The sequence below is a fragment of the Haliotis rufescens genome, unplaced genomic scaffold (assembly GCF_023055435.1).
Source record: "Haliotis rufescens isolate VD_foot unplaced genomic scaffold, xgHalRufe1.0.p SCAF_9, whole genome shotgun sequence".
Lineage (NCBI taxonomy): Eukaryota > Metazoa > Mollusca > Gastropoda > Lepetellida > Haliotidae > Haliotis > Haliotis rufescens.
The window spans coordinates 19,146,353-19,273,810 of NW_025964383.1; the positions used below are offsets into that span (position 1 = coordinate 19,146,353).

The 127,458-nt window shown below is 41.7% G+C and overlaps 2 protein-coding genes across 2 annotated transcripts; one reads left to right on the plus strand and one right to left on the minus strand.

Annotated features, from left to right (window-relative positions):
* Positions 1–2,411: 2,411 nt before the first annotated feature.
* LOC124145974 (lysophosphatidic acid receptor 6-like) lies at positions 2,412–35,863 on the minus strand. Its single transcript, XM_046515978.2, has 2 exons — positions 35,733–35,863; positions 2,412–5,969 (listed from the first exon to the last, which is right to left on the minus strand). The coding sequence occupies exon 2, from the start codon at positions 3,686–3,688 to the stop codon at positions 2,654–2,656; it is 1,035 nt and encodes a 344-aa protein (XP_046371934.1). The 5' UTR covers positions 3,689–5,969; positions 35,733–35,863; the 3' UTR covers positions 2,412–2,653.
* Positions 14,103–100,210, plus strand: LOC125377328 (variant surface antigen E-like). The gene is made up of 2 exons (XM_048390358.1): positions 14,103–14,159; positions 99,779–100,210. The coding sequence occupies exons 1-2, from the start codon at positions 14,103–14,105 to the stop codon at positions 100,208–100,210; spliced, it is 489 nt and encodes a 162-aa protein (XP_048246315.1).
* The last annotated feature ends 27,248 nt before the right edge of the window (positions 100,211–127,458 follow it).

Below are 127,458 nucleotides of genomic sequence, written 5' to 3' on the forward strand. Positions count from 1 at the left end.
CTGATTTGAATTCCTTTAAAAGTTGAAGTTATATGATTCATGGATGAATGGTGTGGTATTAAAATATAACTGTTTCAGTTAATCCTAGACTATGGTAAAACGTTATGGGATATAGCATGTCATCCTACCCAATGCCGGTACCGATGTCCACGGACCACAAGACTAATTAGTCCTACCAGGGACTTGTGGATAGGTCCGTGGTCCTTCAAAAGGGGAAGACAGCCTCCGTGGTCTAGTGGTAGAGCGTCCGCCCGGAGAGCGGAAGGTCCGGGGTTCATACCAATAGACGTTAAAAGATGGTATACTTGTTGTTACCCTGTCTGGCGTTCGACATTAAGGGGCTAAAACAAGGACTGGTCGGCTCGGAGTCAGTATACTGTGTCTGAGTTGGGCATTCATGTTGAGCTTCGGCATGGTATCTCAATGAGCTAGCACTATAAATCGTCATTAGTCCCATCTAGTACAAGCAGCCACACACGTGCAAGCACGTCGCTATATAAGTGCAATATTCTTGGGCGCGACGTTAAAACCAGTTTCACCTCACCAACTACAAAAGGGGATTTCGCAAATATCCTCGGATAATCCTCAGTATTTCCGCTTTGTTTGCGTTGTATACGGGTTGTGAAAATAATGTATATAACTTCTGCGTGGCAGTGTAACAAATGCAAACTGTAACTCTTGTTTATAACATCAGAATAATACCTTGTTGAAAGCAAATCACTCACTTCAAAAATATTGAATTTTGAGTGGGTTTGAGGCGCCGTCCGTGGTTCAAGCAGTACTTACATGTAAGTAAGTCAGTGGTTTTGCGTTGCTTTGAATAGTATACTACTCAAAAGAAGTTAAAGAACACTGTAAAACACAAAACCTCTTTTGAGTAGTATATTTCAGTTATACAGCATGTGCAGGTCCACAGCGATTGCCAAAATGGAGAAATTCATTTCAAACGAAGAGAAGAGTATAAAATTGGAATCAACATCAGCGGATCCGTGATTGGCAAAGCGACGCAACTCAAAATGCAGCCAAAAAAGAGTGAGTGATGTGTGAGAATGGATCTGACGCCACTTTTAACATCCTTTCAGTTTTATCACGGTTTGACCGATTGATGTGGTAGGAAAGTCCGAATTGGCACAGGTCATAGATGTTGAACATTCTGTTAAAACACTAAACAGGTGATGTCGAAGCCCGGGATTCGACCCCACAATTAACAGACCAGTGGTGTGGGAAATAGGAATCCCCGTGTCCCATACCTCCAACATGTTCACTGTCCTTGTAACTGAAAGTTAAATTGACCACGCCCGTCTCTCTGGTACATATGTTGTTTAATGCTTTGTTACACATAAAAAACATATTCAAAACGCCTACAGTCGAACACGGTTGTGTCGCAGATGAAGGGACCTATATAAATACTTCGAGTTAGCCGAGGTTCGACACAACCGACAACTGATGAATTAAGAAGGAATATGCAGTGACCAAGTGTTTACTTCGAGACAAGCGTACGCTTGACACATCAAAGTTCGACACAACGATGTTTGACTGTATATATGAATAGCACAATTAGCATAAAACATTCCACTTTTCCCGTAAGTCATGCAAAAAGTAAACAAAACGAGTTTACATTTCAAAACCAATAAATGTTTATGATTTCTTACTGACCAAATACGTGTACATAGCCGAAAGGCGCCTACACAGTACATAGGAACTTGCAATGTCTATATACTGCGTATATTGTAAGTATGGAATACAACACATGCCACCATGGTAATACACTGCCGGGCAAAAGGTTTATACCTAGAAATTTATTTTAATCAAAAAATTACAAACGTTAAAACAGTCGCCTGAACAATCCAACCTTTAGGTCCAAAAACCATAATACCAGCATCAAATATATCACCGTCGAATAACCATTTCGTGTTTGTTCATTTTTAGCCACGTTCAGACATGGGTGTACTTAACTTTGCCCGGCAGTTTATATTGTCAAATTGTATCAAATGAGATTATTCATTTACATGAAGAAAAGGATGGTATTCTCCAATGATTCAATGAACATAGATGTTTGATAAATACATTGCCATTAAGCAACTTTTAGCGACATCATGTACTGTTATTTGCTCTTTCTCCATCATAAACAAATTCTTTGTCTATCAAAATATGAAGAAGTAAGGGGGCCTGCTTATTTCTTCATATGTTTTCATGTGGTCTAGTGGTAGAGCTTCCGCCTGGAGAGCGGAAGGTCCGGGGTTCGACCCCCGGTCGCGTCATACCAAAAGACGTTAAAAGATGGTACTTGTTGTTACCCTGTCTGGCGCTCGGCATTAAGGGGCTAAAACAAGGACTGGTCAGCTCGGAGTCAGTATACTGTGTCTGAGTGGGGTATTCATGTTAAACTGCGGCATGGTATCTCAGTGGGCTAGCACTATAAATCAGCATCACTCCGGACTAGTACAAGGAGCCAAACACACACGTCATGCACGCCGCTATACAAGTGAAATACTCTTGGACGCGCCGTTAAACCCCATTTCACCTCACCTTCCAGAACAATGCTATGATGAAACAGTTGCCATGACAATGGTATACAGTTAAACCTCATTAGTCTGGAGACAATAAAAGCCAAATAGTAAACACTTGTGGATTGGGCAGGCTTTGAACCGGTCTATACGTAGACTTGACTTGAAGAGTTCACGTCTTTTGTACAAGCGGAAAACATGCATCCCGATTCTTTCAAACTTTTTCTGAAGTTTTTACTGAACCCAATAAACAGGAAGAACTTCACTGCACAATGCGAGTAGGAGATAAACAGCAGAAAAAGATGCACCAGCCCTGCAGTGTGGGACATCTGCGTGGGGACATTGGCACTGTCCCTGAGAAGGTAGTACAGTCTCATGCAATGCAAGGGAGCATTCATTATTAAAAATGTCGTTGAAAGTGCAAACAGCATCTTTGTCACTCGGACTTGCGGACTTTTAATACATCTCCGTGCGCTGTCAGTCCGTGGACTGTTTTTTCTCCATCGAACCGTATTCGCTATAGAGAAGCCCATGGCCACGAGCATAAACCCTATACTTGACACCGGAAGTAGAAGGGTCACTATGGAATCAACATACGTATACACGGACACCAAGAAGTCGAAGTCCGGGTTCTGATGACACAGCTGTCTGTTATAAGCATCCGTCCGCACCTGAGTCGTGATCACAGTGACGCTGTACATAAGCATGGCGGCTGCAGCTAGTATAACCACAACTGCGCTTGCGCGGTTCTTTGTACACATAACCTTCACCTTCATGGGGTGGCAGATCGTAATGAAATTCTCCACCGTTATACACACCATGTACCAAGCAGAAAGGAAGCTACACACATAGGTCAGGTAGACGAACAGCTGACATATACCCTGCATATGATTTATTTGAAATCCGAGAACTTCCAGCCACACTGAGAGCAGGGACAACAACGTCCCCGTGTCGGAGATGAGCACGGCGAGGACGTAAACGCTGGAGGAGAGGCGGCGTAGATCCTTGCCGACGAACACCATGCAAGATACGGTGTTCCCCACCAGGCCTGTGAAGACGATGACGGGGAGGATGAAGGTGTTGAGAATCATCGCAATGGTGTATATCAGCGTCTGTTCCGGCGGCATCGACGACGTTATGTTCCGTGAGCTGTTCATTATGAGAGTGAGGAGACACCCCATCGGAGCTCACTCACTCACTCACTCACTCACTCACACTGTGACTCACTCACTCACCGGGACGTTTGTAGCCATGGATGTGATATGATAGACTTCTTCTCATCCAGATGTGATATTATTGTGTTACTCTACACGGCCGTCATATTTCCACACTCTAGATGTTTCTGGACACAGCTTGCGCATTTTTAGGCATTTATCAACACATGGTTTAGCATTCGTTCCAACTTTGAGCTTATACGATTGAAAATCCTGTCTGGTTTAATTGGATACAACCTTAAGTCTTGTCAATGCACCATTTCGTGGGCCAGAATCCGTATTGAGCAGCGCTCTGGTCTGTAGTGGCAAACCGTCAACTTCAGTTAAATATAAACACTCAAGACTCAGGGAATTTCCTCATCAAATGAATTGCACATTCCACAGGCTCGATATCCATCAATTCTGATAAGATTTCATTATTCACTGATTCATTGTGTTGGAGGAGGAATTATTCAAGACAACCTTTACAACGCCTGTTGATATTTCCCAGCTCTTTAGCAGGCGATGTGAGGTATCTTTGCACGATAATAATCTGACCATTTGGAATTCAATAAAAGTGCATTCGTCATTAATGTAATCCCACTGGTTGCAAAATCAACTAATTAAATCTCGTGTTCTATTGACAGCTTCGGAACGTCTGACATTTTAAAAAATTGCAACATACATCTAGGAGTCAGTTTTTAATCCTTGTCAAACTCACTTATCCGGTGTTATTGCGATATCTTGAGAAGACAATATTTTTATATGTTGTCTCTAAATGTCAGTTGTGACGTCCGTGTTAGTTATGTGGTATCCTCCTATGTATAATTTTCCTCCTCTTCAGTTTGAATGTTAAAACACCTATGTGTACGAAAATAGCACGGCACAGTCGTTAGGGTCTCCTGCAATCATGATGCTTTTAAACATGCCACATTTCTCTTCAGACAAGCCTTGTGCGGTATCTTGAAGTGTGTCAAACATTTATCCCGAATGCAATGTTTCAAAGATATTCTAAAAACATGAATAGCATTGTCGGACTACGCCGTGAACGCGGAGACGGAAGACTTCAGTGGTACAAAAGATCTCAGTGATGCTCAATGACTCAGCAGAATACAGAAACTTGAAGAGTTTGAATAATGCCTTGGATACACGCCTTGAACAAACTTTGGATACACGCCTTGAACAACCTTGGATACACGCCTTGAACAAATATCTTGGATACACGCCTTGAATAAATGACTTGGATTACACGCCTTGAATAAATGCCTTTGGCACACTCCTTGAACAAATACCTTGGGCACAAGCCTTAAACACCTTGATAATATAGCAGGTCATTCCAGCGTTGCAACGGAACGTGGCGTGTTTCAGTGTGTATATCCGCGGATGAATGTAAGAATATTCACGTCCTGCACACACGTAAATTTGATAAGTCCTTGAATAAACCTTCACCGGTCACGTACCGATCTTTAATCCGTACAAGGAAGTACCATGTCCATATATATATACATTAATTGTTCCGAACTAGCAGATGAGGTATAGCGTTAATGGCAAGAGGTGATCTCGTGAGACATTTGTTGTGTTGGGGACGACGACAAAAGGTTTTTTTTTATAAAAAAACCTCTCCAAGAGCTATCTTCCCAAGCACACACTTAACACACGTTTTAATGACACTAATCGACACCATTATTGTTCCCGGAAAGCGGAAATTCAAATGATTGTTTCTTAACAAACAAGTGCACTTCATCAGCGCTAGACCCTTCAATGTATTGACATACGTTGCCTGGTACTAATCTGGTTCAAGACGGACGTCACTCGCTCGCATTAAGACTGGGTTTTGTTTGAAGCTCTCGCCCTGCTCTTCCTTTGTTCGTCTCCCTGTAGGGTATTGGCAACCATGGCCTGTCTGGTTATATATTCCTCGCCAAGCAGCACCGTTAACCGCTCTCAGTCACTTACACAAAGCACAAAATTATAGACTTTGGAAGCTTTTATCGAATAGCCTCAAGTCTCCCCTTGACCCCAATGCACAACACTTGTCAACTCGCACTCGTGCTTAATGGGTCGCGAGGGAAGATGCTAACAAAGCTGGTTGCTGCTTCCACTTCTTTCAAGGAAATGTGGCACTGGGTCACTTCCGGTAAAAGCCGGTGACTCCGGATACAGATAGCAGGCCCTTCCCGTTGGACGATCACCATGTCTGGGGATGGTTGCACATTGTATCCCCATCCGTGTTGCTTGATGACAGGAAGGTGCGTCCTGCAGGTGTTGTCTGAAATGGACAATTTTAAAGGTTATTGCTATCAGTTATTCTCTCACATATATCATCCAGTCAAGCAGGTGCAAGAGTTGTCATTACCCCATCGAGTCAGGTGATCCCGGCAGTCATAAATTGAAGTCCCCCTCCCTCCATATCCCCCCGACACACACATACACCCTGCTAATGAATTCTGAATATGTGTTGGTAGCGACCCGGAGCTACGAACGCGGAGTATCGTGACTGAAATGAGATATATGCACGATTAATTGGCTGTTCTGATCACTGAGGGGATTCTCAGTGGAATAGGGTTTTTTTCATCTCTGAGTGCATGTCCTTATCGGCATTGACAGTAGATACAGACTATGTCCGGGTGTAAACGCCGCTCCCAGCAACGTCTCTTAACGTCATCGTTGTCGGATGGGTTTGAACTAGAATCATTGTATTTTAGATGTTTATGAGATTGTTTGTTTTGTCGCGAATGGGTTTTTTACGAAAGTTCTTTTCTGCTTTTGGAAAGAAATAATAAATCCTTCCCTTTCCATAATATACCGTTACTTTCCCATTTATTGAGCTCCAACCATAGACTAGCGTTTCCTCTCCACAGTACACCGTTCCCTCTCCATTTAATCGCGTTCACTCTCCATACTTTTATAGCGTTCCCGGTCCATATTACAGCGCCCCTCTCCATAATACAGCGTTCCCTCTCCATATTATAGCGCTCCCTCTCCATAATACAGCGTTCCCTCTCCATATAACAGCGCCCCCTCCCAATAATACAGCGTGCCCTCTCCATAATACAGCGTTCCTGTCCATATTATAGCGCCCCCTCTCCATAATACAACGCCCCCTCTCCATAATACAACGTTCCCCCTCCATATTATAGCGCCCCGCCTCCATAATTCAACGTTCCCCTCCATATTATAGCGCCCCCTCTCCATAATACAACGTTCCCCTCCAAATTATAGCGTTCCTTCTCCATATTAAAGCGCCCCCTCTCCATATTAAAGCGCCCCCTCTCCATAATACAGCGTTCCCTCTCCTTATTATAGCGCCCCCTCTCCATAATACAACGTTCCCCTCTCCATAATACAACGTTCCCCTCTCCATAATACAACGTTCCCCTCCCTATTATAGCGTTCCCTCTCCATATTAAAGCGCCCCCTCTCCATAATACAACGTTCCCCTCCATATTATAGCGTTCCCTCTCCATATTAAAGCGCCCCCTCTCCATATTATAGCGTTCCCTCTCCATATTAAAGCGTTCCCTCTCCATATTATAGCGTTCCCTCTCCATATTATAGCGTTCCCTCTCCATAATACAGCGTTCCCTCTCCTTATTATAGCGCCCCCTCTCTATAATACAACGTTCCCCTCTCCATAATACAACGTTCCCCTCTCCATAATTCAACGTTCCCCTCCATATTATAGCGTTCCCTCTCCATATTAAAGCGCCCCCTCTCCATAATACAGCGTTCCCTCTCCTAATTATAGCGCCCCCTCTCCATAATACAACGTTCCCCTCTCCATAATACAACGTTCCCCTCTCCGTAATACAACGTTCCCCTCCATATTATAGCGTTCCCTCTCCATATTATAGCGCCCTCTCTCCATAATACAACGTTCAACTCTCCATTCTATAGCGTTCCCTCTTCAATTATTTTTAGCGTTCTCCCTCCATATTATAAGGTTTATTCTCCATGGTGTAGCGTCCCCTCTCCACACAAAAGCGTTCCTTCTCCATGTGTTACCGTTCCCTCTGTCTCTTTGACAAGCTCGACGCAACTCGAGCACCTGCTCACAGCACTTACTGGAATGACGCTAATGAAACTAAGGCACTGTGTGGAGATGATAGTGCTACCTTAAAGTTTAGATGTCTAAGGCCTTCGTCGCGTTGGAGGGTCCTCCCACAATAAGAGGCCAATTATGACATTACTGAAATACTGTCGAAGGCTGCGCTAATACCATCTCTCCAATTCGCTGTTTTATGTGTAGGCGAATAGATGATGATATAATATACAGGGACATGTTTAAACGGCATTTTGTGCACAGTTTAACTTTGTATTATGGTTTGTAGGGAGATTAGGCATGTACTGTACGCCCTGGTCGGTATTCTCCTCTGTACAATGACTACCTTTTGCCAATGCGCTACACCAGATCGTAGATTAAACCCTCTTAATCCGAACAGCCAAACTGTCCGGAGTAACAAGTGTCCGGATAAACAGATCATTGGTACGTAGGTATCAAAATTCGACGCCAAAGAATAATCAGTCTCGGTTATATCGGGAAAATAGTGATGAAAATAATCTGAATGGGTCACTGAAAAACACCAGATGTTGACAACAAAGGTATGCATGGCCTGCTCGAACGGTAACACCCGCCACACTATTAACATAAAAAAGTATGTGTTTGTTTGTTGCAGCCTGTCAACAATCCAAATGGATATTGTAGAATGGGTCCTGTAAGCCTCAATCATGAGTTTGTGAGTTGGGTTTAACGCCGCTTTTAACAGTATTCCAGTTATATCTCGGCGTGTCAGCTTAATGTGGGAGGAAAGCCCGAAATGATGCAGGTCTCAGACGTTTACCACTTCGGTGAAACCCACGAGCACGGGTATGGTGCTGACAAACCTTGAAACATAATCGGGGCGAACCGGGATTCGAACCCACAGTCATAGGTTTCTGGCGTGCCCAAGGGGCGCAACTCTGCACAGCGAATCGCGGCGCCTTAGACGACTGGGCCACCCAAGCCCCCGCCTCAATCATAACGAACATCGACCCACTGATCGCAGTTCCCGAATACAGTAAAAAGCCTAGTCCGCTCTGTTCTGCCCCTTTGTGGACAAGCAGGTCTGGATAGCTGGCATGTAATGATATGGGTTTTGTTACATAAAAAAGGCGAAAAAAACATATTTTCATTATCATAAGTCATCTTTTTAAAAGCAGAGCTCGTTGTACGGTTTCGGCTATATCATGAGCGTGTGTTCAGGAATCGCTATCAAATAGTAAGGATAGCAGGTGTTCTCGAAAAGGTGAGCGTATCCTGCCCCACCAGTTGCTCCCGTCACAAACACATGCAAAGACGAGTCAATTGTTCACCTGAAAAAACACGGGAACATAGGGTTAAAGTCAAAATAGGTAATTGCAACGGACATCATTTTTGTCACTGATGCGTCAAATTTGTAATGTCTCCCACAATAACACTTTTTGAAAGCTTTTCTGAGCCCTTGAACGTTTTATCCCTGATTATACAACTTTCAGCAAGATTCGTATGACAGCATTACTATATTTGCTTTTCTGGCCACAAACTGTGGCATATGAAATACATAAATATAATAACATATACGGCAGCAGGGTAGATTATGTAAAATTCACAATAATAATAATAATAATAATAATAATAATAATAATAACAACAATAATAATGATGATGATGATGAACGACGACGATGATGATGATGGTGGTGGTGATGGTGATGATGATGGTGATGATAATAATAATGATAATAATGGCCTACCACAGACTAAACTACATCAACAGCAGAGGTGACACTGGTTCGTGATAGATAGATAGTTGCATTACTGACGCTGCAAGGGATCGACATACCTATCTACGTCACCTGTTTGTGACGAAGGTTGATTGTTTGATTGACTGAGTATGGGTTTACGCCGCTTTTTAGCAATAATCCAGCAATATCACGGCGGGGGACGCCAGAAATGGGCTTCACATATTGTACCCATGTCGGGAACCGAACCCGGGTCTTCGGCGTGACGAGCGAACGCTTTAACCACTAGGCTACCCGACCGCCTCCGCGAGAAAGAAGTTCTGCCTTACAAGGATTGGTGCAAATATCAGGAAGTTGGGTGTGATTGGGTTATTTCCGACTAGGACCATACGTACCATTTCGTGTTTTATTGTTATTAACTACAGGCGTGTAGTGTCGCCTAAATCCTGATAAGCGAGGATGGCAACAACGTTCTAATCATTGATCATTCAGTTTATCTATTTCGTTTGCAAAAATGGCGTTTTATAAATTCTTACATTGTGTCAGTTATCAACAGATTCCTATTTTCTCACACAGTCAGTGCACGTGGCACGAGTTCACCCAAACGTGTAATTGAACAGACAATTACTTTGCTGAGTTAAAGGAAACAAACAGCCTAATCAAAAGAATAATGGTATTATCGACAAACATTGACGAGTTCCACATCGGTGACCCAGCAACTTTGTATTTCACGGGAATATATAACACACGACACCATTGTGCCGCTTCGATCCCAGCCCCACCGATCGTATTACAGAACTAACGAGTAGCTTTCCATGTTGAGCATCGCTATTGCTGACGGCAGAACGTTTACAAACAATTTGTTTTACCATTTGTCCGTTTATTCTGAGAACGTATTTGTCATGGACAGTCGTGTGCCTCGTGTGAGGTATATCGTTGAAGTGTGGACATTGATTTAGGTCGCCAAGGGTTGAATGTTTCTACCCATATTGGAACCTTTCTCAAAGAGTTCCGTTTCTCGAAATAATTGTTTCTAATGGTGGTGCTATGTAGTGGAAATGCCATTTACGTCAATACATCAAACCGCCATTACAGGTAAACTGTGGCGCACTATAAATCATGGTACCTGTCATTTAACGAATTCAGCTCTTGCTGTTCTTGAATTCAGTTATTGCTGTTATGTCCGTACGTGAAGTAATTTTCCATGAAGAAATATATTAGTAAATATTTTAAATAGTTTATCATTTTTAAGCCATTATCCAAATACAAGAAGTTCTTCATTAAGTTCCAATAATGCAATGGGTCTTCCTTCGACGGGACATGCATTCTGTAGCGTCCCTCAGTGGCGGGTCCAAGGGAGAAGTGGGCCGAGAATCTCACCCTCGCATCTCGTGCCAACAGGATATCTAAATAGGTCGAATGTAGTAACACAACCCTGAGAGTTTCAACACATGTTGAATATAGAAGCTCAACCCCGAGACTTGCCGATATATATCAAAACAACGACGAATATAGTAGCACAACCCCGAGACTTGCCGATATATATCAAAACAAAGACGAATATAGTAGCTCAACCCCGATACTTGCCGATATATATCAAAACAAAGACGAATATAGTAGCACAACCCCGAAAATTACAGATTATATCAACTTAAGTCGAATATAGTAGCTCAACCACGCGGTTTGATATAGGGCGTTCCATCATGGCGTGCCACAATCTCATCAGCAACATTGCAGCGAACACGTTGTATGTTGTATATTCTTTGGTAAATAATTTAGTAACGAACGTATTTAATTCAAGCGAGGCGACATAAATGGCGTCTGAAAAACGTAGAAGCCATTACTAAGGGATGATCTCGTGCACTTAAGCCCTTATTATTTTACAGCGTCATGCAATCAATGTTAACCAACACTAACTTAGACCTTTCTCTGTGTCGCTATTCAGAGATTACAAAAGCTATTTTTTTTTGTTCATTCCTCTTCAAATTGCAACAGCAGTAATAAGTATAATATTGAACTCGCTTCAATTTTCACATCAGGTTTATGTGAATACATTATATCACGGCCCGTGAAGATCCGGGGTGGAATAGGTCTTCAGCAACCCATGCTTGCCGATAAAGGCGACTATGCTTGTCGTAAAAGGCGACTAACGGGATCGGGTGGTCAGGCTCGCTGACTTGGTTGATGCATCACTTGATTGTCTGATCCAGACTCGGTTATGTTCCGACCGCCGTCTTATAACTGGAATGTTGCTGAGTGCGGCGTAAAATAATGCAAGAATAAATGATGTGTGTCTGGCTTCCTATACTGCATTCCTACGTCACATAACATCGTCCACAGCTGTAATAGATACGTCCGACCTTTGAGATCCTGCTATGAATATAGAATAACGGGATTATGCCGTCAATAGTCCGTTGGACAAATGGTCACTTTCCCAACACTAGCCGTCACAGAACTGATCGAATACGTCAGACCGTGGTTGTTGTCGATGAAAGGAACGTCGTATATATTAATATCGGCCGTTTGTGATGCAAAAAGAAAAACAACTGTCGGATATCTATAAATATGTATCATTAATAATTGGTGTATCGCGCTTCTATGAATAAATATATTTTGGGATTTTAATTTGTAAATCCTATTCTGTGATGGTAATATGTAACTGTTACAGACAGCGGACCCTCGTGATGTCATAATAGTTCTGCCCGGGAAGTCCACGCGGAGACATGTATGGGGTACTTGGGTCCTAATCTACCCCGGGGTGTCCCCCACCCCAGGGAGACAATCATAAGTATTGGAGACCTATTTTGCCCCGGAACCACACAGGGAGACAAGCATGACTACTGAAGACTTATTTTGCCCCAGAACCACACAGGGAGACAAGCATGACTACTGGAGACCTATTCTGCCCCAGAACCACACAGGGAGACAAGCATGACTACTGGATGCCTATTTTGCCCCAGAACCACACAGGGAGACAAGCATGACTACTGGAGACCTATTTTGCCCCAGAACCACACAGGGAGACAAGCATGACTACTGGAGACTTATTTTTCCCCAGAACCACACAGGGAGACAAGCGTGACTACTGGAGACCTATATTGCCCCGGAACCACACAGGGAGACAAGCATGACTCCTGGATGCCTATTCTGTCCCGGAACCACACAGGGAGACAAGCATGACTCCTGGAGATCTATTTTGCCCCGGAACCACACAGGGAGACAAGCGTGACTACTGGAGACCTATTCTGTCCCGGAACCACACAGGGAGACAAGCATGACTCCTGGAGATCTATTTTGCCCCGGAACCACACAGGGAGACAAGCATGACTACTGGAGACCTATATTGCCCCAGAACCACACAGGGAGACAAACATGACTACTGGAGACTTATTTTGCCCAAAAACCACACAGGGAGACAAACATGACTACTGGAGACCTATATTGCCCCAGAACCACACAGGGAGACAAACATGACTACTGGAGACTTATTTTGCCCAAAAACCACACAGGGAGACAAACATGACTACTGGAGACCTATATTGCCCCAGAACCACACAGGGAGACAAGCATGACTACTGGAGACCTATTTTGCCCCAGAACCACACAGGGAGACAAACATGACTACTGAAGGCCTATACTGCCCCAGAACCACACAGGGAGACAAACATGACTACTGGATGCGTATACTGCCCCGGAACCCCATCCCCCACCCCTCCCCTTTAATTGCCCTGCGTCAGAAATAGGGAGATTAATAGAAGGATGCACCACATTACGACTGTCGCCAGAAAGTCGGACACAGATTTATTGTTTACATCTGCATAATAGTGTCTACACAATCTTTTAACCCCGTCTGTCTGCACCTTCACTGCCTCCAGCTCGATTGAGAGAGTGAGTATGTTTTGAGCCGTTATAAGCAATATTTCTGTCACTATATCCATGTGAGTAAACGAACGCGAGTCTTCGGCGTGACGAGGCAATCACAATTTCATTGCAATTTCTGCATTCTGATTAGCTGAATTGGTCACGTGTTATTGCATTCATTTCCCAATAAATGTAAACAGTTAAGCCACGCCCATCGAAGCGACTTTCACCACTACGGAATGTCGGGGAATCCCAATAACAGCTGAGGGAATTCCCTCACACTCCGACCCAGTGGTGACAGCATTACACTGCTGCCACAGGCTAATTTGCATATCACGTGACCAGACATTTCTCTTGTTTGTAAACAAACGCGCGTATTCTAAAATCAGAACATACTGGCCTATTCCAACTCTTTCGGTGCGCTTTATATATTGTTTTGCATAGTTATATAGATATGCTACAACAACTGCGACAGTGAGCTCGAGGTGAGTGACAAGATATCGGATTCCACTGTTTGTACGGCCACTTTGACTTAACACATCAACGACTTGACCGTATCGCTTGCTCCCGTAAGGTTTCGATGACAGCACGTGCAACCAATGAAAACAAAGATTAACTACGCAAATGGAAGCAGATTTTCATGTTTAAGGATACTTTCTTAATGAAAGGTAACCATTCTATGACATTTGTTTATCACAATGCGTAGTCTCGTCAATAATGAAACGGATGAAAAACATATGCAATATCTTGAATGGACTGTCTAAGATTTGACGAATCGTCACATGGCGCTGGCCTGTGGCAGAGGTACTGTGCTGGCTGCCGACCGCAAGGAACTCTGGGTAGGAGAGTGGGAGTTATGCATTGGACCATTTAGCGAAAACTACCATTCGTGACCGAAGGCTCTCTCGACTTTTGTTGTTTTTTTCGCTCGCCCGGCTTCCACAAATTTCATATCATTGGGTTTCATTTCTCACCCGCATTTTCCAACTCGTCTTCCCGTTCTCAGGCAACTAATGATTGAATCTGGTGGTTACAGATCAAGTCATTTCAAACAGCTGCCATTTCCTGGATACATTTGTCCCGGTTCGTTACAGTCTGACTGTTCTTCTCGCCTATTGCCTTGATTGATAGGTCCTTTGAACATTGTTTGATGCTACTCTCTGTTGATTGGTTGCTGACTTTGTGGGCGTGTCAAGCTATGTGCATAAATTAAACAATCACCTGATTTTTGTCACACCACAGTATGTATTCATACGCCAGAAATGTTTATCAGTCTCGTCATTTTCGTCTGCTTTGATTTATTAGTATATACTTGTTTTTCGTTAATCTATTATACATAACACATGCTACTGATGCCGAATTTGATTATAAGGATTGACCGGATTTTTTTCGGCTGATTGAGGTATGAATCGAAAAAGCAATGTGCCTAGGGATTCATACAGTTTGCATATTGGTTTTTCGATTCGCACCTCAAAGAACTGAAAAAATTCAGCCGATCCTTAAAACCGAGCCAAGGGAGTTAACTGACTTTAAATGTCCAGTTTCCACCCTTGTCGAACTCGACTGGAATAACTGGGGTCTATCGTAGCGCCACCAGTGGCTATTACGAGTTATATCCCTTCTATGCCTCTCCTATTGACAAATAAGATTCCACCTCTCGTGTCACTTGCATTTGCTTCAAACAAAATGGCGGCGCCCAGTCAGGACGATCTGATCGATAATCAATATCTATATTGTGATAAAACGGGTTTTACATCGCGAAATGCATCAAATCACGTGAGCAACTTGATTCGAAACATGAAAATATCTGTTGACAACGAGTTGGCGGTGCACATGCCTGGCAAATCCTGCAATCGACCGAAATCTGCATTACAGTTTGCGAACCGGATTTCGATTTCGTTGCGCGCTTTGATTGGCCTGTGCATAGACTCGTTAGTCCAGCCAAAATATAACTATAACTCCATAATATCAGCCTAGTTCGGCAAGGGTGGAAACTGGACTTTTATAGTCAGTTAACTCTCCTGCCTCGGGAAGAAGTAAAACCACTGTGCTTCCCCACCACCCGTCGGGATGCCGTCATTAATTAATCGGTTGCGACGGAGGTTTCTTTCACACCATTTTGAACGCCATTTATAAATATGATAAATGGGATATTTCAAGTGTCGAGTGAAATACCATGTTTCTCTTATGGAATGACGGGGAAAGTGATGTTTAAGTATGTCTACCAGACAATTAAATTATTTCATTACACATATAAAAGCTTCAAACATAAATTCCCCCTACCCAACAAACAGAGACGTTTTACACACAAACGGCAAGAGGCGATATTAACTCCATCTGTCATTATTTTGTCATGTCAGTGTGGAACGTAAATATGAAATTCACAGTTCGTGTACGATAAAGGGGACATAATTTGCGGGGAGATAACTCTTGTATGAAAATACTTCCCTCAAAGTGTTATGTTCACTGTAGTGAAAAATCAAGTGCTATGTTCAATGAAATGAAAATATCACTTCTCTCAACTTCAGAAAACTCTTTCACACTGAAGGACATAATAACATTTTACTACTTCGTCAGTGCTATCTATAAAATACAGATAAAAGTTAGTTAGTGAATATGGTTTTACGCCGCTTTCAGCATTATTCAATCAACATTACGGCGGGGGACACCATAAACGAAACGGGCTTCACACATTGTACCCATGCGGGGACACGAACCCGGGTCTTCGATTCGACGGTACGAGTGAACGCTTCAACCACTAGGCTACCCCACAGCCCTATATAGATAGCAAAGCAACATTCGTATGTATATCATACTCATTTTAAAACATAATATAACACGTCAACTCCAGATAATAAATACACAATCTCTATAATCTGGACCGCCTCCGTGGTCTAGTGGTCCGGAGAGCGGAAGGTCCGGCGTTCGAACCCCGGCCGCGTCATACCAAAAGACGTTAAAAAGTTGTACTTGTTGTTACCCTGTCTGGCGCTCGGCATTAAGGGGCTAAAACAAGGACTGGTCGGCTCGGAGTCAGTATACTGTGTCTGAGTGGGTTATTTCTTTTAAACTGCGGCATGGTATCTCAGTAGGCTAGCACTATCAATCGGCATCAGTCCGGACTAGTACAAGCAGCCACACAAACACATACACGTACATGCACGTCGCTATATAAGTGTAATAATCTTGGACGCGACGTTAAACCCCATTTCACTCACCTCACCTTTTATATGCCGAAACAGATGCCATAGGGCGTAAAAGACTAAAAAGTGGGGAACATTGAATGAATGGATCCCTGAAAATCAGCGATGACACCAGGTGTTCAGAAAGATGTTTCAGAAATGGCGCATAACACAAATTTAACATTTTTTTCCTGAAATCAGCTACCCTGTCTGGCGCTCGGCATTGAGGGGCTTAAACAAGGACTGGTCGGCTCGGAGTCAGTATACTGTGTCTGAGTAGGGTATTCAAGTTAAACTGTGGCATGGTATCTCAGTGAGCTAGCACTATCAATCGGCATCAGTCCGGACTAGTACAAGCAGCCACACACACGTCCATGCATGTCGCTATATAAGTGCAATAATCTTGGACGCGACGTTAAACCAAATCTCACCTGACCTCACCTGAAATCAGCACGACCCAGTAACTCACGTGATGCCCATCCACAAACACATTCGGTTGCGCAAAGAAGTGCTGAGCTGCGTTTCTTATTGAAGTCAGGCTGACATTAACATAATGGGCTTCCCATCCTGATCGATTATCACAGAATATTAAAGAATTCACCTCGTAAAACTCGTCTAGACGGGAATATATATAATATATGATATCCTCCTCTTACATCTGCAATCAAGTCAGCACATTCACATATAATATTTAATATTCTACATGTAATTTTATACTTAGAGGTAAATCCAGTGCTGCGCAACCCGAATGCACACAGCGCTGGCGTTTGAGCACATATTTCATGAACAAGAACGTCAGGAAAATAAAACTTCGGATCCCGGGGGGGCAGGGGATAGCCGTTGTAAAACTCGTCTGGTCGGGGATATAAGACTTACATCTAGTCTCTGAAATGAACATATCTTACAGAAAAAAGACAGGTGTTAAATTTTCGTAATAAAAGTATAATAAAAAGGAGCCCAGAGACTCTCTTCGTTGCCTGATACTGCAGTAATCTAGACTTGCAATCATTATAGACTTGCATGGGCTGTATTGGATATATTTGTATCAGGGTATGTGTGACAGCCTACGGGGATATGTATGTTATCCTCAACGATAATATTCAACCTGATTTCACTGTACCGATGTAATTCAGACAAACAAAACGTTTGCAAAGCGAATTATTTCCTTTCAGAAAAATAATGTTCTGTGATCGTTTTCTTGTTTCAAATCATTTATTGTATTCCAAAGTGGAGCCAAATAAATAGTATTCTCTACGTGTCCGGTGCCTGCTCAGTGGATACAAAAACCAGTGCTTAACGACACTGGATGGAGACTTGGTGAAGCTAGATTATCTACAGTAATCCTCTCTTAATGTCACACAACGACAGAGAGTTCGTTGGCTTATGAGGAAATGGTCTGTAGACCCGGCGACGTTAAATAATTGATCATCCCTCCGTGAGTGATCACTGTACAGGTTTTTGCCTTTGCAAGCACTTTTCGGCAACATTACGGCTTGGAACACCCAGGCAAGGAACTTTGTTCGGTATATGCCTCTGGTCATCAAGCAGTAACATGGGTACCCGGTGGGGTGAGAGTTTAATATGACTGTTAACCTTCAATCGCCTGACAAGGCAGCTTGGGTTGTATACTCCGCAGGAAGTTGAGAATAAAAATGACTGCACACTCATCCACTGACCTGTTACCGCTTTGAGCATGTACCTTGTGTATTGAATGGAGCAGTATAAGTACAGACATTTTTTCTGGTTTTCTTAACAAAATGGAGGTGGGAGGGGGGGGGGGGGGGGTGTGTGTGTGTGTCGGTTAGCCTAGAGGTTAAAGCGTTCGCTCGTCACCCCGAAGACCCTGGTTCGATTCCCGACATAGGTACAATGTGTGAAGCCCATTTCTGGTGTCCCTCGACGTGATATTGCTAGAATATTTCTTAAAGCGACGTAAAACCACTCACTCCTTCACCTAACTAATGGGGATTCTGAACTAGCGAAGTTTCTAGACAAGTGAGGTTTCTGGACTAGCAAGGTTTTGGGCTGGTGAGAGCTCTTGACTAAAGGGATTTTTGGACTAACGTGATTTCTGGTATATAAGTGGTCCTTACAAGTGCGGCTTCTGGACGAGCGAAGTTTCTGAACTAATGGAGTTTCTGGATTTATGGAGTTTCTGGATTTATGGAGTTTCTGGACTAGCGAGGTTCACAGACAACCGGGGTGTCTGTAATAGAGTATGTTACCGGGGTTTCCCGAGTCCACGGTATTTTAATAAGTTAGAGTAGATATTAATCAACAACATTGTAACAAAACAACCCTTTCGAATTTCCCAGTTTGGTTTTACGCCGCTTTTAGCAATATTCCAGCAATATCACGGCGGTGGACACCAGAAATGGGCTTCACACATTGTACCCATGTCGGGAATCAAACCAGGGTCTTCGGCGTGACGAGCGAACGCTTCAACCACTAGGCTACCCGACCGCCCCTTTTTCCTCTATGAAAGCAATCGATATAAAAGTATAATTTATCTCTCTTTGTGTAGTATATTCTTTGTACTTAAGTTTGAGTTTCGATTATATGTCCATCAAGCTCTTAATGTGAGGCAACATCAGTAAACAGAATATTTGAAAAATCAATAAAATAAAATGCAACATGCTTTCCTCTCTCAAAGCAATCACTGTGAGAAGATTATTACTATCCTGTTCGTGTACAAACCCGATCCCTAACTGCTGTTATATTATATTATTCTTGTAGTCTTGGCCTTAAGTACAGAAATAATGAATTGAGACTGACACTGACGTACAATGACGTACACTGACGTATACTTCGTACCCCATCATCTTATATAACCCAACGTACATTCTCATCCATTAGAGGGGGCACGGGTGGCCCAGTCGTCTAAGGCGCCGCAATTGCGTCCCTTGGGCATACCAGAAACCAATGATTGTGGGTTCGAATTCCGGTTCGCCCTGATTATGTTTCTAGGTTTGTCAGCACCATACCCGTGCTCGTGGGTTTCACCGAAGTGGTAAACGTCTGAGACCTGCAGCACATCGGGCTTTCCGCCCACATTAAGCTGACACGCCGCGATATAACTGGAATACTGTTAAAAGCGGCGTTAAACCCAACTCACTCACTCATTCATCCATTAGACAATCATGATTATTACATCACACCCAACCCGTTCACCCGTACGTTAATGTTCTCAGTGAAATCACCCGGAATCACGGTCTCCGGATAAATGAAATAGTGGCCTGGAAGCATGACCCTTGGTATACGGACGACGATGTGAATGTAAACAACAACAACAACAACAATCGATCACGTATTCCCGTATGTTTTTTTGTTTGTTGTTTAACGTCACACTCAGCAATATTCAAGCTACGATGACGGCGGTCTGTAAATAATCGAGATTGGACAAGACAATCCAGTGATTGACATCATGATCATCGATCCACGCAATCGGTATACGATGACACGCATCAACCAAGTCAGCGAGCCTGACCACCCGATCCCGTTAGTCGCCTCTAACCTGGATCTTCACGGGCCTTTTCCCGTTTGTGACAATGAGAGACTTGGTCCTTTAATAAACACGAATGAACAACTTGAATGGCATCAGACCGATGGAATAATTATAGAAATGAACGAGTGTGCCTTTCACATAAATCTATTGTTGTCACGTGCGCTTATTTGATAACGTGGTCTACAGTTGCGGTAAGAGACACGTCATGTATTAAGACTGTAATCCTCCGCGACGTTGATTGATGTCTTTCGATATATCTACAGACAGCTGAGGCGTGACTTTGACTCTGGCGGAGGACAGAATACCTCACGAACACCTGATGCTTTTGTTAGCTTTATAAAGATGGCGTGTGAAGTGCTGGAGGTACACGTGTGGACAGTAACAACCGAACACTTTACAGCAAGATCCAGTAGTCACTGAGTGCACGTAATGTAATCAGATTAATTGAGTTTACCTCCGCGGTGCCACCGCTGCTGGCTTAGGATATTACTCGCCTGTCTTCCATTGTAAGTGATTAACCAAATGTCAAGTAACATGGCACATTTCGGGAAACTTGAGCTGTTGCCTTGAACGGCATTAGATGTTGAAGTGTGGTAGTTACGGCTGTTGTGAAGCTAAGAGGTTGACGTATTTGAGTTACGGCTGTCGTGACGCTAAGATGTTGACGAGTTACGGCTGTCGTGACGCTAAGATGTTGACGAGTTTGACTGTCGTGACTCTAAGATGTTGACGTATGTAAGTCTCGGCTGTCGTGACGCTAAGGTGTTGACGAGTTTCGGCTGTCGTGACTCTAAGATGTTGACGTATGTAAGTCTCGGCTGTCGTGACGCTAAGGTGTTGACGAGTTCCGGCTGTCGTGACTCTAAGGTGTTGACGAGTTTGACTGTCGTGACGCTAAGGTGTTGACGAGTTTGACTGTCGTGACGCTAAGGTCTTGACGAGTTTGACTGTCGTGACGCTAAGATGTTGACGCATGTGAGTTTCGGCTGTCTTTGCGCTAGGATGTTGACGAGTTTGACTGTCGTGACGCTAAGGTGTTGACGAGTTTGACTGTCGGGACGCTAAGATGTTGACGAATGTGAGTTTCGGTTGTCTTGCGATAAGGTGTTGACGAGTTTGACTGTCGTGACGCTAAGATGTTGACGAGTTACGACTGTCTTTGCGCTAAGGTGTTGACGAGTTACGGCTGTCGTGACGCTAAGATGTTGACGCATGTGAGTTACTGCTGTTGCAGAGCTAAGATGGTGAATTATGTGAGTTACGGCTGTCGTAACGTTAAGATGTTGACGCATGTGAGTTTCGGCTGTCGTGACGCTAAGATTGGTCTAGGCTGGCCTCATCAAGGGAGTTCATTCAAGATCATGTCTTGTGGCAGTTAGTGTTAATGGCGCTTCCACGGAAATAGATATTGTGAATATCTGATAGCGTTGGCATTTATGTAAACACGTTTCAATGGATATGCGACTCCAGCTATATTTACAGACTTTTTACATTAACACTTATGATTCAACACAAAATATTCTCAGTGGAACAAGTGAAAGGCTGGTGTTCTGCTTACCACACTGTCATCATCTAATATGAGGGGGCAGTGGGGTAGCCTAGTGGTTAAAGCGTTCGTCCATCACGCCGAAGATCCGGTTCGACTCCACTTATGGGTACGATGTGAGAAACCCATTCTGGTATATTGCTAACAGCGGCGTAAAACCATACTCGCTCACTCACTCCAAAACGAGGATTGAAGGGCTACACTGACTTACGTGGCTGTGTCATCGTCACCTTCAAGTGTGATCGGGGGCACGGGTGGCCCAGTCGTCTGAGACGCCGCGATTCGCTGTGCAGAGTTGCGTCCCTTGGGCACGCCAGAAACCTATGATTGTGGGTTCAAATCCCGGTTCGCCCCGATTATGTTTCTAGGTTTGTAAGCACCATACCCGTGCTCGTAGGTTTCACCGAAGTGGTAAACGTCTGAGACCTGCATCACTTCGGGCTTTCCTCCCAAAAATAAGCTGACACCCGGTGATATATCTGGAATACTGTTAAAAGCGGCGTTAAACCCAACTCACTCATTCACTCAAGTGTGATCATTGATCATATGGTCAACCATGGATTTACCTGTCCCCATGATACAGCCGGGCTAATCAGATGAAAACAACATCCCCCAACACCCTTTAAACAAGCTCACCGATGTTTCGCATTCAAATAAGGGGCCATTGAAATTGAAAAGTTGGAAAGCAAATTATATACCTGTGCTGTGATATTTGGCAGCCAAGGGTGTAAATACGTGTATCTGGAGAGAAATACACGAGTGAAATGACGAGGGAAAGTAATGTATACTGTAGTGACTGATCTATAGAGGGAAGGTTTTATTTTTTAGTAACATACATAGAGCGATGGCTATATATTGTGTAGTAACTGATACAGTGGGAATATTATATATGCTGTAGTAAATGATATATAGAGGCAAGGTTATATATCCTGTAGTAACTGATACAGAGGGAATATTATATACATGTATGCTGTAGTAACTGATATATAGAAGGAAGGTTATATATTCTGTAGTAACTGATATATAGAGGGGATGTTATATATTATGTAGTAACTGATACAGAGGGAAGGTTATATATTCTGTAGTAACTGATATCTATAGGGAAGGTTATATATTCTGTAGTTACTGATATTTATAGGGAAGGTTATATATTGTGTAGTAACTGATTTCTATAGGGAAGGTTATATATTGTGAAGTAACTGATATATAGAGGGTGTGTTATATATTGTGTAGTAACTGATATCTAGAGGCAATATTATGTATGCTGTAGTAACTGATATTTAGAGGGAAGGTTATATATGCTGTAGTAACTGATATATAGAGGGAATATCATATATGCTGTAGTAACTGATATATAGAGGGGGTGTTATATATTCTGTAATAACTGATATATAGAGGGGATGTTGTATATTCTGCAGTAACTTATACATTGAGGGAAGGTTATATATGCTGTAGTAACTGATACAGAGGGAAGGTTATATAGTCTGTAGTAACTGATATCTATAGGGAAGGTTATATATTGTGTAGTAACTGATTTCTATAGGGAAGGTTATATATTGTGAAGTAACTGATATATAGAGGGGGGTGTTATATATTGTGTAGTAACTGATATATAGAGGGAAAGTTATATCTTCTGTAGTAACTGATATATATAGCGGATATTATATATTCTGTAGTAACTGATATTTAGAGGGAAGGTTATATATGCTGTAGTAACTGATATATAGAGGGAATATCATATATGCTGTAGTAACTGATATATAGAGGGGGTGTTATATATTCTGCAGTAACTGATACATTGAGGGAAGGTTATATATGCTGTAGTAACTGATACAGAGGGAAGGTTATATATTCTGTAGTAACTTATATCTATAGGGAAGGTTATATATTCTGTAGTAACTGATATATAGAGGGGGTGTTATATATTGTGTAGTAACTGATATCTAGAGGGAATATTATGTATGCTGTAGTAACTGATATTTAGAGGGAATATCATATATGCTGTAGTAACTGATATATAGAGGGGGTGTTATATATGCTGTAGTAACTGATATATAGAGGGGATGTTATATATTCTGTAGTAACTGATACATAGAGTAAATAGAATCGACAATACCCTTTCCATATTCATCTGTAATCTCTGCCAAAAGTAAAGTCGATTATACGAGTCCGACTATAACATGAGCATGTGTTTATGAATCACTAACAAATACTAATGACACCAGATGATCGGAAAGGTTGTATATACTGTAGATGTCGTGACCTGGTTGACAGCGTGGCGTGGTACCACAAGGAGGCGGATCATTGCTAAAGATATTAATCACTGGATTTTCTGGTCCTGACTTCGACTGTTCTCAGGCCGCTGGGTGTGTCTGTAGGCAACAAACAACCTCGTACCTTTTCTATACAAACGGCGTGTGTGTGGCGGTTCTACAGACAGGGCAGGACAGGTTAATCCTTGACGCGACCACTTGGAGTATTCACTGATTGTCAGTTATCCATTCCTATAGTTTTCATAACCTTTTGTGTTCTAATCCCGATTGAATCTGTTTGGGCAGATAATCGAGACTGCTTATTTTATGGCCTTGGCATTTTGACTACATGCTGTCGAAGCTGATATAACGAGGGCATGTTATATATGCTGTAGTAGGTGATGTAACGACGGTGTGATATATATATATACTTTAGTAGGTGATATAACTAGGGTATATAGTTGAAGGGGCACAGAGATAGTCGTGCCTCAATGTTGAGATAGAAGCACATAAATATCTAAAACAAAAGTCAAAACAATTATTATAAAAGAGGCAGGTAAGAGTAGGATAATAAGTATCATTGAGGTAGAAAAATTACAGTAAAACGGCAGAGGAAATCGTTCTGGACGCACAAAGCTACCCGAATGTATTGCAGCTTACATTGTCCAAACAAATTCGACAATGGGGAAACACTAAAAGACATGAATTACCTCACCTAATTGTTCCGGCAAGAAAGCAGTTTTAAGGATTGCCCAAAGTTCATAAAGGTAAACATATCCAACGATACAAATGCGGTGGTTAATCTAACGTGATGTATATGATACGGGTATCTTAGTTGTGTTTTGGGGGCGGTCGGGTAGCCTAGTGGTTAAAGCGTTCGCTCGCCATGCCGAAAACCCTGGTTCGATTCCCGACATGGGTACAATGTGTGAAGCCCATTTCTGGTGTCCACCGCCGTGATATTGCTGGAATATTGCTAAAGGCGGCGTAAAACCATACTCACTCACTCACTAGTTGTGTTTTGGACCTAAAGTGTGCAGTGTTTCGGCGACTGTTTTCAGCCTAGTAACGTTTTGATTTGATTTAAGTTTGTATTCTTTGGGTCAAATCCGATCTCCACGTGTATACTTTCTTTTGTCAATTTGGTAGGTTAGTTATATAAGAACTCAACACCAAGATGACCTAACGTATGACCTATCATAGCTGGCCAAGGCTGTACAACGCAACGATTGAGCAATCGTGTTGACATACTGATGAAATGATTTATTACTAAAGTGCATAGCTACATAGCAGATACAGTTGACTTATCGACAAGAGTCAACAAAGAAGAAGGCATACTCATCGTATTCCACCTGAAATTGCTCAGCTCAAACATATTATTTTCCTCACAATCCAGGTTTGCCCGGAGAGCGGAAGGTCCGGGGTTCGATCCCCGGCCGCGTCATACAAAAAGACGTTAAAAGATGGTACTTGTTGTTACCCTGTCTGGCGCTCGGCATTAAGGGGCTAAAACAAGGACTGGTCGGTTCGGAGTCAGTATACTGTGTCTGAGTGGGGTATTCATGTTAAACTGCGGCATTGTATCTCAGTGAGCTGGCACTATAAATCTGCACCAGTCCGGACTACTACAAGCAGCCATACATACACACGTGCATGCACGTCGCTATATAAGTGCAATAATCTTGGACGCGACGCCTCCACAACCCACATAATCCAGGATCAGACGCTGTTAACTATTGGCGACCGGAATAACAAGCTAATCCAAGTTGAAGGACGTTTGTGTGTGAAAGCGTGAAATATTGAAAAACAATAACTGTAGCCATTATTTAATTACATCCAAACAGAGTGTTATTAAGTGACTGTGACATTTGCAATATTTCCCTTCAAAGTTAAAGGTTTTGTTTCAAGGAAAGTACACGGCGAAGTGGGGCGCCTCAGAGGATTTGGCCACCTCTTCTTCCTCGAAATTACAGTAGGTGAGGTGAGGTGAAATGGGGTTTAACTTCGCGTCCAAGATTATTGCACATATATACGTGCATGTGTGTGTGTTTGTGGCTGCTTTTACTAGTCCAGACTGATGCCGATTTATAGTGCTAGCTCACTGAGATACCATGCCGCTGTGTAACATGAATACCCCACTCAGACACAGTAAACTGACTCCGAGCCGACCAGTCCTTGTTTTAGTCCCTTAATGCCGAGCGACAGACAGGGTAACAACAAGTACCATCTTTTAACGTCTTTTGGTATGACGCGGCCGGGGATCGAACCCCGGACCTTCCGCTCTCCGGACGGACGCTCTACCACTAGAGCACGGAGGCGGTCCCGAAATCACAGTAAACACGTCGGCTACTAAACTGGAAACAGAAATATTCTACAAACTGTTTCTCCGGTTTCATCTTGTCTCAAACCACAAGACGAGAAGCTTGCCTTATAACCATGGTAGGAGAATCTGTATGATAGTTTCAAATACAGAAACACGAGACGAAAGGCTTCAGATTTCTTTAACAACGTTCATATCACAACTCGCTGATACATGATGGGATCTCTTAATCGGGGGAGACAAACGGTCAATTACTCGTAATACGGACAAGTGAAGTACACAGCCAATACAAAAATAACTATTTCCCCTGTGTCTAACCACAGCCGCTTTTAACCTGATTTTAACGATCAAACAGAATATTGCAATACCGGAACAGAATATATAAAATTGCCACCAGTCTGGATGAAGTCAATATTACAAAAAGTAAACGACAGTGCACATATGAAGCAGATCTTGGGGGATGCTCGCTGTGACTCAACAACACCGACACCAGCGTATGGGGAGCTGACATATGCAGCCGGTGAAGATCCGGGTTAGAACTGATCTTCAGCAACCCACGCTTCTCGTAAGAGGCAGCTATAGCGAGATCGGGTGGCCAGACTCGCAAACAAGGTCAATAACACCTTCTGGCTACTCTCCATTATGGAGAGTTCTGTCTACTATGTAATCTATGTAAATCATATGTGAAGGGTGCAAAGAACAATATATCGGCAGACAGAATGTGAGACGGAGTGAAATTCCACAAACAAATAGAGGAGCCTTAAACAAAGTGCATTCCGCTAAGCGCCCACTTGGATAAGTGCGTTTCAGAAGAAGACATGAAATTTAAAATATACCCGTTTTATCGGTTGATGACTCGTTTCGAAAACGTAAAGACGAAATGCTTGATAACAGTCCGGAGATAACGTGTGAAAACGCGATGCGCCAGTCTGCCTATAGAAAGTTCGGTAAATCTATCATGTTAAAGGCGAGCGCGTTCATCTCCAAGGAGCCTCTTCAGGCCATACATTAAGGATAATGAACCATTTTGTAATTCCTGAGTGGCATTATTCGTTATGTATGGCCCGATGAGGCTTACTGGATCTGAACCCACGCGCAGGCTTAATTCTGCACAGCGACTGGCTTATACACCACACAAAGTACCAAAAGATATTCCGAAATTATTTTTTTTAGAAACAGAAATATCAGTAATGCTATTGTTTGTGATAAGTAGCTACAGACAGCTATAAGTTTGGAATATGGGGAGTTTGAAGAATTAACTCCATGTTTTTACAATCTAGGAAAACGAGTGATTGCCAACAAAAAGATAATAATGCATAACATTTTCGTAAAGTTGTATTATATTGTATTGTATAAAATCAGAAAATACCCTCGACCATCTTCCTCTTCTGCGTTGTATGGTAGGCTGTGTGTGATGTATGGTAGGTTGTACATAAAGTATGGTAGGCTGTACATAAAGTATGGTGGGCTGTGTGTGATGTATAGTTGGTTGTACATAAAGTATGGTAGGCTGTACATAAAGTATGGTGGGCTGTGTGTGATGTATGGTTGGTTGTACATAAAGTATGGTTGGTTGTACATAAAGTATGGTAGGCTGTACATAAAGTATGGTGGGCTGTGTGTGATGTATAGTTGGTTGTACATAAAGTATGGTAGGCTGTACATAAAGTATGGTGGGCTGTGTGTCATGTATGGTTGGTTGTACATAAAGTATGGTAGGTTGTACATAAAGTATGGTGGGCTGAACATAAAGTATGGTAGGTTGTACATAAAGTATGGTGGGCTGAACATAAAGTATGGTGGGCTGTACATAAAGTATGGCAGGCTGTACATAAAGTATGGATGGCTGTACATAAAGTATGGTGGGCTGTACATAAAGTATGGTGGGCTGTACATAAAGTATGGTGGGTTGTACATAAAATATGGTTGGTTGTACATAAAGTATGGTAGGCTGTACATAAAGTATGGTGGGCTGTGTGTGATGTATGGTAGGTTGTACATAAAGTATGGCAGGCTGTACATAAAGTATGGATGGCTGTACATAAAGTATGGTGGGCTGTACATAAAGTATGGTGGGCTGTACATAAAGTATGGTGGGTTGTACATAAAGTATGGCAGGCTGTACATAAAGTATGGATGGCTGTACATAAAGTATGGTGGGCTGTACATAAAGTATGATAGGTTGTACATAAAGTATGGTGGGCTGTACATAAAGTATGGTAGGTTGTACATAAAGTATGGTGGGCTGAACATAAAGTATGGTAGGTTGTACATAAAGTATGGTGGGCTGAACATAAAGTATGGTGGGCTGTTCATAAAGTATGGCAGGCTGTACATAAAGAATGGATGGCTGTACATAAAGTATGGCGGGCTGTACATAAAGTATGGTGGGCTGTACATAAAGTATGGTGGGTTGTACATAAAGTATGGTGGGCTGTGTGTGATGTATGGTTGGTTGTACATAAAGTATGGTTGGTTGTACATAAAGTATGGTAGGTCGTACATAAAGTATGGTGGGCTGTGTGTGATGTATAGTTGGTTGTACATAAAGTATGGTAGGCTGTACATAAAGTATGGTGGGCTGTGTGTCATGTATGGTTGGTTGTACATAAAGTATGGTAGGTTGTACATAAAGTATGGTGGGCTGAACATAAAGTAGGGTAGGATGTACATAAAGTAGGGTAGGATGTACATAAAGTAGGGTAGGATGTACATAAAGTAGGGTAGGATGTACATAAAGTAGGGCAGGATGTACATAAAGTAGGGTAGGATGTACATAAAGTAGGGTAGGATGTACATAAAGTAGGGTAGGATGTACATAAAGTAGGGTAGGATGTACATAAAGTAGGGCAGGATGTACATAAAGTAGGGTAGGATGTACATAAAGTAGGGTAGGATGTACATAAAGTAGGGTAGGATGTACATAAAGTAGGGTAGGATGTACATAAAGTAGGGTAGGATGTACATAAAGTAGGGCAGGATGTACATAAAGTAGGGTAGGATGTACATAAAGTAGGGTAGGATGTACATAAAGTAGGGCAGGATGTACATAAAGTAGGGTAGGATGTACATAAAGTAGGGTAGGATGTACATAAAGTAGGGTAGGATGTACATAAAGTAGGGCAGGATGTACATAAAGTAGGGTAGGATGTACATAAAGTAGGGTAGGATGTACATAAAGTAGGGCAGGATGTACATAAAGTAGGGTAGGATGTACATAAAGTAGGGTAGGATGTACATAAAGTAGGGTAGGATGTACATAAAGTAGGGTAGGATGTACATAAAGTAGGGCAGGATGTACATAAAGTAGGGTAGGATGTACATAAAGTAGGGTAGGATGTACATAAAGTAGGGTAGGATGTACATAAAGTAGGGCAGGATGTACATAAAGTAGGGTAGGATGTACATAAAGTAGGGTAGGATGTACATAAAGTAGGGTAGGATGTACATAAAGTAGGGTAGGATGTACATAAAGTAGGGTGAGATGTACATAAAGTATAGTGAGCTGTACATAAAGTATGCTTTGCTGTACATAAAGTATACTTGGCTGTACATAAAGTATGGTTGGCTGTACATAAAGTATGGCAGACTGCACATAAAGTATGGCAGACTGCACATAAAGTATGCTTGGCTGTACATAAAGTATGGCAGACTGCACATAAAGTATGCTTGGCTGTACATAATGTATGCTTGGCTGTACATAAAGTATTGTTGGCTGTACATTAAGTATGGTGGACTGTACATAAAGTATGCTTGGCTGTACATAAAGTATGTCAGGCTGTACATAAAGTATTGTTGGCTGTACTTAAAGTATGGTGGACTGTACATAAGGTATGGTTGGTTGTACATAAAGTATGGTAGGCTGTACATAAAGTATTGTGGGTTGTACATAAAATATGGTGGGCTGTTCATAAAGTATGGTAGGCTGTACATAAAGTATGGCAGGTTGTATATAAAGTATGGATTGCTGTACATAAAGTATGCTTGGCTGTACATAAAGTATGGCAGGCTGTTCATAAAGTATGCTTGGCTGTACATAAAGTATGGCAGACTGCACATAAAGTATGCTTGGCTGTACATAAAGTATGGCAGACTGCACATAAAGTATGCTTGGCTGTACATAAAGTATTGTTGGCTGTACATAAAGTATGGTGGACTGTACATAAAGTATGCTTGGCTGTACATAAAGTATGGTGGACTGTACATAAAGTATGCTTGGCTGTACATAAAGTATGTCAGGCTGTACATAAAGTATGGTAGGATGTACATAAAGTATTGTAGGGTTTCTAACTTACTGAGTTTATACCCACATGTTACAGCGCGCCTACACATGCACGTGTATGCATATGTATTTTATGTGTTTTTTTCCATCACCACCGATCTGCTCAATGCGCATGTAGGTGTTCTATCATCATTTTATTAACATCAATATGTACTCTAATTGCATTGGCGATACACAGCCATACCAAACACAATAGTAAACACCTAAATATGTTACCAGCGTCAATTGGTTAGGGTGGAGTAAAACCTTACCATAAATAACCTGCTACAATTCAATTCTGAAACAAATATGTAAATTGTCTCACACTGCGACCGCCCTTGTCCCGATCTTTCAGCTATACCACATAAAAAATATCTGATTTCATTCCTAAATGTCTGCCGCCGATGTTTCGTCCTTTAGTATGAAAATGAGGCAACCTAATATGCTACCAAGCAGTATGTGTCTGAATAATTTACCTTAAACATGTCTAATAAAAAAGTATTGCTTTTTTCTACCTTGGTTATTAGTTCCTATAATGAGTTCGCTACCTTATCTTAAATGCTTGCATATAATTGTTATCTTATCATGGTCTTTTGAAGCACCTAATTAATGCGAGAAAACGACGGTGATGGTTATTCATTATTTGACTTCACCGACTTGATTTGATCAAAGGCGAATATCGGATATCACATAATATTGAGCAAGATCCGGGAAGATCCGGGAAGAAAATAGGCCTTCAGTAACCCATGCTTGCTGTAAAAGGTGACTATGCTTGTCGTAAGAGGCGACTATAGGGATCGGGTGGTCAGGCTCGCTGACTTGGTTGATCCATGTCATGGATCCCAAATGCGTGGATCCATGCTCATGATATCAATCACTGGATTGTCTGGTCCTGTTTACAGACCGCCGTCATTATTTACAGACCGCCGTCATTATTTACAGACCGCCGTCATTATTTACAGACCACTCATAGAAAAAAACATTTATTTGTGGAGTCGAGTTACTATTCCCTATTTTGACTCGTGCCATATGTTCCCGTTTGAGTGAGGGAGTGAGTGAGTGAGTTGGGTTTAACGCCGCTTTTAACAGTATTCCAGTTATATCACGGCGTGTCAGCTTAATGTGGGAGGAAAGCCCGAAGTGATGCAGGTCTCAGGCGTTTACCACTTCGGTGAAACCCACGAGCACGGGTATGGTGCTGCCAAACCTAGAAACATAATCGGGGCGAACCAGGATTCGAATCCACAATCATAGGTTACCATTTGTCATTGGCATTCTACTTTTAGAGTATAAACGACTTATTGCGTAGCAAGCAATCTGTATATGTGCGCCATCTACCTCAATTGTCGCATGTGTCACTAAAGTGTGTCGGTGTACATTGCCTGAGAGGGGCATTTATACACAGTTACATTGTTCTGAAGCCTGTGTTGCTAACATTGCCTGAATGTGTGTTGGCTTTGCATGTGTTTGTGACAGGTAACATCGGTGGAGCAGGATAGGCTTACATTTTCGCTAATACCTGGGCCCACTTGCACAAAGCGATCTCAGCGGTAAGATGATCGTAACTCCCATGCTTTAACATTGGCTTACAATAGTCTTAGCGCTAAGATCGCTTTGTGCATGTGGGCCCTATCTTCATCACTATTTCATAGTGATTCAAAAACACGTGTTTATGAGGACCCGTGAAGATCCGGGGTAGAATAGGTCTTCAGCCACCCATGCTTGCCGTAAAAGGCGACTATGCTTGTCGTAAAAGGCGTCTAACGGGATCGGGCGGTCAGTCTCGCTGACTTGGTTGATGCATGTCATCGTATCCCAATTGTGTGGATCGATGCTCATGATGTCAATCACTGGATAGTCTGTTCCAGATTCGATTATTTACAGACCGCCGTCACGCAGGCGTGCTCAAGGGAGGCAACTTTGCCCTTAATACAAAAAAGCACTGTAATGTGGTTCTTACATTTCAATTTCACTCCTGATCAGTATCAATGAACTAGCAGTGAGGTGAGGTGAATTTGGGTTTAACGTCGCCTCCAAGATTATTGCACTTATATAGCGACGTGCATATACATGTGTGTGTGGCTGCTTGTACTAGTCCGGACCGATGCCGATTTATAGTGCTAGTCCACTGAGATACCTCGCCGCAGTTTAACATGAATATCCCACTCAGACACAGTATATTGACTCCGAGCCGCCCAGTCCTTGTTTTAGCCCCTTAATGCCGGGCGCCAGACAGGGTAACAACAAGTACCACCTTTTAACGTATTTTTGGTATGATGTGACCGGGGATCGAACCCCGGACCTTCCGCTCTCCGGGCGGACCCTCTACCATTAGACCACGGAGGCGGTCGATCATTAGTATAAACACCGAGTCAGTTAGCCTTGTATACAGGAAGCGTCAGCATTATCAATAAATATAAACGATGTGTCATGTGTCTATGAATCATAATCAGATCGTGATGATACCAGGTTTTAACGAAAAGGTGAGCGTATCCTCTCCCACCGGTGGCACCCATCACAAACACACGCTAAGGCGGGTCAATTGTTCACACACGGGAACAAACGGTACACGCTAAAATACATGTAGGGAATTGTATCTCACTCCAAACCCAGACAGAACAGGCTATGTTCGCCACACAGGCTTCAGAAGAATCTAGCTCTATAAAACCGCCCCCCGTCCACGCGAACCAAAACACATTAGTCACACAAAGTTCAATTAAGGTATATGTTACAGATATACTGATCACTTGCTATGTTTTGATTCCCCTGCAATCAATAAAAGGGGGCGGTTGAAGAGCTCCACTTACAAAAGGACATACGATACGAATGTCAATGACAAAGTTGCTGAACGAAAGCTCCTTGACGCCAACATCAAGTTCAAAATAAAGCGACATTCAATACCATTGCCAGCACGCAATAGTCACACAAATCGTGAAAAGATATATGAATTGGATAATGCACAGAATTGATTATACAGTAAACTACGGTTATAACGAACACGCTTATAACGAACTGACGGATATAACGAACTTACTTTGTGGTCTCGACTACTTGCTGTAGTCATGCTGTATATGTACTTATAACGAACTACGGTTATAACGAACTAAAATTAGTAGTCCCTTTTAGTTCGTTATAACCGTAGTTGAATGTATTTCAGTTTGTTAGCATGGAGAAAACAAATCGCCCTGTTTCAAAACATACATTCCAGGTAAATCGAACACCGCAACATGTTACAAAATGTCACATTAAAAGCTTCAACAGCAATATGCCATATTACCTATATACAATTTATTTCAACGATGCATATCACAACATCTGTGATAGCATTATTGCTTAAGGATGGGAAGCCTGAGCCAATCACAAATATTTAAGGGACAAAAATAAAACTAGTTCTGTACATACATAGAGTGCAATACCTGGTTACTTATACTATATTCGTAGGGACGATGGGTTAGCTTTAGACTAACATCTAGTCTCTGAAATGAACATATCGTACATAAAAAAACAGTTGTTCAGTTATCTTAATAAAAATATAATAAAAAGGAGCCCAGTGACTCTCTTCATTTTCAGAGTGATCTAGACTTGCCAAACATTATAGACTTGCATGGGCTGTATTTGATATATATATTTGTATCAGGGTCTGTAAGACAGACTAGGTTAGCCTAGCTAGTGGTTACATTTGTCGCTCGTCACGTCTAAGTTCCGAGTTCGATTCCCCATATGGGTACAACACGTGAATTCCATTTCTGGTGTCTCATGTGTTTGCTACGAACAGGGTAAATATATAACGTCCACGCCAGAGAAAACAGACTCCACTGAGCGTGAGAGGCAAAAACAACGTTGAAATTTATATGAAATGATCAGTGAAAATCAGTGATGATACCAGGTGTTCGCATGAAGGGTAGGCGTACCTTGTCCTATAGGTAGCACCCACGCAGGTTTCAAGTAAGTTTGTTTGTTTGTTTGTTTGTTTGTTGTTTAACTGCGCCCTCAGCAATATTCCAGCTATGTGACGGCGGTCTGTAAATGATCGAAACTGGACCAGACAATCCAGTGATTGACATCAAAAGCATCGATCCATCCAATTGGGAAACGATGACATGCATCAACCAAGTCATCAATCCCGTTAGTCGCCTCTTACAAGCATGGTCGCCTATTACGGCAAGTATTGGTTGCTGAAGACCTGTTCTAACCCGGATCTTCACGCGTCCAAAAAGGAATTAAACAATAACTAACTGAACATAACTACAGTAAAGAACGACCTGTAAACACAATGTGTTAGGAACGCGAAGTGATGCTTGTCGTAGACGCTTAACATTTCAATGTTTGTTTGTTTGTTTGTTGTTGTACGCTGCACTCAGCAATATTCCAGCTATATGACAGCGGTCTGTAAATAATCGAGTCTGGACCAGACAATCCAGTAATTGACATCATGAGCATCGATCCACGCAAGTCAACCAAGTCAACCAAGGCAGCGAGCCTGACCAACCCAACCCGTTAGTCGCCTTTTACGACAAGCATAGTCGCCTTTTATGGCAAGCATTGGTTGCTGAAGACCTATTCTACCCCGGATCTTCACCCCGGATCTAACATTTAATGAAACCACCAAGCACGGTGACAAACCAAGGAATATAGTTCAATAAATCAGTGGATCCTGGTAACCAAGGGACGTAAATCTCCATAAGGAACTAAAGCATAAATGATGAATCATGAAGTAACTGAACAAAGGTTTGTTTCTCATAGAAAGTGGCCGGATTGCGCGGTGTTCGAAGTATCAGGGTTCCACTGCTTACAGAAGACTAATTTCCTTACGAACAAATATTTGCAAACTGTTTACAAAGATGAATAAAACGTTGACAGCTTCCTTAAACATATAACGGGCAGTTGTTGGGACTGACGTTCAATATGCTTGGATACAAATTTGTTAAATTGGTGTCATCATTGTCAGGGATCCATACGTATAGTTTCCATCACAATTTTGCCCAATGTTTCGTCGGATAATCGAGATTGTTTTTTCTCTGGCTTTGACGTTTCATATTTGCAATTCAAAACTGTTAATTTTTTTCAAAATTAACAATTGATGAATTTAATTTATAAAACACACGTTGCTACCATTGTGCTACTTCACAAATAATATAATGTTTAATATCCCGTCATCAAAATCACAAATATCAGCACAATATTGCATATTTGAAAGTGTTAAAGGAAAGTTATGAGCATCGCAGATATTCCATGATTCACAGCCGGGCAGCTCGGAAACGTCCACAAATGAATTATTTCATGCAGCCGTTTAAATAGTAGAAAAGCAAATATTGAATAAAATGGCAATATAAAATGTATACCTACCAGATCATCCCAAAAGAAACTGGCTATCAATGTACATGATCCACTTTGAGAAGCGAGTATCGATCTGAACAAGGAACAAGCTCGCACGTCGAGGACAAGGCTCTTCTCGTGGCTGCGAGAGTTGCCTCGTGTGGTTGGACGGCTGAGGGCTCGCTAGTGTTACACGCGGATCGCGGACTCAACCTTGTACGGAGTTACATGCACGTGCCTTGCAGCCAAACGAATGTGATTAACGCAAAATGTTGTGAAAAAAACATACTGTCTGTTATCAATGCGATAGATATATGGTTTAGCTGATTATAGGTGCTGATGGGTTTATTGGTGTGGATGGCGGTTAATAACGTTTGAGTAATACAACACATGTGTGAAGCACTGTATGACGTAAGGACATAATTGATATATATATATATATATATATATATATATATATATATATATATATATATATATATATATATATATGACTAATGTTTTCATTGGAGCTTCACTGAATCTCAAAAGAAACAATGTCATACAACTCGAAGCTCCGTTTATAAATTCAGTAGAATCGTTTGTATATTTTATAACGGAAGTAAATTAATTGTAGCTTTTGTTTAGTTGAACTGTAGAATAGATTAAGAGTATTAAATAAAATTGTCAATGACAAAGTGTTAAGGGCTAGAAATACAAGCCACACAAGTGCAAACATTAATTTTGTATCTTAATGTTTTGAAAACTGTGGAAATGTTTTTTTTGCGATTATCACATGCCATGAAGTCGGTGCGGCGTTAGAGGCCCATTGCCAGCAGGCCCCGCCGTCCACGGTGCTGACGTGCACGGGGCGATGGAGAAACACACGCGAATGCTTTGAGAGCCAAAACACAGTGCCCCCCAGGACACGAGACTAATTAGGGTTGAATTGAATTTTCTATTGCTTCTCTAGAGGCCCCGAGGCAGGGTGCCGTACAACTCCTTGTCACCCATCCTGTAGATGGGCATCCTGCTGGGTCGGATAGCTCTGGGCTACTGTCTGGGTTCAAGCCTGATGCGAGAAAGGAACAGGTTTTGCTGGTTTGTCTTGCAGGCTGGTAAGGAATTGTGTTCAGATAGACCTCCGGGGCATTCACAAATGTCAACCTCAAAAGACAGAAGAGTATTTTAAGGACAATCTTGTGTTCTATATCGGTGACCATTACGGCCGGGCTGCGATCTGACGCTGTGCGTCAGAGTGGTGTATTTATGTGCATACCTACATGCACAGAGTACCAACGCCCCCTGTTGGAGAAAAGGGATAAGTTACTCTTTACGACAACAAATGACGTAACAAATTCGCCCAGTTCGCAAAGGTGACCTAGTTTTTAGATTTGACGGATGTTAATCCCGTCAAACAGGATCCCAGATCCCCAGTGTATCAAGACCCGTGCACATCAAGACAGGTAGCACAGATACACTCGCTTGATATGTCAGCCAAGGGTGTATCAAGGGAAACGGAAGAGTTCATTTTCTTACAGGGACTGTACAGTTTGTTTGTTTGTTTGTTGTTTAATGCCGAACTCAGCAATATTCCTGCTACATGACGGCGGTCTGTACATAATCAAGTCTGGGCTAGACAATCCAGTGATTGCCATCATGAGCATCGATCCGCACAATTGGGATCGATGACATGCTTTAGCAAAGTCAGCCATCCTGACCATCCGATCCCGTTAGTCGCCTCTTATGACAAGCATAGTCGCCGTTTGCGGAAAGTATGTGTTGCTTAAGACCTATTCTACCCCGGATCTTCACGAGTCCTGTAAAGCATGAAACAGATTTGCACGTGCCTTTGGAAAGCAAGATTGTCGTTTGTAATATCATGTAATTAACGCATTTATGCATTTATTAGTAAACACCTCGTCAAAACACTTTTGATGTAATAAAGGCATCAACACTCATGTTGAACAGTCCATACAGAATACGTGGCTATGAGGTGGCCTAGTGGTTAAAGCGTTCGCTTGTAACGCCGAAGAACGGGACGATTCCCCACATGGATGCAATATGTGAAGCGCATTGAATGGTGTCCCCCGCCTTATGTACTGGATATATATTGCTAAAAGCGGCGTAAAACAATACTCACTCACCCCCCCTACGTGATACCTAGTCACCATCCTAGTCACCTCAGTGTCACGTCTCCTGCAATCCCCGTAATTACCGACCGCCTCCGTGGTCTAATGGTAGAGCGTCCGCCCGGAGAGCCGAAGGTCCGGGGTTCGATCTCCGGCCGCGTCATACCAAAAGACGTTAAAAGATGGTACTTGTTGTTACCCAGTCTGGCGCTCGGCATTAGGGGCTAAAACAAGGACTGGTCGACTCGGAGTCAGTATACTGTGTCTGAGTGGGGTATTCATGTTAAACTGCGGCATGGTATCTCAGTGAGCAAGCACTATAAATTGGATTCAGTCCGGACTAGTACAAGCAGCAACACAAACACACACGCGTGCATGCACATCGCTTTATAAGTGCAATAATCTTGGACGCGACGTTAAACCCCATTTCACTTGACCTCACCTCACCTCACCCCCGTTTACCGCCGTCATATAGTTGGAATACAAGCAAACAAACAAACAAACAAATTTTTTCCAACTGACGATATTGGTGCCACTTCAAAACTATCCCCTGCAGTTTCAATAAACACTAAAACACGTGTAGTCAATCAGCGGCTCGCAGCCAACAGCTGGGACTGGTCGCAGGACGGGAACACAATCTTTTTTAAGCTGTGTTTGTTTTGTGACTGAAACATACCATATTGATCGTGTATGTCTGGCACAGACCCAGACCGTTACATCTTCTAGATGGAATTCCGACAAAAACAAAGAATTTGTTGCACTGTCTGCCGAATCAGGGGTGCAGTTCTGTACCTGTTTCCGAGATTCCTCCAGACCACCATACAGTGTTGTCTATCACATAAAGAATAGACCCGTGAAGATCCGGGTTAGAATAGGTCTTCAGCAACCCATGCTTGCCGTATAAGGCGACTATGCTTGTCGTAAGAGGCGACTAACGGGATCGGGTGGTCAGGCTCGCTGATTTGGTTGATGCATGTCATCGATCCCAATTGCGTGGATCGATGCTTATGATGTCAATCACTGGATTGTCTGGTCCAGACTCTATTATTTAAAGACCGCTGTGGTATAGCTGGAATATCGCTGAGTGTGGCGTTAAACAACAAAGAAAACAAAACAAAACAAAACAAAACATAGTGAATATCTCAAGAAAGCCAGGTAATCATTCATTTACGCGTGTATTAATTCCCTCATGCTTTACAACGCTCTCGAAAACATGTTTTATACCCGTCTTATATACATCTTCTAGATGGAATTCCGACAAAAACAAAGAATTTGTTGCACTGTCTGCCGAATCAGGGGTGCAGTTCCGTACCTGTTTCCGAGAATCATCCAGATCACATAAAGATTAGACCAGTGACGATTCCGGGGTAGAATAGGTCTTCAGCAACCCATACTTGCCGTAAAAGGCGACTATGCTTGTCGTAAAAGGCGACTCACGGGATCGGGTGGTCAGGCTCGCTGACTTGGTTGATACATGTCATCGATCCCAATTGCGTGGATCGATGCTCATGATGTCAATCACTGGATTGTCTGGTCCAGACTCGATTATTTTACAGACCGCCGTCATATAGCTGGAATATTGCTGAGTGCTGCGTTAAACAACAAACAAAGAACAAAGAAAAAGAAAGAACAAGCACTCCATCGACGACCAGGGTGCATTCTAATCGCATTTGGATAACCCTTTGGCTTATATTATCCAAGCTGCAGTTAGGTGCCACGTCACCATCTCATCCCACCGGGTACCCATCCGCGGCTGGATGATCAGAGGTAACTCAACATATTCACTTGTTTGCGAGACATGCCATGTTTCAGAACCTGTGATTCTGTGTGGGACCGAAGCCCTTGAAATAATCAGGCATCAAACTCAACGAGTGCGGACATCCATCCACCTACTCTCCGCCGTCAGCACAGCTGAACCCGATGTGTTACTTATAACGCCATGCTCAGTACCAATCCTCATCACAAAACAAACCAGTGTGAGACATCTGCCATGTTTTGGGAGCCAAATAAATTTTTTTACTATGTTCTCTGCTTCCTAGCATTTATTCACCAGGGCCCCGTTCCGCAAAGCGATCTTAGCGCTAAGATGTTGTAACTGCCATACTTTAACACAGAATTACGATACTCGTAGCGCTAAAATTGCTTTGTGGAACGGTGCTCTGGGGAAGGTAGTATATACTCCGAAACGTTGTGTTTCTCATAATGATAAAAGAAGTTGACATCCATACATTCTCTTTCTTAACTATCATTTCCTTTCTGCGGCTTGGTGTGCAGAAAAGTACTTCAGCAGCTGTCAGCATCTTTCGGTGAATTAAAGCGCCCATGCCTTAGGGGTATATAATTCGTGTTGCTAACTGTCAAAAAAGAAATTCTATCTTTTTTTATGGGAGCAGACCTGGGACGAACCTGAGGCATTTTACAAGTGTTGGCAACATTGGACATAGAAATTGCGAAACAGTTTTGCGAGAACGGTTGAGGTATCATTTTCCGTGTCTGGCTTGGAGATTCTGTGTCTTGGATTCAGTTTCTCGGAAACTTGACTTTCCCTCATTTTAACGCTGTGTGGGACATCTGACTGCAAATCATACGACATGACAATGTGATGTGTCCAGACAAACGCTATACGAACCGAACGTCTAATATACCAGAGCAGCTTAGCTTCCCTTTGAAAGAGGGCTATTACTCCAGGGAACGGGCTGATGGATTGCCACGGAAGACTATCACTGAGAAAGTTAATTCTTTGCTGTAAAAAAATGACATTGAACAATGTGAAGGCAATTTTCTTTTTACCCATAGGACAGTTACGCCACTGTACGAGGCTCAGTCAACTTAGGTGCCACAATTCGCTGCGCGGATTACTTAGGCGAGACAAAATCCTCATTCTTGATCGTCACGAATCATAACGCTACCTAAATAATACCTCGGACAAATAATGAGTAACCACATTGCATAACTTCACTTGTAAACATGGCGTCAGATCCTGTCGTATGACGGCTGGTTTTGGAGACAGATTCTTTTTTGTTTAACGGAAATTAAGTATTCACTTTGATTTGAAGACAAAACAGAGGTTCAAGAATGCCGTCAGGCTGTGTTGAGAGATCGCAACGAGTAAATGAGTGTGTTGGGTTTAACGCCGTTTTTTTCCAGTTATATCACGGCGCGTCAGTTTAATGTGGGAGGAAAGCCAGGTCACACACATTTACCACGTTGATGCAACCCTCGATCACGGGTATGGTGCTGACAAACCTAGAAACATAATCGGGACGAACCGCGATTCGAACCCACAATCATAGGTTACTGGCGCGTCCAAGGGATGCAACTCTGCACAGCGAATTGCTGCGCCATTAACGACTGGGCCAAATGTGCCCCCAGATCGTTATCTGCACGAAAACAATATGGATTCCGACCAGTGCTGACCCAGGTGTTATTGAAGCGAGTGACAAAATCCTATGATCGTGGGTTCGAATCCCATATTTGCCCCGGTGATATAATTTGGTTTCTCAGCACCACACCCGTGCTGAATAGTTTTACTGTTAGTCAATGAAACCGACACGACGTGCGGTAAGTGAAATACTGTTCACATCGACGTTGAACCAAAGTTCCTTATCATAAGCTTACATTAGCTTTGGTTGGTTATGATCCAGGAATGAATTAAAAGACTATTAACAGTATTTATGCATTTAAATACAGAAAAAGACATCGAGACAGAAAAAAACAATGATAGACTCGTTGATGTTAATAACACTTGATTATTAAATTTATTGATAACCTTGGCAAAAAAATGTATAAGCTTGGAAAATGGATCGAAGTACAAATGTAGTAGGCTGAAAAAAGTCGCCGAAACAGTTCAAACTTTAGGTCAAAAACACAACTGTGATACCTGTATCATATACATCATCATCGAATAACCATTTCTTGTTTGTTTCAGTTTAAGCCACCATCAAACATAGGTGTATCCTTTCTTTTGCCCGGTAGTGTATTTATAGATGGCATGCTGTACAGTATATATCTGAACACGTGAAAGTGATATCTCACAGGCGGGAACTGACACGTGTCACTGGAACTTTTCAGTCTGTGAAACTAAGGTCGTGACGACCAGTACAGAAACAATAAATAGAGCAGTTATCTCCCTTGTCAAATAACTCTTCACCTCATCTTGTGCCCCGACAATGTTGGCATGTTCACTCGTGGCTGTGCATGAAAATATCAACTTTGTCAGATCACCTGCTGAGAAAGCCACGTTATGTGACAAGAAAAGAATATAGCCTTTTTCCGGGTGATATTGATAACGGTGCACACTTCAGTGGCTAGTTTCACGTCGCCTGGAGTACGTGGTGCGCATGCGATGCATCACGGCATGTCAGATAAGCGTGGAAGGAGAGAGGTTGGAGGGAAGTATCACACCTTGGTGAAATTCAGGAACACGTGTGTGATGCTGGTAGAGTAAGCATCATTTCCCAAGATAATCTGACCATTCGAACCGCTAATTCAAAAATACGGAAATGTTTCTTGGGCGCGTCACTTGAAATATTGCCCGAAAGAAACTTTTGTTGCCAACATACAAAATGTCATATCAAGCTTCTCTGTTGTCCATAAAATGACATGCTTGACAACTGACGTTGTAATAAATTGTTGGGGGATAATATACAATGGTCCTGCCTCATCACATTAAAATGAAATAAGTTCCTCCTCCCTCAAGGAGTGGGGACTGGTTGGTTCGGAGTCAGAATACTGTGTCTGAGTGGAGTATCCATGTTTAAACTGTGGCATTATATCTCAGTAGGATAGCATTGTAGACGGTTTAGTACAAGCAGACACACACACACACGCACACACACACACACACACACACACACACACACACACACACACACACACACACACACACACACACACACACACACGTGCACACACACACATACTCACATCAACATACACAAACACCACGCATAAACACATACATATGCATAGATACATACACACAAGCACTCACGCATAAATACGTAAACACATACACGCATAAACACAAAAACACACACGCGCATAAATACTTAAACACACGCATAAACACACACTTTAAGCACTTAAACAGACACACACTAAACGCACACGGGCACATAAACACCCACATACACGCATAAACAAACACATTAAGCACTTAAACATACACGCACTAAACGCACACACACATTAAGCACTTAAACATACACACACTAAACGCACACGCACACACGTGCGTATAAACACACATGCGCTCATAAACACACACACACACACACACACACACACACACACACACACACACATACTGTCGAATAATTTACAGGTTAGTTCCTAAGCCGACATTCACTTACTGGCCAAGCAGAAAGTGCAATACTTTTGAACGCTAATGCGACCTTTAAACCCATTTCACTTCACCTAATATCTTAACTGGTGATGTCATGAGATATTCTACTACTAAAATAAAAAAGGAGTGTCCTGACGAGGGAGCGTTGTCTCTGTACTGGAGCCAGTCAGTGGAGCCAGTCAGTGGAACCAGTCAGTGGAGCAGGCCGAAACACGACTCCGGCGCCGGGAAAACTAAGTGAGACCATAAGTACTTTGGGGTGATGTTCATCAGAGCCTGAACTAATGATACCATTAGTCAGCTAAATGTTGCCAGGTCAGTTTACACAAACTGCCATGGATGTTTATACTGGATGCTCTACCTGCTGGTCCATTGGCCACATAACGTGACAGAGGGTGTTATGTTGGAGTGAGTGAGTGCGTGAGTATGGATTTTACGTCGCTTTTAGCAATATGCCATCAATATCACGGCAGGGGACACCAGAAATTGGCTTCACCCATTTACTCATGTCGGGAATCGAACCCGGGTCTTCGGCGTGACGAGCGAACGCTTTAATCACAAGGCTACTCGACCGCCTCGAGTTATGTCGGAGGAATTATGAAAATATGGGTATGTACCCTTTCACTCTTTTTCTTTCCCCACAGCTACTGAGTAGAATAAATCTCCCTCTTTTCATTGTTGTTGTTATTATTTTTGTTGTTGTTGTGATTAAGTCGACTGCAGTTTCGTGGAATTATTGAAATTTAAATAATTTACAATGGCAAATGCTTCGAACGTTTTAAAAAAAAACAACCTAAGAGTGAGCGAGTATGTGAGTTATTACCACATGTGGAATCGATCCCGGGCCTTACGCATGACGCGTCAATGCTTCCACACCTGGGCTGTTTTCACATGAATAGTGAAGGTTAAAAAAGATCGTTAATCAACAAGGCTAGCGAGAATCCAACGAAGTATCTTTCTACTCGTATTCTTCACCCATCATAACAATCATTTACTAGAACTCTAAGACGTCGAATCTGGAATTCGAAACCACCATCATCGGATCCTGACACACTTAAAGGAGACAACTCCAGAATGAGCTTTGCCCTAGACCACGTCGTAGAGACCAGTAAATAAAACCCATAGGAGCAGGGACATTGGTGAAATAAGTTCAGTAATTTTTGTTTGCAAAGAGGTCCATATCGTGATTTCTTATAATGGCAGATGGCAGCTATTGTTTCTGACGTTACAAAACGATTAATGTTTCAACAACATACATTTGTCCAAAATACATTTAACGGGAACGGATAATATGAAATTCATCGAAGCTCGTATAAGGGTTATTCTCCAAAGAGGTCATACTGATAAAATAAGTCTGAACTATTACTACCGCGGCACAAACCAACATTCACGCAGTCCGTTGAGACGGCTCCTCGTAAGCGTGTACGCCTGACTTTAATTCCAAGAACGGAAGTGTAGGTAACGCGAAAGTAGGCATTTTGAGAGAGTGAGTATGGTTTTCGCCACTTTTAGCAATATTCCAGCAATATCACGGCGGGGGACATCAGACATGCCTTTCACACATTGTACCCATGAAGGGGATCGAACCTGGGTCTTCGTCGTGAAGAGCGAACGCTTAAACCACTAGGCTACCCCAACGCCACTGTAGGCATTTTGAGCGATGAATGTTTTAGAATTTTACGGGAAATCTGTCCCTAGAAGAATGATTGAGTGAAAAAATGTCATGCTGTTAATATGTAGTCAGGTCACAATACTTTTATCAAATTTCAAATCATAATTCAGCCTCAAAATTATTTGCACGGTGTTCCCTTTTAATTATATATGTAATGAATTTCTTCACCGAGATTTCTTAATAAATGTATTTATCTCTTCCTTACTCCATTTACAAAGCGCCGGCTAGATTTCAAGTTGTGAAACGTGGTCTTTAGGGAGAAATTTGAGTTAAAAGCGTGCAGTGTGGAAATCACGACCAGGCGTTCCGAGAGTAGTGTCCCCTTACAAGTGTCCAAGCAAGCTCCTCACAGCGATATCCCTTTTGCGGAGCTCTCTGTGCTATCGCTGCCACCATTGAAAGCTCCCTACTGCTGTGATAGGTGGCTACAACCATGCTTGGAGTTGAACTAGTTACGTTACTCCATTTTGGGTTAGAGGAAAATTTCAAGATTCTTGGAACGGCCGCTTCCACACTGACAGCAGCGATGTTACCGAGACTGTAAAGAAGGTGTCACGCGCTGGGAAAGAGCTAAGTGTCCGCTTACTAATTCCCCTAAACGTCACCCCCGACATATGGATGCACTGCCTGAATGAAGCCTGGCGTCAATTCCCCCCCCCCCCCATCCAACCCCCAACTTTCTGCACATAAATTTGGATCCCTAAAAAGGTGTTAAAAATGGGTTGTGTTTTGAACCTAAAGACGCAGTATTTCGGCGACTGTTTGCTTCAGCCTGATAACGTTTTGATAACGTTTATAATAATCTGGTCAAATCCATTTTTTAAGTGTACACTTTCTTTTGCCAGGCATTGTATAACATCCATTTACCTGTGTGGATTGACACTATACAATAGTATCATCTTAGGGTTGGTTACAGTGTTTCAGCGTTCTGATTGAAAGTATTTCTGACACTGTCTTTGTCTATTGTCCAACTGAGTTACACTGGGTGGAGATATTGATGGCAATATGTCCAGCCGTATTTCCCTGAATCATTGTTCATGGGCCAAACCGTTAAGCCTCTGTCCAATCTAACTATTGTTGGTCTACAACACAAATCCTTTCTCCATTTACACATTTCAATAGTTGGACCGTGTGGTGATTTCTATTGTGAATAGGTCCCCAGAAGATCATGCTTCTTGTACATAAAAGCGACAAAACTATTTTCATAATCATAAATAAATCTCTGCTTAAAGCAGATTCGGTTTTGCGATTCCGACTATATCACGAGCAATCTTTAATGAATCACTATCAAACATATATGATACCAGGTGTTCGCGAAAAAGTGAGCGTATCCTGCCCCACCGAGGGCACCCATCACAAACACATGCAAAGGTAACTGTTCAACTGCGAATCGGGAACGTATGGTAAAGTCAAAATAGGTACTTGCATCGGACATAATCTTTTGCCACTTTTGCGTCAAATCCTCCATATGTCTACCATGACAAAATTGAAAGCTTTATTTTGGCGGGGCGATCGGGTGGTTAAAGCATTCGCTCGTCACGCCGAAGACCCGGGTTCGATTCCCGACATTGGTACAATGTGTGAAGCCCATTTCTGGTGTCCCCCGCCGTGATATTGCTGGAATATTGCTAAAAGCGGCGTAAAACCATTCTCACTCACGCACTCACTTTATTTTGGCCTTGAATGTTGTATCCCTGATGGGTGTGTGAGTTAAATTAACGCCGCATTGGCCTTATTTCAGCCATATTGCGACGCAACCCTGATGAAACAACTTTTGATAAATGTTAGGTGAAATGGGGGTAAACGTCGCATTCAAGATTATTTCACTTGTATAGCGACGTGTGTGTGTGTGTGTGTGTGTGTGTGTGTGTGTCTGCGTGTAGTAGTCAGGACTGATGCCGATTTAATAGTGGTAACGTCGCGTCCAAGATCATTGCACTTATATAGCGATGTGCATGCACGCGTGTGTGTTTGTGTGTGGCTGCTTGTACTAGTCCGGACTGATGCCGATTTATAGTGCTAGCCCACTGAGATACTATGCCGCAGTTTAACATGAATACCCAACTCAGACACAGTATACTGACTCCGAGACGACCAGTCCTTGTTTTAGCCCCTTAATGCCGAGCGCCAGGCAGAGTAACAATAAGTACCATCTTTTAACGTCTTTTGGTATGACGCGGCGGGGGATCGAACCTGGGACCTTCTGCTCTCCGGGCGGACGCTCTACCTCCTTATGAGCAAGCTCCGTACCTATACGACACGGCTACACTGAGATCCCCTGATGACATTGATCTTTGCTCATTCATTTAGTCACAGGTTTGACAAGACCGGGTTATTTGCAGGCTGGTGTTACATAGCTTTAATATTACTGACCGTGGCATAAAACAGCATTCACTCACTTGGTTACACAATCAGTGGCTTAGCATATACAATAATATTATTTATAGATGTATTGATGAAACCCTTTTGTCAACTTATCACATGTGCAGTTCGTCTCCATTTGGAGGATCTTGCACTATGACTAACAAGGGCCATAACTCTGTAACGTGTTAATTCTCGATATCTGTTTTCAACCTTGATGACACATTCATCACGGATCTATTGATATGCCATCTGTATGGAATTCCGAGAAGGTGTGTCCCCATTGGCGGTACTCTGCTCCATACAAGAGCCATAACTGTGCACAATATAATTTGTATAAGATTGGTTTTGAAATTGAGCACCATTTTTATGCCAATATGATGTGTACAAAATTTCGTCCGTAATGTTTTTCGGAAAAAAACATCCTCCATTGAAGTTGGGCACATAAAGCCCAAGCCTAAATCTAACCTGACGGGAGCAGGGGAGGGGGGTTAATAAGGATAACTGCGGAGTCAGAGCTTTATGGCACGCCCAGGGCACGCGACTGTTCTGGTATTGGGAATGGATATGCTTCAACGTGCGCCAGAGAGATTTAGTTATTTGTTAGTCGTCTCTTTTGTCATGTTTCGGGATGCAGATGTCAGGAGATGACCGCCTGATTCAATACCCGCATTCTGGTCTGCTACATACAGCCTGATGTCATTAATTGTTATATCACTTCTTCTCCATCCACCATCAACTGTTATTTCCTCTAGAGTCGGGCGGTCGGGTAGCCTAGTGGTTAAAGCGTTTGCTCGTAACGCCGAAGACCCGGGTCCGATTCCCGACATGGGTACAGTGTATGGTGATATTGCTGGAATATTGCTAAAAGCGGCGTAAAACCATACTCATTCACTCACTCACTCCATTAACTGCAGTACCACTTTCCTCTAGAGCCTCCATCAATCGTTATATCGCTTTCCTCAAGAGCCTCCATCAATCGTTATACCACTTTCCTCTAGCGCCTCCATCAATTGTTATCCCACCTTCCTCTAGAGCCTCCATCAATTGTTATGCCACATTTCTCTAGCGCCTCCATCAATTGTTATTCCACCTTCCTCTAGAGCCTCCATCAATTGTTATTCCACCTTCCTCTAGCGCCTCCATCAATTGTTATTCCACCTTCCCCTAGAGCCTCCATCAATTGTTATGCCACATTTCTCTAGCGCCTCCATCAATTGTTTTACCACAGTCCTTTCGAGCTTTTATCAATTGTCATTCCACCTTCCTCTGCATCAATTGTTATTATATAACTTTTTTTCTCTAGAGCCTCCATCAATTGGTTTAACACTGTCATCAAGAGCCTGCATCAATTATTATTCCACTGTCCACTAGACCCTGCATGGTTGTCTGTTCTTCTGAGGGGCGGTCGGGTAGCCTAGTGGTTAAAGCATTCGCTCGTCACGCCGAAGACCCGGGTTCGATTCCCGACATGGGTACAATGTGTGAAGCCCATTTCTGGTGTCCCCCGCCGTGATATTGCTGGAATATTGCTAAAAGCGGCGTAAAACCATACTCAGTCAGTCAGTCAGTCTGTTCTTCTGAGCGGGAACATCCCTGATTTAGATGACACTAGCTGATACGAGGTATAACGCCACAAACTAATATCTTAACTACCGTTCAATAATCGGACGTGTATATTCACAGATACATGCGCGGATGTCTCTCACATTAAAAAGAATTATTTTTGTTAAATCATCTAAATAAATGTTAGAATAATTGGTAGCTGAAATCGTAATTGCCCAATATCATATATAATAGATAAATGCCAAGGACATCTTGATGACTTAAATAATACTTAATATGTGCTTGTTTGTTTGTTTGTTTGTTGTTTAATGCCGCACTCAACAATATCCCAGCTATATGACGGCGGTCTGTAAATAAAGGAGCCGGAAGCAGAGAATCCAGAGATTGATATCAAGAACAATGAGCTACGCAATTGGGATCGATGACATGCATCCACCAAGTCAGCGAGCCAGACCACCCGATCCCGTTAGTCGCCTCTTACGACAAGCACAGTCGCCTTTTACGGCAAGCATGGTTGCTGTAGACCTAGTCTACACCGGATCTTCACGGGTCATAAGTGTTTGTGATACCTTGTATGGAAGTAATGTGTTAAAATGCTATAATATTCTATAGACAGATTAAAATGCTACACTGATTGGCAAACTTGAAACATACCTTTCCCCTGGGTAGAGGAGAGTTCCGTCCTTGGGGGTAAGCCCTGGTCTGCTCGCTCACGCCGGGTGGGGGCTGATCCTGTAGTCAGGAGTCGATGCGCTGAAGAAAAGAACACTCACGTGAGCAAGTATCGACTAAAATGAAACCATTGGCTAGCCTCCGAACTGATTTCGCAAAGGACGTTTCTCTTCGAAAACGCAAGGTGAGAAGGGAACCAGTTAAATTAAGACTACTTCGCTGTCCGTGTTTAATTGAACAATCGAGGCCCACAATGGTAACTGGATGTGCTTCAGACGTGATTGTTTACAAACGGCTTTCACATATCTGGATTATTGCCGAGTTCGCCATTAAACAACAAACTGGCAAAATATAAAACAGTATAAAATAAAACGACTTTTATTTCAATAAGAGATAGTTTGACAAAAGGAGGCCAGCATCATGCGTTATAAAATTGTGTCAATGTCTCACTCATTGGGGCGGTCGGGTAGCCTAGTGGTTAAAGCGTTCCCTCGTCACGCCGAAGACCTGGGTGCGATTCCCGACATGGGTACAATAGGTGAAGCTCATTTCCGTGATATTGCTGGATTATTGCTAAAAGCGGCGCAAAACCATACTCGCTCGCTCGCTCACTCACTCACTCACTCACTCACTCACTCACTCACTCACTCACTCACCTGTCCTGAAGAACCATTCCACTCACGAACGGTATACATGTATGTTGTTGTTTTCAACTATTCGTCCTCCCAAATATATATCCATGCAATCTGGAGGGAAAAACGACTTTCCCGTTTCATGAAAAAATCAATGTGACGTTAATATTCGTAAAAAGGAAGTGACTCAACTGATCACTGATAAAATAATAAAAAATGAAGGTCTGTCACGTTTGTCTATTTATAGTAACCACGCCTTTAATGCATAAACATAATTATTTGAGAATTACTGACTTTTTATGCCTTTTCGTTTTCTGAGTTAAAAGCAATACATGCGGTTCCTAACGTTATAGCATCCGTTCTTCAATATCAATTTTCCTTTTCACTACTCGCCCGTTGAAGATAACACTGTTTAATACCAAAGCGCCTGCTAATGCGCTGCCGGAACTAGCTTCACTAACAATAATTGAAACTCTCAACATCGCTTGGCTTATTCAATGACATTGCGTGTGGAAGCGCTGGATCACCGAAAGAAGCTTATGCATACTCAATGACCCTAGCTTCCCTGTTGCAAGGCTGACGTTTTGGGGTTTTTTATTCGGTGTATGTCACAACAAAGTTTCACAAATTACGTCATGGGTTTGTGACGTGTTTGTAAACTTTTTGGTGCCAGATTCTAAAGCCCCCGTTGCACTATCAAAAACTTTGATCAAAACCTTGGTCAAAGTCTATTTTGACCCAGTTTTTAATAGTGTAACATGCCGTCAAAAACTTTGTCAAAGTCTTTGGCGTCATTTTGATGAAATAGAAACCGATCTTATAGCCCCCGTTACGCTATGACAATCTTTGATAAAAAAAACTTGGTCCAGGTTGGACTGTTTACACTCATGAAAGTTTTAGGAGTATTTCAGCAATATCATGGCGGGGGACACCAGAAAAGGGATTTACACATTGTACCCATATCGGGAATCGAACCCGGGTCTTCGGCATGACAAGGAAACGCTTTACCAACTAGGCTCCTCCACCGCCCATTAACCAAGTACCGGTAAGTAATTGGGCAATCGGAATCATCTGAAAGCATGCGGCCTCTTGCCATACAAAATGATCAGTCCAAATGCCTTTAACCAGAATTCTGTTGGGAATAATTCCATGGCGTATTACCGATGTTATGCAAGCAAAATTAAATCACGAAAAAACTTCTTCAAAAGCAATGTGTTCGCTGAATTAAGCTCAGTTGCACTGGCTTCCCAGACAAACAGACATATCCGAGATGAAAACATCATCGATTAACGTCCGCGTTCCACAGACAGAATACCCTCAGTGCAACCCCTCTTGCCGCACAGTGAACATAGTGTTAGCCCCACAGCACAAATACTGACACAGCTGACCAAACGAGGAAGGAATTGTGTCGTTTTCTGCACTATTTGATTCAAATGCTACAAGCAAATAGGAATAAATGTCCTGTTTCCTCGTTTTTTTGTCATCAAAACCAGTTCGCTTGATTGAAGCGAGGGTCCTTTAAAAAAGTGATGTGTTCTGAGACTCCAGTACCTTCAGTGTATTTATTTTTTCCCGGATCTATCAAATGAGAAGCGCATTTTACTCAAACGCACCATTGCTCAGCTCGTGGAGAATCAATGGTTTACGTGGAGGAACTGATTTACTATTCTCCATCAGCTGTTTGTTCAATCCCTGAGATCAATGGTTTCACGTTCCGTTTCAACATGACACACTCACGAGGAAGGTAATCATTTATGACACTACGATGAGGCAGCAGCAATAAAGCATACGTTAAAGGGATGATTTGACAGAGGATTAACATTAAACTACGCAACTGGAGAATGAGGCTCGAGATTGAAAATAAACACAGCCTGCTGTGATGACTTCGTAAAGGATCACTATAAACTGACGTTAAGATTGGAATCAATGGCTAGGTTTAGCTCAGTGTTGTATGGTCTTGTCAAGACTTACCCTAACTGCTCTACCTCTTTCCTGTTATGCACAGTCTGGGGAAATATATTTTCACACTATTGTTAATTGTGAATGATACGGAAGCCTTTTAGGGCCATTTAGGGTCACGTCAGAACGACCTTTCATCCGACAAATCAAAGCGTCGCTTACCAGATCATGAAAGTGACAGTCGGAATGTATTTTCTAATCATGCAACCTCGAAAACGTAAACACGGGGTATTCCGAACGACAGTTACGACCGATTCCGTCAATTTATCGTCCATCTCTCGGTTCCGTGGGATAAACATTTGAACGGAGGAGGCGTTGCACCGTACGTAGGAAGCACTGCTATACACTCTCAACCATATATTAGACATTCCGGAATGTTCGTTTGTTCAGTTTTTAAAATATTAATCGAGAACTGTGTCAATTTATTTTTCAAGCGTAGACAGAAATGGAATTCCATTCGTCACCACTCGCCTCTTTCCGTAACCTGCAAGAAGACTCGATGAATGTTATGTGCGAAAAAAAGACAACCGAATCAGAATGCGCGTATGACTTCAAGTTCGACGTCAAAGAATCCCTCAGAAACATCTTTTGATTTTACATATGTCTTGCATCTAAAAATATAACCAAGACAGAGTTAAATGTGTTCAATCATACTGTATAATTCCACATGTCCCGGTGTGCTTTGAATTGCATCTGAAATATATATAATATATGGGGAAATATATGTGAACCATAACGCAACGAGTTGACAATCGTTTTAGGTATGCCCGTTTGCGCTAAGACGGAACCCAGTCGCAAAAATGTCGATATTTGGCTTGTCCCGGCATAACACGAGTTGGTCACGAATGGTGGAATTCGCTAGGTTGAAACGAGCGCCGTAAAGCTCGAGAAAGCTGCTTTCTAATTGGCTGATGTCATTTCAGTGGTCGGTCATAGTTCGCTAAAGGTCGTGACCGGTAATGAGATGTCCTAGGATCTTTGTTTAGCGGCAGCGAGAACATAGATCTGATTTTATTGAGATTGTGTATTTTTTGTAAATAAGCATACATGTACTTCTATGGGACAGGGCGGTCTTGTTTGTGATAACTTGTGCCAATTCGTGTTCATTAGAATAAAATATGTTTAATTATATTTTTAAGATTTATCACAGCCATTCGATTCCTCGTCTCCAGCATAAGCATAACTGGCATGCATCAGAGGTCTTGCTTTTTATCAAGGTACTTTCTCTGATGAACATCTCACGCCTAGTGGGGATTCCAGGTTAGAATAGGCCCCCAACAACATAATCCTTGTGTTAACGAGTATGGTTTTACGCCGCTTTTAGCAATATTCCAGCAATATCACGGCGGGGGACACCAGAACTGGGCTTCACACATTGTACCCATGGTCTTCTGCGTGACGAGCGAACGCTTTAACCACTAGGCTACCCGACCGCCCCCCTTGTGTTAAGAGGCAGCCAGGATCGGGTACTTCATCTTCGTACCCCGATGGGATGCGCACATAATATCAATCACTGGATTTTCTGGTTCAGATTTATTTTCAGGCCGCCGTTATATAGTGTCAATATTCCTAAGCGCGAAATCGAACAATAAAATAATAATGTATGCGTGTTATTCAAAATTATGACTATCGTTTAGTCAATACTGAGCTGTTGTAGTTTTAAAACCAGCCATATCACGTGTCAGGTCTTTGAAAGGCATTTAGAAGTGATTCACATAAGGACGAGAATATATGGATGTCAACTTCTTTATTATGAGGAACAAAACGTTTCGGAGTATATGCTTACTCCTTCATCAGGTGGATGAAGATGATGAAGGAATAAGAAAATTAAAGAAGTTGACATCCATATATTCTATTCCTCATAGCACGTGTGTCAGAAGAAATCCGACTCCCAACTTAAAACAAAATCTGCATGACTGGTATAGATTCCCAAATAGCAGTTAATATTGTCCTCCCACAAACGAGATAGTTGGCTCGAAATAGTGGCAAAACTGGGGAAACACACCAACCTTTAGCTAGTTCCGGATGGAATTGCTTTACGCGGCTGTCAGCAACGTTCCACCCACCACGCCAGATGAGACGTCAATCGACTTTTTTTTTTAGGGGAATTGAAACAAGACTTAGCTTCTGTGTAACTCGCCGCGAAATCGTAGGTACATATATGTACTACTCTTCTTTCACCATCCGACATCCACTAGTCAGTGATATCCCGCATTCTTTACATTCTACAGAAGTTTTGTGCTGACCTTTGGCCCGCGTGTGGGTGTGTGGAGGCCGGGGGTGTGTGGGTGTGTGGGTGTGTATTTTTAAACCCAAGAGTGCAATGTGCATTATATCGTGGGAAGATTTATACCCCTTTTTCCCAAAACATTTATCTTTTTGTTTGGAAGTCCTGCCTGACCTATGAATCTAGAAGCACGAACGGTCGAGTTTAATGGCTTCCGCTGTTACGGCAGAGGGAGATAACGCAACCACTTTGTGTTTACGAGTTCAAAACTTCTGACGAAATTTTTTCTCAATCGAAATATTTGATGCACTTACATAAGAATGGTTTGGGAACAAAGGGGTATAAAGGTTTCCACGAAACCTCCTAGCCTGCTCTCTGACCAAGTTTGTGAATACCTGTGCAAAATCAGCAACGGACTTTAGTTGAACGTCATCAAACATATAGAGCTCTGCGATGTCCAATGGTAAACGCGGAGCATTGCATGGCAACGATTTGGCAGATTGTGGTGCGTGAAGGTTTTGTCCATGTGTTGGTCATGAGCACCCATTGTAATTCCTCTGACTGGTTGTGAGAGAGTAAAGTTTCACGCCGCTTTGAGCAATATTCCTGCATTAATATCACGACCGGGGACACCAAAACTAAAACTAAGCCCCCCCCCCCCCCCCCCCCCCCCCTTGCATTTGGGGAATTGAACCCGGGTCGTCGGCGTGACAAGCGAACTCTATAACCACTACGCTACTTCACAGCCCCTTGACTGGTGGACCTGTTGTTGGGTCCGATTGTCAAAGTGAACTAGACGCTAAAGGCATCACTCCTATTATCGTGACAATTGTATTTCTTTGCAAATATTGGAATCACAGATCGATATGGAAAAGAAGGAAGAAAATCCCTGTTCTAACGTCAAGTTAAAGATTTACGCATATTACGTGAGTTGTGATTATTTTGACAGAATCAAAGTTAGGCGAGGCATGTTGTTGTCATAGCAATGGAGAAACGCGAGTCAAGTTGATGAAGCAGCACGGAAACCCGTTAATATGACCTGATGCAACCAGATCTAGTGTATGTTGAGGTGAGCGAGCGAGTGAGTGAAACACGATTATCCACAGACGCCATAGTAGAGCTGGAATTGTTCTGAATGGGACGGCGTCATACAACATTAGACCCGTGAAGATCCGGGGTAGAATAGGTCTTCAACAAATCATGCTTGCCGTAAAAGGTGGCGATGCTTGTCGTAAGAAGCGACTAACGGGATCGGGTCGTCAGGCTCGCTGACTTGGTTGATGCATGTCATCGTATCCTAATTACGTGGATCGATGGTCATGATGTCAATCACTGGATTGTCTGATCCAGACTCGTTTATTTACAGACCGCCGTCATATAGCTGGAATATTGCTTAGTGCGGCGTTAACCAACCAACAAACAAACAAACAACATTAGGTCAAGATCCTCCACAACAATCTGTTGTTTTGCAACTCTAGGTGTTCGGGAAACGAAACCAAAGTACATCAAACAATTACTCCTCGCTAATCCTATGTTGTCCTGAACATATTCGACACAAAAGCCTCGTTTTTAGTACGGTCCCTAACTCTTAGAGGACTCTTCCAACCAAATTACACTTGGAAGGAATTCTGAGAGTTATTTGCAGGAGCGATGGAGGAACCATTGGTAGCAAACTGCTCAAGGGTAGACAAAACAGAGTGATTTAATACTCTCGCTCATCGAGGATGGCGAGCATTCAAGCTATATCACGGCGATTGGACACAACAACTGTCCTTGAAATTCGAACCTTGATAGTCGGTCTAACGAGCCAGAGCACTGACTCCTAAAGCAAAATAAATGATGTACTGGATTTGATAAAAAAACACACGCAAACTTACGGTTCAAACACAGCTATGATACATCACATTCATCACCATCGAATAACCATTACTTGTTTATATAACTTTTAGCAAAAGAAAGTATGCACTGGATTTGATAAAAAAATACAATATTTTTATTTTGCGGAAAACAGTCGCTGAAACACTGCAAACTTAAAGTCAAAAACACATCTATAATACGTCAAATACATCACCATCGAATAACAATTACTTGGGTATTAGTGAGTGAGTGAGTATGGTTTTACGCCGCTTTTAGCAATATTCCAGCAATATCACGGCGGGGGACACCAGAAATGAGCTTCACACATTGTACCCATGTCGGGAATCGAACCCGGGTCTTCGGCGTGACGAGCGACCGCTTTAAGCACTAGGCTACTCGGCCGCCCTACTTGGGTATTAACTTTCAGCAACCATCAAATATGGGTGTAGACTTTCTTTTGACAGGCATTCTATGCCCAGTACCTTGGTCACTGGGTGTAACAGAGAAAGAGACAGAGAACTTCGACCTGTGCAGTATTCGAGATGTGCAATCAACCCCTATTTACCGAATGATAACGTAGCACTTTATGACATAAACACTAACTCACTCACTCCCCAGTAACGTGTACAGCAAGGTTAACTATTCACGTTCGTGGATAAAAACACGTGGAAATCGATTACACGTGATAGCCGACTTCGTCATATCCAGGGCAATCCTTGAAGGTGTTTGGATTCAACTGGCAGACTGCACTTCCAGTAAAGTCTTTTTTATGAAATATACTTCACTTTGCTCGGATCAACACAATGAGTAAACTCTTCATTGATCCGACTGCGGTTTGATACGTGTCACCATGACAACCAAAATCTCTTTTTTCTGACACATAACACAATTTACTTCGCGCAATCATGAAAGGTGAATTTTTTCAAAATATTTTAATACCAGATTCGTGTCCAGAAAAAAGGTTAAAATTATGGATTATTAAAAAAATAGACATGCACTTCCTGTGTGGTAACTTTGGTACAATAGCAGCTCTGTGTTAAAGTACGTACAACTACTATGATATTTCGTGTGTGTGTTTTTTATATCTTGAAACTACCAGGTTTGCAGTAGAAGACGTGAAGACACACTAGGAGATCGATGCTTCACTTTGCATCGATCAATTTGCAAAGTGTCTGTTTGCTTTTTTTCGAAGTCGAGGCTTATATAAACTTGGTGGGGCAAACAACCGCTTTAAGTGCTTCGCTATCTAACAGTGGACAGCCTACTTAAGACCAATCGCTATTTCTGTTCTGCTTTCAAGTTCTTTAGAAATAAAGCTCGGATATACAAACGAAAAGAATGTTCAGCCTCACGTGAGTCCCACTGAGCAACCTAGATAGGCGAAATCTATAATTTAACAAGGACTGGCTGAAAAGTTCTGAGACTATTATAACTATAGTGGACTGCGTTAATGGATTTGGTAGCTGATTATCCTATCCGAGGTCCACACACTTTTGCCAACAATGCTGACCCGTGAAGATTCCGGGGTAGAATAGGTCTTCACCAACCCATCCTTGCCGTAAAAGGCGACTATGCTTGTCGTAAGAGGCGACTAACGGGATCGGGTGGTCAGGCTCGGTGACTTGGTTGATGCATGTCATCGTATCCCAACTGAGTGGATCGATGCTCATGGTGTCAGTCACTGGATTGTCTGGTCCAGACTCGATTATTTGCAGGCCGCTGTCATATAGCTGGAATATTGTTGATTGCAGATTGCCGCGTTAAACAACAATCAAAAGCAACGACGCTGGAGGTTTGGTTTGGTTTGGTCCCGTTAGTCGCCTCTTACGACAAGCATAGTCACCTTTTATGGAAGGATGGGTTGCTGAAGACCTATTCTACCCCGGAATCTTCACGGGTCTCGACGACGCTGGAGTGCCTGGATCCCACTGGTGTGGATGGCTTCCTCCTGGTGGTGTAAAAACTCATCCACAGCGGAAATGACTTCTTCATCATTTGCATAATGCTTGGGAAAAGGTAGAAATTGGCAGTGCCACATCTGATGAATATGATGAGGATGTTCAATGAGTTCAAAGATGCAGCCATGCATTACAGCCATGGCGACAACAGACTTGTGCACAGGTTCATCGTCCTGGTGGAACTCGTTTTGCCTTGGTATTCTCACGCAGCTGCATTGACAGCTTCGTACAACATTGGCCATTAATGGTCTGATCTTTCGAGAGGTAGTCCACAAGAAGGATTTCTTTGGAATTCCAGAAAACCGAAGCCATCATCTTGCCAGCTGGTGGAACAGTCTTTGCCTTCTTCGTCGGAGGAAACTTTAGGTGTTCCCACTGCTCTGTCTGTTGTTTGGTCTCCGGCTGACAGCGATGAAGTCAAGATTTACTCATGGTTTCAGCTCGTTCAACAAAATCAGATCTGCTTCAAAAGAGATGATGAACCTGGAAGCCTTGGAACCCGGCGTGCTGAAAACTTTATCATACCAGTTCTTTCCTCGTGAGAGATGCCCAATTTATTGTCCATGTGACGTATGGTGAATCGTCGATCAGCCGTCAATATAATTGTATTTTATCAATAGTTTCCTTAGTGATGGCAGTTGAAGGTCTTCCGGATCGTTGCGTCCGCCCGGAGAGCGGAAGGTCCGGGGTTTGATCCCCGGCCGCGTCATACCAAAGGACGTTAAAAGATGGTACTTGTTGTTACCCTGCCTCGCGCTCGGCATTAAGGGGCTAAAACAAGGAATGGTCGGCTCGGAGTCAGTATACTGTGTCTGAGCGGGGTAGTCATGTTAAACTGCGGCATGGTATCTCAGTGAGCTAGCACTATAAATTCGGCATCAGTCCGGACGACCGGGACTAGTACAAGCAGCCACACACACACGTGCATGCACGTCACTATATAAGTGCATTAATCATTTTTGGACACAACGCTCAACCCCATTTCAGCTCAATCTTCCTGATCTTGGTTCTACTTCGAGGCCCTCTCTTCCCCCCCTTGTGGTTCTACTACAACAAATCAGAACCAGTTGGGACAGTGCAGATCGAGAGATATCGGCAGGCTGTGATTGGAGGATATTGTGTAAGATTTTTATGTCTTTTAAATGTACATCCATCCAGTTATTAAAACTGACGATGTTTTTTCTATATTTTGAGGTTTTTTTCAACATGATGACTTATGCTGAATGTGACCGCAGATATTTTCAAGTAGGTGGCATTTGGTGTGGACCCGGGGTGGTGTGTTTAGCTTCATGTACTCGGAAAATGAGCTGGCTAAGCTTGTCATTGTTTGTTTGTTATTGCTGCACTGAGGCCAAACTGTGCACACACGTTCAGGCAATAGCTGTTGAATGCTTAGTTCATTTAAAAAATATATAACGTTACTATAGAAGTCTATGGGAAAGCATTTGGTTGTGTGTAATCTTGCACCCCGCAGCCCACCTAGTAACAGTGGCAACATCGTCCCTTGCAGCTGACACCATGCTCACATGGATGGCTGTTTCAGCTGGAGATTTCCATTTTCATCAACAGGGAGGATCTAGCCCCTAGTAACAGTGGCATCATCGTCCCTTGCAGCTGACACCATGTTCACATGGATGGCTGTTTCAGCTGGAGATTTCCATTTTCAGCAACAGAGAGGATCTAGCCACTTTGATGTCTGCAGTAATATTCTGCATGATTGGGAATGTGACTAAAATACAGCCCGTAAGCGTGAAAAATAGTGTACCAAAGACATGCAAACTGTATCGGTGTACTGTAAAACCCTTCGAAGTTAGGTTCAGAACTTTTCAGCCGCATTTGTTTTCAATGGAAACAATTAAAGTTCGCCGCACATTGATGACTTACCCGCCACCTCGCCTGTCACACTTGTCATTTTTTTAATTTTCTTTGAGTATGTATGAATGTTGTTTTGTGCAAGTCTCCACTATATCACTCCTACGATGACCGGTGAATTACCACGGCCAGAATAACCAGTGCGCTGCTACCATGAGCAACAATCAAGGTCATTGGAGTACAAAGACACAAAACCCTCACTGGCCAGACTTCAACATCCCTTTGTATTCACCCTTTACTCCAGGCTTGACCTATTGAGCCCATTATCACTGCACAATGGATGCGTAAATCAAATCATTGGACAAGAAGAAGGCAGTGAGGTGAGGTGAGGTGAAATGGGGATTAACGTCGCGTCCAAGATCATTGCACTTATATAGCGATGTGCATGCACGCGTGTGTGTTTGTGTGTGGCTGCTTGTACTAGTCCGGACTGATGCCGATTTATAGTGCTAGCCCACTGGGATACCATGCCGCAATTTAACATGAATACCCTACTCAGACACAGTATACTTACTGACTCCGAGCAGACCAGTCCTTGTTTTAGCCCCTTAATGCCGAGCGCCAGACAGGGTAACAACAAGTTCCATCTTTTAACGTCCTTTGGTTTGGCGCGGCCTGGGATCGAACCTCGGACCTTCTGCTCTCCGGGCGGACGCTCTACCACTAGACCACGGAGGCGGTCCAAGAGGTCAGTGAGGAAAGTGGGTCATCGACAATAATGAGTTCTCGAGTTACTTATACTCTGTATGTCGATAGGCCTCTGCCATGTTTCAGTCATGGGTTAACAGTGCGCCGTCTACGTGGGGTCATCGTGACAGGGGATAACTGACTACGTTATTGAAGACGTCTCACTTTTCAACAAATATCACGGTAGTGACACACAGAATTGTTCTTGTTAACGCCGCACTCTATATCCCGGCTATATCCAAGCGGTGAATAAATAATCGAGTCTGGACCAGACAATCCAGTGATTGACATCATGACCATCGATCCACGTAATTAGAATACGATCACATGCATCAACCAAGTGAGCGAGCCTGACCACCCGATCCCGTTAGTGGCCTCTTACGCAAGCATAGTCGCCTTTTACGGCAAGCATTGGTTGCTGAAGACTTATTCTTCCCCGGATCTTCACGAGTCGAGACGACAGAAGTGGGGGTATCTATAGCAGCTAGCTGATGCCAATTAACTCTGGTCTCAACAAACATACAATAATGGAAAACGTATGAACAACAGACAGGTGTTTCTTGTTTTCGTTCCATTGGGTTCGTTGTTGACTGAAACAGTATTTTTGGAAAGTAATGTAAAACAATTTACACTGATTAAATAGAATGATAGCGCGTGTGGGAACATCCAGACATTGTGGAAACAGGTACTCCAATAATCAAGATTGAAAAGAACAGAGACATTATACTCGCTTGCTGGTTCATCTTTTCTTAGCTATTTGGAGAGACTGGCGAGATATCATCCAAATGAGTGCGAAGAGGCAAGGCTTAAATCTCTTCGTAATCATTCAGCTTCATGTGTTTGTAATTAGACGTGACGCACCGATAACTCGTCTCCGTCTTGAAATAGTATATCGTGGAAACAAAAATATCTTCCCCAGATTTCATACTTAAGGGAGAATCTCAACCCCGTGGGTTCAAGTCGCGATGAGATGAAGGCAACAAGAGATGCTCGTTTACTGCAGGGGTGCTTGCACATGACGTGCATGGGGGGCGGTTACAGCATCCATTTACCTATCTGTGTTGATGTTGTGTTAGTTGAGCTGCCGTTAATAATAATCAACGGTGAATCAGTTTTCTGGAATCGGCATTAGTTATCTGTATACTATAAACAGGGAATTTTTTGCGACCGTTTTATTATTGCGAGTTTTGCGAACGAGACTCAATCGCAAAAATTAAAAACGCAAAAATAAGTATAAATAATACATACATTCTTTATTCATTGCAACACGTCATCAAATGTTGAAATCATCAACCAGAACCACAAGTTACTCAATAAGTTAAAAACACAAATGAATGCAGAATGGTTACACAATTCATCACAAATGACAGTGTAAACAGACCAATTAGTGTCTTCTTATATAGTTTGCATTCAAACTCACAGTCATGGCCCTAAGTTGAGTCAATTATCGTATTTGATAATTGGTCGCAATCCCTTCCGGTCAACTTTACGGCCAACTCAGATTAACTAGCTTCGGAGAGAAGCTGTCTATTGTTTGGTAATCGAGGGGTCATATCAACACGGCAACTCGCAAAAATATCTCGTCGATATTTGATAAGGAATGTTTGGGGTTTTTTTTGCTAGAAGTAGGCCTAGTTTATCATTCTCCAAAAATTGTACAATATGTTGTTTATTGTTTGAGGCCGCACTCCAGCCATAAGTCCAGACAGTCCAATGATTGATGTCATGAGCATCGGTCTTGCAATTGGGTTGGTTGGTTTGTTGTTTAACGCCGCACTCAGCAATATTCCAGCTATATGACGGCGAGACTGACCACCCGATCCCGTTACTCGCCTCTTACGACAAGCATAGTCGCCTGACCTGACCAGTGAAGATCCGGGGTAGAATAGGTCTTCACCAAACCGTGCTTGCCATAAAAGGCGACTATGCTTGTTGTAAGAGGCCACTAACGGGATCGGGTGGTCAGGCTCGCTGACTTGGTTGATACATGCCATCGATCCCAATTGCGTGGATCGATGCTTATGATGTCAATCACTGGATTGTCTGGTCCAGACTCTATTATTTACAGACCGCCGCCATATAGCTGGAATATTACTGAGTGCGGCGTTAAACAGCAAACCAAACCAAACCAAAAATCTGAAGACATATTCTACCCAGGATCTTCACGGGTAGTTAGTTGTAGGTGTGTATGCCATTATTTTAACATTCGTGGTAACCTGAATTGAATGTTTCTCATATCAAAGCTACACCGTAGGAAAAACATAGTATTACATTTTCAGTTTGTTCAGAGTTGGTTTATTGGTAACTCAGTGACAGATAATGATTAACCTCTGTGAAACACTTTCATTAACACGAACGTTTTGTTCCCCGAACAAGTCACCGATATGAGAGCGACTGAGATGGGTTTCATTCCTGTTGTATCACTGCGCGTCAGCTTGATGTTGGAGGAAAGCCCGAAGTGATGCAGGTCTGAGACGTTTACCACTTCGGTGAAACCCACGAGCACGGCATATGGTGCTGACAAACCTAGAAACATAATCGGGGAGAAACGGGATTCGAACCCACGACCATAGTTTTATGGCGTGCCAAAGGGACAAAACTCTGCACAGCGAAATACCGCGACTAGACGACTGGGCCACCTGTACCCTCTGCTATTGTAAGATGGGTTCTTCAAAACACAAGACAAACTACTGTAAAAGGCGAAAATGCTTGTCGTAAGAGGCGACCCACGGGATCGGGTGGACAGGCTCACTGACTTGGTTGATGTATGTCATCGATCCCAATTGCGTGGATCGATGCTCATGATGTCAATCACTGGATTGTCTGGTCCAGACTCTATTATTTACAGACCGCCGCCATATAGCTGGAGTGCGGCGTTAAACAACAAACAAACGAACAAATCATTTGATACTGAGTGTCCGACAGGACCACAATGGGCCGCTGGCTGTACGCAGGATCATCCTCAGACATAGCATCCTCCTTTCTGTTCATCATTTCAGAACATCCCGATAGTTTCGGTTCCGTGGCCTGAAATGTACAAGATTTAATATAGCACGCATTCTTCCATTTAGCACCAGGAGCACTTACATGTTAACATGGAAACATATATATATATATATATATATATATATATATATATATATATCCGTGAAATTACACTGTATTCGTTTTCTACATGTTTAAGGTCTGTTAATGTACTTGTGACATAACGGACTATGGACTTCAAATTCAAATTCCAAACGGCATACAAATCAGAGTTAAAAAGCTGGAAATGAACACGAGAGCGATGTTAACCTTTGAATTGTCAAACGATACACGGACACACGTGACATCCAATAACAGCCATCACTGATATAATTCTACTTATTTACATTGCAAAGATAATTGCTCACCGTCACCGTGAGTACATTAGACTACTATGTGACATTATGTTTGAAGCAAAGTTACAAGGAAAATAGGGTCTCTTGTTACTTATTGATTTTGAAAAAGCTTTTGACACTGGTTCTGAAGAATTTAGTATTTTGACAATTGGAAAATAAGGCTTTGGACCCAATATTGAAAAATGGATCAAATACTAAATAATAATGCCTCACAAAATGGTCATTTTGGTATAATGAGAGTGGGTGTAGACAAGGTGATCCGGTTTCCCCCTACCTTTTCTTCCTTGTAGCTGAGATCTTAGGAATAATGAACCGTAACAACGGTGCAATACGAGGAATTATCTGAATACTATTGAACATAAACTTGGTCAATATGCTGATGATACAGATTTTTTATCTTGGTGGAACTGAAGAAAGTTTAAGAGCAGCTATTAATACCCTCAATGAGTCTTTGAAATGTCTGGTTTAATGTCTATTTGGATAGGCTCAATGAGAGGTAGTGCCATGACTTGAGTGGTATAATGGGGATCAATCCTTACTAACATGAATATGGAATACTAAACGAGCTCCCGTGTAATACCAATTTTATTAAACGAGTGAATAGTTCTGGTATCTGACGAGCGAAACGGGAGCGAGTTTAGTATTTTATTTATTACCTGCCATTTATAACGTTTTTAGAATTATACTGTTGAGTGTGAATAGGCTGACACCTACACGATCCACGGCTTAATCCCATGGAGTTTAACAGAATAATACTTCAAACACGTCAAAAGTTTAAACGTATGAATTTAATACCATACAACGGTCCAGCTATAGAATTCAGGCGTCCGCTACAATACGATCGCCTTGTGGAACGGGGCCTTGCACCTCAAAGTTTGCAAACACGTCACAATACCCGATGACGTCATTTGTGGAATTTTGTTGCAAGATCCATCGGCGAAACAATGCCATGTGACGTCAGCCTAGCAACAAGGTTGCTGGGGTCATCGTGTATGTATAAGCTCCTCTCAGTGATCTATCATCTCCACACGCAATGTCGTTGAATAAGCCAAGGGATGTTGAGAGCTTTCAATATTTGTTCGTGAAACGTGTTCAGAGAGTACATAAGCACGCGTTTTGGTATTACACAATGTGTAATACAGCTGTGTGTTTATTAAACGGGTGATCTCTTCACGGGCAAGTAATAACTTTAGGGTAATTAACACAATAATACAAATAGAAAATATCATTAAAAACCTCAAGGGAAGAGAAGGAAAAGAAATTTGACATCCATAGGAAATGAAATGTAACAGTCGCTAAAACAGTTCAGGCTCTTTCATCACTGGTGCATATATTCCCTTCACTTCCAAACTCTCCATAGGAATTCATTGATGAGTTATTAATTCATCTTGAATGACAAGCGAGATAAGATAAAACGAACAACACTTGAAAATATAAAGAAGGGGAATCAGAATGGTAGATATATAAACACATTCATTAACTCATTACAATTATCAGTATTATAACGCATCTTCAAATTTTAAACACAACCCTTAGTACCTTTCCTGTTACAGAAGTATTGGAGCTAATACAGAAAATCATTTAATTTTTTCAACCCTCTTCGGAAAGATGTATTGGCTGCATGGGGAATATTTCACAGAAAGCATAAAACCTATTTCACAGATATTGATAAAGTATTATCTGAACCTCTTTGGTTCAATTCCAAAAGGGTAATTTATCATAAGACATTGGCATCTTCATGGTTTTCACTCTATCAGGGACCTGTGTAATGCTCAAGGTTTTGTACCACTTAATGAACTTAAGAAAACCTACAAAATTAGAGGTACTTTTCTTAATTACTATCGGGTTCTTTCAAATACCAGTATACCTAAAGAACGGAAAGATGCTATTAGAAATAATTATTTGATAGTACATTAACATTACCTCAACATACCAAATGTGGGTGTACTCTCAACATCCCGTGAAGGTCCGGGGAAGAATAGGTCTTCAGCAACCCATGCTTGCCGTAAAAGGCGACTATATGCTTGTCGTAAAAGGCGACTAACGGGATCGGGTGGTCATGCTCGCTGACTTGGTTGATGCATGTCATCGTATCCCAATTGCGTGGATCGATGCTCATGATATCAATCACTGGATTGTCTGGTCCAGACTCGATTATTTACAAATCTCCGTCATATAGCTGGAATATTGCTGATTGCGGCGTTAAACAACAACAACAACTCAAAATCTAAAAGATCCCGATCTTTTTATGATAAACTTATTAGTAGAGTAAAAACCCTCCAGTATGTGACAAGTGGCAATATATCTTTGGTATTGCAATTCTATGAGAACATATTGTCATGTTTAGTGGGAATGTGATTGTGTCAAAACATTCTGGAAGATTACACTGAAGATACATGTTTAGAGGAATTATATTGACAAAGTATACAGTTTTAATTGACAGAAATAATACAGACCTAATGAATCACATTATAATTTCTGGAAAAAAATATACTCATATATCAAGTATTAATATAATTAAGTTATCACTGGAATATTTATTTAGATAGTATGTGATATATTCAAGACAGAAAAAAATATTGCCAATAGAATTTTTTTTAAATTACAATTTGAATTTTTTTGTCAAGTCTGTTATATGTGTTTTCTTAATGCATGTATTGAGGAATCTTGCCATGTACTCCAGACGTAGACACAACAAACATGTACATGTCACGCATAGGAACACCCGGGGCACGGCTGGCCCAGTCGTCTAAGGCGCCGCAATTCGCTGTACAGAGTTACGTCCCTTGGGCACGCCAGAAACCTATGATTGTGGGTTCGAATACCGGTTCGCCCCGATTATGTTTCTAGGTTTGTCAGCACCATACCCGTGCTCGTGGATTTCACCGAAGTGGTAAACGTCTGAGACCTGCATCTCTTCGAGCTTTCCTCCCACATTAAGCTGACACGCCGCGATATAACTGAAATAATATTAAAAGCTGCGCTAAACCAAACTCACTCACTCACTCATATGAACACCATTATTTTGTCAAACTACTTAGTATTTTATACGTGATCCAATTGTACCCACTGATTTGAATGAATACAAAAAAGTCCTCACTGTCATGATCTTGTGGCAAAACGCACCTCTCCAGCACGCTGATCTTTCTTGGCTGTCACAAAAGACTGACTCCATATGCGTATGTTAAACCGGGTTTGTGACAAATGGATCTGTTTCAGATTGGATTTGACACTTCGAATTTGTTTGTGGTGTTATGCGATTGATGCGTTGTGATGCGATACCCGATACGATGTTACAATAGTATCTTGGGATACGATGTTACAACGGGATGTTGGGATACGGTGTTACAACGGGATGTTGGGATACGGTGTAACAATTGGATGTTGCGATGCGATGTTATAATGGGATGTTGGGATACGGTGTTACAATTGGATGTTGCGATGCGATGTTATAATGGGATGTTGGGATACGATGTTACAATTGGATGCTGCGATGCGATGTTATAATGGGATGTTGGGATACGGTGTTACAATTGGATGCTGCGATGCGATGTTATAATGGGATGTTGGGATACGGTGTTACAATTGGATGTTGCGATGCGATGTTAAAACGGGATGTTGGGATACGATGTTACAGTTGAATGTTGCGATGCGATGTTTTAATTGGATGTAGCGATACGGTGTTACAATTGGTTGTTGCGATGCGATGTTACAATTACATGTTGCGATACGGTGTTACAATTGGATGCTGCGATGAGATATTACAAAGGGATGTTGCGATGCGATGTTTTAATGGGATGTTGCGTTACAGTGTTCATTACCTTTGGATCTTGCGATACGGTGTTACCTTTGGATGTGTCGATACGGTGTTACGATTGGATTTTGCGATGCAAAGTTATGTCGTGTTATTAACGTGTATGTCACGACTCTTGAATCAGACTTTACATTTTACTCTTGATTTTCTTTTCTTTCATGTATGATATTTCACTGGGTCTAATCTAATAATAAGTATCACACTTATCTTCACATCTGAAATGATCGCCTTCGTGGTTTAGTGGACACAGCGTCTCCCAGAGGTCGGTGGTTCGATCCCCGATCCCACAGAACTAAATACGTTACAAGGTGCTACTTGTTGGTATACCCTGTCTGGTGCTCGCTATGTGTCTACTTGTACCCCTACCACGTTCAACTTGCGGTCACTAATGTACAAACGGCCTTGACAGACCAAATACACTTGCAATGAACTACTCAAGCAGTGTACTACATTGACTAGCTCACTTTGTTATGCCCCATAGTTGAACGTTAGTCAGGCTTAGAACTTTTTGACCAGCCCTCTTTTAACATTTCCCATAGAGTATTTCAAGCATGGTTGACACAGACATTTCTATCGTCTGTCTAGCGGGCGTTTTAATATTTAACCTTAATTTTCAGAATCTTTCCATGATATGTAGAGACTGTTAAGGAAGACATTGTCACCCTATTCCCACGCCAATTAGGTTCTTGTATTTCTATATTTCTTGTACTTCCTTGATTACTTATATTAACTGAACTATGAACATAAACTGTCGGACAAAAGCAAGTACAGTAAACTACGGTTATAACGAACCCAAAGGGACCACTAATTTTAGTTCGTTATAACCGTAGTTCGTCATAAGCATATATACAGCATAACTACAGCAAATTTTAGGGACAAAAAAGTAAGTTCGTTATATCCGTCAGTTCGTTATAACCGTAGTTTACTGTATATATTACACACGTTATAAGCTGAAAATAGTCGCCGAAACAATGCATACGTTCGGTTCAAAATAGAACTATGATACCTGTATCAAATTCATCGCTGCCGAATGATTATTTTCTTGTATATTTTCTTTTGTGTGGCAGTGTACAACATGGGGTAGATTTGTAAGAGTAGGGCACAGTACAGGAACCCACGCAACATGATGCTTACCTAACATGCGTATACTTTCTTTTGTCCGGCAGCGTACAACATGGGGCCGGCGAGTGAGAGTAGAGTACTTGACCCCAGGTAACATGATGTTCGCCTACCATAGATATACTTTCCTTTGTCCGGCAGCGTACATGGGGCCGACGAGTGAGAATAGGGTACTTGACCCCAGGCAACATGATGCTCGCTCACATGGATATACTTTCTTTTGTCAGGCAGTGTATATTTTGCCTGTTTATTTTCACACGATGCTCGCATACTTCTGTCAACCTATCTCTTTTTGAAATAAAAGTCGTTTTATTTGATACTGTTTTTCTTCTCATTGTGTTAGTTAGAAATTACGAGCGTTCCAAGATGAAACGGTAAATATGGTGTAGAGGGATCAGTTCATTCATGGGTGACGTCAGTTACTCTCGTCGCTGCCAAAAAAAACAACAGCTGTGATGAAATCGGTTAATTGGGAAAATAGGGAAACAGTCAGTGGCAATATACTTTCGTTCATTCTTAAACATAATATTATGGTATATTAATTGCTTGTCTATTTGAGTCAAGATCAAATAGTAACAGGTAAGCCATATTTTTTTTGCAGTTTTTCTATCGCCTAGTCGTACGCCAAAGGATTAGTAAACCCGATACGAAGGAAGCACAAAAAATATATAAATAACAAGAACCTAATTGGCGTGGGAAAAGGGTGACATTTAACGATGATATCAATTTTTGCCTTCCCACACACAACAATCTCTAAATGTAATCTAAGGATGCTGAAAATAACGCTCATTGATTAAAAAAAACCACGTGGCATACGATAGAAATTTATATGTTGAGCTGCGATGAACACTACTGGAAATAACGTTCTATAATGAGAACGAATGTGACAAACGATAGTACGGAAGCCTTTCGGGACCATTTGGGTTTTTTAAATTTTTCTTGAAATTTCAAAATACTTAGTTGAAATTTCAAGATACATACAAAGTTGAAATTTCAAGATAATCATCTTGAAATTTCAACTTAGTGACTTGAAATTTCAACTTAGTATCTTGAAATTTCAACTCAGTATCTTGAAATTTCAAGAAGAAAAATAATAAAACAAATGGCCCTAAAAGGCTTCCGTACGATAGACATGATTGTCCCATCAATAAACCACCGAGCAGGTATTCAAATTAAAAGTGAAACTAACAAGAAATGTATATTCGATATTAATGTATTTGATACGGGTATCATAGTTGTGTTTGGGTCCTTATGTTTGCAGTGTTAAGGCGACTATTTTCAGAGTATAACGTTTTGAAAACATTTGTTATCGAATGGTCAAATCCAGTTTTCAAGTGTATACTTTATTTTGCCTGGCAGTTTATATAATGTTATTTCCAAACCTGCTTACCAAACCACTACCATTCCTGATGTCTGCTGCGAATATGTTCCCTGAAATACGAGTAGCTGTTTATTATGCCCAGTTTAGATCAAATCAAGGTGCGGTTCGTTTGTTTGTTTGTTTGTTAGCACCAAAGGCAGCAGTATTAAAATACCTGTATATAATTCAGTGTGGGCCAAACAAACTGGTCAGTAATCGAATGAGTGAGTGAGTTGGGTTTAACGCCGCTTTTAACAGTATTCCAGTTATAGCACAGCGTGTCTGCTTAATGTGGGAGGAAAGCCCGAAGTGATGCCGGTCTCAGACGTTTACCACTTCGATGAAACCCACGAGCACGGGTATGGTGCTGACGAACCTAGAAACATAATCGGGGCGAACCGGGATTCGAATTCACAATCATAGGTTTCTGGCGTGCCCAAGGGACGTAACTCTGTACAGCGAATCGCGGCGCCTTAGACGACTGGGTCAACCGTTCCCCCCAATAATCGAATGATCCGAGTGTTGTCATGCCATCAAGGCGCGGTAGAGTAGCCGAGTGGTTAAAGCGTTCACTCTTCACTCCCAAGGCCTGGGTTCGATTTGCCTCATGGGTACAATGTGTGAAGCCCATTTCTGGTGTCCCCCGCCTTGATATTGCTGGAATATTGCTAAATTGGAATATTGAATCACGTACGGGGGCTGTAACCTGGCTGCGTCGCAAAACAATATTATGTGTCACATCCTCAAAGCGTACAGCCCTGAATTAAGTGACTTAATCTGGGTATAGGTATATGATTTGCACATGTTCTGGTTGGACGCAAGGTTTAAGGGGCCGCTTATTATCAATAAACATTAAAAGCGCGTGTTCGCAACCTTGACCGCTGTGCGGAAACGCCGTTCATCTCAACCGCAGCGCGAGGTTCAAATTACACGACGGAAGTTTGTTTGTTGTCTTTTTGGATATTCGTTTTGTTGGTTGGTTGGTTGGTTGGGTGTTCGTTTTATTGCTTGTTTGTTTGATTGACACACTCAGCATACCAAAGCTATATGACGGCGGCCGTATATAATTGAGTCTGGACCAGACAATCCAGTGATTGATATCATGAGCATCTATCCACGCAATTGAGATCGATGACATACATCAACCAAGTCAGCGAGCCTGACCACCCGATCCCGTTAGTCGCCTCTTACGACAAGAAAAGCCGCCATTTACGGCAAGCATGGGTTGCTGAAGACCTAGTCACCAAGCCTGACCACCGGATCCATTAAGTCCCCCCTAACGACTTTATTTGGTTCCTGGGGGACCTACTCTAACCAGCAAAACACATGACGGAAGAATAATTAGACGGTATTGTTTTCGCTGTGTAGGTAGACATAGTTGCAGGGCCAAACCAGGTGCTGATCTATTATATCTCAAGACAGTCAGTCTCGATGGCCGTCTGTTCTTTTTTCAGATGTCTGCCTTGGGTAACGCAATCCAAAAGACATTGCCTTCTTGAGAACGCTGCACCGGAATAACGAATCAATTATGCAACAATGCAAACAATATTTGTACAATAAGTGAGTGAGTGTGTTTGATTTTACGCCGCTTTTAGCAATATTCCAGCAATATCACGTCGGGGGACACCAGAAATGGGCTTCACACATTGTACCCATGTCGGGAATCGAACAAGGGTCTGCGGCGTGACGAGCGAACGCTTTAACCACAAGGCTACCCGACCGCCCCTAGTACAATAAAACAATGCAGGGAGAATAAACCATGAGGGCTGTGCCCCTTTTGGTTTATTCACCCTGCTGTGTTTTATTGTACGATAAACAGCTCCCAGAAGAAAATTGTGTCTACTCTTAAATGGGACTGCATCATATTTCAATAGGTTTTTCTCCTAAATGGACAATATCTTCACGCCACCTTGGCGTCAATTCAATGTCCGCCATCGTGGTTGGCGGTCATAATCAATGAAAGTGAAATTTAAACACCGATCAGTTTTTTCTTTTATCATTTGTCCTGGCGTTGAACGAAGGGTCCGAATAGGTCAAACATGATTAACAAACTATAGTTGTGCTAATATCTGATATAATAATATTAAGGACACGCACGGGCTCAGCCAAAGCGACTGGGAGGGTATGTTGGTGGCAACTATTTCTCCATCATTCCACACTATGCCCTATATGTACGTTAATGATTCGGACAGTAACAAGATGGATATATGATACATTTCATAAGGATGAAAATAGTGAAAAGGAATTTACCAATCATGAAACATACTAAATTCTCTGTTCACAACAACATCAAACAAATCACTGTCCTAGAGTTGGATTTCGGTCGGTGAAACCGTTATCACGTCATACGTTTACATGTCCAACAACATCAAACAAATCACTGTCCTAGAGTTGGATTTCGGTCGGTAAAACCGGTATCACGTCATACGTTCACATGTCCAACAACTTCAAACAAATCACTGTCCTAGAGTTGGATTTCGGTGCCTGTCCCTCCTGGGGAATTTCTGGGTAGATTAGGTCCCCAGTGCCAGTCTTTCCTGGGGAATTTCTGGGTAGATTAGGTTCCCAGTGCCTGTCTCTCATGGGGAATTTCTGGGTAGATTAGGTTCCCAATGCCTGTCTCTCATGGGGAATTTCTGGGTAGATTAGGTCCCCAGTGCCTGTCTCTCCTGGGGAATTTCTGGGTAGATTAGGTTCCCAGTGTCTGTCTCTCCTGGAAAATTTCTGGGTAGATTAGGTCCCCAGTGCCTGTCTCTCCTGGGGAATTTCTGGGTAGATTAGGTCCCCAGTGCCAGTCTTTCCTGGGGAATTTCTGGGTAGATTAGGTTCCCAGTGCCTGTCTCTCATGGGGAATTTCTGGGTAGATTAGGTTCCCAATGCCTGTCTCTCCTGGGGAATTTCTGGGTTGATTAGGTTCCCAGTGCCTGTCTCTCATGGGGAATTTCTGGGTAGATTAGGTTCCCAGTGTCTGTCTCTCCTGGGAGAATTTCGGGGTAGAATGGGTCCCCAGTGCCTGTCTCTCCTGGGCGAATTTTCAGGTAGAATATGTCCCCAGTGCCTGTCTCTCCTGAGAGAACTTCTGGGTAGAATAGGTCCCCAGTGCCTGTCTCTCCTGGGAGAACTTCTGGGTAGAATAGGTCCCCAGTGCCTGTCTTTCCTGGAGAACTTCTGGGTAGAATAGGTCCCGAGTACCTGTCTCTCCTGGGAATATTTCTAGGTAGAATAGGTCCCCAGTACCTCTCTCTCCTGGGTGAATTTCGGGGTAGAATAGGTCTCCAGTACCTGTCTCTCCTGGGGAATGCCTGGGAAGATTTGGTCCCTAGTACCGAATGCATGTCTCTCCTGGGGATTTGATTTCCAGGTAGAATAGTTCCCCTTTACAGAATGCCTGTCTTCCCCGGGAATTCCTTGGTAAAATAGTTTCCAAATGCGGAATGCCAGTCTTACCCAGGTAATTCCTGGGTAAAATAGGTCCCTATTACCGAATGCTTATCTCTCCCGGGAAATTCCTGGATAAAATAGGTCGCCAGTACCGACTACATATCCCCACTTTGAGATTCCAGAATGGTCCACAGCAACCCCCATAATATTATGTGACATAGATTTATTCTGTCCATCACCAAGAGTGAGTGAGTATGGTTTTACGCCGCTTTTAGCAATATTCCAGCAATATCACGGCGGGGACACAAGGAATAGGCTTCACACATTGTACCCATGTCGGGAATCGAACCCGGGTCTTCGGCGTGACGAGCGAACGCTTTAACCACTAGGCTACCCGACCGCCCCCATGACCAAGAGGCGAATAGAAAGATCCGATGGTCACAATGTTTATTTGAACTAACTGATTGTGTGCCAGAATGCTCCGACGGCGTGGATCGCTGTGCAATATCAACTGTTGGTTTGTCAGATCCAACCCTGATCATTCACGCTGATCAGCTGCAAGATATCTAAAGCACGGGAAAGAGTTGATAGTTTTACGCGCAGTCACTGAAAGACAAGTAGTTTGTAAACATCGAAAAACACATAAACGAAGCCAGCAATTACAGCCGCCATGCGTGTTCTTTTTCATGTTCAGCTGTTACTGTCGCCGTTAATGGCGTTTAAGCTTCTTTTCGTAATTTGCTGTCTCCTGCAATTTCATCGTAAGGTTTTTTTAATGTTTTCCCCCTTGTTTAAATGGCTGTGTTGCCGTTACTGAGAACGGGATACTAACGACGTACACTGTAATAGGATTGTCACTGAAAAGACCTTCTAACCATCTCCTGACACAGACAGACGGTTTATGTATTAAATCTCTTCTCAATTGCTTTCAAAGGGGGTGGACAGAATATGTAAAACAGACGGGCCACTCCATACAGAGTTATAGGAGACTAAGATGGGTAAAATACACATACAGTAAACTACGGTTATAACGAACCCAAAAGGATCACTAATTTTAGTTCGTTATAACCGTAGTTCGTTTTAAGCATGTGTACAGCATATATACAGCAAATGACCAGGACCAAAAAAGGGTTCGTTAAATCGTCCGCTCGTTATAAGCGTGTTCGTTATAAACGTAGTTTACTGTTCTTGTATACTATGTACTCTTTTAATAAAAGTATAATAAGCAATAAATACACATTTTTAATGCTTATAATATTAATAAAACGACCACAAAGGACTGTTTTAAAATAGCAGGATTTGGCCATTACCCTAAATACATCACATGATGATGAAATAGAAAACACTGCTTGAATGTCACAGATATAATTAATTTGGTATTTAACTTGTGACAGATTTCATTCAGCTTTGCATGTCTCCCTATGCAGCCAGGACAATATAGCAGAACATGAATTTCGTCTTGATAAGAAACGATAAGACAGGTAATTTGCTCGACGAGCGTCACACAAACAATATTACCTGACGCGTTGATTAGTTCCAGTCGCGGTCCTCGACGAGCGTCAAACAAACAATATTACCTGACGTGTTGATTGGTTCCAGTCGCGGTAATGTCCTCCACGAGCGTCAAACAAACAATATTACCTGACGCGTTGATTGGTTCCAGCCGCGGTAATGTTCTCGACGAGCGTCAAAAAAACAATATTACCTGACGCGTTGATTGGTTCCAGTCGCGGTAATGTCCTCGACGAGCGTCAAACAAACAATATTACCTGACGCGTTGATTGGTTCCAGTCTCGGTAATGTCCTCCACGAGCGTCAAACAAACAATATTACCTGACGCGTTGATTGGTTCCAGTCGCAGTAATGTCCTCGACGAGCGTCAACCAAACAATATTACCTGACGCGTTGATTGGTTCCAGTCGCGGTAATGTCCTCCACGAGCGTCAAACAAACAATACTACCTGACGCGTTGATTGGTTCCAGTCGCGGTAATGTCCTCGACGAGCGTCAAACAAACAATATTACCTGACGCGTTGATTGGTTCCAGTCGCAGTAATGTCCTCGACGAGCGTCACACAAACAATATTACCTTGCGCATTGATAGGTTCCAGTCGCGGTAATGTCCTCGACGAGCGTCAAACAAACGATATTACCTGACGCGTTGATTGGTTCCAGTCGCAGTAATGTCCTCGACGAGCGTCACACAAACAATATTACCTTGCGCATTGATAGGTTCCAGTCGCGGTAATGTCCTCGACGAGCGTCAAACAAACAATATTACCTGACGCGTTGATTGGTTCCAGTCGCAGTAATGTCCTCGACGAGCGTCACACAAACAATATTACCTTGCGCATTGATAGGTTCCAGTCGCGGTAATGTCCTCGACGAGCGTCAAACAAACAATATTACCTGACGCGTTGATTGGTTCGAGTCGCGGTAATGTCCTCGACGAGCGTCACACAAACAATATTACCTTGCGCATTGATTGGTTCCAGTCGCGGTAATGTCCTCGACGAGCGTCACACAAACAATATTACCTTGCGCGTTGATTGGTTCCAGTCGCGGTAATGTGCTCGACGAGCGTCAAACAAACAATATTACCTGACGTGTTGATTGGTTCCAGTCGCGGTAATGTCCTCCACGAGCGTCAAACAAACAATACTACCTGACGCGTTGATTGGTTCCAGTCGCAGTAATGTCCTCGACGAGCGTCAAACAAACAATATTACCTGACGCGTTGATTGGTTCCAGTCGCAGTAATGTCCTCCACGAGCGTCACACAAACAATATTACCTTGCGCATTGATAGGTTCCAGTCTCGGTAATGTTCTCGACGAGCGTCAAACAAACGATATTACCTGACGCGTTGATTGGTTCCAGTCGCAGTAATGTCCTCGACGATCGTCACACAAACAATATTACCTTGCGCATTGATAGGTTCCAGTCTCGGTAATGTTCTCGACGAGCGTCAAACAAACGATATTACCTGACGCGTTGATTGGTTCCAGTCGCAGTAATGTCCTCGACGAGCGTCACACAAACAATATTACCCGGCGCGTTGATTGGTTCCAGTCGCGGTAATGTGCTCGACGAGCGTCAAACAAACAATATTACCTGACGCGTTGATTGGTTCCAGTCGCGGTAATGTCCTCCACGAGCGTCACACAAACAATATTACCTGACGCGTTGATTGGTTCCAGTCTCGGTAATGTCCTCCACGAGCGTCACACAAACAATATTACCTGACGCGTTGATTGGTTCCAGTCGCGGTAATGTCCTCGACGAGCGTCACACAAACAATATTACCTTGCGCATTGATTGGTTCCAGTCTCGGTAATGTCCTCCACGAGCGTCAAACAAACAATATTACCTGACGCAATGATTGGTTCCAGTCGCGGTCCTCGACGAGCGTCAAACAAACAATATTACCTGACGCTTTGATTGGTTCCAGTCGCGGTCCTCGACGAGCGTGAAACAAACAATATTACCTGGCGCGTTGATTGGTTCCAGCCGCGGTAATGTTTAAATTCTAAACATGATGATTATGATGGTGTTGTGTTTAGGTGGTGTTTAGACTGTGAGATAATAGCTCATTTCAAGTGCTTAACGTCAAAACGCTTTTAGATAAAACACACTAAATGTGTATTCCGTTTAGGATTTAAACACATTTCTAAATGTCACGGAGATGTGCTCCAATGATCGGGGGTGTCATGAAATGAGAATAAAGAAAACGGTGTAATATGTTCACGGGTTTATTAAATTATAACTAATTGTACTAATGGTTCACAATTACAAATCCGGACAGTCGGTTTCTTCGATATCGAGAAATCTATATAAGCACGCAGACGTCGGAGGAGACATCCTCTGCTTGACCGCCGGGGGATACAACAACTGAGGCGCCAAGGCAACGTGTGTTTCTAAACACAGAGAACAAACGAATGGAACACTGGAGATGTAAGTATCAAAATAAAGCGCTTAACATAAGCTATCCAACGAAATCATTAAATATTAACAACAATCTGTGTACAGTCATTGGTAAAGCAAAAATAACCATAAAACATGAGAAATATCTGAATTGAGATATAAATTCTCCTAATGTTTGCAAATCATGCAAAATACAAAAACATTTTCAATACAAGAATATGGTAGGCCACTAATTCTCTAACACCAAAATGATCTGACAAAATATTCCGGCGACTGCCGGAGATTACCGAGCGGTGCCGGAAATAAAGCCGGGGGCTGTAGCGGCACTGGGCCGTGACACAAGGAAAAGTGATCCATGGTGACACTAAACATGGTTGATCTAAACATATCTTTACGTGTTGATATTCTAAACTCATTTTTGACAGTGTACCGTTCAGAAAAAAAAATCACCTCCCCATCCTCCCATGCCTTAACATTGACCTTCGACAGTCGTATCTAAGGTGATTGTGTCCATGCTTTAACACTGAAGACCCGCCTCCGTGATCTAGTGGTAGAGCGTCCGCCCGGAGAGCGGAAGGTCCGGGGTTCGATCCCCGATCGCGTCATACCAAAAGACGTTAAAAGATGGTACTTGTTGTTACCCTGTCTGGCGCTCGGCATTAAGGGGCTAAAACAAGGACTGGTCGGCTCGGAGTCAGTATACTGTGTCTGGGTGGGGTCTTCATGTTAAACTGCGGCATGGTATCTCAGTGAGCTAGCACTATAAATCGGCATCAGTCCGGACTAGTACAAGCAGCCACACAAACACACATACGTACATGCACGTCGCTATATAAGTGCAATAATCTTGGACGCGACGTTAAACCCCATTTAACCTCACCTTAACACTGAAGACAGTTTTGTGGAACAAGGCCCCGTTCCATAAAGCCATAGTAGGGCTAAGACTGTCGTAAGTCTACGGGAGTTACGATCACCTAAGAGCTACGATTGTTTGGGGAAAGGGACCCAGTGCCTTCAAGAAAAAATGTCTGGATTTACAGTGTTCGGGTTAACGAGGTTTCACTGTACTTTGATACTGACATCCCATAACAGACTGTGACATTCCTAATGTCAGCATGACACTGTGACCTTAAAAGGCAAAACAATAATTTTGAACTCCGTGACATTATCATGTTTCTCTGTGAAATGCCGAGTTCCAGTCAAATGCCGCGAACTGACATGAAACACAGTATTGTAACTACTGGAATGTGTGCTAACCTTCTACAAGTGTACACGTGTTAATTTCCCACTGTTATTTTATATCCTAAAATATCCTATAATGTTTACCCAAACATTAATTTGTGCTGTATTATGAAGTGTCAATTGCTAGATTTAGGAATGTATTATATATTCATTGTTGAGGCGAAATATTAATATCTGCTATTCCTGGTCGTCAAAAAGTTTCAAATATTGTTTATTTATCTGAAATTATTTCATAGGGTGTGTTTGTGGACGAACAAATCTTCAGTGAATATAGCACCATATATAGGCAAATACAACTGTTGGAAGTGTACATATATATATGAACCCGTGAAGATCCGGGTTAGAATTGGTCTTCAGCAACCAATGCTTGTCGTAAGAGGCGACTAACGGGATCGGGTGATCAGGCTCGCTGACTTGGTTAATGCATGTCATCGTATCCCAATTGCGTGGATCGCAGTCACTGGATTGTGTGGCCCATTCGATTATTTACATACCCCTGTCGTATAGCAGGAATTCGAATATTGCGGCGTTATACCAACAAACAAACAAACTATCAGAAGCATGGCGTCATTATATGAACAGCAATATCACAAACACGGTAGGATAGTCACGTGGTGAAAGCGTTCGCTCATCAGCCCGACCGCCCAGGTTTGACTCCTTTGAAGTGAAGCCCATATGTCTCCCGCCATGACATGGATGGGTTATTGCTAAAATCCAATTGTTATAGAGCAGAGTAATTCATCGTTAAACAATGTTGTAATTGTATTACATTGTTTTACTAAGACTCATTATAAGTTCATAGCATTGTGTTTTGACAATAATTAGTTGTCAGGAATGTATTACTCTCTAATGTAAGCAGTGGTATGGAAGCTACTCTATATAGTTGCTTTTGGAGTCAAGTGTACTCTGGAATCTCCTAGAACAGCTGGCCTAATCCTGTACTGTATGGAACTTCTAAAAGGAGTTAGACTATATATAAGTGGGCAATTGCATGACTCTCTCATCTTACATTACATCAAGACCAACGGTTGTGTGAAGATACTTGTTTTCACCCTGAATATCGAGCCTAGGCCTATTTTGGAAGTGTGGCCACTGTTGCGGCTATGTGCATATTATTACTACTCCTTTTATGTACTACACTGCCATTGTAATTGTACTGCCATTGAATTTACTACCATTCTGGTGTGTACCGGGGCGGTGGGGGAGCCTAGTGGTTAAAGCGTTCGCTCGTCACGCCGAAGACCCGGGTTCGATTCCCGACATGGGTACAAAGTGTGAAGCCCATTTAAGGTGTCCCCAGCCGTGATATCGCTGGAATATTGCTAAAAGCGGCGTTAAACCATACTCACTCACTCTAGTGTGTACCACCATTGTAATTGCCGTGTGTCCAGTAAGTTGTATTGATTTGTTAACCTACTTAATTTTATGATACAATTATTAATTGTATACCTTTTCTTTGTTGTTTGTTGGTTTCACACTGAATTCTTTTATGCAATTCTGTTGGAAAGCGACGCGAAACACAATTTCTAAACATAACGCCTTCGTTCTTATTCAAGGATATTAATATCATACATGTGTGCCAATCCTTGCGTCATCGTATTTGAACATGATATATTGCATGTCAACACTTTTCCCATACAAAGAAACTGACAGCTATGCTTTACCCACTAACGTGATATATTTACGTAACAGATATGCATCGTAGAAAAAGAAATCTCTTAAATCAAAAGTGTTAGCGTTATTAAATCAATATGCAAGAGGAATTATTTTTTAATACTTTCACCCAGAGAGAAGTGAAGATCTGTCGTTATTAAATCAATAAGAATCGGGAAAGTGGTTTTCAAAGTCTCCCCCCGTAAAAAAGTGAAGATCTTGCGTGATCATGACGAGATGTAACGGTGGTTGTTTAAATTATCAAACAGATTTCGTAAATATTTTATCCATGGAAACCGTTTTGAAGTTTTTCAAATCAAACTTTTACTGCGCTGTAGGAAAACAATATTGTTTATAGCTTCTAATCACTTAAAAAGAAAAGGCCCAATAGGTTTGAAGAATGAGTTTTGTGATAACGCTGCGTTGTTAAAGATGTGGAAGCTGAGTGAGCATTTTTTCCTTCTTTAAAAACGCAACTTAGAACATGATTTCCGATTATACATTACAAGATACATGCTCCCTAGTTTTAGGTAAGACTTTTGGATGGAGAAAGTTGGGATGGAGAAGTTATAAGTGAAATTCTGAATTTTACGACATTTCGGCAGCCATCTTTCATCAGTTTAAGTAGGTCTGAAGCCAATGTCGCTGGAATTCGGGTGGTTCGAATGACTTAATCGGGTTTTTTTTAGCATCATACACGTGCTAATCGTCCATGATCTGCGTCCCTTTAGGTTTTCATCATCCAACAATAAGCTGACTCTGTGATGTAACTGAAATTGGAGAGGATTGTGAGTGAGTGAGTCTGGTTTTACGCCGCTTTTAGCAATATTCTAGCAATATCACGGCGGAAACACCAGAAATGGGCTTCACACATTGTACCCATGTCGGGAATCGAACCCGGGTCTTCGGTGGGACGAGCGAAAGCTTTAACCACTAGGCTCCCCCACCGCCCCGGAGAGGATTGTGACAGCACTTGGCTCGGCATGCAAGCGTCCGCCATGTAATTTGAACTATATGCGGCGGGATCTGTCGTGACATGGTTTAGTGTGCAATATCACTACACTGTGTTGCCCAAGGTATTCATTCTAGACCAATTCGGGGGCACGGGTGGCCCAGTCGTCTAAGGCTCTGCGATTCGCTGTGCAGAGTTGCGCCCCTTGGGCACGCCAGAAATCTATGATTGTGGGTTCGAATCCCGGTTCGCCCCGATTATGTTTTAGGTTTGTCAGCACCATACCCGTGCTCATGGGTTTCACCGAAGTGGTAAACATCTGAGACCTGCATCACTTCGGACTTTCCACCCACATTAAGCTGACTGGCGCGATATAACTGGAATACTGTTAAAAGCGGCGTTAAACCAAACTCACTCACTCACTCTAGACCAATTCGTGTAATTCCGGGACAAGCCGATCTTCTTGCAGGTTACAGAAAGGGGCGAGTGGTGACGAATGCGCTATTAACATGATTAAGTAGGTAGCGGAATACGCCGAATGTACTCGAGTGTTTGGGTTAGATATATGTTCTCGTATCTCTTGTCTCGGATTGCGTTCTGGTGATACTCGATCAACTAGTCAAATCCGGGTGTATCTTTGACATGCTGTCTAACCTGTGACTGGAATAAGACCCGGATGTGGAAGAACTCGGTTATATTGCATCACTCTTTCGATTGGTTGGTCGAGAACCCGGATGTTACTTCTTCATCAGCCGAAGGGAGCGGATGTTTGGCAAAGTCGTCCACTATCAATCCTTGTGGCAGTGCCCCCATGCGTGTGTGAGAGACGCCAGCAGGGTTGAGTCACAGTGGGAGACATATCGGCTGCAGGTGCCCGTAATGAAATAAAAAGGCAAGTTGGTTGATGGATGGATTTGTCTGCGTGAATGTAGGTGTGTGAATGAGTGGGGGGAAGGTGGGGTGAAATGGGTTAAACGTGTGTGTGTGTGTGTGTGTGTGTGTGTGCGTGCGTGTGTGTGTGCGTGCGTGCGTGCGTGCGTGCGCGCGTGTGTGTGTGTGTGCGCGCGCGCGTGTGTGTAGCTGTTTGTACCAGTCTCTCTGTGTGTGTATGTTTGTGTGTGTGTGTGCGTGTGTAGCTGATTGTACCAGTCGGTGTGTGTGTGTATGTCTGATTGTACCAGCCTGTGTGTGTGTGTGCGCGTGTTTGTGTGTGTAGTTGATTGTACCAGTCTCTCTCTGTGTATATGTTTGTGTGTGTGTGTGTGTGTGCGTGCGTGTGTAGCTGATTGTACCAGTCTCTGTGTGTGTGTGTGTGTGTGTGTGTGTGTGTGTGTGTGTGTGTAGCTGATTGTACCAGTCTGTGTGTGTGTGTAGCTGATTGTACCAGTCTGTGTGTGTGTGTGTGTGCGTGTGTGTGTGTGCGTGTGCGCGCGTGTGTAGCTGATTGTACCAGTCTGTGTGTGTGTGTGTGTGTGTGTGTGTGTGTGTGTGTGTGTGTGTGTGTGTGTGTGTGTGTGTGTGTGTGTGTGTGTTTGTGTGTGTGTCTATCTTTCTGTCTGCTTGTACTAGCCTGATCTGAGTGGGCTAGCACATTGTAATTCCTTCTGAGAACAAACATTTAACATTCTGTCTGAGAACACACATTTGTCATTCTTTCTGAGAACACAAATTTGTCATTTTGTATCAGATCGCACTTTGTCAATCTGTCTGAGAACACACATTTATCTTTCTGTCTTGGAAAACACATTAAACATTCTGTCTGAGAACACACATTTATCGTTCTGTCTGAGAACACACATTTATCGTTCTGTCTGGGAAAACACCTTAAACATTCTGTCTGAGAACACACATTTATCGTTCTGTCTGAGAACACACATTTATCGTTCTGTCTGAGAACACACATTTATCGTTCTGTCTGGGAAAACACCTTAAACATTCTGTCTGAGAACACACATTTATCGTTCTGTCTGAGAACACACATTTATCGTTCTGTCTGAGAACACACATTTATCGTTCTGTCTGAGAACAAACATTTATCGTTCTGTCTGAGAACACACATATATCGTTCTGTCTGAGAACACACATATCGTTCTGTCTGAGAACACACATTTATCGTTCTGTCTGGGAAAAAACACCTTAAACATTCTGTCTGAGAACACACATTTATCGTTCTGTCTGAGAACACACATTTAACATTCTGTCTGAGAACACACATTTGTCATTCTTTCTGAGAAAACAAATTTGTCATTTTGTATCAGATTGCACTTTGTCATTCTGTCTGAGCACACACATTTATCTTTCTGTCTTGGAAAACACATTAAACATTCTGTCTGAGAACACACATTTATCGTTCTGTCTGAGAACACACATTTATCGTTCTGTCTGAGAACACACATTTATCGTTCTGTCTGAGAACACACATTTATCGTTCTGTCTGAGAATACACAGTGGTCTTGGTAAACATGTGTAATCTTAATGTCTTGCAAGTAATTTCGAACGCATTAAACGGTCAAGAAAGAGATATATTTAAGAGGAATTATCCACACCACTATGACTTCGATTTTGATGCTCTACATACCATTGATATTTTTTGCGCATGTATTAATGCTAGTACTTTGGGGCATTTTATACCTCCATCTGATGTTTCACATATATTTGACTTCTCATTACTTTGTCGGGTTTACCTCCTCAATGAATAAGAAACACCTTTTTTGAAAACGTTTAAGCTTAGTATCTGGAGGATATGGTGGAGATGAAAATAAATGGTTACATTTTAGTAGAATTCGTGATTTTAGCACGGTATTCCTCCCTAAGGGAGTAAGGCTTTTTGAAGACCAAATGGACATGAGTGTTTTACATATTCTAAATGCATTATAATAATTCAAGCTAATCATTTCGTCAAGATCAGTACTGAATTTCATTCCACGTAGATCAAAAGGATCTTGCCTCCAGTCCAGAAAAACTAGCATAGACACTGAGAACATGTAGTACATTATAGAGGATCGTTCTGAAGGGTCTACAGGTTATACTACACCAAATCAGAACCAGTTAGGACAGTGCGGTTTTCATAGGGAGCCTTCAGTGGAGATCGAGAGATATCTGCAGGCTGTGTAAGATTTTTATGTCTTTCAAATGTACATCCAATTATTAAAACTGACCATGTTTTTTCTATATTTAGTACTGTCTTTTTCAACATGATGGCTTATGCTGAATGTGACCACAGCTATTTTCAAGTAGGTGACATTTGGTGCGAAACTGGGGGTGGTGTGTTTAGCTTCCTGTACTCGGAAAAGGATCTGGCTAAGCTAGTCATTTTCTATAATTTTATTGCTGCTCTAAGGCCAAACTGTGCACACACGCACAGGTAATAGCTGTTGAATGCTTAGTTATTTTTAAAAAAAATATAAAGTTACTATAGAAGTCTGTGGGAAAACATTTGGTTGTGTGTAACCTAGAGGACAGGTTTGCAAATTGTGAGAGTAAATATTCAATATTACCAATCTTAATATCTTTTATATTATTGTTGTTTCTTATCTTTATTGCTAGTATCTCAGCACATTGTATAAAGATATAGGGAGACAAATGATCACCTTGTCTGCACCCTCGATATATTTTGAAAAATTGGGATCCAAAGCCATCAACTAGTACACATGATTGGATTTCGTTTTAAAATGTTTTTATCCATCTTCTTATTGAATTTTCAAATCCAAAAAGATTAGTGTTTCGTCTATGAATTCCCAATCAACTGTATCGAATTCCTTTTCAAAATCTACAAGTAATAATAAACGCTGTATCTGATAGGTAATGGTGTTGTCCAGTAGATCATAGCTTTGTATTGTTATTTCACCATTGTATCTTCCAGCCATATGTCCTTTTTTATCCTCGTTAATCAGGAGGTTTAACACAGATTTTACCTTTTGTGATATTGCTATTGATGCAATTTTATAGAATACTGATAGTAAGCTCATTGGTCGCCAGTTTTTCAAATGTTCCTTGGTTTATTTCCTTTGGGGATACACGTTATTGGTCCTTGTCTTTGTGATATTGATAACTGTCCTTTATTGTAAGCGTCATTTTAAGGGTTTTATCAGATATTTCCGAAGGTCATTCCAGACAAATTTGATAAATTCCGCTGTATATCCATAAGGCCCGAGACTCTTGTCATTTTCTAAGTGTTTAACAGCTTCTTGTACCTCATTGTAGGTCAACTCATTTTCTGGGCTATTTCATGGGATTGTTCAGGAATATCGTATTATTTTAGTAGCGACATGAGGTCTATTTTTGAAAAATTCATGCTTTGAGTATAGTTTCGGCAAAAAGACTTTTCCTTCTTTTGGTATATCATCCTGTAATTTAAGCATTCTGACATCTTCCTGTTCTTTGTTGGTTTTTCCCCTTGCTCCATCCATTGTGCCTTTGCCCGTACCATTAACCCTTTTGTTTTATGCTTTATGATTTCTCCTAATTCTGTATTGACTATTTTAATCTCTGCCAGAATTTCATCTTTCACTGTTTGCTCCGGGGATTCATCAAATTGTTTAGTCAGAAGAGTTAACTTTTATTGAGTTTTTCTTTCCCGTATATGCTGCTTTTTTTCTTTTTGTAGGATGAATATTGTTTTGTCTTAGCTCTTATCGTAAGAAGCAATGTTTCCCATAAAAGTTGATAGTCTATGTTAAATTCGGTTTCTATGTTATTATATTCATTTTTTATACTGGTGCTTTGTTTCTTCAATGGTAGTCTTAACGAGTGTTACATAAGTTTCGTCTTTTAATAGAGAATTATTGAACTTCTAAAAACCCTTGCGCCTTTTAAGATCTGTAGGTTTAAAGGTCAATGATATTGGTGAGTGGTCCGATCTGAAACTAGGTTCTATTTGCGTTTTCATAACGGAAGGCAGCATATTGTGGGAAGAAATTAAGAAGTAGTCCAAGCGCGCTTGTTTCAGAGGGGTGGGTTGTCGCCATGTATATCTTTTGCTGTAGGGATTATGTTCACGCCATACATCTACTAAATCCAATTCGTCCTTAAGTTGTAGAATTCTATTTCTAGCTTTTGGGTTATTTACATTTTTGTAATTGAATGCATCATTTAGTATAATATTCCAGTCTCCACACAAAACAATATGGTCACTTTCGAGAGATCTAATTGTCGAGAGATCCACATCGTCTATATTTGGTCCATAAATAGTGACAATAGCTAGCTTCTAATCGTTAATGTCAATTTCTACAATAAGCATATTGCCATTTACATCCCATATTTCGTTTTCGATCTTACAGTCAAAGTGTATGGCTACACCTCTAGAATTACTCTTATAATGGCTACAATAGCATCCTTTGTTTCCCCATTTTCTTCAATATAACTTCCCATAGTTTTTGTCAAATGCTCATCTTGCAAAGAGTAGATATTTTCTTTCTTTTTCTTTAGAAGTGTAAAAGTTTCTTTACGTTTAGTTTTATCATTGATATCTCTACATATTTGTGATATTATTTTCAGTATGTCGCCCATTTATGCTGTTGTTTTTAAAAACAATCACTTCCCGGATATTCTCGAAAAGAAAGAGACTCTCCCTTCAAATAAATATGTGAGATAAACACGACCTTATCACTAGTCGTCAATTCGCTGTTTATTTCCTCTCGACCGCCAGTTCTCGTTACTCCAGACGCCGTTATTGTTGAAGTCACGCACTTCTGAATGTCCATATGATATGCTCCGGTTTCCGTAACGGATGCGCTCGACGCCAAAAATACCAGTCTTGTATTAAAGTGGATGTGTCTGTTGCAGTTAATGGCGATTTAGTGTCGCTCAATGAGGTGTGTTCTTTTACAAATGACGTCAACGATTCTGCCCTACTGTTTGTCTGTCTACTGCATGTGTTTCTGTTGCGTGGCAACACCTATAATCAAACGTGTACGGATGTTATCAGAAACAGGTTCGGTGCTTGAAATATAACAAAATATTAACTGAATTATTTTTTTTTCAAAATTGATATCTGATCGGTAATTTGAAAAAAAAACGGAAACTGCGTGTGGGAATGTATATCCCCCTCCAATGTCGACTAAGCGTTTTCCTTGCTGATATCAATTACCGATTGCGCGAAACCAAACAATACGTTTGTCAGTGGAACAGCAACCAAACTAATGCATAGGGATGTTCTACGAAACACAATGTTAGTGTTTGTGTGTCAACGCGTGGGTTTCCAATTGTGTCTCTCATTGTATATTTGGCTGTCTCTCATTGTGCCTGTGTATCTCTCTTTGTGTCTATCAGTGTATCTCTCTTTGTGTCTGTTTGTGTTTGGGTGTCTCTCATTGTGTATATGACTGTGTGTCTCATTGTGTCTTTGTTTCTCATTGTGTCTATCAGTGTATCTCATTGTGTATATACCTGTGTGCCTCTCATAGTGTCTTTATGTCTCTCTTTGTGTCAATCAGCGTATCTCTAATTATGTCATATGTGTTTGTGTCTCTCCTTGTGTCTATTTGTGTTTGGGTGTCTCTCATTTTGTATAAGCCTGTGTCTCTCTCAGTGTTTGAGTTTCTCTCATTGTGTCTGTCAGTGTTTGTGTCTCTCCTTGGTCTATGTCTGTGTCTCTCATAGCGTATGTCTCTCTCATTGTTTCTATGGCTGTGTCTCTCATAGTGTCTCTCTTTGTTTCAGTCTGTTTGTGTGACTCTCATTGTCTATGCCTGTGTGTTTTTCATTGTGTTTATCTGTGCGTCTCTCACTGTGGTTATCTGTGTGTCTCTCGTTGTGTCGATGGCTGCGTCTCTCTGTGTCCATCTGTTTTTTGCGCGTATCGCATTGTGTCTACGGCTGTGTCTCTCATCGTCTCTCGTTGTGGCAATCTGTGTTTGTGTGTCTTTCATCGTGTCAATGTCTGTTTGTCTCTCATTGTGTCTCTGTGTCAAGATTCGAAGTCCAAAACAACACGACAATGAAGCACTTCCATATGATTGACGTTTATAAAGGTGTTTGTTATGATGTAGCAAAAGTTAATAACAGTGTTGCTGATGACGTACCAGAAATGTTTAATAGTGTTGGTTATGACGTACCAGAGGTTTATAACATTGTTGATTATGACGTGCCAAAAGTTTATAACAGTGTTGCTTACGACCTACCAGAAATTTGCATCAGTGTTGCTTATGACGTACCAGATGTTCCCCCCGCATCCCCCCTTTTTATTTCGAAAAAAATCTTTATTTCTGTATAAATTACCACAAAAGACAATAAATAGATCTTAATTGTGCAAACCCCCCCCCCCCCCCCCCCCCCCCCCACCCTTTTCAAAAAAGCTGTATCCGCCCATGCAGGGGATCCATTTTCAAAGACACGTTACTCTTTTCAATAGACGTATTTATATCAGTACTTATCAGTGTATTGTTCCAAACTGACCTTTGTCTCAGTATGTAGCGTGTATCAGGCGTTTTTGTTTCGTGATCGGATGTCTGCATCATTTCACGGAGTCTGAAGATGCACCAACTACAACTAATTTCCTCCATTGCACCTGGGGGCATCCGTTAGACAGCTAGACGGTTTGCATTAGGTTGCAGACAGCTTTGAATCCAACAGTCAACCGTTCGTCAATTTGCATTTTCGATTGGATGTTTTGAGGGGACACATAGTATTTGTGAAAAAACGTCCTTGATTTCCGGGTAAATCTTCAAAATAACAAATAACAAAGGCCAATGGGCTGAGTGAGTGAGTGACTGTGTTGGAATTAACGCTGATTTGAAAAATACCGTATTTCAGTTATATCACGCCATGTCAGCTTGAAGTTAATATTATTGAAGTATCTAGGGGTAATATTATCGAAGTGTCTAGCGTTAATATATTATGAAGTATCTAAAGGTAAAATTATTAAAGTGTCTAGCGTTAATATATTATGAAGTATCTAAAGGTAATATTTTTAAAGTGTCTGGCGTTAATATATTATGAAGTATCTAAAGGTAATATTATTAAAGTGTCTAGAGTTAATATATTATGAAGTACATGTATCTTGAGGTAATCTTTGTGAAGTGTCTAGCGTGGATATTATTGAAGTGTCTAGAGTTAATATTACATTAAAACAGTTAGTGTTAATATTATTGAAGTTCTGGGGGCAATATTATTGAAGATTCCAGCGTTAATATTACATTGGAGTGTCTAGTGTTAACTTAATACATGTATTTCATTGAGATGTCCATTGTGAATATTATTGAAGTGTCATAGATTTATCTCAAGCAAACACGAATACACACAAAGCAGGCTGCGATCGGTAAGGTAAAAAGTAATATTATTACACACGTGTGTGTGTGTGTGCGCGCGTGCGTGCGTGCGTGCGTGCGTGTGTGCGTGCGTGCGTGCGTGTGCCAAGCAGGGTAGAAAAAGTGCCGTCGTTTAACACATTTTGATATGACGCGGCCGGGGATCGAACCACAGACCTACCACAGTCTCTATCCATTATCCACGGTCACGATACGTTTTAAATGACGGCACAAGGGAATCATGATTAAACACTGCGGTTTGTTTTTTGCCAGGTCCGTGTTCTTTATTGGTTTTTGATTACTGCACAAAAAACTCGATTCATTCTATTGCATTAATATTCAAATATCTAAAATGAGCGCAATCAAACACGAAAAGAATTTCTACCTGTCCCTTGATAACAACGTGGGTGTTCGAAACTGCTCATCGAAGTGAGGATAATTGCTTCTCCTGTCGGAAGTTGCTGTGATTTGACAGACCGCTCAAAACGATTATTTATTAACAGATGGATCCTAGGTTCGAGATAACATGACTATTATGCTGTTGTTTGCTGATTACAGGCGCTATTGAACAGTTGGTAACGTTTTACAACAATAACTATCATTAAGTTCCTAAACAGAGTTGAAAAAACACACGACAGCGCTAGTCGTTACAGATAACACAAACCTTTTACTGAAACTTTATTGTTAAAGTTAGCTGTCATTGTTCGGCAACACTAAAATATATTAATTGCCGACATACCGTATTTGACGTAATAAGCGCCTAGGGCTCTCTCAAAATTAGAAATAGGGGGCTCTTATTAAAATAATATTTTGGTGGAAAAAAACAGGGTTGAAAAATAAATTTCTTGGTTTGCTGACAGCCTAAAATAATTATATACGACCCATGTATTTTTCCAGAATTTAATTGCCCATGATTAAGGATGCATAAATAGGTCTTCAATCTGAAGGGGTGCTAATAAGGATTGTTCACTAGCCAATATATTAGCAAATATCGCCGTGGGCGGTTATTAGAGCGGGACGCTTGTTATGTCGAATACGGTAGTATTTATTTGCCCCACACAGTACATTCTGTTTTCCGGACTTTGTGAAACACAGGATTCAATAGATATCTGCGCGTTTCATCTACGATGCAGTTCAAAGTTGTTTGTTTGTTTGTTTGTTTGTTTGTTTGTTGGGTAACGCCGCACTCAGCAATATTCCAGCTATAAGACGGTGGTCTGTAAATAATCGAGTCTGGATCAGACAATCCAGTGATTGACATCATGCGCATCGATCAACGCAATTGGGATCGATGACATGCATCAACCAAGTCCGCGAGCCTGACCACCCGATCCCGTTAGTTGCCCCTTACGACAAGCATATTCGCCTTTTACGGCAAGCATGGGTTGCTGAAGACCTATTCTGCCCCGGATCTTCACGGGTCCAGTTCAAAGTGAAAGACTGGTGATCAGGATGAGTGAGTGGATATTGGTTTACGCCGCAGTCCAGTAAATATTTGATTCTGGTACAGGATGCCAGAGGATGCCAAATATAAGAATGATGTACGAACAACAGAATCTGACAGCGCATCTCATTTGTTTCCCTGCGGGAAGGACGGAACCATTACAGGGCTGTCCCAACCAGGGGCGGTCGGGTAGCCTAGTGGTTAAAGCGTTCGCTCGTCACGCCGAAGACCCGGGTTCGAGTCCCGACATGGGTACAATGTGTGAAGCCCATTTCTGGTGTCCCCCGCCGGGATATTGCTGGAATATTGCTAAAAGCGGCGTAATACCAAACTCACTCACTCACTGTCCCAACCAATTAGCTTTATCTGATCAACGATAGGCTCATGTGGCTTTTAATGATGTCGTCAAGTTATGTGTATCTGTGGTAGCTGTGGTCAAGGCGGGGACTGCTCCCTTCTGTACATCGCGATGAGTGAGTGAGTTGGGTTTAACGCCGCTTTTAACATTTTTCCAGTTATATCACGGCGTGTCATGCCTAATATGGGAGGAAAGCTCGAAGTGATGCAGGTCTCAGACGTTTAGCCCCTCGGTGAACCCACGAGTACGGGTATGGTGCGGACAAACCTAGAAACATAATCAGGGCGAACCGTGATTCGAACCCACAATCGTAGGTGTCTGGCGTGCCCAAGGGACGCAACTCCGCACAGCGAACTACGGCGCCTTAAGACGACTGGGCCACCTGTGCCCCGTACATCGCGATGTTGCATTAAATACACATGAGCATTAATTAAGCACCACCCACGTTTTCGGATATGTGCTACATACAAAAATGACTGGTGTGATTGATTTTGGAACGCGACAAAAGAGTAGTATACTGATACGACTACTAGTATACGATTGAGTGAGTGAGTGAGATGGGTTTAATGCTGCTTTTAACAGTATTCCAGTTATATTGCGGCGTGTCAGCATAATGTGGGAGGAAAGCTCGAATGGATCTCAGACGTTTACCACTTCGGTGAAACCCTAGAGCACGGGTATAGTGCTGACAAACCTAGAAACATAATCGGGGCGAACCGGGATTCGAACCCACAATCATAGGTTTCTGGCGTGCCCAAGGGACGCAACTCTGCACAGCGAAACGTGGCGCCTTAGACGACTGGGCCACCTGTGCCCCAAGTATACGATTGATTAATAAAGCAAATTACAGAAGACGTGTTTATAGCAGCATCTGTTTTAAATCGACTTTAAAGGTCAAACAATGAACGCTGACACATGGCGTCTAGACAAATTAAAGTAATCTATCAATAATAATTAAAGTCATTCAGACATTTAAAAAAATCAATCTGATGAAATCAACTTGATGCCCTGTGGTGAAGCGACGTTTACTCGCTTGATGATACACAGTACGTGCATTTAAATGGTGTCTGGTCTTCAGCAAACCATGCTTGCCGTAAAAGGCGACTAACGGGATCGGGTGGTCAGGCTCTCAGATTTGGATGATGCATGACATCGATCCAAATTGCTAAGATCGATGTTCATAATGTAAATCACTAGATTGTTTGGTCCAGACTCGATTATTTACAGACCGTCGTCATATAGCTGGAATATTGCTGAGTGCGGCGTTAAACAACAAACAAACCAGTGAATTCAACCTTTTTGTCATCGACAGATGTCCCACCATCAACCAGTGGTTTACATGGTTTCAGGGGAGTTAACTCTTTGTGGCAGCTGTTAATGTGGAATACGTTTAATGTTGTAATGGCGACAGTGTAAGCTTCTTGGAATCACTAGATTGTTTGGTCCAGACTCGATTATTTACAGACCGCCGTCATATAGCTGGAATATTGCTGAGTGCGGCGTAAAACAACAAACCAAAACCAAAACGGTGTCTTGATTCTAACTGACGTTGTACAACTAATAATTAACCAACGGCATACGTAGGGGAAGATCTTTACATGTGATGAGGAACACTTCAACAAACAAACCTTAGATCAAGGAGTCTACAATCCAAGCGGACAGTGAGGCGCTGGAAGGTTGACAGTCACATGACCATCTGAAGAGGCAAAACGCGGACAGGACCAGGAACAACTTTCCGGGGGATTCAAGAGAATTAAATGTAACTGGTGAAACTGTGTCAGTTTTCCATAACTTTATATTAATAATCCCATCCAGCGTTTCCTCCAGTCTTCTGTATACACCTTTTGGGGTCGATGGAGCATGGCAACTTGGAAGACAGCGGTGTCGACCTTTTTTAGAATAAACGCATGGATATGGAGTTGACTGGACGTTTATCATATGAGGAGACTTTAATGCACTATTGCTTTCTCGTCTCGTGTTCTCGCTTTCTCGCGCCGTAAAAGTCGGTAAAGCGAAATGTCTCCTCTCGGCCACCATAAGAACAGCCTCTAAACTTAACTTTATTCTGAACGAAGACACCAGATGTGAACCAGATAATAAAATCTTATACCATGGTGATTCGTTCGCTAAACTAAGACTACCTTGTAGTAATGTAGTCACAATTATGGAAAACAACTTCATGACATGCTTTGTGCAAGCTATGACAATGCATGGCCGTACACTCCAAGTAACTTTACTTTTACTCGTATATCCAATACGATTTATCATTAGCACTGCCTTATCTAGAATGTCCAGAATAGGATTGTACTGCCGCGAACAGAGTCTGGTCATGTACTACTGGAATATAAGTCAGAAAAAAATATTTTCAAAGTTGTGATAGTAATTTAGTGAATGGTCCTGTTTAGAAAGGCTCAAGAGTTAAACTGCAAGCTGATTCTTCCTAGACGTTTAATACTAGTATATTAATTTCACCCAACTCTTTGTGTTTGATGATGGTCGAGTATATGATGTTGTTAACTGATGATGTAAAATGCTGCAGTTGTTATTTTAAGTGAATTATTTGTATTTTGCTGCTGACAGGTTTGTTATAACAGCTTCACTTTTTCACAGAACACAGATAATTTAAGTGCAAAAAACATCAACGATTATATATCGGCCAAATCCATCTTTAAATATTGCTGCAAACCAAAAAGGAGTTTATTTGACAACTGAAGATAAAAAGCAGCAGGAGAGGACGGCACTCCGTCTGAATTATTAAAACTGTCTAATAAATACTTTAGACCATGTCTTGTCTTGTTTTTTAACAAAGTTCTTGATAACGAGAGTTTCCTGAAGTATCGAATCCAGGTATTACAATACTGTTATACAAAAGTGGGGTTAAAGGTGAGGCGAAATGGGGTTTAACGTCGCGTCCAAGATTATTGCACTTATATAGCGACAGGCATGTACGTGTGTGTGTGTGTGGTTGCTTGTACTTGTCCGGACTGATGCCGATTTATAGTGCTAGCACACTGACATACCATGCCGCAGTTTAACATGAATACCCCACTCAGACACAGTATACTGACTCCGAGCCGACCAGTCCTTGTTTAGCCCCTTAATGCCGAGCGCCAGACAAGTACCATCTTTTAACGTCTTTTGGTATGACGCGGCCGGGGATCGAACCCGGACCTTCCGGGCAGACGCTCTACCACTAGACCACGGAGACGGTCAAGTGGGTTGACAACGGATCCTAACAATTACAGAGGTATTTTTATTTAAATATCTTATTTAAGGTTTTCACGTCTATTCTAGAAAAAGACTCAGAATCTGTTAAGGAAGAAGACCATATTTCGGAATCTCAAGCAGGTTTCCGTTCTCAATATTCCACTATTGGTCATATTTTCACTTTGCAGGCAACATGTTCAAAATATCTCACCAAGCCAAAAGGCAGATTATAATGTGTATTCATTGATTTTAGAAAAGGCGTTTGATTATATTGACAGCGAAATAAATGTTATATTTACCCTTATGAAAAGGATGTCATGGTAAAATGTACCATCTGTTAAGAAATATGTATGCATCAGAAAAAGGGGGTGTAAACGTTGATTGCTGTAAAACTTCTTTTTTTAACACATCTGGTGGAGTAAGACAAAGTTGCGTTTTGAGCCCTGTCCTGTTTATATTCTTTTATTAATGAGCTTGTCATAGAAATGTATGCTGCTTGTGATCCCGGTATATTTGTTTATCATATAATGGGTAGATTTCTCGGCAGGATAAAGCCAACGGGTAAAAACGATATCCGTTGGGGTCATATGCTGATAAAAATGCAAATATCAAAGGTCAAGTAGGGACTGCTTTCACTACTTATAAACAAACAATGCGTCGCCCTTCGGCAATCGAGTCAGAATTAACCATCGGGAATTTGGAGAAACTACTGGGATAATTGCTATCATTATCAAAAGAATAGTCTAATATACTGAAAATCAGTGTCTAACTGTGGCGTAACTAAGGCATTTTTCAAATTTGGGCAACCTTTCGAGATCTCAATTGCAAAACAACTTTGCGAGAGCACGAGCCAAGCGGGATCACTTTCCATATGCGTGTAGACCTCTGCGGCTTGGAACCTTTTCCACAAATTAAAACAGTTGGATTTTGCCGAAATATGTTGGAATTGTTACCTTGTTTCGTTTTGTCGACTCTGGATAATGTGAAGATAACGGCGGAAACCTACTATAATTATCTGGGAATTATGTTCTTCTGACGGTTAATGTGGTCTAAACGTGTGAAACGCTTATGAAAGCACGCAAGGTAATAGGTCAAGTTTTCCATTTGTTCGGTAATAACAGAATTATGGATTTCTCGACTGCTTGCAAAACATGTGTCGGCAAACTCGCTCCTCATATTCATGTATGGTTCTGAAATAGGGGGTATTATATATCATGACGCAATTGAACAGATAAAAGCATGCGAATTTTGAACGTTTTCTTGGCATGGGTAAATATGCAGTATACAAAGCTATTCTTGGTGTAACTGGGCGTCGTTGTATGTTAATAAGTACGCAAAAAAGACTAATTAAGTACTGGATGAAGCTTTTGAGAATGAATGTAAGTCGATACCCCTTCCAAAGTTATATTATGCTTAAAGAATTGACACCATGTTGTATTGCGTGTGTGTGGTCACACCAAGATGTTGGTGATAAGAACATGTTTTTGTCTGCACGTTGAGATGCTTAACAGATATTCATTTCCAAACATTGTACCAACGTTTGGAGTCTTCTACGTTTTTAGTGAATTATTTCTTATAAAATTTCTTGAATGATATATAACTACTCAAAGACAAACGATTAGTTAGAGCAGTGTGTACAACTTTCGAGTCAACATCATTCGTAAAATGTCAACGATAAATATACCTGATACAGAAGCTGCTTGGGAAGACTGTGACCTTCACTTCGGAGAAGATGAATACCATGTCTTGTTTTAGAAATTCTTTTCTTAGCTCATATTATAAGGTAGAATTGCGTTTACAAATGTATAACTCGTGTGATATTGATGTTCTACATTTGATAGTTTTATATGTTTAATTATATTTGATATTGGATCGGGAAAGTTGTAACACACTGGACAGGCGACTAATATAATCTGTCAACTGTACTATGGGCCTCGTAGCCTGAACTAGGAAATAACCTGATTGATAATGTCGGTTACATGTTCTGTGCAAAGTTGTTCTCTTGTCGTTTTACAGTGAACTGTATTCTTCCCATTGGCTATAATCTACACAAAGGGCACACAAGGCACACAAGGCACACAAGAGGCACACAAGGCACACAAGAGGGACCTGCCCCTGGAATTCGTCTTCAGCAACCCTTAATGCATGTCATCGTGTGCCAATTGCGTAGATGGATGCTCATGATATCAGTCACTGGATTGTGTGGTCCAGAATCGATTATTTACAGACCACCGTCATATAGGTGGAATATTGCCGAGTGCGGCGTTAAACAACAAAACAACCAACAACATTTGCGTAGATCGATGCTCATGATATCAATTACTAGATTGTGTGGTCCAGACTCGATTATTTACAGACCACCGTCATATAGGTGGAATATTGCCGAGTGCGGCGTTAAACAACAAAACAACCAACAACATTTGCGTAGATCGATGCTCATGATATCAATCACTAGATTGTGTGGTCCAGACTCGATTATTTACAGACCACCGTCATATAGGTGGAATATTGCCGAGTGCGGCGTTAAACAACAAAACCACCAACAACAATTGCGTAGATCGATGCTCATGATATCAATCACCAGATTGTGTGGTCCAGATTCGATTATTTACAGACCATCGTCATATAGCTGGAATATTGCTGAGTTCGGCGTTAAACAACAAACAAATAAAAACGAAACAAGCAATAGTGACTTAACCAGTGAATTCAACCTTTTTGTCATCGACAGATGTCCCACCATCAACCAGTGGTTTACATGGCTTCAGGGGAGATAACTCTTTGTGACAGCTGTTAATGTGGAATACGTTTAATGTTGTAATGGCGACAGTGTAAGCTTCTTGGAATGGATCTCAATATAGGATTGGAGGAGAGATGAAGGGAGATAGGTTTGAAAAGTTTAGTTGGGAAAATCTTTCTTAAAAAACGATGCAGGGATATTTGACAAGCAAAAAGTGTCAAAATTAGCCAAATCGCGACAATGCGACAACGCGACATTTTGGCCAAATGTCGCATTGTCGCGTTGTCGCAATCTTTTTTATTTTACCAAAGCGATTATTTACAGACCGCCGTCATATAGCTGGAATATTGCCGAGTGCAGCGTTCAACAACAAACAAACAAACAATGCGGCAACGCGACAATTTTCAAGGTCGCCCTATCAAAAATGTGTAAAAAAGGCGTTAAAATGCCCGACAAAGCAACAACGCGACAAATGGCCAAAATGTCGCACTTTTGGCTTTGCTTTGTTGCAAGGACGACAATGCGACAGACAATGCGTCAACGCGACAATGTCCCTTGTAGTATTCCATAGTAATGGTTGGGTTGTCATGTTTGGTGACTTGGTTCGCAGTATGGCATTGTTCCACAACAATGTGGATCATTGCTCACGCTACTGATCACTGGATTGTCTGGTCCAGACTTGACCGTTAATAGGCCCCCGTCTTATGCCGGGAGTATTGCTGTGCAGCGTCGGGCAACAAACAAAGACTTATGGTAGTGCAGAACATGCTTACCCTTTTCGCGAACACCTGGTGTCTTCATTGACATTTCAAAGATCCATTCATAAATTAATGTTCATCACGTCTATTTTTCTTTTCGTCCAATGGAATCTTTTTCGGCTGATAACCGAGACTGACTATATTCTCTGGCGCTGACATTTTGAATAGGTTGTAGTCTGTTCAAATCGACGATAAACCCAATTCACACAAAAGAAGAACAAAATAATCTTCAAATGAATTACAGATTGTCCTAACATCACTCGTTTGACCTAGCCGTCCATGCACCAGGACAATATAACCTGGGAAGCACTGTCCTTGGACCATAAGAACCGGCGGACATTATCTGCTAGCAGGTAAATCTTCTCAGTACACCGGCTTCCCTTTATCGGAGAGGTGTCACTTGTGTTCTCTCCTTACAGCTTGGCGCCGTTATTCATACGTAAACCATCACGGTAACCCCATATTTCTGATAAAACATTCATGTTCAAATCATGCTGTGGCAGATGACGCCCAATAACTCCGTGGAGTTGAACGCGCGATTCCCAGGTTCCCCGCTCGCCACAAAAAAACATCTTGTCTTGCTCCTGTCAAATCTCATAGTTATTGCAATGTTGGTGACGTTTTTAGTTGAAAATTTTCCAAACGAAATGCGATGTATTTTCATTGCTATTGAATGAAATTTACAAAATCACCCCCAAGTACATTTTGTAGTTTTGAAACACGGGAGGTTTCTTTAAAAAGTTGGGAAATTGGATTTGTAGAAATACATGTGCATAGGAGGCGCTCTTCCATAAAGTCTGTACGGGTAGCAGTGGAAGATGTGTTGTCTCTGTAAATGAAAGGGTGAGTGAGTGAGTGAGTGAGTGAGTGGGTGGGTGAGCGGGTGGGTGGGTGGGTGAGTGAGTGAGTGAGTGAGTGAGTGAGTGGGTGAGTGAGTGGGTGGGTGGGTGGGTGTGTGGGTGAGTGGGTGAGTGAGTGAGTGAGTGAGTGGGTGGGTGGGTGTGTGGGTGTGTGGGTGGGTGGGTGACTGAGTGAGTGAGTGAGTGAGTGTTGGTGAGTGAGTGATTGAGTGATTGAGTGGTTTCATGTTCTTGTGCGGAGGGTGATGACGAAGTGGCTTCATGAGAGTGAGAATGTTAGTCAGTTGGGTTATCTGTAACACAGCCTTCTTTGGCAACCTTATTTATTAACCCCAAGAACCCAATCCAACCTTCTCACACGCCATCCTTCTTTATTAACCCCCAGAATCCCATACGTCCTCCTCTCGCGGAATCTTCTTTATTAACCCCCAGAGCCCTATAAAGTCTTCTCTTAAGACATCCTTCTTTATTAAACCCCAAAACCCCCACCAAGCCTTCACTCGTGGCATCCTTCTTTATTAACCCCTAGAACCCCACCCAGCCTTCTCTTAAGACATCCTTTTTTATTAAACCCCAAGAACCCCACCAAGCCTTCACTCATGACATCCTTCTTTATTAACCCCAGAACCCCACCCAACCTTCACTCATGGCATCATTCTTTATTAAACCCCAGAACCCCACCCATCCTTCACTCATGACATCCTTCTTTATTAACCCCTAGAACCCCAACCAGCCTTCTCTCAAGACATCCTTATGCATTAACCCCCAGAACCCAATCCAGCCTTCTCTCAAGACATCCTTCTTTATTAACCCCTCGAACCCCACCCAGCCTTCTCTCAAGACATCCTTATGCATTAACCCCCAGTACCCCATCCAGCCTTCTCTCAAGACATCATTCTTTTTTCACCCCCAGAACCCCACCAAGCCTTCTCTCAAGATATTCTTCTTTATTCACCCCCAGAACCCCACCAAGCCTTCTCTCAAGACATCCTTCTCTATTAACCCCAAGTACCCCACCCAGCCTTCTCTTAAGACATCCTTCTTTATTCACCCCCAGAACCCCACCAAGCCTTCACTCAAGACATCCTTCTCTATTAACCCCCAGTTCCCCATCCAGCCTTCTCTTAAGACATCCTTCTTTATTGACCCCTAGAACCCCACCCAGCCTTCTCTTAAGACACCCTTCTTTATTAACCCCTAGAACCCAACCCAGCCTTCTCTTAAGACATCCTTCTTTATTAACCCCTCAAGACATCCTTATGCATTAACCCCCAGTACCCCATCCAGCCTTCTCTTAAGACATCCTTCTTTATTAACCCCTAGAACCCCACCCAGCCTTCTCTAAAGACATCCTATTTTATTGACCCCATGAACCCCACCCAGCCTTCTCTAAAGACATCCAGGCCAAAGTTCTTTGAGGCAAAAAAATGTGATAAAGAATATATATGAGTTTTATTTCACTTTGTGTAAGTTCATTGGAATATGTCGCAAGCTCCGACATGCATACAGTTTGGCCTCACTCTATGAAGGTTCACAGTCCAATGAACTCAAAGAAACTGAAGGTATATTCCTAATCCACTTCACCACCTTACAACGAGTGAGAGGGTTTTACGCTGCCTTTAACAACATTCCGGCAAGTACCACGGCGATGGACATCAGTAATGGGCTCCTCACATTGTACCCAAGAGGGAAATCAATTCCGGGCCTTCGGCGTCATGTACAAACAGACGACCCCACCTCCCGAGTCTCAGTGGAACCTCGACAGATCGTCGACAGAACCTCCTTAAACATTCAGCAGATCTTTGAAACAGCCTCCTTACCAACTCGAAACTAAACAGTGCGTCAGTGGAACCTTAATACAACAGATCATTCAGAGAGTTTTGAGGAACCACCTCCGCCTCAGGTATCCCGTGACAAACTGTGATGAGCAAACTGAAATCCAGTCACGTCTGTGTGTAGACTGGATCGTTTATCTACTTCACTGTAATGAAATTAAATAAATGTTTGACATTATCTCAAAAAATGTCACAAAGATCTTTTTGGTGTCCAAAAAGGATTGTCAAAGTCTAGGCCTTTCAGCATCGTCAGCCTCATTGCCAAGGTCAGTCTAATGATGTAAGGGAGATAACTCTCATTCCGGAAGTTCTGGTGTCTATCATTTGCAATGGCGCATCATGGTAGTTTCACAGGAGTACAGTACGTGGTTTTAGATTTCATTTCATTTCGATGAGATATTCACAGACATTTCTAAGAGTGCGCTTGAGAAGTAGTTCTGTTTTGCTCATCAGGTAAAGTGTGTCGCACAGACGAGTGAGCAAGGAACATTGCCTTACGCAGCATCAGCAATTTACAGATATTCACGGCGACTAAGACGAGATTTTATTTCACGAACGAGACTCGGGATCTCACGGGCCACCCTCGATTATATCTACTCGTCATGACGTCATCGCACCCATCCCTGTTATCGCTAACCTTATACAGAATATACAGATAAAACACAAACCCGTACAAGCCCCACCTACCTACCCAACCCCGCATGCTCAACCCCACACTCACACACCGTGCACAGAATATACTGATAAAACACAACCCCCTATAGGCCCCACCTCCCTACCCCACCCCGCATGCTCAACCCCACACTCACACACCGTGCACAGATGATATACTGATAAAACACAAACCCGTACAAGTCCCACCTACCTACCCCCCACTCCCGCATGCACCCCCCCCCCCCCCCCCCTCCCCCGACACATGCATGCATACATACATAACTACGTCTAATATACGTACACACCCACCCCACCCCACCCCTTATCCCATACATACATACACGCATGCAATATGTCTAGCTCATGTGAGTAATTTAATTTCAATTGGCTATTTGCTAAAATAAACAGGCTCACAACGAAGCGAATGGATCCAGGGTATGGATCATAATAGACTAGAGATATAATACCCCCGACAGTCGAGGATGCTCACATCGAGACTTGGGACACGTGTGCTATTTGAATACTATCTCCCGACGCCCTGCCCTAACCCACTATCGTGGTGTCATTCGTTTAACATTTATCATTTATCATAAAGATAGCATGAATTCACAATAAGTAGATTGTGCAAAGTTGCATGATGGGAGCAGATGTTTCAAGTTGAAAATATTGACTGTTATTTAAGAAATAAACGACGAGTTGGAGTCTTTAATTATACAATAAAACACTGCAGGGAGAAACAAACATGAGGAGCGCACCCACAGGGCGACTCACAAGAGTCGGGTTTCTTTCGTGTATGAGATATTAACATTATGTAAGCCGCTTTGGGGTTGATAAAATGTCCAAGCTTTTGAAATATTTACCCAATTTTACTAATGATGACTCCCTGTATAGAATCCGATGGTATTTCCCGCATATTCTCACAATCCTCACGTCGATTATCTGTACCTTTTCTCGTTATCTCATTATCTCTCCCACACTGGAAGCGATAGTTCCGCCACTTCGTTTATATTATCTGCGTAGCCCAAATATATCTATGGGGAACAGCTACTTTATCATCTAAAACTGGTTCCCAAAGGAAATATCGTTTAGGTGAGATCAAGTGATATCTACATTGTAGATATCGTTTTTATGAATCACTGATATTGTTTTTTCGGGTATTTCGATTTCAGGATGACATTGGCAAGTCTCTGAGTTTTTTCCACTTTTATCAACTCGTGTTGATATATTTGATATTAAAAGACACGAGGGTGATACTCTCTGTTGACACGTACCTCTCAAAAATATCGTCGTCCAAGATATGACGTCATCAAGTTGCGAGCACATATTCGAATCTCCAGAAATGACGTCATGAAAGAACAATGGTTTATCGTGAAATAATTAAATTTTCGTTGTGTTCATGGAAATTCCTGCATTCTGATTAGCTGAATTGGTCACGTGTTATTGCATTCATTTCCCAATGAACGTAAAAAATTAAGCCACGCCCACCGCGGCGCACTACTTTTATTACTTCGGAATGTCGGGGAATCCCAATATTACAGTCGAGGGAATTCCCTTTCTGCTCACGTGTATCGTCATGCACAGGACATTTAGCGACTTTCATGCATATTCATTGTCCAAACTACCCTTTGAAACCGATGGCCGAGAATGAATGAAACAGCAAACGTGCAGGCTCGCTCGCCTGTTTTATTCCCGCTCGCCCCGGTTCAACTTTCATGTCTTCGGGTTTCATTTATAACTAGCATTTCTCCAACTGTGATTTACCGTAATCAGGGAAGTAATGTTTGAATCACGCAGTAAATGACCATGCTATTTGAAACTGCCGCCTTCTCTCGGACATATTTCTTCCGGTTCGTTACAGTCTGACTGTTGCAGTTCTTTTCGCCTCTTGCCTTAATTGACAGGTCAAATGAACATTGTTTTAATCCCACTCTCCGTTGATTGGCTACTGACTGTGTAGGCGTGTCAAGCTATGTGCATAAATTAAACGATCACCTGATTCATGTCAGGCCACTGTATGTATTCCTACACCTGGAATGTTTATCAATGTCGTCATTTTTGTCTGTTTTGCTATATGCAACTGTTTTGGGTTAAACTATTGTAGATAAAACATGTTTTACGTTGTCGAATTTAATTATAAGCATTGACTGTATATTTGAAACCTGAAACCGGTTGCAAAATCTGGTTGTGCATGAATATTGATATATGCCCATATATGGGCATTGTTGACATTTCTATGCATACGCATTAACAACATGCGCCTGCAGTTGTGTTTGCAAACAAAACAGCACCGACGCTCAAGATCCATTTGGAAGAAATTCTTCAACTTATGGTAATTCAAGCGCCATGTTGTTAGTACGAAGGACACCTATAAGAAAATTTGAAAAGTCACATTAGCGCCGCGCTTTGAATATCGGACTAACAGTCGGTCACTCGCACTGCCGGTGTCCCGTCTGTGCAATCAAAATGCTTCGGTTTCCTTGATCTATCAGCTGAATTTATATCATGTTCGTACCATTTTGGAAGAGGGAAATCAGAGTGTTCGCCAAAGACATACATCCAAAACTGGCTCCCACAGGAGATATCGCTTGGGTTAGATCAAGCGATATCTACACTGTAGATATCGCTGCAATGAAATTACATCACAATGCTTTGCAGACCATTGGGACGTCACCGGTTACCATGACGTCACAATCAAATGACATCACTAATGGCTCTGCTACTGAAGCTGTTAGCAGTACTTTTTACACTAAAAACACTGTTAATTACTGTCTACAAATTGAAAAAGTTGGAAGAATGATGTTGGATGATAAATAAAATCTCACCCTCGTGTCTTTTGATATCAAATATATCAACACTCGTTGATAAAAGTGGCAAAAATCCTCGGCAAGCCCGGAATTTTCCCACTTTTATCAACTCGTGTTGATATATTTGATATCAAAAGACACTCGGGTGAGATTCTCTATCTATACTGAAGAGGTGATAATCAACAAACTCAAGTCGGCTTGCATGTCAGTGACAGCTTCGAACGATCGAAGGGCAAGGTCACCACCGGAATAAGAAAAGACAACCGTGATCTATTCACAGCGCTTTACGCTAGAGTGAGTGAGTTAATGCTTTACGTCACATCGGCAATACACTACTGCCTAGAAGTTCATTCCCCTTACACGCATGGGCAACGCGTTACGCAACTAGTGTGCATCGGGTTGGTCACGCGTGTGAGACCCGTGTGCAACGCGTTGCACACGGGTGTGCACCCCGTCCGCCACTCGTGTGCAACGCGTGACACACTCATTAGAGGGGGAACAAACTTTTGACCAAAGGAGGACCCGTCTTAAGCTGAACCTGGAGGTGGTAACAAGGAGAGAAAATTTGGTTATCCTGACGAAAAATGATAATACACATGTATTTCCTAATGTCTCCTTTCTTTATGTGATTTTGTGGGAATAACATGAATACTGTTGCGATTAAATAGATCTGTTTTGTTTTATACGACCATTGCTTCTAAATCCGATGGTGTTAAGAGAATACATGGTCCTGGAACATGTTATTACTTACTTACTTACTTTGGAGATTTAACGTGCGCTTTCCGACTGATGCGTATTTCGCACACGGGCCCGGCCAGGCCATTTAATGTGTTTCCGAAAGGGGCGAAAGTGGTGTGCGCAACCCAAGAGGGGGCTTTAGGGGTTGCTTATATAGAATTTGGGAATTTTGAGATTTGGAATAGATGCCAATGGGGTAGGGGAGGAGAACTAAGGGAGCTGGGTATGGTGGATGTTTGTGTGTTTATGTAATTTTGATTTGGTGGATTATAGTGTTTTTAGATGCGTTTTATTAGTTCCGTTTTGATTAAGAATACGCCTAAGGCCTTGAAGTTTTCTAGTTTATTTTGTGGGTTTAGTATTGCTTCTAGAGTGAGAGCCTTGTTTAGATTGAGGGTGGTTTGTAATGCGGTTCGATGTGTTAGGTAGTGTGTGCAGTAGATGAGTGCGTGTTCTGGTGTTTCACCAACATGTTATTGCAATTGAAATGCTTTTATTGTGATTTGACATTAACCGTCTGTAGTACGACTTTCAGTGATAATATGTATGAGGTTTGGCGGCGCATTGTTTTTATTGGACCCTAATTACTTTATGATGACTTGGACTCTTTATCACAGCTCCATAGCCGTGAGGCTGGAAAAGAGCAGCATGTAATTAATGAGGGTGGGTTATATCATTGAGGATACACTTGAGGGAGAGAATACTAATTACCGTACTACAGGAAGAGACCTGTAGAAGTAAGCGCGGGGTTGTGTTTTAGCTGGCCGTTTGATAATGGCCGCCAGGAGAAGTGAGCTTTGCCTGCATCATCTAAAATAAATAATAAGATACAGCAGTGTTATTTTCACGGTCTGTTGAATAAACTCCCAGCGCAACGGTCAATGTATCTTCTACTTGATCCTTGATACATCATTTTGTCTTTCACAATATATAGTATTTCAACGTACAAAGGACACTGATCTAAAGCAATTCCGCGGGAGTAGTTGTTACCTGTGCATTACTGTATTTTCCAAGTGAGTACCCGGATGATATAGCAGAAATCTAGACTTGTTCGCGACCTGTGCTCGCCATTCGTAAGCGCATTTTAATTGAAAGTATAAGGACGTATGGTCACACTGATCAACAAAAATGAAATACAGTTTTTGAAATGTAGGTATATTTGTGGGGAGCATCGGTAATGGTGATGCAGTTTTGATAAGTCACTTGCTTGGTAATTGTGATCTTCGTGTACACTATTTTGACTTGCAACACAGAGTAAATATTTCACTGAACATTGCTTATTTTACCGTGTGTATATGTTTACATTCAAAATGTAAACAGATTTCACTAAGGAAATGTATTAAAACGCCTAAATATTCAGTTTATTTTACAAATTAACTGAAAAATATGTCCATCTTTATTAATATGATAACGAATTCCAAATATTTGTTTATGTTTAATACCATCACCAAGTACAGTTCTGTATTGTTTGGCTTCTTTTCTTAGCATAATTAATATATTGTGATGTGTTTAAGCTCTCTTGGTCGTCTTTATCATTTTTAGTCAGTCGGTTAAATAAATGAATGGATTATTCAGTCAATTTGTAAAATGACTGAAATATTTAGATATTTAATAAATTGCCTGAGTGAATCATATTTTACACATTGACTGTAACATATACACGCTTACAAAAGAAAATACTTGTGAAAACACCGTCTATCGCGCATCGAAAAACTTCCCAACCAAACGGAAAGGAACAAGAATGATTCTGTTCAAAGCTGCAGCGAATGAATGAAAACAAAATGCAAAAATCATTATAACAACCTAACAAAGTTATAATGTATCCGGGAATATCAACATACAGGAACAATATCCATTGCGTCTGCAGCTGTACAAAAATACTTATTCGATGTAAAATGTCTATGTGAGAATCAAATACTTTAATAATAATTATTTGGAGACAATATTTGGAATATATATGAAATATATTAAAATATTTAAATATATCGTTTTTAAACGTTATTTAAATGTATCGAATAGTATAACCCGTGTTTGTTTCTTAACTGATCACTTATTTTGTTTCAGTTGTTTCACATAGGTGCTAAGTTAGCTGAGAAAGCCCACGTGACAACTATTTTTATAATGTCCACGGTTCTTAAAAACATACATTGAGTTAGATAACAATGAACAACCAGTCAGTGTATTATCGGTTACCCTTTGAACAAAGTATGTTGTTTTTACATCTGTACTTCACGCCATGATATGAGTATTCCCTAGGTTTAGTAACCCTACCTTCACATGTAAACACTTACTTTTGACATATCCACTGTGCAAGATAACAGTAATTAATCAATCAACGTATTTCCTGTTGATCCTTTGATGTCTGGGAATGATCAGTTGATTTACAAAAAAAGTAAAGCAACTGATCATACATCACTTGCTGGGCTGCGACGTGCATAACTCACATTCCACCTCACTTCAAACCTGGATTTAGATTAAATAATTACCCCAGGTACAAGAAAGACCAAATTTGAACCTTTATCGGGTAATCTGAGTGGTGCTACAACTAAGAATACATGTTATAAATTCATTAACTGAGCAGCAAGTGAATTACGACAAATACTTAAGTGTAGGGTTATACCAGAAAATGTGGATGACAACAAGGGAGTAGTAATTGTATCATCCACGCAATCCGAAATCCGCAAATGCTTTCACTCAGGGATACTTTTTTATTATCAAACTGTAACAATCAGGGGTATTTCCAAATGACGACATCCGATGAGCTTTCGCCGTTATTTGTCTGTTTGATTAGGCTGAAGAAATTAATTACCATGCGCCCTTTGTTGAAATCTTCATAGATCACGGGTAACCAATCAGTTTTCAAAAATGCGTAAGTTTATTTAGCTGTCCCTGCAGACTGGTAGCCCAGTCTCTTGTCACGCTCGGTTGCGTTAACGAGCAAATTGACTCACGGCAGCTAGTAAGCCCAAGCGGAAATCCAAAGGTCGTGTTACCTGAAGAATCAACCTTCATTTGCGAAATATCTACTGCTCTCAAAATCAATATTTCTCCCAATACTAAAAGTCAGAACTTTCTAACCAAGGAGTACCAGTTGAAACTGGTCGATGGCTGAACATTCCCAGGGAAGACAACCAGTGTCCACTCTGTGATTCTATCGCCGTGGGAGATGAATTGCATTATATATTCCGATGTGAAGCTTTTCACCAACGGCGATATGAACTCTTAAATAAGCAATATCTTAAGTTTCCAAACATTTAAGAAAATTATGACCACTAACAGTGTAAGAAATCTTAAAGGCCTATCTAAATTCCATAACAATGTGTACAATACAATTGGTAAATTGTATTTGTATCCACGTATCCTATTTTTATTAAATTGTACATAATAAAAATTGTAGATAATTGTATGTCATGTTATTCTAAGAATAAATGAGTTTGAGTCCGACACCCGAGAAGAAGCAAGAGATTAGTGCCCCTTTTTGAATAGTTTACAATCATGTGTTTTACGGTTAGCTGTGTGTTGGCTTAAACGTATTTTTATTTCAAAAGAAATCTGGATCGGTAAACAAGCAAAACATGCTTATGTAATACCTCTCCAGGTAACAACTTAACAACAGCTGGATATATATAAGAGAGTGATGAACATAAACATACAAAATGCACAAATGAAAGCAAGCAAGTGGTGTCTTTGAAATAAAGTAATGCAGTTTTCCTTTGCTACATGCATAAAATTAAGCTACTCAAACCTTTTGCTTTTGACAATGATGTCATGAACTGATTTAAGAAGAGTCATGTTTGTAGAACTGCTTAACTACTGCCATGTAATATAATTTTTAGACCATACCCATGTGTGTAGAAATACACAGTGTTTCTGATATTATCGTATTTTTTAACAGTTATAGAAAAAGTGAATTGCATCTTCAAGGTGATATCCACAAGTGCAGTCTGGTATGTCTGATACATGTCGTCTAAACTTATCAGCGTTTAAGTCACTGCAGCCGAGCCTAAGGCGACAGTGGACAATTTGGCATGATCTATGAAAATATTTGAAGTCAAAATTATTAGTAATTGCATCAGAACGATTAATTAAGGATTTGATTTCTTTTAATGAGCGAGCATTAGTTACTTCATCGGATAGAGGGTTCCGCAGGTTGATCATATCCAGAAGAAATGATAATAAGCATAGGACTGTGTTCTACATTTGATTGTTTGTATGTTGAATCTTTTTCTAAGGTTATATTTCCTGTTATCAGAGATTGAATATACACTTTTCAAATAATTTGGCTAAGCAACTTGTGAGTGCTACAAGTCTATAATTTGAGCATTCATGTTCATCGCTGACACTGACACCGCATCAGCCCGGCAGTGGACTTGACACAATTATTTGCGCACCGATTATATAACACCTACAGACAGGTGGGGTGGTTGTTCAAAGCGAAACGGACGACCCCGTCTGTTATCTAATAAATGCTGTGCGGCGCCTTTGATCTTGCCTCCAACCATACACCTTATAGTAGTAAACGACGATCAGGATGGCCTGGAAATAAACACAATTCTGTCTGCCCAATGCATCCACAATTAACTAGAATGCTTCATATCTACAAATATATATAGAAAATAGATATTTGCCCACAGCAAATATTCATTTGCTTAATTGCATCAGTGTGGTTTATCAGAACGTGTACAATGCTTTCTTACGCTTGGTGAGGCAGACTGAAATTGAACATTAGGATAACGTCAGCAGGGATAAAAGAGGTCATACCAAAGAACTTTATTTACTAGTGGAAAAATCAGACATTCCGATCAACCACTACAGGCCCCGGCCGGATCTCAAGGTTGACCAGATCAACACCCCAAAGGAATATCTCTACGCCAAACAAGGAGTCCCTTTCGTCATGGTGCACAAGAAGGGTGGACAGGACATCGAGTACGACATCACAAACTACACAGACTTGTACCACTTCTTCCAGAGTAGTGGCGTACCGACCTCAAACCACTTCGTCGCCAATACCGCCGCCCTCCTTGCCAAGAGTCTCTACCAGAATCCCGACCCCCAGGATGAGAAGACTACTACAAGGACTAGACTTTTTTTTCTTTTTTTGGGGGGTGGGGGTGGGGTGGTTCGGGGTGGTGGTGGTGGGTGGGTAGGTGGGTGGGTAGGTGGGTGGGTGGGGGGGGGGGGGGGGTTGCACTTCTTTATTTAATCATTACCCTTTTTTACCCTAATAGTACAAGTGCTTCCCCGTGTGCGAGATAGGCTTAAGTCGGAAAGCGCACGTTATATCTCCGAGGTACCTATCTACCAGAACTCTATCTGCTGTTCTGGCCATACATAAATATATGTAAGTTACGTACATGGGGAGGCTAGATTATTTACAGCTTACAGCAATATAGTGCAAATATTATGTTCAATAAAAGAAAACGTTGATAGATCTATAACACACTTTTTGTACTATTAAACCAACTGTGGACTTTTAAGACATTTTCGCTTATTATAATAACATCTAGCTAACCAATCATGTCTATCTCTGAAATCCACAAGCATAGTTGCTGTCAAACCTAAACAAACATATTCAGGGAGGTCAGTTTTGATTTGCCAAGCACCTTAAGGTGAGTTTATTTTTAAACTGTCAAAAGCGATTGTCCCTTCAATACTAGTATATGTCTGGAAGCTGTCTCTCGGACTGTTATGAGTTATGATGTATTTTATGATATAACTGGGGAATGTTCAAATTAGTTACTGTCGTTTAATCCAACGTTCTAACTGTCAACTGTCTCAACAGGATCATAGGTTTGGTTATATATCTCCTCCCTGTCTCTATGTCTTAAGTTGTTAATCGGTAACTGCGGTCCAAATGTATCAACTTATTCATCTATTGTTGCAAACTTGACTGATTTAAACATATCTTATTGATCATGAACTACTCAGTCAGTCAAGCACCTGTATCAGAAATGTAAAACCAGCCATGTTTCATGTAGTCCCAATATCACTGAAAAATGCCGATGTAACGTGACAAATAAATTTACTCACAGACAATATATTTTTCGTGAGAGTGAAGCACAATTTTATTAAAGTTTTATTAACAATTTCATAAACTATAATAATATTAATATTAAAATTCATCATCACTTGCCAAGTTTATGAAAATGTCCCCATTTGGGAGATAATATAAACAAGGATTCGAACTAAGTTTGATCGTCTTTGACACTGAGGTTTATCCCCACTTTGCCAGCAAACTGCAGAAGATTAACAGTGAGTGAGTGAGCATCGTTTCTATGTTTATACAAGAAAAGATGTCATGCCAAAAACGCTCACAGTAGTTAGTAAGTAAACTCACGACCTGTCATGACCTGGTTGAGTGACTTCCTCAAATGAACGTGAAAGGATTACCCACAGAGAAAGAAAGGATTAAAGTCACCCATAAATCTTATCCTAACGTAGTACTCCAACTTCTAAATGCCTCTCAAAGAAGGATTAAAATCCTAAAGATATCCTGTCTACGTGGTATAGGTACTCACAACCTCTAATAATAAACTGTTACGTTTGGTATCCCCAGCAATAATCACTATGGTAATTGGGCAAATGTAAAAATCACAAACCCTAACGAGATTCTGTCTACATGGTCACACCCGGTGATTGTGAAGATCTCAAATTTTATCAACTGTCAGACAGCATGGCTGTTCATATTCATTTACAACATCCTCTTATAATTAGTATAAAAGTGTCCCACACAAAACCTTCTTTTATTTATTTTTCAAAATACAACACAGAAAGTTGGGTGTGGAGAAATGGGACATATTCCTACGTGAAATAATGAGACATTAGTGGTGGTGACGGCTATGTCATAATTGAACTGTCTAAAGCATAAATTTGGCGAACGAAAAACGTTATATTTGCAATCAAATGGAATGACTCGTGTGGGCAAATGAATATGTTTGCAATCCACAAACAATTATTTTATTAATGGCGAACATTTACCAACCCGCGACAATCGTGTCAACACGGGGGTTTCTTAGCAATAAACTCGCATCTAAATTCACTACTGTTCTACTGTCGGCTAGCCACAATGGCTAGACTGGACCCTAGTGGAATGGTTCATGCCATAAAAGTCTAGCAACCAAACACTAATTAAGATGGGCCGACCTTGTATTTACGGTCTGGTGAACACAGCTCAATGGCCGCTCATTAACTCAAATTTCACATCTCACTGTTTTGTTTTATTTCACTATTCATTTGATAAATTTGTCAACTTCAACTGGAACCCGGTCCCGTGTTACACGCGTGGCACACGCGTGTGCAACGGGTTGCACACGCGATTCACACCCGTTGGAATCGGGTGTGCAACGGGTGTGAATCGCGTGTGCAACCCGTTGAGCACCCGTGTCACATGCGTGTTACACGCGTACTCAACGCGTGTTAGGGGAATGAACTTTTAGGCAGTAGTGTATTTCAGCCATATCGTGATGCTAGAGATAGGGAATGTTTTTGTTCGCATTTGGAGTGTTTGGGGCAACAAAATCAGAAGTCAGGCACACTTTCACGGAGTTTTCGAATGATCTGTATCAGAACTGTTCACTTTCAGTGATCTGGTCGTTCAATTATGAACAACACCTCCCGGAACAGCGCCACAAAATACGCTTCGAAGGGGACACTGATGGCACAACCGGATCGTCCCAAGTAAGTCTAGATATCTGTCCAGATAGTTTAAACAGACTTCATTTCATCATGCTTATCCTTTTACGTAAAATCAAATTGAAAGTTGCGAAAGTGGTCGGGTGCGTCACGCTCATAGGGACCCTCAATCTTATTGATCGGTAGTCGTACATTGTAAATGGCTCGATTATGTAATGTCTGTAGAAGCTCTATGCATAACTTATATATAATGCAAACCGAAATTGATGCTTGTGACTATTTTGTTTGGTTTAATAGAGTGTTTGTAAATATCTCTCGTTCTCATTAATTTCTTCAGTTCTGCCATGTAGTTGCAAAATGAATGAAGTCTCGCGATTTTTTATGAATGAAAAAAGTAGTCCCGGTGTGACAGATGTCACGGTTATCCAATCAAAACGAATAAAAGAAGGTCAACCTTGTACGACACACGTGTGACGTACGGATTTAGTATCTTACCACCTGTATCGTTATACACAGGGAGACTATCGTTATATATACAGGGAGATTATCGTTATACACAGGGAGGGAGACCCACCGCTATACACAGGGCGACCACCGTTATACACAGGGAGACCCACCGCTATACACAGGGAGGGAGACTATCGTTATATATACAGGGCGACCACCGTTATACACAGGGAGACCCACCGCTATACACAGGGAGACCACCGTTATACACAGGGAGACCCACCGCTATACACAGGGAGGGAGACTATCGTTATACACAGGGAGGGAGACCCACCGTTATACACAGGGAGACCCACCGCTATACACAGGGAGACCACCGTTATACACAGGGAGACCACCGCTATACACAGGGCGACCACCATTATACACAGGGAGACCACCGTTATACACAGGGAGACCACCGCTATACACAGGGCGACCACCGTTATACACCGGGAGACCACCGTTATACACAGGGAGACCACCGTTATACACAGGGAGGGAGACCCACCGTTATACATAGGGAGACCCACCGCTATACACAGGGCGACCCCACCTTCCCGACAGGGAGTAGGGAACCATGCTACGTCTACCCCCAGGCAAATTAACCTCTGTAAAATGGAAGATATTGATCTCCTTATAAAGTGCGTTTATAAATGGGCCAACCATTGTGACAGTACATTCGATGTCAATGCTGGTAACCTCGAGGCCATGTCGGCAATTGACAAATCTATATCTGGAAATGATGAGGTGTCTTAATCAAACCATTTCCTTTCTTTGGACATCTTTGAAGTTCTTCGGCAATCGAAAACTCACGAGAGTGGTCCGTATTGATGAACACAAATACCTGAAGGCTTGTTTATAAGTACTTGGGTTTCCTGTGCCATTTACTCCTTAACGGGAAGAAACGCGTCCTCGAACATCGGGCGTGTGGACAGGGTCTCGCTTCATGAGAGAATGAGTATAGTTTTAAGCCGCTTTTAGACATATTCCCGCACGGCGAGTGACATCAGAAATGGGCTTCACTCATTCATCCATGTATGGAATCGAACCCGGACCTTCGGCGTGACGACCGATCGCTTTAAACGGTGGACTACATACCCTTGTATTCAGACTATGCCCTTTTAGTCTGTTTATCTAATCCAAAGCTCGTGTGAAGATTCCGGGGTAGAATAGGTCTTCAGCAACCCATGCTTGCCGTAAAAGGCGACTATGCTTGTCGTAAAAGGCGACTAACGGGATCGGGTGGTCAGGCTCGCTGACTTGGTTGATGCATGTCATCGATCCCAATTGCGTGGATCGATGCTCATGATGTCAATCACTGGATTGTCTGATCCAGACTCGATTATTTACAGACCGCCGTCATATAGCTGGAATATTGCTGAGTGCGGCGTTAAACAGCAAACAAACAAACAAACAAAGCTCGTGTCACTCGTGAAAATATCAGCTTTGTCACTGAATGAGATACAAAATGTCCGTTTTTTTGTGTTTCTGTTTTGACAAGAAATAAACAAATTTCCTCAATATATTAGCAACAAATACAAAACTACACAGTGAATTCCCGGTGAGCCCGAAAATCGGGATACTTATTAAAAGGGTATAATTCCTGGACGTTAACAGTAAATGCTGCATCTGCGGAACGAACTCAACATAACATGTTATACCATGTTTCGGATTAACATTCGTGTATACACTCTCATATCTCAAATTAGTTACACTTGCTACTCGTCGGTAAAATACTTTATTAGATGATGAGTGCAATGTGTATGCGTTCAGGTTCCCATCAGTATCCATGGGGCAGTTAGTTTTATGATGATAGAGACACATATATATATATGTATATTGATATTTTGGAGAGGGTGGAGAGGGTCTGGTGGCTTGTGCAAGATACTTATGATCGTCTGTTCTAATCACAGAATCGGCCTGATCCTCCTTCTTGGATTGTCAGCATTACCCCCGTGACAAAGTGGTAGACGTCTGAGACCTGTGTTTGTCATTTTTTTTAAACTATGAGCCTGAATTTTTGTAAAGTTTGTTTTGTTTTTTGGCTTTTTGGTTTGTGTTTTGGGGTTGTTGTTTTTTCTTTGATTGCTTTTTTTGTTGTTTTTTTGGGGCAGGCAATTACTTTTTGTTTTAAACAATCTGAAGCATAAATATTTTCTCCAAGAAATTTCGAGGATAATTTACGTTTTTCGACTACTTTAAATAAAACCCATTTGGCCCTGGTGTTGCAGGCTGGCTTCTTAAGCAACACCGAGACTGCTTACACGGGCGGAGAGCAAAGTGCTGAATCACATTCTTATATCATTTTTGCTCCATGCTACAAGAGCAATGTGTTACATATTTTACATATTATATTGACAACAAGATGGCTATACTTTATTAGCTCTTATTTTTGAGCATATAATTGACATAAACTTAGATAAAGATCTCATTTCTTTCAAATTGCATGTACAAATTTAGCGTTTTGCCAACATAAGTACTGTTTATATATGTACAGATTTATGTCTTTTTTGGAATACCTCACAACAAAAAATATAATGGAATTTTTCGGCAACAGCAGGTGATTTATGTCATGTTCAAGTTCCATTTTCTTTTGGTTTTGTTTCAACAGCCAGGTAGATTATGATTTGTGGTTATGCTTCTTGAAATAGGGTACGAAATCGCTCTTGTGGACAGTAAATATTTGCTGAGAGATTGAAGTTCTTTAACATATTTTTCCAAATAATTCATATGCTTCATCTGAGGCAAAAAGACCCGAAGAATCACCTTTAATCCATTTCCACGCTTGCCCTGACGTGGCAGATTCTTGGTTGCACTAGGGTTGCATTATTATGCAACTGCGGATGAATTTGTTTTACTCCTGAATGCCTGTTAGTTTTTCCTGACGCACATTTTCGTGAGACCTGAAAAGACACGTTTTGCGATAATTGCGATCACGCAGCATTGGATATACCACTCACTAAATTACATCACGCAGAGATGTAAAATATTAAATTGCCTATCGTATGAAATTAATTGCAAATATATGATTGGTTTGAAAAACAGACACTACAAAGTGTTCTCCGGAAATGTTTTGTTATGAGTAAAAATATCCACTTTTAATCCCAATTGCGTGGATCAATGTTCATGATGTCAGTCACTGGATTGTCTGATCCAGACTCGATTATTTACAGACCGCCGTCATATAGCTGGAATATTGCTGGGTGCGTCGCTAAACAACAAACAAAACAAACATCACAGAATTCAGGTGAACGAGCAGGCGAAAACAGAGTTGGTCAATAAATATGTGAAATTTGAGATCAATTACCGCTAGACATGATGATATACTATTTAAATTGTATTGTCTGTTCTACTAGGCGTTGTTATATATGCAGAAATATAGATTACCTTGTGTGTTGTCTCGTAAACTAAGCCGGAAATAACAACAAGATGTACACACATGTTCTACCAAACTACCGGTGAATCGGTTAAAAATCAAACAGTAATATAACTTCAAAGAATTTTGATGCATTGGTGGGATTAATTGTATCTAACACTATTGTTATATATTCCAATATCGAGTTATTTTAGTTGCAGCTATTACCATATATATTTAAAACAATAAAAAGCGAAGCAGTTTGGAAGAACTGATGGTGTTGTTGAATATTTTTTACGCATGGAATAATTTGATCAGTATCGTTGATGCTTCCTACGTTCTTGCTACAGAAAATGTATTAAAACAAAATGCAAATATCGTTATTACAACCGACAAAGGTTTATGTATGCTATTAAGCTGTTACCTTGCTTGTGGCATCCGGTGACAACGTCGGCGAATTAAAACGTCGACGGCTAATGAGTGAGTGAGTGAGTTTGATTTTACGCCGCTTTTAGCACTATTCCTGCAATATCACGGCGGGGGATACCAGAAATGGGCTTTTCGGCGTGATGAGCGAATGCTTTAACCACTAGGCTACCCGACCGCCCCCGACGGCTAATGAGTGAGAGCATTGGTTCCCTTTAAGGTTGCTGTCCTTCGACGATTGTTTTCAGTGTAGTAACGTTTTGATAACGTTGTCATTTGGGGTGTACATTCAATTTATAAGTGTATACTTTCTCTTGCACGGATTCAATAGTCGATTCATTCAATTTGCAGGTGCTCGCGTGTGATATTCCAGTTAAGGCACCAGCATCAGTGTTCATTTCGCATTCTCCTTCATCTTATATCGAATGGACCTCCACCACTGAAACAAATATATCCAATACAGACCATGCAAGTCTATAATGTTTGGCAAGTCTAGATTACTGCAGTATCGGAAAATGAAGAAAGTCTCTGGGCTCTTTTTTATTATATGTTATAACTATTATTTAACAACTGTGTTTTTCTGTAAAATATGTTCATTTCAGGGACTAGGTGTTAGTCTATCCTACCACACACACCATGTAATAAATAATCTAGTTCTGAAGGAAGGTGCTTTGTCAGTGAGCGCGGACGATGGAGTCTATCTAGGTACACTATCTATATCACTGATCACTGCGTTTTTCTGGGGGCACGGGTGGCCCAGTCTGTCAGGTTTGTCAGCACCATACCCGTGCTCGTGGGTTTCACCGAAGTGGTAAACGTCCGAGACCTTCATCACTTCGGGCTTTCCTCCCACATTAAGCTGACGCGCTGTGATATAACTGGAATACTGTTAAAAGCGGCGTTAAACCCAACTCACTCACTCACTCACTGCGTTTTTCAGACGCATGATGTTAGGCGCGGCTTATTTTGTTTACAGATGCCGACGATCATAATACACTGAAAAATGTTAAAGTGAAAAACACTGTTTTACTCTCTCTTGCGCATAAACATAATATGTGGAAATAGTGTTTAAGGGTTGTATTACCACGGCGTGTTAGCTTAATGTTGGAAGAAAGCCCAATGCAAACTGAGTAACACAAGTCGGAACTATATTCAACACTTTGATGAAGCTAACGAGCACTGGTCTGGTGCTAACATACCGCGGATGATAATCATTGGGAATCTAAGATTCGAACCCCGACTGATACATGGATCCTGGTAGGCAGGAGATGCAACTCTATGTAGCAAATTACGGCGCCACTGACCACCGGGCCACCCTTTAGCAGAGTAATTGAGTGAGTGAGTGACTTTGGTTTTACGCCGTTTTAGCAATATTCCAGCAACATCACGGCGGGGTTACAAGGAATGGGCTTCACACATTGTACCCATGTGGGGACTCGAAGCCTGGTCTTCGGAGTGACGAGCGAACCCTTTAACCACTAGGCTACCCCTGGCCTGAGTAAGTGAGTCGGCAGTTATATGCTGAACATCAATATCCGGTTTAATAGATTACCGATGCGGGGATTCAAACCCAAGATAAAGGCGTCACTTGCAATCACACTTTCCACTTCACTATCGCTATCAAACCCATGAAGATCTTCCGCAACCCATGCTTGTCGTAAGAGGCGACTAACGGGATCGGGTGGTCAGCCTCGTCGACTTAGTTGATGCATGTCCTCGTATCCCAATTGCGTGGATCGATGCTCATGATATCAATCACTGGATTGTCTTGTCCAGACTCGATTATTTACAGATCGCCGTAATACAGCTGTAATATTGCTGAGTGCGGCGTTAAACAACAAACAAACAAACAAACTCCACAGACTGTCAACAATGTGCACCATGCATTGTACAATGACCCTTAAATTTTCTATTTCCCAGAGCAGATCGACTCCGTGGTCTCATGGATAGAACGTAAGCCCGGAGAGCGAAAGGCCGGTGGTTCGATCTATTCGATCATCTATATGAAACTGTATTTTAACTGCCAAATTGCAACGGTTATTTCACTGTACCATGTTATCTTGCTCTGTCTCGTTGCATCATATGATATGGCATGACCATCTGGAGAAGCCTACAGTGGATTCCGTGTGAGAATTGATCACCAGCAACCTCTGCTGGTCGTTAGAGGCGGCCAATAGATCGGCGACTTCGTATCCATAGCGTATCAGCGTTCTCCGACGGCGTGTATCGTTGTTGATACTATCAATCACTGATATTTATTGATCGCCCTCATATAGCTTGGTTTTTGCTGTTAGTGCGACGTTATAAAACAAACTAACTTATGTGTCAACAAGTGAGTGAGTGAGTTTTGTTCTACGCCGCTTTTAGCAATATTCCAGCAACATCATGGCGAGAGACACCAGAAATGGGCTTCACACATTGTACCCATATGGGGAATAGAACCCGGGCCTTCGGTGTGACGAGCAAACGCATTAACCACTAGGCTACCCCACCGCCCCATTATGTCAATCTGGGATCGATGGTACCTGAGATGTATAATATTATATAAATGTCAATCAATGTCGAAGCATCTTTGCATGTATATATTTCTGAAAAATACATTGATGATCGGTATATGGAAATACAGAAAGGATGGAGACCTTTTCCTAGGTGTTTGTGTTAGCAAAGATAAGTAAGCGTTGGGACAGTCTGGGCTATGTGCTATCAGTTCGATAAGGCGCAAGAGCACTGTAGCACAGTGGACAGTGCAGAGTTACCTGCCAGCGGTCTCCCCAGGATCTGCTGATCGTTGGTTCGATTCCTCGAGTCGATCGAATAGGATTCTCGTTCTGTCAGCACCTCACGTGTGATCGTGGACCGTGGTAAACATACTAGTCTGTCATAAAGACCCTGAAATAATTATATCCAATTCAGCTCATGCAAGTCTATAATGTTTGGCAAGTCTAGATTACTGCAGTATCACGTCTGAAAATGAAGAAAGTCTCTGGGCTCCTTTTTATCATATTTTAAAACTATAATTTAACAACTGTTTTGTCTGTGAATATGTTCATTTCAGAGACCAGATGTTAGTTTATAAACATACCAGCTATCTATTTTGTCAGGTTGTCCTAGCTGTGAGTGTGAGCGAGTAGTTAATAGGTAAACATGTTGCCTTCTCAGCAACGAGTTGCATGTACTGTTAAGACCCGTTCATCTGACATGGCCGGTTGCATGTGATTATGTCGGATTAACGAGAATGTCAGATAAACGAAATTAAGTAGTATCAACGTTCGTGATTGAAAATCGGACAACTACACGATAGATAACGATTCAAACATTTTAATTAAAAATTGAAACACAAAATATTCATATTGTATTTCTAAAGTGCTTCCTCTGGTATCCTTGACATGTAACAGAAAACGTGTGCATAAATCGCAACAAAAAATTTTTTTTTAAATCTCCATCTACAAAAAACGTGTATTAAGAAATATATATATTTCCATATATGACCACTCGTGGTTGTTTTTGTTTGTTTTTATAAAAAGACGAATGGTTGCATACAAGCTTGTGTACCGACCGATATTTCCTTTGAGCGACCAATAATCAAAGGGAGGTAAGTCGTGATTAATGCAAAGCGAACGTAAAATATCCTTATCTCAGTAATACATTTCAGTCTCATAGGGACCCATTGAAATCACGATGTCGGGTGAAATGTAGTTTAACGTGTGCGTGTGTGTGAGTCCGGACTATTGCCCGTTACAATGCTAGCCCAGTGAGATATAACTTATATACCAAGCCGCAGGTTAAGATGGATACCCATTCAGACCATCTTCCCGAGGCAAGGGATTTCTATTTCGTTACGCGATTTTGATTGGTCTATGCATGGACTCGTTAGTCCAGCCGAAATATAACTCCATAATTGCAGCCTAGTTCGGCAAAGGTAGAAACTGGACTTTTACAGTATGTTATCACCCTTGCTTCGAGAAGATGCATTCAGACACAGTATTCAGACACCGAGTCGACCAGTCATTGTTTTGGCCCCTTAATGCCAATTGCCAGACAGTCAAACATTAACAACCATCTTTAAACGTCTTTTGGTATGACGTGGGATTGAACTCCCGACCTTCCACCCTCTGGACAGACGTTCCATCCACTAGACCACGGAATCGGTCCCACAATGGTGACTGAGTGAGTGAGTGAGTTGGGTTTAACACCGCTTTTAACAGTATTCCAGTTATATTGCAGCATGTCAGCTTAAAGTGGGAGGAAAGCCCGAAGTGATGCAGGTCTCATACGTTACCACTTCGGTGAAACCCACGGCACGGGTATGGTGCTGACAAACCTAGAAACATAATCGGGGCAAACCAGGATTCTAACCCACAATCATAGGTTTCTGGCACGCCCAAGGGACGCAACTCTGCACAGCGAATTGCGGCGCCTTGACAACTGGACCACCCATGCCCCAGACCCACAAAATAATAACAAACACAGACAATTAATAGGAATGAATATGTTTTGTTTATCAAGGTCATGACCATGTGTAACAAAGCAACAACTGACATTACAATTAAAATACAATTTGGTAAGCTCACATTCAGACATAAAACAATGCACTAGATGTGATATCAAAAAGGTTCGTAAATATATTTGGACCTAGCATTAATAAGAATACCTGTACTCAGAATACTTTAAGGACTGGTATTATCTGAGCCTATTAGCATCATATCACTAACACAATGACTGACTCGGTTATTGCATGTCATCATATCCCAATTGCGTAGATCAATTTTCATGATATCAATCACTGGATTGTCTGGTCCAGACACGATTATTTACAGACTGCCGCCATATTACTGAGTGCAGTGTTAAACAAACAAATATACAAAACATGCCAACCAACCGCCAACCCTAAAATACTTACAAGTGCAAAAAACTATCTGAGGGAGTAGACACAGTGTTTAAACTAAGCATTGGCCTTATGGCCCGTGTCAGATAATGTCACGTCGGGCCCCTAGTTTCAAAACTGCATGGGTACTCCTGGCCTGCAGTAAATTTACATTTCGATATATTTGTTACAATAAGCTGCAGTTTTTAAATGGTTTCTGGTTCTTATTTTCCTACTCACTCAAGTGAGGGTGTCTGCCAGCAGTGAATCACACAATCAGTGAACTTGATTAATTACTTCATTGAGTAAAAAAAAATGTTCAGGAACTTCATTTCTATTCTTTAGTTTAAATTTTAAGTTTCATTAAACTTTGACACAAATATTGTGGGCCTGAAGAGTTTAGTCAGGGCCTGCAGGTTCTTAAGCCTGTGATTTTTTTATTTCAAACACTGGTTAAACAACAAACAAAAACGAAACAAACTACTCCTCAATAAATTTTGACATTCTTCATAAGCAACTGATTGAACATATTGAACAGCAACATATTACTGATTGTCCAAAGTTTGTGTTGAGGAAGTAGATATAAGAAGGAAACCGAAACCAAAACACATTATTTGCAACAAAATAAAACCTTGTTCCTTTTCATTCAAAAGTAAGATTTTATTTGGTGATTATGGCAGATAAGAAACAACATTCCTGTACAATTATCTTTTAACCAAATAAAAGCAAAACCTTGTTATGTATTTAATAACGGCAAGTATTATCCAGAAGAAATTTCAATAAGAGAAATTAAAATTGCCTGAATCAAACTTGCATGAAGGGTGGAAACTGGCCAACTTGGCTGTGTCTACTCCTCTTTAAACATGAATAAACAACAAGCGTCAACAAAGCCTGTATCTGAATTGTCAGTCCATCACTGGATCAGGATGTGGGAACAATAAGCGGACGTGTGTGATCAGCACTAAGTCTCCCTCCATGTCTTCAAGTAACACACACTTCATCCTGAATCCTCCTCCGAATCTCTTCCAGTATTCCTTCATGCTGAGACAGGGTCTTGGGGGACATACTTCCGTTTACTTGCGAATATTTTATGATTCGAAACTGTTATCACATACATGCTGTCGTCCCACACAACTGAAATGGAAAAGGTTGAATGATGAGTGAGTGAGGTATGATGCATCTTCCTGAGGCAAGGGAGTGAGTTACCTGGCTGTAAAAATCCAGTTTCCACTCTTGCCGAATTAGGCTGGAATTTCTGGGCTCAATCGTAGTGCCACCAGTGACTATTATGAGTTATGTCCCTTCTATGTCCCTCCTATCGACCAATCAGATTCCACCTCTCATATCACCTGCATATGCTTCAAATAAAATGGTGTTGCCCAGTGAAGATGATCACATCGATAATCATATCTATTTTGTAACAAAACAGGTCTTATTGCACGAAGTTCATCAAATCACATGAGCACCTTGATGAAAACATGAAAAGATTTGGAAAATATATGTTGACACTAGGTTGATGATATACATGCTCTGCAAATCTGGCAATCGCCCAAAATCTACATGGCAGTTGACCAACCGGCTGTAGATTTCGTTACACAATTTTGATTGGACTATGCATAGACTTGTTAGTCCAGCCAAATTATAACTCCATAATTCCCGCCTAGTTCGGCAAGGGTGGTTACTGGGCTTGTATAGTCTTGCCTCAGGAAGATGGGTATGTTTAGGACGACCTCTAGACCACAGTCGTGTTACAGTTTATAGTCTTGAGGTGAGGTGAAAAGAAGTTTAATCTCGCATTCAAGATTACTGCATTTACATAGCGAAGTGCATGCACCTGTGAGTGTGAGTGTGAGTGTGAGTGTGTGTGTGTGTGTGTGTGTGTGTGTGTGTGTGCGTGCGTGCATGCATACATGTGTGCTTGTACTTGTCCAGAATAATGCCTGTTGTTTAGTGCTAGCCCACTGAGATACCATACCACAGTTTAACATGAATATCCCAACTAATACACAGCATACTGAACAGTCCTTGTTCTATTCCCTTAATGCTGAGCACCAGGCAGGGTAACAACAAGTAAAGATTCTGAAATGTCTCAACCCACTCGCTACTGAAATTTTAATGGGGATGGTCACCTCTTGGTTGATTAAAATAAAAAAAATTCTTCCATTTCTGTAGATAAAAGCGACCATCAAAATTAAAATAATCATCCGTAATGAATCAATGTTGCGAGATTAAAGTTAGCCTCTTTCATCTTGTTTTGAGTGACAGTTGTCAGTGTAACACTGTGTGTAACAAACGTGTTTTGATTGGCTGTAATTTGTAGTTTAACCAATCACAAGCTCTGATACTTAACAAACTTAGACTACCCATGTCAAACATTTTTAAGGGGCGGTCGGGTAGCCTAGTAATTAAAGTGTTCGCTCGTCATGCCGACGACCCGGGTTTGATTCTCGACATGGGTACAATGTGTGAAGCCCATTTCTGATGTCCCTGGCTGTGATATTGCTGGAATATTGCTAAAAGTGGCGTAAAATCAAACTCACTCACTCACTCAAACATTTTTCAAGCTAGTGAAGTTTTAAACCAGCTGGTAGCTATTAAGTCTAGCTAGCCCACCTGGCCAGTAATATTTTGAGACTATTTAACACAGTGACAACAAGTACTATCTTTTAACATCTCTTGGTATGATGTAGCCAGGAGATCGAATCACCAACCTTCCGATCTCCAGGCAGACATTCAACCCACTCCACCATGGAGGCGGTAAACGTATGTCTAGATGAATGAAACTGACATATTCATCATTGTCTCTGCATGGTCTGATCTCTGTCAGGAAATGTGTTTTCTTGTTTGTTGTTCAACACCACACTCAGCAATATTCCAGCTATACGATGTCGGTCTGTAAATAATCAAGTCTGGACCAAACAATCCAGTAACTGACATCATGAACATCAATCTATGCACTTTGGATACAATGAAGTCAGCGAGTCTGACCACCCAATGCCGTTAGTCGCCTCTTACGACAAGCATAGTCGCTTTTTATGGCAAGCATGAGTTAATGAAGACCTATTCTACCCTGGATCTTCAGAGGTCCATACCCAAATGCAGTACAAGTTTAAAGCAGAGGGTTTCTGTGCAGGGTTTCTGTGTATGTTGCCACCTCTGTAGACATCGAGGTTTACCTGATATCCGTTTGAATGTGTCTCTCTTGTCCGACGTGACGGGTATTTTGGCCGCAGTGTACACAAGCCTTGTGATCTTGCCCGCAGTGTCCTCGTCATTCTCCAGCTCCCCACCCGACTACAACACAGAGTGAGTGAGTGAGTGAGTGAGTGAGTGAGTGAGTGAGTGAGTGAGTGAGTGAGTTAGGTTTAATGATAATACTGTTTTGACTGATTGTTAAACTCAGCAATATTCCTGCTATATGACGGCGGTCTGTTAATAAACCAGTCTGGACCAGACAATCCTGTGATTCATATCATGAGCATCAATCCAGAAATTGGCTTCACACACTGTGTCCATGTGGGGAATCAAACCCTGGTCTTCAGCTTGATAAGCGAATGCGTCAACCACTACGCCATCCCAGCTCTATGCTCATGACATGAATCACTGGATTGTTTGGTCCAGACTTGATTATTTAAAGACCTCCGTCATACAGCTGGAATATTGGTGAGTGCAGCGTAAAACAAAAAAAACAAAAACAAAAAAAACTGCCAGTAATATGATAATATCGAAAAGTGTAGCGATACAGTGAGTGGGGTCGCAATATGATATTTCCCGATACAATGGAAGCAATATGATTACAGTACTTTTATTTGAGTTGATTTTCTTTCATTTTCCAGTTGAATCACAACCCTGAATCATTTGTTTTTAAATTTCAGAGATCACAGACGGGATATTGTAGGGCAGAATCATAGAGGCTAGATGGCACTGTGGATGGTATGCTATTTATAGCCAACCAAAAACTACCAGAGAATCTGATTAGCTGGTTGTTGAACAGTTTCAGCTATTATCTATTTACACCAATACAATGTCATGCAACATATCTATTGCAATACAGGGGTTTACATCAATTTATTGTATCTTGAGCTTTGCATCGATTTACATGCTGTTTCGCGTATCGTTACACAGCTCATCATGTTGTTTGTTTGTTTGTTTGTTGTTTAATGCCGCACTCAGCAATATTCCAGCTATATGACGGCAGTTTGCAAATAATCGAGTCTGGACCAGACAATCCAGTGATTGACATGATGAACATCATTCCACGCAATTAGCATCAAAGTCTTCAGGGAAACATTGGTGATGCTAACAAACTTACACTCACTACTGCTCCATCCTCAGTCAACACCAGATAGCCGAGTGAATCCGGGATGCGATCTATTCCTTGGGATGCCATCTGAAATAATCAATGTTTCATTTTATGCTGGAAATATGACACAAAGGATTCTCCTTCATCTAGTAAGCTGTTCTTATTAACAAACAATGTGATTACAACATAGATTGATGCAGAGGTGAGGTGAGGTAGAAAGATGTGACCAAGATTATTGCACGTGTGTGTGTGGCTGCATGTACTTGTCCCGACTGATGCCGATTTATAGTGCTAGCTCACTGAGATACCATGCCGCAGTTTAACATGAATACCCCTCTCAGACACAGTATACTGACTCCGAGCCGATCAGTCCTTGTTTTAGACCCTTAATGCCGAGCACCAGACAGGATAACACAAGTACCATCTTTTAACGTCTTTTGGTATGACGTGCCAAGGGCTCAACCCCAAGACTTTCCGCTCTCCGGGCGGACACTCTACCACTAGACCACAAAGGCGGTCTGAGTGATGCCTCGTTCTAGTTGTTTTATCCCAAAATCTAGTTATTTTACATAACCACGAGTCTGACACTTGCGTAATGAGCTGCAGACATGTTGGATATGACCAATGGTGTTGCTGTACTATGCAATATCATTGCTTGGATCAGCAGTTTACCATTGCCATCATGTACGATGTAAATACGTGACCAACTATGAGATAAGAGACCTTATGGGTGAAAAATCATATTTTGACTTTTCATTATATTTTAAAACTAAAGCATCTTCATGATCTTCAGAACACAAAAATACAATTCACATGCTTCAATTCATATCACATGGCGATCTTCACTGAAGTATGTTGACGTCAGATGTCTTCATAACGTCATGGCACAATTGTATCCAAGTACCTATAAGGTCCTTTTTCTCCTGATATATCGACTGTACCTAGTACTGCATATGGCTTATGTTGTGGTGTCGGCCTTTCACTAAGGCATATCATTAGGTATATTTGTACATGACACATATTCAATCTTAACTAGACCGCCTCTGTGGTCTAGTGGTCTAGTGGTAGAGCGTCTGCCCGGAAAGACGTTGAAAGATGGTACTTGTTGTTACCCTGTCTGGCGCTCGGCTTTAAGGGGCTAAAACAAGGACTGATCGGCTCGGAGTCAGTATACTGTGTCTGAGTGGGGTATTCATGTTAAAATGCGGCATGGTATCTCAGTGAGCTAGCACTATAAATCGGCATCAGTCCGGACTAGTACAAGCAGCCACACAAACACATACACGTGCATGCATGTCGCT

What these genes read in the sequence shown, in the direction of transcription:
- LOC124145974 (XM_046515978.2), bottom strand. Translation starts at nt 3,688, where the DNA reads ATGGGGTGTCTCCTCACTCTCATAATGAACAGCTCACGGAACATAACG.
- LOC125377328 (XM_048390358.1), top strand. Translation starts at nt 14,103, where the DNA reads ATGGCGCTGGCCTGTGGCAGAGGTACTGTGCTGGCTGCCGACCGCAAG. An exon ending in CCGACCGCAAGGAACTCTGG is followed by an intron (nt 14,160 to 99,778) that starts GTAGGAGAGTGG and finishes ATTAACCCCTAG; the next exon opens with AACCCCAACCAGCCTTCTCT.